We start from the raw sequence: 144179 nt of genomic DNA on the forward strand, positions 1-144179 counted from the left end.
AAATAATTGGACCTGCTCTGCAGTGTTTGTGCACTGTCCATGAGCCTGATACAATTGGACCTGCGCTGCAGTGTTTGTGCACTGTCCATGAGCCTGATATAATTGGATCAGCTCTGCAGTATACGTGCACTGTTCTTGAGCCTGATATAATTGGATCGGCTCTGCAGTATACGTGCACTGTCCCTGAGCTTAATATAATTGGATCGGCTCTGCAGTATACGTGTACTGTCCGTGAGCCTGATATAATTGGATCGGCTCTGCAGTATATGTGCACTGACCATGAGCCTGATATAATTGGCTTGGCTCTGCAGTATGTGTGCACTGTCCATGATTGTCTATGAGCCTGATATAATTGGACCTGCTCTGCAGTACACGTGCCCTGTCCATGAGCCTCATATATTTGAATCGGCTCTGCAGTATGTGTGCACGTCCATGATTGTCCATGAGCCTGATATGATTAGACCTGCTCTGCAGGATACGTGCACTGTCCATGAGCCTGATGTAATTGGACCTGCTCTGCAGTGTATGTGCACTGTCCATGAGCCTGATATAATTGGATTGGCTCTTCAGTATACGTGCACTGTCCGTGAGCCTGACATAATCGAATCAGCTCTGCAGTATACGTGCAGTGTCCGTGAGCCTGACATAATTGAATTGACTCTGCAGTATATGCGCAGTGTCCGTGAGCCTGACATAATTGAATTGGTTCTGCAGTATATGTGCACTGTCCGTGAGCCTGATATAATTGGATCTGCTTTCCAGCATATTAGCGGCACAAAAGGGGGTGGTGATGGACGGAGCATCAGAACCAATCAAACACTCACACCCAGTCAACAGATCTGGGTTTGATCCATCACCGTTCTTTAGCCCACTCTGCCACCCCAGTTCAGACATGGCCATATGCAAATCAGTCTGACCCTGTGCCTCATGGGAACAGTCCAGCCTGAACTGCCAAGCCACGCCTTCCCTGGACCGGAAACAAGCTTGTGTCCAGACTGATTTGCATATGGCCATGTCTGAACTGGGGTGGCAGAGTGGGCTAAAGAACGGTGATCTGTTGACTGGGTGTGAGTGTTTGATTGGTTCTGATGCTCTGTCCATCACCACCTCCTTTTGTACCGCTTTGTTCGCCATAAGTTGGCAGGGTATGCTCAGACGTGAATCCCTTGCTCACTTTGCCACTGGATTCAAGCAAGCCTGGCTGAAGACGGCTGAAATGCCAGAAACCGGTCCTAGGAAGCTTGTTTCCGGTCCAGAGAAGGCATGGCTTGGCAGTTCGGGCTCTACTGTTCCCATGAGGCACAGGGTCAGACTGATTTGCATATGGCCATGTCTGAACTGGGGTGGCAGAGTGGGCCAAAGAACGGTGATGGATCAAACCCAGATCTGTTGACTGGGTGTAAGTGTTTGATTGGTTCTGATGCTCCGTCCTTCACCACCCCCTTTTGTACCGCTTTGTTCGCCATAAGTTGGCAGGGTATGCTCAGACGTGAGTCCCTTGCTCACTTTGCCACTGGATTCATGCAAGCCTGGCTCAAGACGGCTGAAATGCCAGAAACCGGTCCTAGGAAGCTTGTTTCCGGTCCAGGGAAGGCGTGGCTTGGCAGTTCGGGCTGGACTGTTCCCATGAGGCACAGGGTCAGACTGATTTGCATATGACCATGTCTGAACTGGGGTGGCAGAGTGGGCTAAAGAACGGTGATGGGTCAAACCCAGATCTGTTGACTGGGTGTGAGTGTTTGATTGGTTCTGATGCTCCGTCCATCACCATCCCCTTTTGTACCGCTTTGTTCGCCATAAGTTGGCAGGGTATGCTCAGCCATGAGTCCCTTGCTCACTTTGCCACTGGATTCAAGCAAGCCTGGCTGAAGATGGCTGAAATGCCAGAAACCGGTCCTAGGAAGCTTGTTTCCGGTCCAGAGAAGGCATGGCTTGGCAGTTCGGGCTCTACTGTTCCCATGAGGCACAGGGTCAGACTGATTTGCATATGGCCATGTCTGAACTGGGGTGGCAGAGTGGGCCAAAGAACGGTGATGGATCAAACCCAGATCTGTTGACTGGGTGTAAGTGTTTGATTGGTTCTGATGCTCCGTCCTTCACCACCCCCTTTTGTACCGCTTTGTTCGCCATAAGTTGGCAGGGTATGCTCAGACGTGAGTCCCTTGCTCACTTTGCCACTGGATTCATGCAAGCCTGGCTCAAGACGGCTGAAATGCCAGAAACCGGTCCTAGGAAGCTTGTTTCCGGTCCAGGGAAGGCGTGGCTTGGCAGTTCGGGCTGGACTGTTCCCATGAGGCACAGGGTCAGACTGATTTGCATATGACCATGTCTGAACTGGGGTGGCAGAGTGGGCTAAAGAACGGTGATGGGTCAAACCCAGATCTGTTGACTGGGTGTGAGTGTTTGATTGGTTCTGATGCTCCGTCCATCACCATCCCCTTTTGTACCGCTTTGTTCGCCATAAGTTGGCAGGGTATGCTCAGCCATGAGTCCCTTGCTCACTTTGCCACTGGATTCAAGCAAGCCTGGCTGAAGATGGCTGAAATGCCAGAAACCGGTCCTAGGAAGCTTGTTTCCGGTCCAGGGAAGGCGTGGCTTGGCAGTTCGGGCTGGACTGTTCCCATGAGGCACAGGGTCAGACTGATTTGCATATGGCCATGTCTGAACTGGGGTGGCAGAGTGGGCTAAAGAACGGTGATGGATCAAACCCAGATCTGTTGACTGGGTGTGAGTGTTTGATTGGTTCTGATGCTCCGTCCATCACCACCCCCTTTTGTACCGCTTTGTTCGCCATAAGTTGGCAGGGTATGCTCAGACGTGAGTCCCTTGCTCACTTTGCCACTGGATTCATGCAAGCCTGGCTCAAGACGGCTGAAATGCCAGAAACCGGTCCTAGGAAGCTTGTTTCCGGTCCAGGGAAGGCGTGGCTTGGCAGTTCGGGCTGGACTGTTCCCATGAGGCACAGGGTCAGACTGATTTGCATATGACCATGTCTGAACTGGGGTGGCAGAGTGGGCTAAAGAACGGTGATGGGTCAAACCCAGATCTGTTGACTGGGTGTGAGTGTTTGATTGGTTCTGATGCTCCGTCCATCACCATCCCCTTTTGTACCGCTTTGTTCGCCATAAGTTGGCAGGGTATGCTCAGCCATGAGTCCCTTGCTCACTTTGCCACTGGATTCAAGCAAGCCTGGCTGAAGATGGCTGAAATGCCAGAAACCGGTCCTAGGAAGCTTGTTTCCGGTCCAGGGAAGGCGTGTCTTGGCAGTTCGGGCTGGACTGTTCCCATGAGGCACAGGGTCAGACTGATTTGCATATGGCCATGTCTGAACTGGGGTGGCAGAGTGGGCTAAAGAACGGTGATGGATCAAACCCAGATCTGTTGACTGGGTGTAAGTGTTTGATTGGTTCTGATGCTCCGTCCTTCACCACCCCCTTTTGTACCGCTTTGTTCGCCATAAGTTGGCAGGGTATGCTCAGACGTGAGTCCCTTGCTCACTTTGCCACTGGATTCATGCAAGCCTGGCTCAAGACGGCTGAAATGCCAGAAACCGGTCCTAGGAAGCTTGTTTCCGGTCCAGGGAAGGCGTGGCTTGGCAGTTCGGGCTAGACTGTTCCCATGAGGCACAGGGTCAGACTGATTTGCATATGACCATGTCTGAACTGGGGTGGCAGAGTGGGCTAAAGAACGGTGATGGGTCAAACCCAGATCTGTTGACTGGGTGTGAGTGTTTGATTGGTTCTGATGCTCCGTCCATCACCATCCCCTTTTGTACCGCTTTGTTCGCCATAAGTTGGCAGGGTATGCTCAGCCATGAGTCCCTTGCTCACTTTGCCACTGGATTCAAGCAAGCCTGGCTGAAGATGGCTGAAATGCCAGAAACCGGTCCTAGGAAGCTTGTTTCCGGTCCAGAGAAGGCATGGCTTGGCAGTTCGGGCTCTACTGTTCCCATGAGGCACAGGGTCAGACTGATTTGCATATGGCCATGTCTGAACTGGGGTGGCAGAGTGGGCCAAAGAACGGTGATGGATCAAACCCAGATCTGTTGACTGGGTGTAAGTGTTTGATTGGTTCTGATGCTCCGTCCTTCACCACCCCCTTTTGTACCGCTTTGTTCGCCATAAGTTGGCAGGGTATGCTCAGACGTGAGTCCCTTGCTCACTTTGCCACTGGATTCATGCAAGCCTGGCTCAAGACGGCTGAAATGCCAGAAACCGGTCCTAGGAAGCTTGTTTCCGGTCCAGGGAAGGCGTGGCTTGGCAGTTCGGGCTGGACTGTTCCCATGAGGCACAGGGTCAGACTGATTTGCATATGACCATGTCTGAACTGGGGTGGCAGAGTGGGCTAAAGAACGGTGATGGGTCAAACCCAGATCTGTTGACTGGGTGTGACTGTTTGATTGGTTCTGATGCTCCGTCCATCACCATCCCCTTTTGTACCGCTTTGTTCGCCATAAGTTGGCAGGGTATGCTCAGCCATGAGTCCCTTGCTCACTTTGCCACTGGATTCAAGCAAGCCTGGCTGAAGATGGCTGAAATGCCAGAAACCGGTCCTAGGAAGCTTGTTTCCGGTCCAGGGAAGGCGTGGCTTGGCAGTTCGGGCTGGACTGTTCCCATGAGGCACAGGGTCAGACTGATTTGCATATGGCCATGTCTGAACTGGGGTGGCAGAGTGGGCTAAAGAACGGTGATGGATCAAACCCAGATCTGTTGACTGGGTGTGAGTGTTTGATTGGTTCTGATGCTCCGTCCATCACCATCCCCTTTTGTACCGCTTTGTTCGCCATAAGTTGGCAGGGTATGCTCAGCCATGAGTCCCTTGCTCACTTTGCCACTGGATTCAAGCAAGCCTGGCTGAAGATGGCTGAAATGCCAGAAACCGGTCCTAGGAAGCTTGTTTCCGGTCCAGGGAAGGCGTGGCTTGGCAGTTCGGGCTGGACTGTTCCCATGAGGCACAGGGTCAGACTGATTTGCATATGGCCATGTCTGAACTGGGGTGGCAGAGTGGGCTAAAGAACGGTGATGGATCAAACCCAGATCTGTTGACTGGGTGTAAGTGTTTGATTGGTTCTGATGCTCCGTCCTTCACCACCCCCTTTTGTACCGCTTTGTTCGCCATAAGTTGGCAGGGTATGCTCAGACGTGAGTCCCTTGCTCACTTTGCCACTGGATTCATGCAAGCCTGGCTCAAGACGGCTGAAATGCCAGAAACCGGTCCTAGGAAGCTTGTTTCCGGTCCAGGGAAGGCGTGGCTTGGCAGTTCGGGCTAGACTGTTCCCATGAGGCACAGGGTCAGACTGATTTGCATATGACCATGTCTGAACTGGGGTGGCAGAGTGGGCTAAAGAACGGTGATGGGTCAAACCCAGATCTGTTGACTGGGTGTGAGTGTTTGATTGGTTCTGATGCTCCGTCCATCACCATCCCCTTTTGTACCGCTTTGTTCGCCATAAGTTGGCAGGGTATGCTCAGCCATGAGTCCCTTGCTCACTTTGCCACTGGATTCAAGCAAGCCTGGCTGAAGATGGCTGAAATGCCAGAAACCGGTCCTAGGAAGCTTGTTTCCGGTCCAGAGAAGGCATGGCTTGGCAGTTCGGGCTCTACTGTTCCCATGAGGCACAGGGTCAGACTGATTTGCATATGGCCATGTCTGAACTGGGGTGGCAGAGTGGGCCAAAGAACGGTGATGGATCAAACCCAGATCTGTTGACTGGGTGTAAGTGTTTGATTGGTTCTGATGCTCCGTCCTTCACCACCCCCTTTTGTACCGCTTTGTTCGCCATAAGTTGGCAGGGTATGCTCAGACGTGAGTCCCTTGCTCACTTTGCCACTGGATTCATGCAAGCCTGGCTCAAGACGGCTGAAATGCCAGAAACCGGTCCTAGGAAGCTTGTTTCCGGTCCAGGGAAGGCGTGGCTTGGCAGTTCGGGCTGGACTGTTCCCATGAGGCACAGGGTCAGACTGATTTGCATATGACCGTGTCTGAACTGGGGTGGCAGAGTGGGCTAAAGAACGGTGATGGGTCAAACCCAGATCTGTTGACTGGGTGTGACTGTTTGATTGGTTCTGATGCTCCGTCCATCACCATCCCCTTTTGTACCGCTTTGTTCGCCATAAGTTGGCAGGGTATGCTCAGCCATGAGTCCCTTGCTCACTTTGCCACTGGATTCAAGCAAGCCTGGCTGAAGATGGCTGAAATGCCAGAAACCGGTCCTAGGAAGCTTGTTTCCGGTCCAGGGAAGGCGTGGCTTGGCAGTTCGGGCTGGACTGTTCCCATGAGGCACAGGGTCAGACTGATTTGCATATGGCCATGTCTGAACTGGGGTGGCAGAGTGGGCTAAAGAACGGTGATGGATCAAACCCAGATCTGTTGACTGGGTGTGAGTGTTTGATTGGTTCTGATGCTCCGTCCATCACCATCCCCTTTTGTACCGCTTTGTTCGCCATAAGTTGGCAGGGTATGCTCAGACATGAGTCCCTTGCTCACTTTGCCACTGGATTCAAGCAAGCCTGGCTGAAGATGGCTGAAATGCCAGAAACCGGTCCTAGGAAGCTTGTTTCCGGTCCAGGGAAGGCGTGGCTTGGCAGTTCGGGCTGGACTGTTCCCATGAGGCACAGGGTCAGACTGATTTGCATATGGCCATGTCTGAACTGGGGTGGCAGAGTGGGCTAAAGAACGGTGATGGATCAAACCCAGATCTGTTGACTCGGTGTGAGTGTTTGATTGGTTCTGATGCTCCGCCCATCCCCACTCCCTTTTGTACTGTTCCAGCATATTAGTGCATGTTATGCCCCTGGTGGCATGCACCCAGGTTGGTGGTACATGTGTACTGTCCCCCACAGTAGTGCTGGGCTTCCTTTGCTGTTGGTGGTGTTCTTTCTATCATTTGGATGGTACTTGCCTGGCTGTCTGGGATGCACATATCTACTGCCCACTGCCCTGAAGTTATCAGGCCACTCCCAGGGATGCGGTCGCTGGTCATCGCCCTGATGCGGCGCGCCTTGCTCTGCGCTACGTATGCACTGTCTACCGGCCCTTCCCTCTGGCAAGTGTGTGCTCCACATACCCTATTCATCTGTGGTTGCTTTCAGCTGCATGCCCTGTGTATCGCCCATATGCCATGTGCTTTCTGTCTGCGGTACATGTGTATTATTTATGTCCCTGTTTTTGTCTGTCCGTCCTTCATGCGTTGCTGTCTCTCAGTATAATGTTGACCATCGTCCTGTCCTGTTTATCGTCCAGATGCCCTGTGCTGTTTACTCTGCCTGGAGGTACCTGGGTACTTTAAACCCCAGTGGCACTGAAGGCCTTTCCTGGTCTGTTAACTGTGCTTCTATCATGGAGCTCTTTGCTGGGGTTTGCCTGGTCTCAGGGTTATGCTACCGTCGTCTGCTGTCATTTGCCCTGCTCTGCCCTACGAGTCCTGTGAGTATGCGGCTGCAGTTTGTTCTGCCATCATGGCTATGTTTACCAGGCTTTGTTTACCGCCTTCTTCGAGGTATTCGTCCTGTTCTGAAGGACCAGGCCTTGCCCAGCCCCAGAGCAAGCAGAGGGACTATCCATCTTGCCCTGCCTCGTGGTGTCACGTGATTCCATCGACAGTGACACAGAGGGGATTTCCAATGTTTTATTACTTTGAGCTTTATTGCACTTTGTACTTTCGCTTTAGCAGAGTAGTGTTGTTACATCATTTCTTCATTACTGCTTGTCATCCTGAGCCAACAGGAAGTGATCGGGCACTCTTGAATATTGCTTAATGAGCCCCTTTTTAGTTACAACATCTCGCCCAAGAGTGCAGTAGTTGTTAAATGTCATTTCCCGGATTTATTTGTTCCACAGTCAAAAATATCCAGTGTGTTGATGGTTGAGTGTTTGAGCGTGGGAGAGGACGGCTAGCAACCCACAGACATACATGTTTTGTCTCAAACGGCTGTATTCGTAAAAATGTGCTTATTTTTAAATGCAGATGGTAGCACATGATAGATATATGAATAATTATAATTTTGCGATTAAAGTTTTGCATCGGTAACACATCTTGCAACGTTACTCTGAAACTTCACAAAGTTGCTAAACTTTGTCGACTTTGGAAAACGTTTCCCCGAGAACATTTTCAAGAGGAAAAAAAAATTGTGTAAGAATTTTTCCTGCAAAATCCTTTTTCAAGGGCAAAATTAGCTAGTTTTTTTTAATGTAATTTTCTCTACAAATTAAAAAAATATTCTTTGCATCCTGAAGTTTGGAGATCATCATAAACCTTGCGTAGGAAAGCCTTGGCAACTTCTTCCCCCTCCTGCAACTTAGAATGGCTGTCAGTTTTACCTATACGGGATGTATGACGTTACAACGCGTGTCAGTACAACGCGTGCTGTTACATCGCGGTCGTTACAACGACTGCGATGTTACCGCGCTATGCCATTACAACCAAGTCTTTACATCGACTTGCGCTAGATGGCGAGCTAACATTAGAAAAGTGTAATTTACTATTCCAACTCCAGTCCACTTAACAGTAGGGAAGGTGTTGGGATAGTAAACTACACTATTTGTAATGTTAGCACGCCATCTAGCGCAAGTCGATGTAAAGACTTGCGTTGTAAAAGCATGCGTTGTAAATCCACTTGCGTTGTAAAATTTCCGTTGTAATGGTAGTGCGTTGTAAAAGTTGCGTTGTAAAGGTTATTTACCCCTATACGTGACCCTAACCCACTGGGGTAAAGCACATGACCCATTGTAGCACGGCGGAAATTTAACCTGCTCCATCCTCAAAAGGCGAGCAACTGAACAGCACTAACACTTAATAGACCACAAAATGGCACCCGAAGACACTAAATAAACCACAAAATGGCACCCGAAGATCTAGCTAATTCTCTGTGCAGGCCAATCCCCGCATTTTGGAGGTGACCTTAGAGAAAGGAGGAAAGGAAAGGCTGGAGCATGTAATAAGGGTGCTTTGTAGCATAGGGCTCTTCCCCATTAGATCAAGTTATAATGTTTACCTGTCCCAGGGCTGTTTTGTAACAAATTGTTGTCCTAGTGCCCTGCCTGTGAGCAGATTCGGGACAGATCCTGCCTTGGTATGGGCAAAGATGTTAGCATTATTTCCTGAAGGTTTGGTGTGGTGTACTTAGGGTCGATGGGTGTGCACATAGCATAGCTCCATGTTGTAATGGACTAAGCGCGTGTGTGTTTCGAGGAGATTTACAGAGAAAGGGCACTATTCGTCAAGTATTGTGACAACTCTTTGCCTGCAGGATTGGTTCTTACACTTCCTCGTCTCTGGGAACTTATCATGTCCGACTGTCATGTCTAGCAGCAGTTGTGGGCTGAAATATGCGTTGGTGGTTATAGAAATGTGTGGTGGAAGAGTCTACAGAGTATAAGCACGTTGCTGCAGGGCATGAGGGTTGAACGGGTGTAGCGACATGATAGAAAGGCTGGCGTGCATGGGTCTCAAGGAGATGTGTGAGATAGGACTTGTTTGGCCAGGTATCTCTGGGACCTTGTCTTCTAAGGTTTTGTCTTAGCCGGGATACAGGCCGGAGCCTGTATTGATGGTCATAGACACTTGTGATGGAAGTGATTCTTGAGTTGGAGGGTATTGGTGTGGTGCCTGAAGCTCAAACTGCTGCTCGGATTATGTTGCTACATGCTGGAATAGAATAAGCATGCATGTGTGTCAAGGAGATGTGCGGAGAGATAGCGTGTTGGGCAAAGTATTATAACAAGTCCATTTCTGCAGGCTAGTTTTGTAACAATTTCTTGTTTGGAGTTTGCTTTGAAATGTCTTGTTTAAGTGCCTTGCCCAGGAGCTGTTGTGAGCATCACTCTTCGGATTGGGAAAAGAGTAGCAATGAAGACCGTGGCCCTTCAGCACTGCATGGCCTGGTAAGAGCTCCATAGGTCTGAACGGGTGCAAGGGAGAGCTGGGGTGCTCTCTTGTCCCATCTCCCTTCACCCACATTGCATCTTGATCATCCCATTGGAGGACTAGGAGGGTGATAGGGACATTTGTAGTTTGTAAGTATGGCTGTTGACAGGGAGGTGTAGTGGAGCGGGTGCGTTGAGAGTTATGCAGGACCTTGCCCCGGTAGACAACCCAGGATTGAGATGGCAGTATCATGGAGAGAAATTTAGTCTCAGAAACCTGAGAACAGAGAATGTTGAGAGTTACTGTGATCCCAATCTATGAGCCAGCCCATGAAGTCTGCTAAGGCTATTGCCTTCAAGACTTGTAGGCCAAGAGCATCATTACCATCTCCCTATCATGCTGCGCATAAAACATCACGTGGTATCAACAGGGATGTCATTTATAGGTCATCTAAACTGTCTGCTATAATACTTTGTTTCTCCCTTTGTTTAGCCCGGCTTGTCCCTACTTAACCTCATCTCAGGGGCCATAACGGCGGAAGCAGAAAGTGTACAGCATTTAGCGCCATTTTTCCTCATTCACTACATATTCCAGGATTCACCCTTCCCCGATCACTGGGGCAATACACAGGAGAAGCTTGAGGACCTAAGGATGGGCCTTAGAAATGTGATGCCAGAACCAGCCAATCTCGTTGGAACCCTGTTACCTGTGTGAATTTGTTAGTTTAGGTACCTGTTCGCTCACGCAGACCTTTTTTTACTTATATCCAGTGGGGGTGGACCTGGCCACACAGAAAGATGATGTTTTTACATTACCTGGGCATTTTGTGTACGAGAAGTTGTATATAGAGCAGTGTGGTGTAAGGGGTCGTCAAAACCACACAAAACATGTAATAAGATCGGACACATTCCGGGACATCACTCTGTATCATGTAACGATGGTTTCAAAATATTTATTATGAACAAATCCACAGCTTATAGACCTAGAAGTCATAATCAAACAGCTACAAGGTGAACAGATAGAATTTTACAACTTTCTACCAAAAGGCAATCACACACTTAGGGTCTGATTTAGATCTTGGCGGGACTGGTCCTGCTGTCGCTTTTTTGGCAGTCTTCCCACTGGCTGGCTTGGTGGCCCGCATGCCCAATTTAGATATTGGCTGCGCACTGGAGTGAAGAACTCCCCGGTCCCGCCGACTCCGCCGAGACACCTGCTCCCTTGTGTCGACTACGGTGGAGCCAGAAGCAGTTTTGGGAGGGAGTCCAAGATTTCTGCAATCCAGATACCTCCAAGCTCAGGTTGGCGGAAATTAAGAAAAAGGGGGAAAACTCCGCTTTTTTCGGTGTCCCAATTTGGAATCCATCTGGTACGCCATTGTCCAGGTGCCTCCTTTGCTGCTATGATTCCAGGACAATGCCAAACGACTCTGTTCCCACCGAGATTGCACGAAAGCTACTTGTACAATTTTGCGATTTATCCTGTGTTGGCGATCGCTGTAGGTTCATGCTGTGTGTGAGGCATGCACTATGTAAAACGAAGGTACTTAACACATTGTCTACATATCATTGCAAGCAAACATATGAGTATTTATGTAGAAATAAGTAGTACTTACCTGTCTCCACTCTCCCACGTACCTCACTCCATCAGGACTCCACCACCAGCACAACGAGAACATCTAAATCGTGTGGGCACAATCCCGCCAGCCTGACGGCGGTGAAGTACTGTGAGCTAAAAAAGAAGTCCGCCACCGAGGCGGTGTTCTATCTGTAGCCAAAACATCTAAATACGATGGGTGGACTGCCGTCAGCTCGTCGGAGTATTTGGGACCATGACGTGGAGGGATGGCGGTAAGACTGCCAAGATTTAAATCAGGCTCCTAATCTATTATTAAAGGAGAGGGAGAGCTGCCAGAAAAGGCAAACTCCCCATGGTATTGGTTCAGCTTAGTATGTCTGGGCCAAGATGGGAGCCAGAGGTTTATGCCATCTTTAAATCGGGGGGAGGATTGTGAAGCAGGGACTAGCACAGGGTCATGGGGATGAGGGGTGAGAGGGGGAGGGCACTCCTATTGTTTCTGTTTCAGGTGAGTACACGTGGCCATAGCAGACATCTTATTCACTCTCAATCTCTGTCATATGTAAATGTGCACTTGGACCCACTGCTTCCCTACACACCTGCTCAGCACACATGCAACTTGTCACTGTGCACTGTGCACCTGCCCCAAACCCCTATAAATGGTAACTGCGCACATGGGCACTGATGGCCTTGCACCAATATAAATTGCAACCCTCCATATGGGTCCACCGCTGTCCTTCACCTGTGGAATTTGTAACCGCGCATATAACCTACGCTGCACCTGATTAATTTCACGCCCCACCTTATCTGCACCAATGCAAATTGGGAATATGTCATATGTGCGCACACCTGCCCTGGATGCATGAAACATGCAATTGTGAAAATTATAGTCTCTTCGAATTGTATTTATTTTTTATGAACAGATAGCACCCACGTAATCGATCTTAAAAGGATAAAAGCGTGCGTAACCTGCCGGGATTTGAACCTGTGGCCAAAGCCCCCAGCAATGAGTACATCAGTCTACTGAGTCACCGCCGGGGCTGCTTAGGCCCACCTGTGCTTTACACCTGCGTAGAATATACATATGTACTTAGGCATGCACATTCCATGCACACTTGTGCCATGTGTGCACATATACTCACACCTTCTCTGAGTGGCTGTAATATCCAGTTGTGTACATAGAACCACGCGCTCCCTGTAAATACATACCATGTGAGCATTTACCTAGAGAGAGAGGCACACACCTGCTTGCCCTCAGGTTGTGTACCTAGGTGCGCTCATTACGTACACACACGTAACATGGAAATATGAAATTCAGGCTACACAAGTGTAGCATCTTTATAATTAAGGCTCCCTGTTTTCCGTTTTTACTGATTTCAACAGATAAATACAGACAGAAAACATTTTTTTCTTGTCTGTATATATTTTTAAATGTGGATAAAAACAGAATAGTTTGCTTTTTCAGTAATTCTAAATATTGTCTGCCAGGCCAATAGTTGTATGAATTGATAGGTAAGAGGGTTAAAAAAGAAAGGAATTTTAGTAATGAGGCTTTACCAGCAGGAAATATGCACAAGGTTGATACTGAAATTTGCATATTTTCAAATATGTGCATTCATTTTTCTTTGACAGGTATTCACAGCATTGAAACTTGGCAGGCATTCAAGCAGGAGCGCATATTTATTGGTTAAATAAATGTGGAAATATACTAATTTCAGCTTCATTTTTCCGCAAAACCCCAAATAAATATGGATAAATACAGATAAAATTAGCAAAAAATAAATATGGATAAATACAGACGGAAATGTCCCAAAAATAAATACCATAAAACCGGGAACCCTATTTATAATTCATAACTGCACATACGCATGTACGTTTGCAATATGTAATCGATCAGCGAGACTCACAGCTGCCTTGATTATATTTAACTGTAACTGGGCACATGTGCAACATGTATTATTATTGTATGCAACCCCCCCCCACAGTCCCCCCCTCCTTTGACCCACCCCACCTGCCTTACTGCTGCAATAAGTGTCAGGAACAAAGGTTACTGTGGATTAAGTAAAAGCAGTCTTGGCTGATCTTGGCGAAATGAGTTTTGGCAGCATTTACGCCCATATCCGTGAAGTATTCTGATGAGGCAACGCAAAAAACAAACATTTGTGTCACAAGCTCATGAGACGCGCTCCTGGCAGCACTGGTGCAATCTTCCCTCACACGCACCAGCCCTGTGCAAGCAGCAGTACAGAAACCTTCCCTCGAGCAGCACACTTGCAACATTGACTGAATAGGATCAACTCACCCAGAAATATTCAGCAGCAGTGCAAGCTTCCTTCACACGCAGATCAGGCCCTGTGCAAGCAGCGGTACAGAAACCTTCCCTCAAGCAGCACACTTACAGCATGGACGGAAAAAAGCAATTCACCTACAGAACTGTCCAGCGGCAGTGCAAGCTTCCTTCACATGCAGACCAGCCATGTGCAAGCAGCAGTACAGAAACCTTCCCTCGAGCAGCACACTTACATCATGGACGGAAAAAAGCAATTCACCTACAGAACTGTCCAGCGGCAGTGCAAGCTTCCCTCACACGCACCAGCCCTGTGCAAGCAGCAGTACAGAAACCTTCCCTCGAGCAGCACACTTGCAACATTGACTGAATAGGATCAACTCACCCAGAAATATTCAGCAGCAGTGCAAGCTTCCTTCACACGCAGATCAGGCCCTGTGCAAGCAGCGGTACAGAAACCTTCCCTCAAGCAGCACACTTACAGCATGGACGGAAAAAAGCAATTCACCTACAGAACTGTCCAGCGGCAGTGCAAGCTTCCTTCACACGCAGACCAGCCTTGTGCAAGCAGCAGCATACTAACCTTCCTTCAAGAAGCACCCTTAAAGCATGGATCGAATAACTGCAAATAACAGAGAAATCTACAGCATACACAGCCGCGGTGTACACTTCATTCATAAAGGCCACAAACAGGATTAGTGGAAGCTTTCTTCACACACAGGACATTTCCTGACCCAGCAGCAGCAGAACAACCTCCCACTCAAACAGCCCACTGAAAGCATGGTCTGAATAAGTGCAATTAACACACAGAAATATAACACATACAGTAGCAGTGCAAGTTTATTTCATAAACAGCACAAACAGCGTCAGTGCAAGCTTCCTTCACAGACAGGTCAGACCGTCTACAAGCAGCAGTCCAGTAATCTTTCCTCAAACAGCACACTTACAGCATGGACTGAATAACTGGAAGTGACACAAAGAAATCTACAGCATATACAGCAGTATTATATACTTCCGTCATAAAAGAGCGCAAGCAGCATCAGTGCAAGCTTCCTTCACAAACAGAACACGCAGCAGCAGAACAGCCCACCCTCAAACAGCACATTGACAGCCTGGATAGAATCAAAGCAACTCACATTCAGACAAAGACATCATAGATAAAAGTTTCTATCACACACAGGACAGGAAGCATTGGTACGCGTATCTTTCACTCAGAGAACATGCACAGTACGTGCAGCAGGGCAAGCTTCGCTCACAGACATGAGAAGCAGCACCAGTGCAAGCTTCCCTCACACATAGAAGAGGTCCTGCACAGGAAGCAGCCCAACAATATCCTTGCAAGCAGCAGGCTAACCGCATGGCAGAATCACTACAAATCACAGAGAGAAATGTACAGCATAGAGAACAGCAGAACAAGCTTCCCTCTCACACAGAATGTGTACTGCAGATGCAGCAGTGTAAACTTCCCCCACAAACAGCACAGGAATAAGCTTTCCACACCCAGAGAACAAGGGAAGCATAGGTAGCAGCCAGGGGCGACTCCTCCGCTAAGGGAATGTTATCATTTTATTTTTCATTATTGCCTATGTAGAGGTGCGGGCGGGGCAGGGCTGCACTTCCCGCAGAGCAGGAGGAGGAGTGGCGGCACTCTCCTAAGTGCGCATGAAGGTTTGGCCGGCCCTCTTGGCTCGGCCAAACCTTCATGACACTTCGCATATTCTCCACCAGGCTGTGTTGTACAGCCTGGTGGAGAACATGCCCAGCCCCCCAGTCCCTCTCTGAGTGCCGAACCAAAGCGTTAAGACCAATCACAACACTGCTGTAAGACAGTGTTGCGATTGGTCAGGGGAGCTGAGAGCCGGGGTGCGTCCTGCTTTGTCGACGAAAATGACGAGGACGGTGGAAAAGGGGCCGCTGCGAAGATAAGTGATTTTTTTCTCTTTTCCCCTTTTCATTTTTTCATTTTTTTTCACCCCCTTCCCACTTCACCACTACTGCCCGGTAGCAGCCGCTACTGGTAGCACTACAGAGAACAAAGAGCATAGGAGAACGGGAAAACAAATTTTCCAAGCTTTATTAATTTGATCGAAATAGTTCTTATATCTTTTATTAAAAAACAACTTTTCTTGATAGGTTGAGTTGCTGCAGGTTGAAAGGGGAGAAGGGTCTCCTTTACCTTGTAGTGAGAGAAGGGAAATGTAGCTAAAGAAGAAACACGCCCTATGTCTAGGGTGCATGAAAGAAATGTAAATGTGTGCAATTGGTTCATTGGCAAATTTGGAGACTGCTTTGGAGTCAGTATAGTTTTTAAATGATTAATAAAATCTTGAATTTGACCTTTTAAATCAAACCTATAAAAAAGGTTTGCACAAGCTACAATCAGTGCATTACCAAAAACAAAACTTTGAAATCACTCTAAACATTTAAACAAAATCGTTTTGCGCCTTTTTGCGGCAGCCTGTGTGCAACCTATCTTATACTGTGTGTAACACATGCTTTAAACTAATGACTTAGTTCACTGTGCTTTCGGTCACAGGCTTGGAACTCTTAGCACTATAAATTCACATCCCTATTTCCTCGGGGCACCAGCCAGGATTCACATCAGTGACCGCAGAGGTACACCCACAGACATCTGAAGTGATCGCTCTAACCAACTGAGCTGATCCACCAGAAAAATGCATCTCCCACAGATTAAATTAAGTTGCATTTATTTTTCATTTGAGGAGTGTACTTTATATGTTATACGTGGTTACCTGTAGGTCAAAGGATAGCAAAATATTTACAGAATATATTTTTCTTTTAGCCGCGTCTCAGACCCCACCCCACAGTCAATAGCCCACCCCATCACACTCAGGATCACAGTTCCCATACTTTACTTTATGCACTTTTATAGTACAGGATTTCTTCACAAACAGCACCTGCATATACAACAGCAGTGGAGCTTTCTTTCATGCAGCAAGACTGACAGAATCACTGAAACACACAAAAAAGAAAGTGCAGCATGGGCACCAATAGTGCAAGCATCCTCAGTCACAGAACAGGGACAATGAGGATAGAGGCAAGTTAAGCTTCACACACACACAGCACAACACAATTAACTGCTGTGCAACCCATTTGCAATTGTGGAATAAGGAACAGCAGTGCAAGCTTCTTTCACACATGGATACAACAATGCAGGTGCAATACAAGCTTCTATCACAAGAAATCAAACGTAGAGCAAACCATAGAGTGCAGCCTTCCCTCAAACACGGAAGTGTTGCAACAAGAATAGCAACAGTGCAAGCTTCCCTTGCACAGACCAGATGTGGGCCAATCAGTGGCAACGCAAGCTTCACACTCAAATATGCAGAGTGGTTGCGACAGGCCAGGATTGTGCACACTCACCTGTTCACAAAAGAGGACCCCCTGCCCTATTAAGAGGACACCCAGCCCTATTAAAAGGACACCCTGCCCTATTAAATTGCCCACCCTAAGGTGACCATCACTGACTTTTTTCTGCGCGTGTGAGGCACAGTGGTGCTGGGAAGGAAAGGTGATAATGTCCCTGAAACACAAGGACAACACTGCACATCAGGGACCTTTGTATTTTGCTTTTCAGCCACCTGCTCCACCTTGGGTCTGTTGTTAAAAGGCAGGAGGGGATCTCAAAATGCGATGGGTGGTTCTAGACCAGGACATGGAGGCCAGATCCTCTAGTGACGCAGCAGGCTGGCAGGCTATCCCCTTAAGGATAAATAACCACCTAAGACTTTTAATGGTTTGCTAAAGGGGAGCAAAGGTTGACAGCCCACTGGTGGCACTAGGTCAAGCGGACATGTCACTGCTGGAAGGCAAACCATATTGTAGAGTTAGGCTCAGCGGGATCTCACACTGGTAAGTTTTTCCTGGAAGGAGATGACACCTTCCTGGCTGTCAGCTGGTCTCATGACAAGAGGGAGAATTGCAAACAAACCTAGTTTTACAGCCAAAGTCTGTAGGCACCTTTGCTCCCTTGAACAAGGATGGTAAACAAAGCAAGTAAGCAGGATTTCAAGAACAGCTAAAGTCCACAAACCCACCCCCAAAGGATAATATTGTGCTCGAAGGCATTGTTAGTTTTTTTAAGTATATATTCCAATTCTTTATTGAGTTTTTCCATGGATGTAACAAGAGTGGAACAATGAAAATAAATGCACAGTCAAGTCACCTGACAGGGCGAGGAACCCAATAAGGTAGAATGCAAACCCATAACCAATCTGCATGACAGGCTTCCCTGAAGGATCAGCAAAAATGAATGGAAATACCAAGAACAGCAGAGTATAGATCTCTGAGAACATACACAGGAGAAGGGCAAATCGGTAGCAACTAACTAATTCAGCAACCCTAAATGGTGGAGAAAGGGAAAAATGACACCATCAGGAGTGGATAGGAGAAACAATGCCCCATGGTGGGGAGATACAGGGAGGGAGGGGAAACCCCACTTCCTAGCCCATTCGGTTCTAGCGCCCCACATGAGTAATTAAAATAAGATGGCTGGCTGCCCTCGGGGTCATCAAGGTCAAGTCACAGTGACCCATCCCAGTCAGGTAAAAGCCGGGGACCTAAGTCTGGGCAAACTCTGGAAGGAAGAGCCGAGAATGAAACATAGGGGATTAAAAGAAACATTGAGCAAGACGATATACTCAAGAGGCCCCCTGGGTCAGGAGGTGGCCTCCTTATTTGAACTGAGCCACCTTTAAGTGTTTGTGCAATTGGGAGGTCGTACCGCATTCCCACAAATTCCTATGCTCTTCGGTTTTTGTGTTGTTATTTATTTCAAATTCCCCATGTTTCACGATGGTAAATATGTAACTATTATGTTTAAGCAAGTTTATCGAGTATTTTTCTATATCTGAGTTCCAAACCTACCACTGCTCAATGAAGGTGTGCTTGGAGGCTCGAGTGCTAGCTTTGTTATCCAATTGGAGTGCAATAGACCCAAGGCCCTGTGGAAGCAGTGACAAATAGCAGTACTCAGTTTGTATACTGCCAATTAATGCCTGACTGCCCCTGGAAATAGCTCACAAAAACACACACAGCAAGCACACAAAGTAGTAGAGCTGATACAGCATAGGCAGAGGTCCCACATGACACACTCAGACCAAGCATGTACACTGCAGGCAACAGCAAAGCAATCTACCACCACACACAGAAACATGTGTTTCCTTTGCTGCTGCATAGGCAGCAGCAAAGGAAACCTCCCTCACACATACAACCGTTGCATCACAGGCTGCACAGCAATCTTCCTTCACACACAGAAATGATACTGCACATACAGCAACAGAGAAAGATTCCCCACCCACACCAGGTCCAGCACAGACAGCAGCAATGCACCTTCAATCATTCACACAAGGGACACAGCACAGTCAGCTGCAGAGCAAATTTCTCTCACACATACAACAGGTCAAGCTCGGACAAAAACATTGCAAGTTCATATTTAAACACAGAAACAATATGGCACAGACATCATCAGAGCAAGCTCCCCCCACATACACATCAGATGCAGCACAGGCAGCAAAGGATTCTTCCATCACACACACAAACAACATGGCACAAGCAGCACCAGAGGAAGCTTCCCCCACACATACATCAGATGCAGCACGGGCAGCAAAGCAATCTTCCATCACACACAAACAATATGGCACAAGCAGCACCAGAGGAGGCTTCCCCCACACACACATCAGATGCAGCACAGGCAGCACAGCAATCTTCCATCACACACACAAACAACATGACACAAGCAGCACCAGAGGAAGCTTCCCTCCCTCGTGTACCAGTTCCAGCCCAGACAGTATCACTACAAGCTTTCATCAAACACAAAAACATAATGTCACAGCCTGCAACGGTGAGAGATTCTCTCACACACAGAACAGGCAAATCACAGTCAGCAACACTGTAAGTTTCCATCACACACATAATACAGCACAGACAGCAGCAAAGCAAGCCCCCGTTTTACACAGATCTCTGGCACAATGCAATAAAACATACACAAACCTAACAATATTTATGCAAGAAATTAAAAGATGTTTTAAAAGAATACACATAGGAAAAACATGTTGCCATCTATATATGTCAAGAATATGCTTGTAATAACAAAACTAAGTAAAGCAGTGGGTGCCTGTCTTGCAGTGGTATGGCAAATAGCTGTAAAAAATAGAGAACTAGTTGAGGGGGGCGAGTAACCACCTCAAGTAATAACCACAACCTTTGTCATGGTAAATCACTAAAGTCACTAAATAAACCTGAGCTCGAGTCGCTGATAGCTATGGCACAGAGCAGACAGGCTTCACATAGAAGCAATGTGTAAAGTATTTATACACTACCAAAACAAGAATAAAGTCAAAATGCTCAACAATAAAATCTCAAACTGAATTAGAAAAACTGAGTGAAATTTAATAAACAGAATGACACCAAAATGACAATAAATCTAATAAGGGGAACAAAAAATAAATAAATTAAGTTGCATTTATTTTTCATTTGAGGAGTGTACATTATATTTTATACGTGGTTACATGTAGGTCAAAGGATAACAAAATATTTACAGAATATTTTTTTCTTTTAGCCTCGTCTCAGACCCCACCCCACAGTCAATAGCCCACCCCATCACACTCAGGATCACAGTTCCCATACTTTATTTTATGCACTTTTACAGTACAGGATTTCTTCACAAACAGCACCTGCATACACAGCAGCAGAGGAGCTTTCTTTCATGCAGCAAGACTGACAGAATCACTGAAACACACAAAAAAGAAAGTGCAGCATGGGCACCAACAGTGCAAGCATCCTCAGTCACAGAACAGGGACAATGAGGATAGAGGCAGGTTAAGCTTCACACACACACAGCACAACACAATTAACTGCTGTGCAACCCATTTGCAATTGTGGAATACGGAACAGCAGTGCAAGCTTCTTTCACACACAGATACAACAATGCCAGGAGCAATACAAGCTTCTATCACACAAAATCAAACGTAGAGCAAACCACACAGTGCAGCCTTCCCTCAAACACGGAAGTGTTGCAACAAGAATAGCAACAGTGCAAGCTTCCCTTGCACAGACCAGATGTGGGCCAATCAGTGGCAACGCAAGCTTCACACTCACATATGCAGAGTGGTTGCAACAGGCTAGGATCCTGCACACCCACCTGTTCACAAAAGAGGACCCCCTGCCCTATTAAGAGGACACCCAGCCCTATTAAAAGGACACCCTGCCCTATTAAATTGCCCTCCCTAAGGTGACCATCACTGACTTTTTTCCGCGCATGTGAGGCACAGTGGTGCTGGGAAGGAAAGGTGATGATGTCCTTGAAACACAAGGACAACACTGCACATCAGGGACATTTGTCCTTTGCTTTTCAGCCACCAGCTCCACCTTGGGTCTGTTGTTAAAAGGCTGGAGGGGATCTCTAAATTTGGTGGGTAGTTTTAGACCAGGACATGAAGGCCAGATCCTCCAGTGACCCAGCAGGCTGGCAGGCTGCCCCTTAAGGATAAATAACCACCTAAGACTTTTAATGGTTTGCTAAAGGGGAGCAAAGAATGACAGCCCACTGGCGGCACTAGGTCAAGCGGACATGTCACTGCTGGAAGGCAAACCATATGTAGAGTTAGGCTCAGCGGGATCTCACACTGGTAAGTTTTTCCTGGAGGGAGATGACACCTTCCTGGCTGTCAGCTGGTCTCATGACAAGAGGGAGAATTGCAAACAAACCTAGTTTTCCAGCACCTTTGCTCCCTTGAACAGGGTTGGTAAACAAAGCAAGTAAGCAGGATTTCAAGAACAGCTAAAGTCCACAAACCCACCCCCAAAGGATAATATTGTGCTCGAAGGCATTGTTAGTTTTTAAAAATATATATTTCAATTCTTTATTGAGTTTTTCCATGGATGTAACAAGAGTGGAACAATGAAAATAAATGCACAGTCAAGTCACCTCACAGGGCAAGGAACCCAATAAGGTAGAATGCAAACCCATAATCAATCTGCATGACAGGTATCCCTGAAGGATCAGCAAAAATGAATGGAAATACCAAGAACAGCAGAGTATAGATCTCGCAGAACATACACAGGAGAAGGGCAAATAGGTAGCAACTAACTAATTCAGCAACCCTAAATGGTGGAGAAAGGGAAACATGCCACCATCAGGGGTGAAGAGGAGAAACAATCCCACATGGCGGGGAGATACAGGGAGGGAGGGGAAACCACACTTCCTAGCCCATTCGGTTCTAGCGCCCCACATGAGTAATTAAAATAAGATGGCTGACTATCCTCGGGGTCATCAAGGTCAAGTCACAGTGACCCATCCCGACCAGGTAAAAGCCGGGGATCTAAGTCCGGGCAAGCTCTGGAAGGAAGAACCGAGAATGAAACATAGGGGATTAAAAGAAACATTGAGCAAGACGATATACTCTAGAGGCCCCCTGGGTCAGGAGGTGGCCTCCTTATTTGAATTGAGCCACCTTTACGTGTTTGTGCAATTGGGAGGTCGTACCGCATTCCCACAAATTCCTATGCTCTTCGGTTTTTGTGTTGTTATTTATTTCAAATTCCCCATGTTTCACGATGGTAAATATGTAACTATTATGTTTAAGCAAGTTTATCGAGTATTTTTCTATATCTGAGTTCCAAACCTACCACTGCTCAATGAAGGTGTGCTTGGAGGCTCGAGTGCTAGCTTTGTTATCCAATTGGAGTGCAATAGACCCAAGGCCCTGTGGAAGCAGTGACAAATAGCAGTACTCAGTTTGTATACTGCCAATTAATGCCTGACTGCCCCTGGAAATAGCTCACAAAAACACACACAGCAAGCACACAAAGTAGTAGAGCTGATACAGCATAGGCAGAGGTCCCACATGACACACTCAGACCAAGCATGTACACTGCAGGCAACAGCAAAGCAATCTACCACCACACACAGAAACATGTGTTTCCTTTGCTGCTGCATTGGCAGCAGCAAATGAAACCTCCCTCACACATACAACAGTTGCATCCCAGGCTGCACAGCAAACTCCCCTCACACACAGAAATGATACTGCACATACAGCAACAGAGAAAGATTCCCCACCCACACCAGGTCCAGCACAGACAGCAGCAATGCAGCTTCAATCATTCACACAAGGGACACAGCACAGTCAGCTGCAGAGCAAATTTCTCTCACACATACAACAGGTCAAGCTCGGACAAAAACATTGCAAGTTCATATTTAACCTCTTCGGTGCCCGTGACGAGCTGGACTCGCCATGGGCCGCGGTGGCGCTGTGCCCATGACGAGTCCAGCTCGTCACAAACCCCGCCCGCTAATGTAACGGCCGGCACAGGGCGGGGAAAGGGGCGGGCACCGAAGGGGTTAAACACAGAAACAATATGGCACAGGCATCATCAGAGCAAGCTTCCCCCACACACACATCAGATGCAGCACAGGCAGCAAAGCAATCTTCCGTCACACACACAAACAACATGGCACAAGCAGCACCAGAGGAAGCTTCCCCCACACATACATCAGATGCAGCACAGGCAGCAAAGCAATCTTCCATCACACACAAACAATATGGCACAAGCAGCACCAGAGGAGGCTTCCCCCACACACACATCAGATGCAGCACAGGCAGCAAAGCAATCTTCCATCACACACACAAACAACATGGCGCAAGCAGCACCAGAGGAAGCTTCCCCCACACATACATCAGATGCAGCACAGGCAGCAAAGCAATCTTCCATCACACACACAAATAACATGGCACAAGCAGCACCAGAGGAAGCTTCCCCCACACATACATCAGATGCAGCACAGGCAGCAAAGCAATCTTCCATCACACACACAAATGACATGGCACAAGCAGCACCAGAGGAAGCTTCCCTCCCTCGTGTATCAGTTCCAGCCCAGACAGCAGCACAGCTCTAATTAAACACAAAAACAACATTTCACAGACTGCAACGACGAGATTCTCTCACGCACAGAACAGGCAAATCACAGGCAGCAACACTGTAAGTTTCCATCACACACCTAATACAGCACAGACAGCAGCAAAGCAAGCCCCCGTTTTACAAAGATTTCTGGCACAATGCAATAAAACATACACAAACCTAACAATATTTATGCAAGAAATTAAAAGATGTTTTAAAAGAATACACATAGGAAAAACATGTTGCCATCTATATATGTCAGGAACAGTGGCGTAAAGAAACTTGAGGGGGCCCCCCCTGCAAAGAATATGGAGGCCCCCCCCCCGCTCCGGATTCAGTCAGGAGGTCTCAGGTCAGGGGCCTGCTGGGCATGCACCAGTGGCGGCTGGTGGATCCTAAAAGTGGTGGAATGAAAAGCTGAGATCCAAGTTGAAGGAGCAAGTGAGTACAGCAAGCACACCAAAGTGAAAGAGGAGTGTTCGGGGTTGGCCTTCCGAAGTGGACCCTTAACCACTCAAATTTCAGCTTTAAAAAAATTCAGTAATTTGTCTCCAAAACATCAGCTTGTCAGTTTATGAAAGCAGACACGTTTTGCTATTAAATACTAGCTTTGCATTCTTGAAAAATAATTTAAATTCCCTAAATCAAGAAGTTATCTTTCTTTGTGAAAAAGTTCAATTATTGTCATGAACCACAGCAACACATAGATAGAGTCTGCCTTGAATATCTATGTGTCATAGTTGCATGTCATATGTGCCAATCGTACGCCAAGAATTACCACCATTATGCCGAAGCTAGCATGAGGGCTGTGCACCACCATGCAATCAGACAGGAATTACCACTATTATGCCAGGGCCCGCATTTTACCCTGTTTGGGCACCATTATACCATGGGTGAGCACATTGGGCCGATATGTACTACCATTATGGCAGGGCCAACATTATGTCATGTTATTTTATTTACTAAGTACACAATCATGGAACATTGCTGGTGTTGAAATGGGGTAGCTCTGTAGAATCTTACTAGTGGCCGTGACAAGCTCCCCTCTTTACCTAGTGATAGTTTTTTCTACACTAAGGCATGTCACAGGCACTATGGAAAAGAGAGAACAAGATATGAACGTCTTCCTTGTTTGTCTCTAACAGTCCACCCACTCTCGTCACAGCCCTTCCCACAGTACACAAGGACACCCATATGTCCCCTATACCCTTTAACAGGTCAAATGCATATCAACCATCCTGGAATGGTTACTTATTTAGGAAAGTATGGGAAGAAATTTTAGAGAATAAAAATAGCTTGACCTTTATGCGTAATGGGGGTCTGTAATTGGCTATGGGGCACTGGCGTACAGTTCTCTGCAGGACAGCTGAGGGTCACGACTTCAGAGCCCACTGTGTTTACTCCCTGCCCTGTGTTAATTCATGGTCTATGTCGTGCAACCTTATTTACGCCCTGTAGTATTTCATTGTCTCTTATTCACTACTGTCCACCTAGAGTATTTACACCATTTAGTATTTCATTGTCTCTCATTCACCACTGCCCACCTACTGTATTTACACCCTGTAATTCATTGTCTCTCAGACACCGCTGTCCACCCACTGTATTTACACCCTGTATTTCATTGTCTCTCATACACCGCTGTCCACCCACTGTATTTACACCCTGTATTTCATTGTCTCTCATTCACCACTGTCCACCTACAGTATTTACACCCTTTCGTATTTCATTGACTCTCATACACCACTGTCCACCTACTGTATTTACACACTTTAGTATTTCATTGTCTCTTACTCACCACTGTCCACCTACAGTATTTACACCCTGTATTTCATTGTCGTTCATACATCGCTATGCACCCACTGTATTTACACCCTGTAGTATTTCATTGTCTCTCATACACCGCTGTCCACCCACTGTATTTACACCCTGTAGTATTTCATTGTCTCTTATACACAACTGTCCACCCGCTGTATTTACACCCTGTAGTATTTCATTGTCTCTCATACACCACTGTCCACCCACTGTATTTACACCCTGTATTTCATTGTCTCTCATACTCTGCTGTCCACCCACAGTATTTACACCCTGTAGTATTTCATTGTCTCTCATACACCTCTGTCTAACCACTGTATTTACACCCTGTATTTCATTATCTCTCATATACCGCTGTCCACCCACTGTATTTACACCCTGTATTTCATTGTCCCTCATACACCGCTATCCACCCACTGTATTTACACCCTGTAGTAATTCATTGTCTCTCATACACCACTGTCCACCCACTGTATTTACACCCTGTATTTCATTCTCTTATTTACCACTGTCCACCCACTGTATTTACACCCTTTCGTATTTCATTGTCTCTCATACACCATTGTCCACCTACTGTAGTTACACCCTGTAGTATTTCATTGTCTCTCATACACCACTGTCCACATACAGTATTTATACCCTGTATTTCATTGTCTCTTATTCACCACAGTCCACCCACTGTATTTACACCCTTGAGTATTTCATTGTCTCTCATACACCACTGTCCAGCTACTGTATTTACACCCTTTAGTATTTCATTGTCTCTTATTCACCGCTGTCCACCCACTGTATTTACACCCTGTAGTATTTAATTGTCTCTCATACACCACTGTCCACCTACTGTATTTACACCCTGTAGTATTTCATTGTCTCTCATACACCACTGTCCACCTACTGTATTTACGCCCTGTAGTATTTCATTGTCTCTTACTCACCACTGTCCACCTACAGTATTTACACCTTGTATTTCATTGTCCCTCATACACCGCTGTCCACCTACTATATTTACACCCTGTAGTATTTCATTGTCTCTTATTCACCGCTGTCCACCTACAGAATTTACACCCTGTATTTCATTATCTCTCATACACCGCTGTCCACCCACTGTATTTACACTCTGTAGTATTTCATTGTCTCTCATACACCGATGTCCACCCACTGTATTTACACCCTGTAGTATTTCGTTGTCTCTCATACACAACTGTCCACCCGCTGTATTTACACCCTGTAGTGTTTCAATGTCTCTCATATACCACTGTCCACCCACTGTATTTACACCCTTTCGTATTTCATTCTTTCTAACACCACTGTCCACCCACTGTATTTACACCCTGTAGTAATTCATTGTCTCTCATACACCACTGTCCACCCACTGTATTTACACCCTGTATTTCATTCTCTTATTTACCACTGTCCACCCACTGTATTTACACCCTTTCGTATTTCATTGTCTCTCATACACCATTGTCCACCTACTGTAGTTACACCCTGTAGTATTTCATTGTCTCTCATACACCACTGTCCACATACAGTATTTATACCCTGTATTTCATTGTCTCTTATTCACCACAGTCCACCCACTGTATTTACACCCTTGAGTATTTCATTGTCTCTCATACACCACTGTCCAGCTACTGTATTTACACCCTTTAGTATTTCATTGTCTCTTATTCACCGCTGCCCACCCACTGTATTTACACCCTGTAGTATTTAATTGTCTCTCATACACCACTGTCCACCTACTGTATTTACACCCTGTAGTATTTCATTGTCTCTCATACACCACTGTCCACCTACTGTATTTACGCCCTGTAGTATTTCATTGTCTCTTACTCACCACTGTCCACCTACAGTATTTACACCTTGTATTTCATTGTCCCTCATACACCGCTGTCCACCTACTATATTTACACCCTGTAGTATTTCATTGTCTCTTATTCACCGCTGTCCACCTACAGAATTTACACCCTGTATTTCATTATCTCTCATACACCGCTGTCCACCCACTGTATTTACACTCTGTAGTATTTCATTGTCTCTCATACACCGATGTCCACCCACTGTATTTACACCCTGTAGTATTTCGTTGTCTCTCATACACAACTGTCCACCCGCTGTATTTACACCCTGTAGTGTTTCAATGTCTCTCATATACCACTATCCACCCACTGTATTTACACCCTTTCGTATTTCATTCTTTCTAACACCACTGTCCACCTACTAAATTTACACCCTTTCGTATTTCATTGTCTCTCATACACCATTGTCCACCTACTGTAGTTACACCCTGTATTATTTCATTGTCTCTCATACACCACTGTCCACATACAGTATTTATACCCTGTATTTCATTGTCTCTTATTCACCACAGTCCACCCACTGTATTTACACCCTTGAGTATTTCATTGTCTCTCATACACCACTGTCCAGCTACTGTATTTACACCATTTAGTATTTCATTGTCTCTTATTCACCGCTGTCCACCCACTGTATTTACACCCTGTAGTATTTCATTGTCTCTCATACACCACTGTCCACCTACTATATTTACACCCTGTAGTATTTCATTGTCTCTTATTCACCGCTGTCCACCTACAGAATTTACACCCTGTATTTCATTATCTCTCATACACCGCTGTCCACCCACTGTATTTACACTCTGTAGTATTTCATTGTCTCTCATACACCGATGTCCACCCACTGTATTTACACCCTGTAGTATTTCGTTGTCTCTCATACGCAACTGTCCACCCGCTGTATTTACACCCTGTAGTGTTTCAATGTCTCTCATATACCACTGTCCACCCACTGTATTTACACCCTTTCGTATTTCATTCTTTCTAACACCACTGTCCACCTACTGTATTTACACCCTTTCGTATTTCATTGTCTCTCATACACCATTGTCCACCTACTGTAGTTACACCCTGTATTATTTCATTGTCTCTCATACACCACTGTCCACATACAGTATTTATACCCTGTATTTCATTGTCTCTTATTCACCACAGTCCACCCACTGTATTTACACCCTTGAGTATTTCATTGTCTCTCATACACCACTGTCCAGCTACTGTATTTACACCATTTAGTATTTCATTGTCTCTTATTCACCGCTGTCCACCCACTGTATTTACACCCTGTAGTATTTCATTGTCTCTCATACACCACTGTCCACCTACTGTATTTACGCCCTGTAGTATTTTATTGTCTCTTATTCACCACTGTCCACCTACAGTATTTACACCTTGTATTTCATTATCTCTCATACAACGCTGTCCACCCACTGTATTTACACTCTGTAGTATTTCATTGTCTCTCATACACCGCTGTCCACCCACTGTATTTACACCCTGTAGTATTTCGTTGTCTCTCATACACAACTGTCCACCCGCTGTATTTACACCCTGTAGTGTTTCGATGTCTCTCATTTACCACTGTCCACCCACTGTATTTACACCCTTTCGTATTTCAATGATTTCTTCATGTCTTTTCTCAGTCTCCATTAGCCATCTTGGAACAATAAAGTCATAATAAACTACAGCAAAAGAAACATACTTTGGCACAGACAATAATTCTGCAACCAACGTCAGACCTATTGGCTTGCCAACGCTTATTTGATATGACATCTTACATGGATTCTCCCCTTCCAACCCACAATGTCCTTCCCTTCTTATGTGTGTCCTACTCTCTCCCATATGACTCTGGTGATAGTTTGCTACACTCCAGTCCCATTTATTTCCCTGAATCTATCTCTATTATTTTTGGCATTTCGTTGCTGTTCTGGGGGCTCATTCAATGCTTCATTAGACTTTAAGTACCAATTTATAATATGCTCTTTATTGGATTCTTCAATAAAAAATATTACCAATGTGAATAACAAGAAATAGAATTCATAGGAAAACAAACATAAAATAAAAAGTGCACAGCATGGGCGGAAACTGAATCCCTAAAATGTATTTAAAAAAAAAGAAAATTAAGGTTCTGTGCTGTGGAACCTGGGAATGACTTTCCCCAACTCTATAGTACTCCGGAGGCCCCTAAAATGTGAGTTTTTCAGTTAAGCTGGAGTCAGTGGTGTAGCACGAACCTCACGCGCCCTCATTTAAGGAGGTGAAAATAGCCCCCCGGCTCCTGGTTGGGTAGTGAAAGACAGCTATAGTCAGTGTGCTCCTCCCATTCCTAGGCCCCGATGCCACTGCACATGCTGCACCATTTGTACGTACGCCCATGGCCAAAGTCTGAAAGTAAATAAAGGGCTGATGATAAAGCGAGTCAATAATACTAGGCAGGTGCCTAGGGTGCCAGCACCAGACAGTGCCAAATTGACACCAAAAGCATCAAATATTACCAATTTATTCCAAGGAGGGAGCAAAAAAATAAATAATAGAATTTTGCTGAAGGCTCCAGATAGTTTTGCACTTGGTCTCAAATGTCACTCAAAAATGTGCAACAACCACAGACATGTTCTCCCTCCCTTTGCAACTGGGAAGACCACTGATACAAATGAAATGTGGCATAACAGCCAGAGATGCTGGCCTTGGAACTGGGGGATCATGCTCGAGTTGGTTCAACATCCTGTGATTCTGGGCAAATCACTTAAAATCCCCGTGCTTAAAAAATAAGTGTGGCCTTGTGTAATGTAACTGGTGCTCATGTAAAGCACTTCAATACCTTGGGGGTGAGCTTGCGCTATATTGAACTATAAAAAAACAGTACTCTCTGTCATATTTTACACCTACATCCATTTTCAAACATTCTTGAGCCATTTTATTTAATCTCTTCTGTGGAGACCTGGGAACGTTTCCATGTTCACTATCAGCATCAGGGATACTGCAGGCCACTGAGGAAACACCCTGTGCCATCCAGGGAGACGCTCCAACTCAAACAAATGCGAGGTCAATTGCATTTCCAATGCTTGCTTACCTTCCAATGCGTCCCAACAGAGTCCTGTTCCTGGCGCTCCAAACCTTCTCCTGGGCCTGTCAGCTCTGTGTTGTCTCCTCTCTTCTCAGAGGCTGTGCCTTGTGGGGAATGCTCTCTCTGGGGCCCCCACCCCATCCTTTCTCTGGCCGCTCTGACTGAAGAGAAACAATGTAACTTGTTACTTTGTTTCTCTTCAGTCCTGGGTCAGCCAGAGGAGCTCTGAGCAGGCTGCAGACTGCACCTGCTTTCTAGAGCAGCCTTTCTCTCACAGCTCTTTACCGAAACAGCCTGTTTCCATCTAAGACAACGCAAAGGCTACATGAACAGAACTTCTGGATAAATACAACCATAAAATTACACTACCTGTGACTGTTGACCGTATTGTGTTGCAAAATATCACCACAACCAGTAATGTAACAATATTAGTATATTAAAAAACATTCTCTTTTTGCTCAAATTGATTTATTGGATCATTTGCCTGTGAATTGCTAAATAGATATCCATATAGATTGTTAACACTATTTAATGGTAGTGTGCTTTAAACTTGAAGTGGATACACCAGCCAGGTTTATCCTGGTCAAAGATTTTACCTTATGCTTTAGCCCTTCAAGTCTTAATTCAGCACAGGAGTACACTTCTAAAGTGCCCCAAGACATCTGTGGAGGAACTTAGAGGCTCACCGTGTGTCTGGGAGAGGCCAATAGCCGGGTCGAGTCCAGGTCCAGTTGCCACTAGTTAGCTGGGTAGTTGCAGGAAAAGGATTCTTGTAGCTTATTGTAGCCCCATAGGTTTAATAGGAGGTCGCCCTTATGACCCTTTGGTGTCCACTTCTTTGATCTGGGCACAAGAGGGAGCAGGTTTAGCCCTTCAGTTCTTCTCTCAACAGCAGGTCCGGGGGCGTGGCCAACTGCTGGCAAAGATGGCTGCATTGTAGCGCAACTCTGACCCTAAGCCCCGCTGATCCCCCGTAAATCCGTGCATCGATCCTTCACAGCATATGTTTCACCCATGGCACGGGTGGTGTGAGGTGCGCTGCTTGAAATCTGGCGTGAAAGGGATGCCAGAGGGCCGCCGGTGACCAACTGCATCTTGAGGCCTGCTCAGAGAACTGCAGCCCGATCTTGCGTGAGCCCGCCGCGGGGGGAAAATATTGCAATTGCCCCGATCGCGGACAGTCCCCTTGACATCGGAGTGCAAGGATCTCTGTGGCAGGGAGACTTGAGAGGGCCCCCAGGATAGAGGCATAAGCTCTGCGTGGATGACAGCAGAAAGATGGTGCAGTGGTGCTCGGATCGGCGCCATTACAGTTTACAAGGTGAGAGCAGTGGCTGCTTGTAATGTCCGGAGCATGCTCTCCGCCGTCCACTCATGAGCTTGAGGGGTCCATCTGAGCAACGCGATAGAAGGGGGCTGGGGGAGGACAGAAAACGCCCTGGTGGACGTGCAATACTACCTCCCAGAGCTACCCCAGCACCAGGGAAGAGACTTAAGCTGATTGAGCATGAACAGATTATCTACAGCAATTTTGAACATAAAGACCTGTGAAAACTCCCAATACGTGCCACTATTGTCTGCATCGGCCATCACCTGGTGCCTAAGGCCTTTGCCTTGGTGGGACATAGCTGGACTGGCCCTACTGGACTTATACTCCTGCAGAGCCATCTTAGAAGGTGGGGCTGGGACACATTTTGCTGGAAGGGGACATCTGCTCCTGGCATAGTTTAGGAGGGGGTGATCCGGTGGAGTACACCAACAGGCCGACAGGGTGACTACTTAGGGCAGGCGGTGGTGAAACACCGAGACACAGCTACACCCCATCCGTCTCTCCCCGCGCTGAGCCAGGAGTCATGGTCATGTCCAGCGGCAAGGGTAGTCGCAGCTCCCATCAGCCCAAACAGGACAAAATCGTATGGCTGAAGAACCAGGAGAAACCAGAGCTGCAGGCAGACATACCACCTGGGACCAAGGACTTGCTTTTGGAACAAAGGGATCCTACCCTACAGGACATTCTCTGAGCTGTCACTGTGGTACGTACCTCCTTGGAATCACGTATGGATTCTATCTCCATTGAGGTTGGTCTTATCAGGGCAGATTTTGGTAAAGTGAGCGATTGAGTGACGGAGGTGGAAGGAGTTACACAGAATCTAGTTACTACGGCCAAAGATTTAGAGAAACAGGTTCAGGAACTACAGAAGGCCAGCGGGACTCTTGCCGACCAACTGGATGACTATGAAGGAAGAACCTGAAGGAACAACGTCCGAATTATTGGAGTTCCTGAGAAGGCAGAGGGACAGGCGATGAATCTCTTTGTTGAAAAATTCGTTACGCAGCAACTCCAACCAAAGACTTTTTCCCAATACTTTTCGATCGAACAGTGCCCATCGGGGCCCGGGCGGCAAACCTAAGCCCAGACAACCCCCCAGGCCTATCGTGACCAGAATGTTTAACTTCCGCGACCAGGATATTATCCTGCAAACGGCGTGATGCGCTCCACCGATCAAGATCGACAATAGCACCATCATGTTTTTTCCGGACTATACCCTAAGGGTCAAAAAACAATGTAGAAATTTCCTTGAAGTCAAAAAGGCCCTAAGGGATAGAGAGTTACGCTACGCAATGTTGTTTCCTGCATAACTAAGGGTGGAGGCCGAATGTAGAGCGTGGTTCTTCACAGACCCGGAGGCAGTTTGGGAATGGCTGGATGCCTGGCGACAAGTCGGAGGACCGAATAACTCTAATAGACGTCAGAGACCACAGTAAAGGACTGCAGAGTGACCACATCGGAGCGCGAAGACAGTGAGGCCACGGACGCAGAATGGATAGAGGCTGGCGACACAAGCCTGGCATAAAGGAGTGGGAGCATAGACTTCATGTATGTGCTCAGAATGCAGTACAGCAGCCGCCTGTGCACCGGTTGCGGCTCTAGCCAGAATGCTAAAGGTCTGGTCCGGTGAGACTTTGATTTACGGACACTGCTGAATATATATGGTGCTGACGTTCATGACTGAAGATGGCTGAGTACAAACATTGTTCCAATATAAGCACAAATGGTTTGCGATATGCACATTTGCTTTGTGGGGGGGGGTGGTCTGACCTTGTTGGTATACATCTCCTCTGATATTGGGAAGGGTGGGCGAAGGGTGCTCTGCATTGTTGGGTTGGCGGGTAGTTCAAAGTCCGTCGTGCAGGGAGGTAGAGAGGGGGACGGTTAGGGAAAGTTATTGATGATTCAAGTTTGTTCCTATGCATCGCAGCATTCACTGTAGTGTCAATATATTCAATTGCTGCTGAACACCATTTGCTTTGTCCAAAATTCACCCATGGTAGCTCACACACATTTGGCCTATTCAAGTCACATGCCAGCCAACCTCGGCCGCATAGTGCGGTGGGGCCTGGCAAACCAAGAAACACTCCTTACAATTATAATGACAGTCAGGAATACCCCAGGTAGTACGAGACCCGAGGCAGCACTGACTCTGCTCTCATGGAATGTTAAGGAAATGGGTAACAAGATTAAGAGGGGGGTGGTACTGCAATATTTTAAAAGACAAGCGGCAGACGTAATACTATTGCACAAGACCCATCTCATTGGAAATACTTGTAAGGCCCTTGACTGATGGGGATATAAACTCATAGGTCACTCAGGATTCATGACTGGATCCGGAGGGGTCGGGATACTCATGAAGAAGACTCTTCCATTAATATATAACGTATATTGACAGTTATGGACGCTTTGCTGGGGTATCAGGGTCATGGGAGGGTAGGACGGTGAGTGTCCTCTCGGTATACATACCGCCTGCTCTAAATAACATAGCCAATGCCGGAATTGAGTGGTATGATTCTTGCTTTTGATATTTTAGACAGAGCAGAGGTCATACCGACAGTATTTGGGGACCACAACCCAACTTCGGTTATGTTTAGGGTCACTCCTAGAGCCAATCCGACTGTAGAACCAGGAGCAAGTAATTTAACACCCTCGACCGATAATCTAAGACTCATTTGGAAAGGTACCGACAATAGTATTGTGTTTCAGAACATGGTAACAACTTATCGGTCACTTGTCGATACCTGTCTGTCGCCTATGGACGTTAACCCCGAGGTAGTAACAGCTTTTGCCCACCTATGCACAGGCGTTAAACAAATTATCTCAAAACCCATGATGTCCAATAATTACAACATCAAGTGGTTTAACAGTGATTGCTCAAGGGCCAATAGAGAGCTTCGCACTGCCTTGTTATCAACACCAAGGGATGCAAGCCTTGTTAGCTCACTGAGGAAACAATATAATAAAGTGGTTAAACAGAGGAAAGATGAGATATTAAAAGATCATTGGGATAAGTTGGCCGGTGCCGCTAATTTAAATAATACAAATGGGTTTTGGCAATCTGTTAAAAACATGAGATCTATGGGTCACAATTTAACACCTCTGAGCTGTAACATAAGTGAAGCCTGGGTAGTACACTTTTATAAAATATACACAGCTCCTGCTCAGAATGAGTTTCACATAGATCTCCAAGCTGCCACACGAGTCCAGATATATATAACAGAAGTCGAGGAGGCCATCGATCAAAGCACAGGAAAGAAGGCCCCTGGCCCGGATGGGCTGTACATTGACCTTATTAAGCACAAACCAGAATTCTGGGCACCGCTTCTGCTTAATGTTTTTAACAATCTAACATATTCTCATATCCCCAGCACATGGTCAACGAGCACTATAGTCCCAATTTTTAAAAAGGGAGATAGGTCTAACCCTAGTTGCTACAGACCGATCTCTTTGATCGACAACACACTGAAGATACTTGGGCGGGTTTTATTTAATAATATCAGGAGTTGGGCTGAGGATGAATGCATTTTAGATAAATGGCAGTTGGGTTTCAGAAGTAGATTGGGTACTGTAGACCAATGCCTTAATTTAAATCTGGTAATCGGTAAATATACTATAGCTCGTCAGTCCCCAATCTACCTAGCCTTTATGGATCTTACCTCAGCATTCGATTTTGTAAATAGATCGTGTCTTTGGCAATGTCTCTTAAATTATGGGCTGGACGAGGCTTTAGTACATTTTTTGGCCTATTTACATAAGGATTTGGGAACGAGGGTGAGGATTAGCAGGGACGGAGCAGTATCGGGGAATATCGTGATCGGCAGAGGGGTCAGGCAGGAATGTGTGCTGGCCCCTCTGCTTTTCATCTTATACATTAACGAGCTGAATAACGATCTGTCCAAATTGACCAAGGATGTCCCTATGATTAATGGTAAAATGCTTCCCGCCTTACTGTACGCAGACGATGCGGTCCTAATGGGCCGCACTACCAATGCACTGCGCACTTTAGTTGGGGGTTTTGTGGATTTTATGAACAAGCTGGACCTTTGCACAAGTTTAAAAAAATCATTTTTAATGAGTTGCGGCCCCAAAAAATATTCTGTAAATGTAATGAATTCTGGCTCCGAAAAACTATTATGCACACACACTTTCCATACTTGGGCGCGGTACACACAGATAATGGTTCCTGCCATTTGGCACACAGCAGGAGCAAATTTATAAAAGCTGTCAACTTGATTCTGTCTCTCCCTCAACCAAGAAGAACTGAGGTAGTGCTACCCCTTCTGAAAATATATAAAACTCAGTGCCTACCGACCGCAACATATGGAGCGGAAATTTGGGGCTATGCAAATTGTAATAACATCCAGGTAGAAGAAAACAGATTTTGTCAGAGAGTTTTGGGGGCACCGATCAGTTCTTCCTCTTTCGTTTGCCATCATGAGTTAAAATTACCATTTATTGAGGATTACATTAAGACCCGCCCAGTGATCTTCTGGATGAAAGTGTGGCAAAAAATCCAGCAGCCACATTGACTAGAGACATTATAGTTGACTGTCTTAAGTGTAATAAGGGCGGAGATATACCTTGGTTGGCAGCCGTTAAGGCTAGCCTGAGCATTGTAAATCTGCCACACATTTTTACAGACCCAGGAAATATGGCAGATTATCCAGGGGGATTATCCAGGGGGCCCTGTATGCTTACTACGCCAACCTGAGATATGAGCAAGACATTTTGAAACCCTCAGTTGCCCGGTATATAACTATGGTAAATACAGTTGCCCCCCCAAAAAAATTCCCAGCTAGTTATCTCTTAAAGGCGACTAATCGCTGGGAACGAAGCCTGCTCTTTCGTCTTAGCGCTGGTACTTTAAAATATTTACTTTGTTTTCCCCTAGGTTTTAATATCAATCTCGAGCAAATGCATTACCCTTGTGGAAATCGTGGCAGCCAATCTATGTTACACTTTTTATTCTTCTGTGATTTTTATAAAATATATAGTAAGCAGCTGTTGATCCCCTTTTTTAAGGCTCATGATATTACTGATTTTAGGGAAGCATATAGGGAGATTGTTATGCTCAATGGGGAAAATTTAATTTTTCGTGTTAGTACGTTTTTGAAACTGGCTGTTCGTTCTCGTGCTGCTATGAACACAGTATAGACAGTTTTTGCTGTACGCCAGGCATTTGACTCAATTAATATGTGGGCCGCATATCTTATTAATTTTATTGTTTTTATGTGTCAAAGTGTCCGCATTTTAATATTTTATGTTGTTACATTTTAAATATTATATTGTATATTACCTCAGAACTAACAATTAATTGCAGGTTTATGTCAGTTTTGCTGAATTTATTCTTGTACTATGTATATAATTCCGTGTACATATAATAAAGTGTCTACTGCACTTATTGATTTTTAATCATTAATTATGTATTGTGCTGGTTTTATCTTGTAATTTTATGGATATTTTTGTATCCGAATAAAGAATTAACTGAATGATTGATTGATTGATTGATTCTTGCTTTACCGGACGGAGACATAATAGTGGGTGGCGACTTTAATATGACGCTCTGCGACCAAGCAGATAGATATCCCCCGAGAAGTACTACACAAACACATAGGTGCCGATCACGATCCGGTAAAAACCGGGTACGAACCGTCGGACGGAGCATATTCTCCGTCCGACGCGTACCCGGTCGTCAATTTCTACAAACAAGGAATTACGATTCGCACGGGTACACCATGACCGTATGATTCGTAAAAAAGTCCGACCGAACAAAAAAACACCTACCAATGCGATCCGGGAAAGTGCCGACCTGACGTCGGGACGCTCGCAGCCAGCCATTCACGACCCAGGAATCACGATTCGCACCGACGTCACCCCGCACGGTGAATATTTTGCGGCAGCCAAAAACTGCCGGGAAATCAGGACGACGCGAACAAGGACCACCAGTACGCGACGGACAGACGACGACGCGAACAAGGAGGACCAGTACGTGACGGACACACAGGACGACGCCACCAAGGAGGACCCGTACGCGACAGGACGACGCGATTGGAGTACCAGTACGCGACGGACAGACATGGACCCGAACCTACGAGTCATCCCTGCCCTCATAGCAGTCCACCTGCTCTACAGGCACCGACGCAGACGCCGCAGAAGGTCAGAATAACTAAGGGAGGGGGGAAAGTGGGGTGGGGTGGGGGTGGCACGACCAGGGCAGGCCACAAAACAACCACATAAGTCACACATGGCCTGGACATACCTGACTCCCATGCCCTGGTCACCACGAGGGGGTGGGGGTGTGTCCTGATAAGCCAGCGACCGCCACAACGGAAGTCCGTCACCACGCGAACCGGCAACACAACCAGACAGGTACGTCCCGTACCCACGCCTGAAGAGCGTGGGTACGAGTCGTACCACGCCCACACACACGTCACCCCAACAATGGCGGGACGGATCGTACCCACGTGGCAAAGGCCTGGGTACGGCCCGCACAAGCATCACATAGCGTGGGGACGGATATGTACGGACCCTACCCCCACCCGCGTATGCATGGAGCGTACCCCCGCCCCAACAGTGTAAGTACGACTCGAACCCTCACCCGCGGACGTACGGACCGTACCCCCCATGCCAACAGTGTAAGTACGACCCGTACCCCCACCCGCGTATGCATGGAGCGTACCCCCCATGCCAACAGTGTAAGTACGACCCGTACCCCCACCCGCGTATGCATGGAGCGTACCCCCCATGCCAACAGTGTAAGTACGACCCGTACCCCCACCCGCGTATGCATGGAGCGTGCCCCCCACCCCAACAGTGTAAGTACGACTCGAACCCTCACCCGCGGACGTACGGACCATACCCCCACCCCCACCAGTGTAAGTACGAGCCGTACCCCCACCCGCGTATGCAAGGAGTGTACCCCCCACCCCAACAGTGTAAGTACGACTCGAACCCTCACCCGCGGACGTACAGACCATACCCCCACCCCCACCAGTGTAAGTATGAGCCGTACCCCCACCCGCGTATGCAAGGAGCGTACCCCCCACCCCAACAGTGTAAGTACGACTCGAACCCTCACCCGCGGACGTACGGACCATACCCCCACCCCCACCAGTGTAAGTACGAGCCGTACCCCCACCCGCGTATGCAAGGAGCGTACCCCCCACCCCAACAGTGTAAGTACGACTCGAACCCTCACCCGCGGACGTACGGACCGTACCCCCACCCCCACCAGTGTAAGTACGAGCCGTACCCCCACCCGCGTATGCAAGGAGCGTACCCCCCACCCCAACAGTGTAAGTACGACTCGAACCCTCACCCGCGGACGTACGGACCATACCCCCACCCCCACCAGTGTAAGTACGAGCCGTACCCCCACCCGCGTATGCAAGGAGCGTACCCCCCACCCCAACAGTGTAAGTACGACCCGTACCCCCACCCGCGTATGCATGGAGCGTACCCCCCACCCCAACAGTGTAAGTACGACTCGAACCCTCACCCGCGGACGTACGGACCGTACCCCCACCCCCACCAGTGTAAGTACGACCCGTACCCCCACCCGCGTATGCATGGAGCGTACCCCCCACCCCAACAGTGTAAGTACGACTCGAACCCTCACCCGCGGACGTACGGACCGTACCCCCACCCCCACCAGTGTAAGTACGACCCGTACCCCCACCCGCGTATGCATGGAGCGTACCCCCCACCCCAACAGTGTAAGTACGACTCGAACCCTCACCCGCGGACGTACGGACCGTACCCCCACCCCCACCAGTGTAAGTACGACCCGTACCCCCACCCGCGTATGCATGGAGCGTACCCCCCATGCCAACAGTGTAAGTACGACCCGTACCCTCACCCGCGTATGCATGGAGCGTACCCCCCATGCCAACAGTGTAAGTATGACACGAACCCTCACCCGCGTATGCATGGAGCGTACCCCCCACCCCAACAGTGTAAGTACGACCCGTACCCTCACCTCGAATGCATGGAGCGCACCCACACCGTGTATGTCCCAAGCGTACATATCCAGAAATTGGAGGTGTGTGTGCAGAGTCCTCCCAGCAGTGCCCAGAGACAGGAGGGTGTGTGCAGAGTCCTCCCAGCAGTGCCCTGAGACAGGAGGGGTGGGTGCAGAGTCCTCCCAGCAGTGCCCAGAGACAGGAGGGGTGGGTGCAGAGTCCTCCCAGCAGTGTCCAGACCCAGGAGGGGTGTGTGCAGAGTCCCCCCAGCAGTGTCCAGACCCAGGAGGGGTGTGTGCAGAGTCCTCCCAGCAGTGCCCAGAGACAGGAGGGGTGGGTGTGGAGTCCTCCCAGCAGTGCCCTGAGACAGGAGGGGTGGGTGCAGAGTCCTCCCAGCAGTGCCCTGAGACAGGAGGGGTGGGTGTGGAGTCCTCCCAGCAGTGCCCTGAGACAGGAGGGGTGTAACACATGTGTGTGAGGCCAGAATCATCCACATGCATACTGGCTACAAGGGAACATGTCCCCATGAACTCATGTCAACAGACTCCACACACAAGTACAGTGATCACCAAGGATGCCACGATTGTCGCAGGTGGAGACATGGCCCTGCATGCATGGCCAAAGTAGAAGGGCTCCGTCACACACACAGCTCATGTAGACACAGCTCTGCGCTAAACATTGGGAACACCCTGCAGGGAAGAAAGCTGGGTACACAGAGGAAGGAATACACCCTGGGACAAGTGCACCATGCAGTAACTGCTTACATGAACAAAGAAAGTTAGCCAACACCTTGTGATGGCACACAGATCACAGGGTCCCACCAATGAGCAGTACACTACTACACATCCCACACACCCAAACCCTTACACACCACCAAAAACCATGTAGCAGCCCCACCAACACCAATACCAGCATAGCAGTAGTGTGATAATGAAAAAAAAATTAAGCTTTATTCAGCATGAGCACAATGTCCGTGGATCGCAGGCAGTTCAATCTACACAAAGCCCATAGGGCAGTCAATGATTCTCAGCTGGATGGGGGACACAGTGGGATGCGTGTCCCCTACATTGCCTGCACAGTCAAATGGCATCGTCTTCCACACTGGTGAGGGCATCAGGGGGGGGGGAAGCAACAGGCACCGCAGGGACATCAGGGCAAAGGGGAGGCGTTGTGGGTGCAGGGATGGAGGACTCCACCACAGGAGGTGGGTCAGTGCCAAAGGCGGAGGCCAGGATGGCACTACACACCTTTGCAAGGTCCTCCAGGGAGTCCCCTGCACCCGAAGGGACCTCAGGCCCCAAGGAGGGGGGGGGATCAGAGGGATGGGTCGCAGCGCCACCGGGGGAGGGTGGAGACAGGGGGGGAGACTCAACCACCCTGACCGGGGACCTCCTTGACCGCTTGCGTGGTGGTGTAACTGTGGGGCTCAGGGACAGAGCGGCCATGAAGGTGTCCTTGGGGGAGATGTGGCCAGGAGAGCTGAGGGAGTGGATTTGGAGGGAGTGGACTGGGTGGAATGCGGACTCCCACTATGGCTGCGTGTCACACGTTTGCCCCCCGACCCAGTGGGTGTGCCTACCTCACCCTGTGTGTGCGTGTCAGGAGGAGTGCGGTGGACCTTCCCTGCTGGTGTGGTGCCCGTGTCTGTTGATGTGGGTGCATGCCGACGTCTGGGTGTACGTGTGACAGGCATGGGAGTGGGAAGTGTGGATGGGGCAGGGGTAGGTGGGGGGAGGTCGCGCTGCAGGAGACCCACTGTTGCAGTCAGTGTGGAGTCGATGGACCTCAGCAAGTTGCGTTGGTCAGCCTGCGATGAATGAATGCCCTCCAAGAAAGCCTCGATGTTGGTGAGGGTTTTGCCGTGGCCATGGAGGACATTAAGGATCGCAGCCTGACCAACCTGCAGTTGCCGCTGGATGTCCACAGACTCTGCATTGGCGGCAGCAGTGGAGACAGGGGCAGGGGGTGCGGTGCCTGGCAGGAAGGAGACATGCTGTGACCGGGCACGCTGGGAAGGGACACGAGCAAGTGGGAGGCGGCTGGTGGAAACTGAGGGGGCGGTGCGAGGTGTTGTTCCGCTGTCAGCTGCTGGTGCAGCCTCCGCCCACTCGGAGACATCGTCCCCGGACCTGTCAGCTTCGTAGTCTGATGTGCCAGTCGACAGGTCCTCGGCCACACTCTCCTCCGCCTCTGTACCACTCGATGTGCCAGACCCGATGTCACGGCTGGCACTGGTGCTCGGTCCCTCCGCCTGGTCTGTGTCCATGTCTCCCTCTGTGTCCCCCGACGATGCTGTGGGCAGGGTGGAGAGACAGAAATAATCAGACATCTGTACACATCTGTCACATGAGTCCAATCCACATAGGTAACATTGCATGGCCTGAAAAAGAAGATCCCTAACATCTACTGAACAGGGTACCGATGTAGGGCATGAAACACACAGTTGGTTGAGCCACCATGCCACTGAAATACCATGGAGAGCATGAGACAATAGCTAAACACAGGAAAAGGAGTCTGACATAGCACCCAGGCCCTGGGGACAATCCAGCACTGCATCTGCACCACACAGCGTTGGCGAAAATACCGATGACCAGGGACCATATCCATGAACTTGAGACACAGGCTGCATAGGTAATGCTGAAAACATGCACAACATGACTCTGTCACTGCACATTGCGTGTGTGTCCAGACACATCACACACTGCCCAGACCCAGCAAGTGGTAATCAGGATTTTACACATAGGCATTGCCCGCCCCAACAAGACCCTACACGAGGCAAATTGTTGAGACACAGGTGGCACCAACATCTCATAGTCTGGGTGATACACACAGGGGCAGGCAAAAAGCGAGATTGAACGCCAAACAGCCAAGGTGCGCCTGTACAAATAATGTGGTACCAGTGCCCATCCTCAGATGAGTATAGCAAGACACACAGGCACTGGCAACTGTGAGTATGAAGAAGGACAATCAGGTCAGGCTGCACAGTGGACACCTGTACAAAATAGCACGTCTATATACATGGTGACAGGGGACAATGGCAGAGAGCACAACTTACGCTGTAGACACTGACAGTGGCCACGTGTATGATGACACATACACCACTCAGGAAAAGGTGCCCCAGGGGACAGTAGTGGGCACGCAACTACATGCTACTGAATGGTAATGACTGCAACACACGTCACCATCCCTGCACTATGTGTATCGCACACTCATGCACATCATGTCACAGGCCACTACATGGGACATGCGCGCTGTAAGGCATGACACATGAGAGACCAACTCCCATGTCTGGAGTCAGCATCAGTGCCAACTGATATGGAACCCACATGCAGTGAACTTGACAGTGCACAGGCAATGTCCCACAACCTGTTACACACCACCCCCACACATGATGCTACAGACATTGTTCCCGTGGACAAAGCGCCAGCCTACATTACCCTGTGGAGGAGTGACTACACACAGACCAGGGAACACATTGCAAGGAGGGGAAGGGTGGCAGGGGCACAGCGCTATACTGGGGCAAACAGGATCTGCACAGCACCTTCAAACCCTGCCAGTGAATTCATGCTACTGTGCCCTTACAAATGCCGGTGACACACAACAAACACACATGTACCTACCCCCTTCCGGCTGCTGCTTCGCCTGTAAGCGCCTCTCCAGGTCTGGAAAGACCACCGGCAGCACACGCCTGTGGAGGGGGCTCAGACGGCGGCGGTTGCGGTTCTTGTGGCTCTCAGGTAAGTCCCCCAGCAGGAGCCGTGCAATCCTCCGCGTCCAGCACCGGATATCCTGCCAGCGTTTCCTCACCTGGGCCAGGCGCCGCCTCCGACCATCCACACGCCTCACGGCACTGACGGCGGTCAGCCAGATCTGCTCCTTGGCAGTGGCACCCACCTGTGAGGTAGAACAAGTGACACCACATCAATACACCAGCCACATGTCACAGAGAGACATATGGGTACAAATTAGCTGGTTACAACAAGGCATGTCATGCAGCCAACGCATTGCACCTTTGTCATTGGCACATCATCCCCTGGTGAGGGAAAAAGCTGTACATGCCATAGTGGGTACACAGGTGGAATGATGGCAATGTCACAATCAGTGATCAAGGCTCACACTGTGCATCACACCCACCCCTCCTGTCTCAGGGCACTGCTGGGAGTGATAGGCACCCACCCCTCCTGTCTCAGGGCACTGCTGGGAGTGATAGGCACACACCCCTCCTGTCTCAGGGCACTGCTGGGAGGACTCCACACCCACCCCTCCTGTCTCAGGGCACTGCTGGGAGTGATAGGCACACACCCCTCCTGTCTCAGGGAACTGCTGGGAGTGATAGGCACCCACCCCTCCTGTCTCAGGGCACTGCTGGGAGTGATAGGCACACACCCCTCCTGTCTCAGGGCACTGCTGGGAGGACTCCACACCCACCCCTCCTGTCTCAGGGCACTGCTGGGAGTGATAGGCACACACCCCTCCTGTCTCAGGGCACTGCTGGGAGTGATAGGCACCCACCCCTCCTGTCTCAGGGCACTGCTGGGAGTGATAGGCACACACCCCTCCTGTCTCAGGGCACTGCTGGGAGGACTCCACACCCACCCCTCCTGTCTCAGGGCACTGCTGGGAGTGATAGGCACACACCCCTCCTGTCTCAGGGAACTGCTGGGAGTGATAGGCACACACCCCTCCTGTCTCAGGGCACTGCTGGGAGCACACTGTACCCACCCCTCCTGTCTCAGGGCACTGCTGGGAGTGATAGGCACACACCCCTCCTGTCTCAGGGAACTGCTGGGAGTGATAGGCACACACCCCTCCTGTCTCAGGGCACTGCTGGGAGCACACTGTACCCACCCCTCCTGTCTCAGGGCACTGCTGGGAGTGATAGGCACACACCCCTCCTGTCTCAGGGCACTGCTGGGAGTGATAGGCCCCCACCCCTCCTGTCTCAGGGCACTGCTGGGAGACATCAGGCACCCCCCCCCTGGGACCCCCCCAACAGTACATGGCATGTGTGTTACACCTGGACGCAATGGCCGAAGTCACAGTCACAACATAGGGACAGTCTGTGGCAGTGGCCTATGCACTCACCTGATACCCTGGTCGCCCATACAGCATGGGGTACTGTGGGAGGATCACATCCAGCAGAGCCATGTTCTCCTCCAGGGTGAATGGCTGTGTCCTCTCCACAGCCCTTGACATGGTTCCAGGGAATCAGTAGCAGCAGCTGGGTCGACGAATGCAAAGATGTGCAGGCAAGTGCTCCCTCATGGGACCAGGCTGCCTTATATGTGCCCTTCTGCCCAGTCTCATGCACAGGAGTACAGAGAGATTGGTCACTCACATTTGCATCCTATGTTTCCACCAATCCCTACAAACCTAGCAGTCTGTGTGTTCTCTATCGGTTTCATTCTCCTGCATGATGTCAGCCCCACAAACACATTGCAACAAAGTAGACAAATTCCAACTGACTTCTGCTGTGCACCTTCCAGAACAATTTCGAATTTTGAACTTGGTCTCCATGACAACCAGCATGCATGTAGGCCTTAATACTTGTCCCCTATGTAATTTGGAGCATCACACACAGGTACGGTGCGTGTGGGGGCCCCAGGGCACCCCAAATGCATGGCAACGGCCCGTACATGCATGCCTACCCTCTCCATCACTATGGGTCTGCACGCGTATGCGTACCCGTAGTGGTACGGACCGTACACTCGCATCTACGCTCTCTATCACTATGGGTCTGCACGCGTATGCGTACCCGTAGTGGTACGGACCGTACACTCGCATCTACGCTCTCCATCAATATGGGTCTGCACGCGTATGCGTACTCGTAGTGACAGTGAACGTAGATGCGAGTGTACGGTCCGTACCACTACGGGTACGCATACGCGTGCAGACCCATAGTGATAGAGAGCGTAGATGCGAGTGTACGGTCCGTACCACTACGGGTACGCATACGCGTGCAGACCCATAGTGATAGAGAGCGTAGATGCGAGTGTACGGTCCGTACCACTACGGGTACGCATACGCGTGCAGACCCATAGTGATAGAGAGCGTAGATGCGAGTGTACGGTCCGTACCACTACGGGTACGCATACGCGTGCAGACCCATAGTGATAGTGAGCGTAGATGCGAGTGTACGGTCCGTACCACTACGGGTACGCATACGCGTGCAGACCCATAGTGATAGGGCCGTACACTCGCATCTACGCTCTCTATCACTATGGGTCTGCACGCGTATGCGTACCCGTAGTGGTACGGACCGTACACTCACATTTACGCTCTCCATCACTATGGGTCTGCACGCGTATGCGTACCCGTAGTGGTACGGACCGTACACTCGCATCTACGCTCGCCATCACGATGGGTACACATACGGCAGCACTCCCACAGTGATTTGGGAACATGCACAGGCCCTCTCAGCAGCAGTACGGCGGATTTTACACATCACTGTGGTGATAGGCGACACACATGTAGGAATAGGGCGGACATACTTGTCCATGGATGGACATACTTGTCCAGGAATGGACATCAAGGCATCGTCTGTGCATTACCACATGTGTGGGGCACAGGTGTCACAGGCTGTGATGTGGAACATGCCTCCTGAGTGGAGAAGGCACCAGATGTATGATGAGATGTGTACATGTGTACTGTGTGAGGGTGCAATGTGTGCCAGGCATGCCCTTGACTCCTTTGACATGTGTGCATGTGGGACTGCGCACTTGGGGTGAGCGTCACTGGCATGGCACCGACACCAACACACGGAAGTGTCCCATGATGCCAGGTACAGGGGTCATGACACATGACTTATCACTACCCACAGTGCACAATGTGACTATGCCATATATGTGTCCGGGATTCACATCAGGTTGATGTTGTAGCACCCTCAAAAGCTGCAGCCGTTGCAGCAACCAACATGTGGCTGTGTGTAGATTGTCATTGCACACTGTTCCCAACACCATGCCACATGTGTTCTCGGATGTGAGGTGCACATGTATGCAAGGGACACGGAGTAGCGTGACAAGGCCATGTCAGCAAACTCACAAGGAATGTGTGGTGAGTCATGACATGTGCACCTTCATGGCAAGGTGTGTGGGCTGGACTAGTGTAATGTCATGTGACCTGTGGCTCAAGTGTTCCGCTGCCAGTCTCTGCAATCGGCATCACACTTCTGCTGATGTGTGGGTGTATGTCACTCCTGTCTTGCGTCGGGCAGTGCACTTGCACTGGGACCCAGCTATTTCCATGGCGTGGCATGGGGAGGTTCTCAATCACCGTGTGTAGCTGGGTCTTGGAAGGAGTGTCACCTTGCATCCATACGTGTCCTGGGCATGTAGCACATGCCTGACTCCCTATGTGGCATGTGTGTATTGCCAGATTTACATGTGCTCAGTAGACATGAGTTGTTATCGTAGTGCACTCACTCTTCCTTGTCACTTCCAAATTACTGCAGAGCGCCTCCTGTTGCCCGAAGAATTCCAGACTTGGCCACCATGCAGGAGAATGACAGTATCCGGCTCTACCGCTTCACCCAACCATTGATTCTGGAGCTGACGGCGAGACTGGCACCACACCTGCAACCGCTGCACAGGTATCCCACGGCACTGACACCCCAGCTGAAGGTAATGTCTGCCCTACATTTCCTTGCCACGGGTACCTTTCAATATACCATAGCTCATGTTGGTGGCATGTCCCAGAGCATGTTCAGCGGTGTGCTGCATGATTTCTTAGAGGCCATGTTGATTCACCTGGATGACTTCATCAAGTTCCCAACCCCTGAACAGATGACTGAGGTCAAGCGTGGTTTCTATGCCCTGGGAGGGATGCCCCATGTCATTGGGTCCATAGATGGGACACATGTAGGTTTGGTACCACCACACGCACGGGAGGTGGCGTACCGCAATCGGAAGCACTACCACTCCATCAATGCCCTTGTGGTGTGTCTGTCCAACATGGTGATTTCACATGTCTGTGCTCGTTTCCCAGGATCAGCACACGATGCCTACATCATGAGGCGTAGCGGGATGCCTGATATGATGATGCAGCTGCGCAACGAACGAGCATGTGTTGTTGGTGGGTACAGTCTGTCTGTCCTGTATTCTGTTTGGCCGAGCAGCACTACCGCTTCGGCAGTTCTAACGATATCCATGTGCTTTCCATTTAGGGGACGCTGGCTATCCCAACATGCCTTGGCTGCTGACACCTCTCCGCAACCCCATCACGCCGGCCCAGCTCCGCTACAACACCGCCCATGGCCGGACAAGGCGAGTGATAGAGAGGACGTTTGGCATGCTGAAGAGCCGATTCCGGTGCCTCCACAAGACCGGCGGCGCACTCCCATATGCCCCGGCAAAGGTTTGCAAGATCTTCATGGTCTGCTGCATGCTGCACAACATGGCAGTTGAAAGAGCTGTGCCACTCATCCTGAATCAACATGACGAGGACCATCCACCCGTGGAGGACGAAGGGCTTGGCAATGGGGCTAGTGATGTGGAGGATGTGGAGCCGCAAGAGGACATCCGGACTCGGCTCATACGCGACTTCTTTGCTTAGTGGTGAGTACCAGTGTCTGAGTGTGCACGCCTTGGTCCCCGTGTGGCATGTGTTGTGATGTGTGTGTCCACCTGCATGTATGGCACGTGAGTCAGAGGTGTGTGTGGGTGTGTCACTGGAGTGATGGTGGCAGTGATGGTAGTATTTCCCCAGTCATAATTGTGACCTAGCATGTTGTCATCCATACATGTGTCGAGTCAATGCACATGCAAGTGGCTGTGCTTTTTGTGGCTGACTTCTTGTGTGTCTCTCTTCACCAGGTACCTGCCCATGCCATCTGCTGGTTGCATTGTTGTGGCACTGCTATTCCTCATGAACATGGCATCGTGGGCTGACTCAGCGTTACAGGCACGGACACGTTTGGAAGTCTCCATGGGGTAAGGGATGCATCTGGGGTGTATTGGGTGTGGCAGTTGTTCACGATGTGTGCACACTGCCCAGGTCGGGGTTTGGTTCCTCTGCAGTCATGTGGCATCCCCATGGGACACGACATGCAGCTGGGTACACCAGAATAGATGGGCTGCCTGGTTGTCAGTCATCAGTGATGGGATGGTGGATTGTGATGATGGCATCAATGTGTGTGACACTGCCCTCGGACACATACGGTTGACATTGGCTTGACATGGCGTGGGACTTCCACATCAGCGGATCTATGGTGTATGGCAGGCTCTCCGTGTGCAGCTGTGGGTATTTAGCTGTTAGCTGACGCTTGTGTGCCAGTACCATGGCTATCACGCATTTGTGCTGCAGAAGGGGGGTGCCAGTGTTTGAGCCACATGTTACTCCACATGATGTGTTCATGTGTACTTCAAGTTGCCTCTGCAATCCCAAAAACATGACTATTAAAGGTGTCCCTATGCCTCCAAGGTGCCTCTGCTCAGTCAATGCTGGTGTGTTGGCACGGTGCATCCTGCATGTCTGGCATGGTATTCCCAGATTGTGGCTATGTGTCAATGTGTCGAGTGGCAAGATGCAAGCTGTGTGTGTGTGCTGAGACTGTGTATTGGGCATGATGTCCATGACTGTGTGGGTAGTGTGACATGTGCCATCCCCATGCATCCACCGTTGTCCAGGCCCCCATTCTCTGCATCCACCGGACTCAAGCTTGCAGGACATGGTTCTGCCACCTGTCTACACGTACCTGGGTGCCCCCCAGGACACGGGCCAGGTTCCCTGACCTCTGCGCATGACTGTTGCTGTACTCAATGTGTCTGTCAGCACGGTTGTTCGGCCACCCCCTCAGCTGGTTCTGCACATCACGGGTGTGTATGGTGCTCCATGTCTGTCTTGCCTAATAAACTGTGACCCATGTGTCCTGTGCCAGACTCAGGCCCCAGGGTGTGGATGGTTGAAGTGAACAGATGACTCAGGCATGTTTAGACTGTACAAGACACATGTTAGGTAATAATGCTACCAGCAGGCATCTACTCTTAATAGTGTGATTTATTAGGAGGGGGGGGGGGGGGGGACAAAGTGGGGGGCTTTCCGGGATTAGGGAATCCAAAGTTCAGTAGGGGAGTTGGTGTCCTTGCCATTGGAAATCCTCAGAGTCCATGCCACAGTCTTTGTCAACATTGGTCAGCCAGTGACCAGCAGGGCCATGTGGCAGAGAATGTCTCTTGATGCTGTGATGCTGTTGCTCCAGTGGGCCAGGTGCCAGGCCAGGTGTCCTGGGCGATGGTGATGTAGCAGCCACCCTCACGGTCCTTTCCGTGGACGACCCGGCTTCCTGCGGGGAACCTCAGCAGCAGGCCGTGACGACGTCTGGGATGCTCCGTCGGATGTTTCCTCCTCCTCCTCATGATCCCTCCCTGTGGGTGGTGATGTTCTCCGCCTTCTGGCACAGGGAGGGTCGGCCATGGTGTCGGCCATCCGACGGAGTTCAGCGTGAATCCCCTGGGACGCCGTCACTTGCTCAGCCTGTCTGTCCTCCATCCTCCGTTGGTGTAGCTGTAGACAGGCTATTAGCTCCGCATGTTGCTGGGCCTGCTGGACCTTGATCCCCTTGAGGACGGACACAACCTGGGCCATGCCCGTGGTGTCCTGCCGGTATGAGTCCAGGATGTTACGGACATGTGAAAATACCGGATCCCCAGCCAACTGGTCAGGCTCGCGCCTCCGCCGTCCTCCACTCCCACCACCCCTGCCCACTTGCGTCTGGCCTGCACTTGTGGGCACATCGGGTCTCCGGGACCCCTGAGGGGTGGCATTGGCATTGTCGCCTGCCTCCTCCTGGGTGCCCGGGACACCGTGTCCCTCCTGGCGAGCCTGGCTGCATTGTGGTGTTGGGGCAGGGATCCTGGGTGTCTCCTGGGAAGTGGCAGGAGTGGGGGTGGTGGTTGGCACGGTTGTACCTGACGCAGGTGCTGCAGGTGGTTGGACACCAGAGGGGCCAGGTCGGTCGGGGTCGTCCGCAGAGTGGTGAGAGTGGTCGCTGCCGGTGGGATCGGTCTCCTGCAGATCCGGGTCCTGTGAGTGTTCCCCCCCAGTGTTGGGGGGTGCAGCACGACGTTGACCTGTGTGTGAGAGAGAAAATGTTAATTTGGATCCATGCAACATCCATGTTTCATCCGTTACAAAGTTGGCACCTTTCCTCTTGGAATTAGGATCTGTCTTGCATTCCACTCACAGTGCACTTGTGCATGTGTGTGTCCCTTGGGCACCAATTTTGCCCCTTTAACTATGTGTGGCACAGTCTTACTTGCTGCGTCAAGTGTGACTGCAGTCAGCAGTGGAGTGTGCATGTGTGCCGAGCTATGCATTTGCGCCTTCCTTGTAGCACTGTACATGTGCACATGGAGTGGATCCACACACTCATATGATGCAGGTGGCTGTCCTTGTGCTCGTGTACAGGTTGTGACATGGCCCTGCGTCTTGCCATGATGAAGAGGGGGGGTTCTGGCACTGGCCACCCTTGTCTACATGCACGCAGTCCACCTGCTGACGAGCAGACATTCCCACACACCACAGGACTGATTTGCTCTCCCTGTGTCTCCCTCCTTCTCTGTCCCCCTCTCCCTCCCTCTGTGTCCCCCTCTCCCTCCCTCTGTGTCCCCCTCTCCCTCCCTCTGTGTGTCAGCCTCCTCCCTCTGTCCATCTTCCTGTGTCTCCCTCCCTCTGTGTCCCCCTCTCCCTCCCTCCGTGTGTCACCCTCTGTCACCTTGGCCCAGCTTCCTGGGCACACACTGTTAGCAGATCTTTGAGTGGCCCTTGGCCTGTTGATGTGAGTTTGTTTCTGATCTCCAGGCACCCATTTTGTATGCTGTGTGTCTGTGCGCTGCTGCTGTGGTGGTGTGTGCTGCCACTCTTTCACACTGTTGGCTGTTCATTAGCTGCTGGCATGTGCAAAACAGTGCCTTCACCCCCATGTGTTGATGCAAGGCATCCGCCATTTGCTGGCAAGTCATTCCTGTGTTGGGACACAGTGTTTGTCTGGCTGTGACCTAGGCCATATGGGCAGAGGGCATTGTTGTCTGCTTTGGAGTCGCACTATGTGATTTTTGGTGCCCAGCCTCCCGCCATCCGGGTTACCGTGTCATGTGTTGTTGTCTTCTGTGGCCTGTGACTTGACATTGTCCAGCTGGGTGCATGGGGCATGGTGGCAGCAGTGGCATGTGCCTGCTCATGGAGTGTGGTTGAGTAATGCGATGGCTTGTGGTGGTTGCGTGCCTGTTATTAATTTTGGTTGTGGTTGCAGTTCCCCCCATGTGAGGTGCGTTGTTTGTGTACTCACCCGGGTCTCGGAGTCCTTCTACTCCTTCAACTGCCTCCACCGGCAGTATGGCCATCACCCTCTCCTCCCAGGGATGGTACTGTACGGGTCTGCGGGAGGGCCCTCCTCCGGTGGCGTTGGCCTGGTCGTGTTCCTCCTGTCTCTTGGCTCTGACCCTCCTCCGCAGATCGTACCACCTGTTCTGGCAATCCTGCTTGGTCCTCCTGGTGTCCGCAACAGCATTCACAGCATCGACGATGGTCTGCCACATGGCTGTTTTGGCTGCCTGGCTGGTGCTTCTGACCAATGTTCCAAAGATCTGTGGCTCGACTCTGAGGATTTGATCAACAAGGACCTCCAACTCTCGGTGACTGAACTTTGGATTCTTGGTAGTGGGCATGGTGAGGGGTGTGGGTGGGGATGGTGTGGGTGTGGGGGGTGTGTGGATGTTGGGGGGGGTGTGGATGGTTGTGTGTGTGTGTGAATGTGATGAGAGGGTGTTTGTGAGGGTGGTCGTGTGAAGGTGTGCAAGTGTAAGATGTGGTGTCGCTTGTAGTCTGGTTCTGTGGTGTCTGGCAGCAGTGGGTCTGTTGCAAAGGCTCATGGTTTGTGTGTGTGGGCCCTTTTTATTGGTCCATGGGTGGGTGTGGCAGTGTTTGAATTTTGGGTGGGTGTGTTATAAGGAGTGGTGGTGTATTGGGCCTCTGTTTGTTTTTGACAGTTGCAGGTCAGTGATTGTGTTATTTTAGTGGTTGTTGGCCATGTTTAGTGGCTGTGTGCCTTTCGAATGGTGTATTGTTGAGTTGTTTTGTTTTGTCCTTGTTGTGTACGTGCGTTTTGTGCGTGTGTACGGTGTGTACATGGGCCATTTGGTTGTACGATTTGGTCCTTGTGTGTGGCTTTGTACGACTCGTACATGCGGTTGTGATGTTGGGGCATGGGGTGCGCTCCGTACTTAGGAGGTTGTGTTGGGGGTGCGCCAGGAACGTACTGGGGTGGGGGTACGACTGGAACGTACTGGGGTGTACATAGACGGTGGTACGACACGTACAGGGGTGGGGGGGTGTACATTGACGGTGGTACGACACGTACTGGGGTGGGGGTGCGACTGGAACGTACTGGGGTGTACATAGACGGGTGGGGGTATACATTTACGGGGGTACGTGTCGGACGTACGGGGGCTGGGGGGAGTGTTGGGCGCGTATGCGGGCACATGTCTCCATGGTTGCTATTGGTGTTCGGTGCGGACGGTGTTTTTTCCATACGGTTGTAGGCTCGGACGCACGGGATGGATCGTGATTCCTCGGTCGGACTTGGATTTTTACGTTTGTAAAGTAAATCGTCCGAGGACGTGTCGGACACATTTTCCGACCCGAGGACGTGTGGGGAATGATTCCCGTTGCGGTTCGTATGGACTTTTTACCATGCGAATCGTGATTGCCAGTTCGTACGGCACTTGTACGATTCGTACGGTAAAAAGACCCGATACGAGTCGCACGGGGGAATTTTTTACCGGATCGTGATCGGCACCATAATACACTGGCTGAATTTGCAGCCGCGCTAGGCCTGGAAGATACATGGCGGGCAGTGCACCCACAGTTACGGCAATACACGTACTATTCGGCCTCTCATAAAAGTAATTCTCGTATTGACCATATATTAACTCTAGCCGACACAACACACCCCTTTGGTGAGATAAAACACTTAGCGAGAGGCATCTCTGCTCATGCTCCCATAAAGGCTAAATATACCACAAAATTTACCACTTCCCATAGGACACTCACCATCAATCCATGGTGCCTTTTAGTTCCACATATTAAAGACGCTTTGGTTAAGGATACGGAATATTACTTTGCAGAGAATGTAGAGACAGTGCAATCAGCACTGATTCTATGGGAGGCCTATAAGGCAGTAATCAAGGGTAGGGTGCTCTCGCTCATAGTTGGTCGCAGGAAAGAGAAAGACAGTCGCATTTTCGAACTAGAGCAAGATATACAGACTCAGGAACACACATTAAGAGACGGCCAAGACGAGACTGAGACTCATAACCTAGAAATTAAGCGTAAAGAATACAGAGACCTTACCAATGAATTGGCCCGGAGTAAACACCAGGCCACGTTATTCAAGATTTACGAGCAGGGGAACAGAATGAGCAAACTTCTCGCATGGCTGGACAGGAAGGAAAGGGCAGACCGCTAGGTCAAAACAATATGTGACCGGTCTGGAACCTGTTTGCACGACCTGCAACACATAGCAGATGGGTTTGCTGAATACTATGCACAACTCTATTCACCAGCTGCAGCAGACACTATCGAGGAAGTGCGGGAAAAAATAAACGACATGCAGATTCACGCATTAACTCTAGATGACCAGCAATCGCTAGGTGGTGACATTATTGATGATGAGATAACCACCGCTATACTCAGTATACAGTCCGGCAAAGCAGGGGGTCCCAATGGGCTACCGATTGAGCTTCTCAAAGTAACCACAACTAAGGTCGCACCATTTCTCCTTGAAATGTACCTTGATAGTAGGTCTACCGGCGCGCTCCCCAAAGACCAGAGGTTAGCATCCATTGTAGTGTTACATAAGGCAGGGAAACTGCCGGAGGACCTAACATCTTATCACCCATTATCCCTGCTAAATGTAGAAGTTAAAATCCTCGCATAAGTGTTAGCCAATAGATTGCTCCTGGTTATCACAAAATTGGTTCACCCTCACCAATCTGGGTTTATGCCGGGCCGCAACACGGTCTTGAACCTGCACTGTTTAAACGGTATACTAGCTAGGGAAGACACCATCAGGGAGGATGAGGCCATATTTTCGCTGGATGCCCGTATGGTGTTCTATACAGTGGAATGGCCTTATATGTTTGCGGTCCTCAAGTGCATAGGCCTGGGAAAAGAATATCTCGAGTGGGTTAAACTCCTATGAACCACTCGCTCAAGTTGTGGTAAATGGTCATGTGGCCTCTGCATTTACCCTGTGTCGCGGGATGAGACAGGGCCGCCCATTGTCTCCTCTTATATTCGCTTCTGTATTAGAACCCCTAGCATGTTGGATACGTCGTGATCCCTTGATACGGGGACTGCAGTGGGTAAATGAATGGGAAGATAGGATCTCGCTTTACGCTGATGATATCCTGTTGTATGTTACCTCCCCTAGTGCCTCGATCAAGAGAGTTCTACATATTTGCACTAATCACGGTAAATACTCTGGTTACAATATAAATTGGTCTAAGTCTGTGATATACGTATTACATGGGTTTGCACCTGCCCTCCCATCCACCTGTGAGGTTGTGATAGTCAAAAACAGCTGATCAGTTGTTGTTCTTTGAAAGGAACTTTCAAGACCCTCTCGCTCGGCTACAGACTGACGTGCAATATGGGCGTACACTGCTGGTCTTGCTACTGGGGCGTGCAGCCCTCTACAAAATGATGGCCCTTCCCCAGCTCCTACAAAACACCCCATATCAACTCCCAGAGACATATTTCAAGTCTATCGAAGGGGAACTCCGAAATTCGCTCTGGGACGGGAGGCCTCGGCGTATCTCAGGGCCCAAATTGGTCCGGGTTGGCATGATGGAGGAATTGCCCTCCCAGACATGTGATGTTAATATTGGGGGGGACCATCTGTCCAAAAAAAGGATCAATGCAAGAACCAGCATGTCAAATGGACAGATGGCAGATGGGCCAGGGTGGATATAGAGAAGCACTGTATAAAAAAGCAGGTAGGCATAGGTTCACCGGACCTACTGCTCTCACAATCTCCATATGGCACTCTACCACTACAAAACTGGGCTGGAAGAATAAATTAACGCAAATGACACCCTTGTGGCATGCAGCACTATTGAGAAATCTAAGTAGTGCAAGAGATTTGATAAATGGGACATTATTGGCATCTCACAAGTCAGTGACTTACTAAAGAAAGGCAAAATACTGTCCTTCACTGAATTGCAGACTGAATATAAGTTATCCCCGAACGAAATCACAAATACACCATGCTTTATTAAAAGCTGTTAAAGAATTAGATAAAGTCCTGGAAGCCCCCCACTGGAAGACAGATTACTTGCAGATCCTCTGTTGAGGAAAACAATCTCGCTCACGTACCGCAAAATAATCAATAACTCATTGATCCTGATGATCAACCTTTATACACGGTGGTAGATTGATGTTGGAGAATTGGAAGATGAGTACTGGCGTGATGCACTGTCCTCCCCGTGGGAGTTGGCTATGCCTTCACAGTTGCGATTGGTCCAGTTAAAGGTTTTACACTGCACATATATTTCATGTACGACACTAGTCAAAATGGGCCCTAGTAGCTTGCTAGACTGCAAGAGGACATGTGGGGAGGCGGGAACATTCCATCAAATACTCTGGGAATGTCCCTTGATACAGAGGTACTGGAAGGCAGTTAACCAGGTTGTGAGTGAGGTGAGTGGAATTGTTCTAGCATTATCCCCCAAGATATGTATCCTTAATATTTGGGGGGCCTCGGATTTCAATCATATGGATCAATTGTGGGCGGCAAACAGGATTATAATTGCCAAACGTAAAATAGCCCGCAAATAGGGGGTTCAAGACCTACCTACATTAACAGAGTGGAAACGAGACATTGATTGGTGTATGCTGGCTGAATGGGCGGTTTACACAAATAGAGGTTGCCCCAAGAAATGGGATACGGTGTAGGGAAAATGGAATGCATACTGAGGCAACATTTGCTCCTCCCCATCGGAACTGAGACGTGGATCAGAAATTTTAAAAGCGTGACTTTGGATCGGGAAGGAGGGTGGGGGTGGGACTGCAGTGGGATGTTCAGTGTCACATTCTAATTTTCTTTCGTCATTTGTTCTAGTGTGATGCAAATTGTAATATACTAATATTTGTAACGTTTTACAATTAAAAGATTTTTTTATTAAAAAAAGAACAGCAGGTCCAGTCTATTTCTGTTCTTTCTCAGGTCCAGTAATATTCTGAAGTGGGTGTCACATATTTTGCCTGGCACGAGGTAGTGGGTAGGAATGACTCCTGGGCACACTCTAACCAATGGGGTAAAAGTTCCCAAGGCAAAACATACCCACTTTGGGCATTTTTCGATGTGGCAAAGTCTTTGACCAAACTCAACTTGGCGTCTGAGGGCAGGGTGTGTGTCTGTACAGCGTAATGTGGCAATCCTAATGTCCTTCCACATCTAACATTAATATCCAATTAGAGGCAGGCCCAACAACAAACAACCAAGAGACAGACAGACAGACAGACAGAGACAGAAGTCTGGTAGACAAAAGCAGTGTCCTTCAGCAACCAGACAGTGGAAACAGAAGAATTGTCTCAGCATCCTGTCAACTTCCCTTTCAAGTGTGACCCCGGTGTTACATGTGGCTTAGCAGACCTGCCAAGCAGCATTTAGCACTGTGCTCTCAAAATGAAGCCCGGAGCCCCCACCCTGCATATCGTGTGGTGTTCAGAGAAGTCATCTCTGACTATTTAGGTCAGCAATTTGTTTTCTCCAGGAAGGGATGTCACACCTATCCAGGACATTCAGGATTTAATGTAACCTTCAAAAAATTACTTAACCTTAGTAATTATTGCAAATTCCACTTCATCATTGAATTGAATTTTTAATAACTATTAGTAACAGTTGTTTCATTATTTTTCTAGCTGGTCCCATTCGCAAGATACAGTATTAGTACTTTAATCTGTAGTCTGATTTTCTACATAGGACAGCTAGGCCTGCCACAGTGAAAATAGCTTTCAGGGTCTTGTCACTGTAGGCACATGGTAATATTAGTTTATTAGTTGACTACATCTTCCACTTTTAAATACAATGCACCCTAGCTTGTGGGTTACCAGACTTATGTAGAGGTGACTTATTAGTATTTAAATGGCTGGTTTTTGCTCTTTAAAAAAAGTTATTTTAACAGGCCACACCACAGTAGTTAGGCTACTGCCTGAAGCCATGTTTTCTTTGCTACTGTAGTGGATGGCACAATAGATGCTGTAATCCACTAGTGGCATTTAACTTCCAGGCCCCGGGTTCTCTTTCTACATCATAAACTAGGGACTTATAGACAAAATTAATGTGCCAATTAGGAATATGTCAATTCAACTATGTTTAAAGGGGAAGCACAGGTACTGTACTCCTAGTTAGTAGTGGTTAATTGCACGGAGTCTAAAACCAACAATAAAATAGTATCCAGCAAAAAGGGAAACTTCAGGGCTGACCATGCAGAAAAGACAGATTTCCTATACCGTGTAGCAAAAATATCTGCCAACAGCTTTAGCAAAATATAATAGCAACCAAGCCTTAAATTGCATTTACCTTTACCCCAAGTAAGTAACGCCTGTTTACTTTGTCATTAGTTTTTATTAGGTCCCTCCTCAGGAATCTGACATAGCTTTTCCCACTGAACCAATAGGGCCTCCAGCCTTTACAAATAACTTGACACTACATGCAGCACAGGCCTACTGAAGTGTGCATAAGCTGGCAATCATCAGGCATACATTTATAAAATTAAAAATATGCACAAAATTGTAGTTGGCAAAACATATAAAACTACTCTCAATAGTGGCTAACAAGAATCCTTACCGTGAAATTCCACTCCCACGGTTTGTTAGAGTGGGCGACCAACACCGAAACCCTTTTCTACTTTGGTAATTTATGAAGTTACATGTAGCCAAATACCATTCTATGGCCAGTAATATAATGTGATAACAATCCACTGTCCAAGGCCTATTGGCTTTACCATATGCTTTTCACAATAAATATACCAGGCCTACTGCATTTGTAAACATTTTTCATAATAATCAGACCAGACCTATGGAATCTGGCAAAAAATGTTCCTACACGAAGACCAAACCTACAAATGTTATCATTGGCTTGTCAGTAGGATCTGCTCAAGCCTAGTGTCCTGAGCCTACCCCTTGCCACAAAGCAACCATCAGGCATACAGTCATAAAACTGTAAATGTATACAAAATTACAGTTGGCAAAGAAAAATACTATCTCTCCACCAGGGCTGATCAAGGATTCTCACAGTTCTATCCCCCTAGTTTGTTGTCCTAATGGGGTGAATTGGAACTAGGAAATACCTGGCGCTCATATATTCCCGTATTAGTTAAGTCGTAGATTGCTATAATCAGTTGCGGTGCTCACGGGGACGGGAATCACCCTAAACCCTCCAAACTTTGACCCTAAGGTCACTATTTCTATCCAACAATCATCCTTGGCTCACGCATGCATCAAGAGTAACACAGTATTTCTAAAGGTTATAGAGAAAAGAGAACAATGTGTCATTTTTGTCTTTAATTCTTTTCGCCCAGCCAACACGTGTTTTGTCGATAGGGGAATACCCCGCGACTTCTTCAGGGCTGTACAGATAGCCGATCTTCCAGCTCCTCTCACCTCTCTGCCGGTTCTGCTTCCAACCCGGCTGGTCAATATTGTGTTGTCAAATTAAAAGTGAGCACGTAGCTCCAGAGTAGTTAACCTCTTCTGTGCCCATGACGAGATAGTCTCATCATGGAGCACAGTCGCGCTGTGCCCATGACGAGACTATCTCGTCATGAAACCCACCCGCTAAGGAAGCGCCAGGCACAGGAGGGGGAAAAGGCCTGGCACCCAAGGGGTTAAGCCCCGGTATCCAGGAGGTAATAGGACCGAGTTCGGTCCTTGTTTAATGGGGAAATGAAATAGCAAAGAGCCTCGTCCGTTCCAGGAGCGAGTGCATACCGCGTATAAGTGTATCTGTGGTCATATCTGCGAGTATGCCCTGGTAAGGACCCCCCTAGTTTGTCAGAGGGGGTAACCAACATGAAAACCTTTGCCAACTAAGGTAATCTATGAGATTCAATGTAACAGCCTTTCTGTATTCTTTAATCTGGAGTAATAAGAATCCACTCTTTAGTGCCTACAAACTTTAACATATGCTTTTCACAATAAACATGCCAGGTCTACACCCTTTATTGTAGCTTTTTATAATAAATATTCAGGCCTATAGCATTTATCATTTGCTTGTCACTGTAACCTACTCAAGGCTACTCTACTGAGCATAAGCTTTCCACAAGGCAACCATCAGGCCTACAGTCAGCAAAAAACAAATATATACAAAATTACAATTGAGAAAGCAAAATACTGTCCCTCCTAAAAGAGGCTAACAAGGATTGTTGCTGTGCAAATCTTGTATCCCCACGGTTTGTTTGAGTGTATCACCAACACCAAAACCCTTGCCTTCCATGATAATCTGTGAGATTCCGTCTAACAAAATACCTGCCTACAGACTTTAGCACACTGCAATAACAATCCCTATTTAAAAGCCTATTGTCTTTATCACATTCTTTCACAATAAGTAGGTCAGGCCTCCTGGCTTTGTAATGACTTTTATAATCAACAGATTAACCTGGGAAATCTGGCATAACTTTTCCTAATGAACTGATGAAGCCTTTACCCTTTAACATCGGCTTTTTACTCTTTACCCAACATCAGACTAAACTGACAACCATCATGCATATGGTTATAAAATTGTAAATATGTAGAACAATACAGCTTGAAAAACAATATACAATCCCTCACAAGAATCATCACAGTGAAAACCCTGTGGCTTTTTCAGAGTTGGAGGCCAATGTCAAACCCCTTGCCTACCACAGTAATCGTGAGATTACATATATCACAATACCTGGCTATGGTTGTACCACAGTGTGATAACAGCCAAAGTGTAAGGGCTTATTGACTTTAACAAATGCCTTTGACAATAAATGAGCTGAATCAACTGCCTTTTCAAAACATTTCATGATAAGCAGATTAGATCTGTGTCATCGGACATAATCTTTTCCCAGTCCACCAATCAGGCCTAGAGCTTGTCACAGTGCCCAATACAGGCTTAGTACTGCGCATAAACGTTTCTACAACCCAACCATTAGGCACACTGTCCTAAAATTAGAAAGGTATACAAAATTAGAGTTGGCGGAGCAAAATACTATCGCTCCTGAAAGGGTCTAACTAGGATTCTCATGGAGTATACCTTCTATGTCCATGGTTTGTCACACAGGGTAACCAGCACCGATACCCCTGCCTACAACGGTAACCTGTGAGAGTATATGTAACAAAATACACGTTTTAGGGCTTTACTATAGGGCAATACCAATCCACACTTAAATGCCTATTGACTTTAATATATGCTTTTCTCAATAAATGCATCAGGCCTAGAGCCTTTGTAATAGCAAGTCATAATAAATAGATCAGACCTATAGATATGACCATTGGCTTGCCACCATAATGGACTCAGTCCTGCTGTATCGAACATAAGCTTTGCCACAAGCCAAAAAGGGCAGTACAGCAGATTTTTTGTGGAAGCACATTTGACCCCAAAAAATCATGCACTTAAGGAAACAGACATTTAGGTTGTGTCTAAGCTCCTCTCAGTAGTACTATGAAATCTCTTTTATGTTGATCACAAATGTCAGACGACAGCTGCACTGTCAAACCAGACCTAAAACTCCATGTAGATTAGTTTAGCCTTGGGCATCCCACACTGCTCACAAACACACAACTGCACTCTGAAGTCTAAAGTTAATTTAATGATGGAAAGGGAGGGTGCTGGGACGGCAATATACCCCAGCTGTGCTTCTGCCAGAGAAAAACATACATCATAAATGATCTAGTCATCTAACACACTTCGGCAGCATCACATTGCCATGTGTGTGTGTCCTAAATTTCAAGCTCAGGAAGCCACACCACTGTTGACTCAGGCAGCTGGATAAATGAATAAAATAATAACATCTGGGTGGAGGGGAAGAACTTGTTTTACCTCTGTCCAATCAAAACATGTACTCCTGGCTGGCAACATGTGGGCGGGACCAAAGCCCCTTTCTGGAGTACTCCTGACCAGTGATTGAAATGGAATGATAGCAGTCTAGGTAGTGTCTGTCCCAGAGCACCTGTGAGCTATGGACAAGGACTGGTACTCCCCAATTAAGAGTATTGAACTCCTGCTTATAAGCGCAAGCATTCTCCCATTCAAATGAAAGTAGTGCAGGCGCTTCGTACCTGTGAGTACCTTTCCATTTAAAGCAGTACTCCTAACATCTCTTTTTAGGATACATCAGACGCTGCAAAAGCGCTATCTTTCCTCATATAAAGAGGATAGGTGCAACACGGAGAAGGCTAATGTAAGGGGAAATGACTAATTTAATAGCCAATGCTGCCATCTAGCGGTTAAACTTGGACGTAAACACTCGAAACGATGCGTTTGTAATAATCATTTAAGACAGGGAGGCGAAGCATTGTGGTGTTTAATTGGCGATAATTGAGTGGAACTAATCGCAAGTGACTCTTAAAAACACTTCGAAACTATGGGGCAGATTTATGAGCCCCTTGCGCCACTTTTGCGTCACTTTTAACATGGGAAAAGTGACGCAAAAGTGGCGCAAGGGGCTCATAAATCTGCTCCTATGTAATTAAACACATCGAAACTCAGGCCAGATATCACCAGGAAAACCGGAAATTGAAAAAAAAACCTGCCCCATTGAGTTGTGCGAGTAGCTGCTCTCTACCAGTGTTATGAAATAAGACTCAACACGATTCCACATGCCCAACGCAGTGTTCCTCCCATTTAGGCATAAGTGACAGTGGTAGCACAAAGGGAACAAGCTTGCTTTCACATTATGTAGCGCATATAAAGTGTGACTCAATCTGCTGAAAGGGTATGCCCTAATTTTTTTTTTAAAAAACAAACCTCGCAGAAATGCACTCCGTAGATACATATGCATCTACGTTTCCTTAATTATTTATTTATTTGAAGAGTTTTTTATAGCACGGGCTAGACCCGGAGGTATCAGAGCGCTTTACATGAGTTTAGCGTTAGAAAAATACAGTGTTACTTCATTACATCAGTTACTAGAGCATAGCATAACAAAGAAAACAAGCAGTTACAATGCAATGGTCTCGGCAATATTATAGGTAGAGCTATTGGTATTGCTCATTATTTTTTAATCAGATGGGTATAATGGCATCCAGTACCCCACAACTTCAAGCGTTTTGTGGAGGGGCGCCCTCGCAGCGCACACGAGAGGTGAACAAATGAACGACATCCCCATGGGGTAGACACCGGGGCAGCTTGTGAGGTAAAGGCAAGCGTTGTAAAGGAATGCATTGTTAAGATGTATTTGTTGTTCGGGCAGCATTGTAGAGGCACACATGGTTTAGACATGCATGTCTTTGTCATACAGCCTTCTTGTGATCAGTATTGGAAAACTATGTGAAAGGAGGAGGGACGAAATGTAAGTCATTTAAAGGCAGTGTGTTTGAGAGTCAGAGCTCTTGTCCTACTTGGGGTACAGAGGGCTCCAATTCACAACTCCCTTCTAACAAGGCATGACCCGACCTGCCACATCCAGTAGTTCTCCGCTTCACTGCCTGGGCGCTACACATCTATAGTCTGACGATTATAGCCTCATCATAACAAAAGTCTCTACGTTCCCTCTACTCTTGGATATCACGTCACAGTCTTCTAGAACAGATGATTTGATTGCAGAAATGATTAACAAGTCCTGTCCAGAGCAATGAAAGCCTACTAAAATAGTGTTTTTTAACTGCATTGGACGATCTTAAAAGGAGTTAATAATTGCAATAGATTATTAAACAAAAGGCTTTTTAAGTACATTGAGGCTTACGCACACTTGCGATCACAGATGTTCCTCTAGCAGATAGAGTCAGAGCTGAGAATGTCCTCCACTGGTCTATGCAACAATCCAGAAGATAATTCAACTGTTACAGTGTCCATGGGTGGCTATGGCGTGTGCATTGTGTATCAGGCACCAACGCGGTGCTCCCCAGAGATACCGCAGGACATCTCCAATACTGCGATTTGCTGGTAATACCAACGCTCTCCTCACCTTTCTAGAGCCCACGCCCTCCTCCCTCCTCAGATCAAGCAGACCCTTCCTGTAGAGATGAGGTGGTCTAGTAGCTGCGTGGGCGGAGCAGAGTGGGTGGAGTGAGGGGAGGACTGCCCTGACAGGAAGGGGCGGAGAAGGGGAAACGGATAGGCAGTTAAGGGTAGAGCCATGCTGGTGTGAGGACGATAAATAAAGTGTCCTAGAGAGAACCCTCCGTGTCTGTCGTTATTAGCGCCGTGAAGACACGACACTTCCTGCAGATGTAAGCAGAGTATCGGGAACTCTTTCATAGTCTAGATTTAGTTAGAAGGTTCCTTCAGCTGCACCAAGAGGGTGGACTGCACAGTAATGACTCAATACTTTATACAACAGGGAAATACCTAATAGCTTCACATTGAGGACATTCATAAATCAATCAGTAAGGAGCAGGGATGTATCGGTTTAATTAGGACAGGAGGGACTCAGAGGCGGTAGAGGAGGTGGGGAGGGCCGCAGAAATGCGGCGGGGACTGGGGTTGTTACAGGAAGGAGGCTGGGCTTTGAAAAGCACTGTCTTCACAACATGGCGGAAGGAAAAGTGGTCAAGGCGGTGGGGGTTGCAGGAAGACACTGAAATACGTGGTTGTACCCAGTGAGTTTTTTTCCATGTCTAATCTACATCCAGAACCATATACCGAAGCACTTTGCAACAGAAAACATCAAACGGCGCAGAACAGCTGAGGAAGCACGCACAGTGCATACAGATTAACCCTTCCACTCTCTCTCCCTCCCATGGCAGCCAGGAAATGCCATTGGGTTAGTTACGAACGGTTGTGGCAGCGGCAAAATAAATAGTAACATGCAGTGAAAAGCGCTGCAGCAATGCTGTTTAATTAAAATAACCGACATGGCTATTAAACATATGATATTCCAATTCAGGAGCCCGCATTAAACTCACTTACAGTGCCTGTTGCGGTTGACCTACATGAGAGATGCAGAGTCCATGCATCTAAATACCATAAAACACCATTAGTTTCTCCTTCAGACTTAGAAAGGAGGGGCGCCCTCGCAGCGCACACGAGAGGTGAACAAATGAACGACATCCCCATTGGGTAGACACCGGGGCAGCTACTGGAAGTCTGCAGGCCGGGGAAAGGGTAACTGGGGGAAACGAAGGGGACAGAAAGAGAAAAAAAAGGCACAGAATCACGGGGGCAGCGAAGGCGACAGAAGGAGAAGGTGTGTGAAGGTATTGGAGCGCTTTACATGCGCGCCGGTTACGTTGCACATTCAGGCATGAGGGGATTAAGGGGCATATTAACAAGCCAGACGATAACATTATCGCCGCTTTAGCGGCAGAAAACTGCCGCTAAAACGGCGATAATGGGCTTGATAATATGCTCTATGGAATTCCAATTGAAGCTCAGGTTAGATTTCCTTCACATCTAACATGGACTTCAATTGGAATTCCATAGAGCGTATTATCAAGCCCATTATCGCCGTTTTAGCGGCAGTTTTCTGCCGCTAAAGCGGCGATAATTTTATCGCCTGGCTTGTTAATATGCCCCCAAGTGATTTAACCAGGATGACAAGACGTGGACACGACCCCGAGGGTTGAACTCTGGTTTCCAGACAATATTACAGAAAAGAAACACAACTTGCAGAGTCACGAGTAAGACCAAAACACCCACACCGCCGCCTTTCTCCGAGGCGAAGCAGAAATGCCTTGGAGAAACGCAGCGGCGGTTTCAGATTCGGGGGCGTGTTTGTTTTTCTCTCCTCTTGCCATTGGCTGGAGGAGAGAAAAACACGCCTAAAAAGGGCGTGGCTAAAAAGTGGAAAGAAGAGCACGGAACACGCCTCCGAATCTGAAAAAGACGGAGCCTATTTGGAGGGACGGCTCTCTCCTCCAATGGCTGGCCTCCGTTTAGGAAGCCAGCCAATGGAGGAGAGCCAAAAAGAGAGGCGGGCTAAATAGCCACTCTAAGAAACATTAAATCTCCGGACTTCCGGTTCTGCCTTCGGCAGACCGGATGGTCCCTCGACCTAAAAAACAGTGTTACATAATTACATCAGTTACTAGAGCATAGCATAACAAAGAAAAAAAAACAGTGTTACATAATGACATCAGTTAATAGAGCATAGCATAACATAGAAACAACCCCTATGGAGCATAGAAGGTAGTGGGGGAATAGTAAAGGGGTTGGAATGCAGATCGGGTCAGGCAGACTCACCAGGTAGATAGTACTTAAGGGGAACATCAAAAAGTGCGGGACTCACTCACTGCGTGGTATCATCTTGGATATGGAACGGGTCTGAAGGAGGGGGCGAAAAGGGTGCCTCACAGTGACCATATAAGATGAGAGGGGGTAGATGCCCCAAGAGGGGGTCGTCCTAGGGCAATGGTCAGTATTGCGCGGTCCAGGGGCATGCATCGATCAGAGAATATATCGTAGCCGCTGAGATGGAGGACCCAGGTCATGGACCCCAATAACAAAGTTAACAGAATGGCGGGATTACAAATATACAAAAATCCCATCTAGGGGCCACAAGAAAACCGACCCATGAAGCAGGGCTGGATGGGGGAGGCGGCCACGGGATTAGGCGGGAGTAAGGCTGGAGATCGCCGATCTCTCTTGGGTCGACACAATCAAACACTCGGGGCTACATGGGCAGCAGTGGCTCAATTAAACATGCTGAAATTGTCAGGGGAAGTCAGCTCGGTGCGCCCAGGTGACAGCCCCGGAAGAGGGAGGCAGCTGCGGGGTCAGGAGGGCACGCTCACTCAGAAACGAAAGGAAAAACAAGCATTGGCATAGCCAATAGGTCTTGGCTTTGGGACCTTATAAGTGTTTAGCAATGCAACAGTTAATGTTGTTGCACCAAGGATATTGTGCTGGATAAGTAAACACTTATAAGGTCCCAAAGGCGATGTCATGAGTGACACTGAGCAAGTCCTTGTATACCAAATCCAAACAACAAAACTAAGCATGCCGGGACTAGCAGGCTCATACGTACAAAGGTAAGATTTAAAGTACCAGCATGCTCAGTGGTGTGAGTAAAAAGTCTGGACAGCCAGAAAATCACCCTCATGACAGGGGATGTGAGAGCTATGCATTCAGTGCCCAGACCTCCTATGATAAAGAAACTGGTTTCTCTATATTACGTGGCCTGGTCTCCTTATGAGAAGGGCCTGGTCGCCATAACATTTATGCTGGCCTGGTAGCTCTATGCACCGGGTCATCGGGTGTAGTCCACTTATAGTCATGGTCTGGTAACCCTAAATGCAAGGTCAGAAAGACCGCCTTAGACAGAAACTCATGCACCACACACAGGCCTGGTCCCTGCTACCCTTCACTTGGCTCTCTCACTTCTAAAGCTAATACCAACTTATAACAATGTACTGGACAGCGAAGGGCAGAAAGACGAGCCTGGCAAGAGATGGACCGGCTGGGCCAGCGGGTAGAAGGTGGTGAATGGGAAGAGGCACTCTTCCATCCCTCCTAACTGAAGAGGAAGACACGGAAACGTGTTTCTCACACAGCCTGCGGCTATCTATATACTGCTCTGTCATTGCCCCTTTTCCAGGGCAGACCTTGAAAACAACGAGCTGGAGACCAGGCAGGGTCTCAAGAGTTACTGCAGCCAGGAGGGGCAGACCAGGCGTGACTGGGTCCTTTATGCCACTCTCCATGCCTGTGCCGCATGCTTGCTTTCTTTCTCTCACCTCCCTCCTCTCAGGGTCTCTCTCTTGCTCTCTCTCTCCTGCCAGGCTCACTCGCTGCCCGCTTCGGTCAGGGCGTCCGCCCTCGTGGCCAGCACTTTAACAGTGGCACAGGAGAGGCGACCCTGCGCTTACACGGGTGAGACTACGTCACGACACCCCATCTTCTCCTGTTTCGCGCTTCTCCCACCCCTTCTCTTTTGTGTTCTCCCCAATGCCTTCCTTGCCTTCTCCCCCACGCGAAGCTCCCACATTATCCCTGGCATCTCTTTACCGTTCGATCTTCACATTTACCCTGTTCTCTGCAATTTGTTTTCCAATGTTCTCTCCCGAATGCACTGCCCCCATCTCTCTTACACATACCACATCCCCTGTCCACACGTTCCCTCTTTCACATGCCCATCTCCCCAGTAAGCGCTCCTGGTGTGCCCCTTTATCGCCCTGCCCTTTCTCCTGGATAAAGCACATGGCAGCACCAGATGTTGAACTCTCCTTCACAGGGCTGCAGCACTGAGAGCCGCCCCAAGTCTCTCCCACACCCACTCGCCATTGTCCCCCCACTTCCTCAACGGTAGACCGCGGATCGATAAAGGAAATGTTCAACAACCTTCAAAGTCGGAGATGATGCCCTCCAAGTGCGCGTTGACGGCCGGATCGGACATCTTTCTCACCCTCTCTTGGTCCCAAGACAGAAAAAAATGTTTTAAAAACAGTCTCAGAGAAGCAAGAACACCCACACTTTGATTACGTCCGCGAACGTTTTCTCCTTTTTTCCCCTTCTTTTTCTCGTTGCCTCTTCGCAAAAAGTAATATAATAACTCAAAAGAAAAAAAGAAAGCAAAACATTGGGGTAAAAAAACAGGAAAATCCCAGATCAGAAAGTGACACGGGAGGCGCGCCCGATGACTTTTGGGCGCAACGGCTGTGATTGTTTTTTAATTTCTATTTTGGGTCGCCGCGCACCCCCCGTCACAGGCGCGAGCCTAGGCGGAAGCCCCCTGGAGCCAGGGGTGGGCTGAATGAATGGAAGAGAGAGAGGAGAGGGGCTCTCCTCTCATTACGCATGGACACACTCAGTCCCACAAAGGCAGATCATATTCGGCAAGGGGGCTGCCCACCATGGGCCTCCCTCCCGCCCTCAGGCGCCCCCACCGGTGTCTGCACATTGGCTGACACACACGCCCGTCACGCCGAACTCACTCCTGGATATAGCAGGGAGCCGCACAGAGGAGGCAGCCCGGGCTGATTTCAGCACTTTTGGGGAGAGGCGAAAGAAGCTCAACCAAGCGCTCGCCATGACGTTTTTGTTTCGCTTTTTCTGCCATCCCACTTGGACGGCCTCGCCTGCCAAAAGGTTTTATTATCTTTATGGGGCCATGTGTTTGGCCACATAAAGATAACAAACCTTTTGCGACGCAAGGAAAGCAAACAAGCCCGTCCAAATGGGACGGCTCAGAAAGCCGAGCAAATACGTCACAAACACCTCTTTTCCAATGGCTGGCCACCGTTTAGCATAAATGGTGACGCCGGCCAATGGAAAAGAGGGGCGGGGCTTAATGCCCCTTACAGAAAATAACCAAAGTCATTAAATCTAGCCAGCGAGACTGCGCATGTGCGCAGCCTATGCCAGGCGAGACCTAACAAGCATTAAAAATGCAATAGGTCTCCCCTTTTATTAAGTTAAAGCCATTTGCTTTGCTATACAATACCATTAGCAAAGCAAATGGATTTAAGTTAATCAAAGGCGAGACCTATTGCATTTTTAGTGCTTGTTTTTATGTTTCTTCAGTGTTACAGGCTTCTGGTACCGGTCCTCCAACCCCTTGAACCAGAAAATCCTCTTTAAAAAGGTGCAGAGATGGCAAGGACTACTGTTCTTTATGCCCATAAAATAAGAAAATTGAAGCAAGTAGACGGGATATAATGGCCTATATATGCTCGAGAAAGAACTCAGAGGTGACACGGGAACAATACAATTAGAAAAAGCTGTGTGTGAGCAAGAGAACACACAGCTGAAACGAGAGTCAAGCATCACATGTAAGATTTTGATCTAAATTCTGTTCTACCTTGTAAACGTTTAACTTTAATTTCCAACATGCCCTTGTCAAAAGCATGTCACCAAGCAGCGGGATGAAAGAGTAGGCTGTGGCGATATCTGAATCTCAAGCCTATGGCTTACACAAGTCTGTACACGGTGTGCATGAAGACGCTGAGCTATCTTGCCCTTCTGCAGCCAATCTAAAAAATAGACAAGTCTCCACTGGACAACTGTTTGCACCGGTGTCTGTTGGGCTGTTCCAAAGAACTATTATTAGGAAATATTGAAACGAAGAGGGTCAGGGTGTTAAATGCTGAACTGATGGGTAGCAGTTCCTAGTTTTCACCACCTCCCAGCACACAGCTGAACGGCTCCATCCCGTGCATCCAGCTGCCCATCTACTCAATATTGCCCCTTGACCCCAAAAGCATTTAAATGCAATTGTATAGACAGACAAATATGTTTAGAAACGGGCAGGACTATTTAAGCTATCCATTAGCCACAACTTACAACATAAAGTGCAAGATATTGAAAGGGTCGAAAATTACTTTAAAGGGGTCAAGTGCTTCAGTGGTTGTTTACTTCGGCTGACCTTGAAATGTCTGCGTTTACTGAATGAAAGCAGACATTTGTTAATACTGTAGAAAAGAGGAGGGACCACTCGGAACCAGACGTGTTTTGCTTTATCGTCGTGTAGGAGGCAGCGCCTGGGGGAGGGCAGCCATTTTGTTATCACTGTTGTTGGAGAATCTCACTTTGTTTTTGTTGATGGTGAAGTTGACAAATTAAAATAAGTATCAGCCAAGGCACAACAAAACTGTTTTTGTAGAGCCCCCTCGCTGGGTTTAATAATGAAGTTCACTTAAAGCTAATTGCGTTGTAATGACCAGTCAACAAGAGAGCCATTCTGCTCCTATTGTGCAAACAGCAGTTTGCGGCGACACAGCTCAAACACGCCCAAATCTATGGAATGTGTATGCGAAAATGACTGTTTGCACATTTGCTTTAGCTCTCGTGTGAGCAAAGCCAGGGCAGCAATTCACCTAAGATTCAACAGGATACCTCTGCAGGGAGATCTGGCCAAGCATGCGCGGCTCTGCAATAAAGTGGAGGTTCGCGGTTAAAGCTGGTGATCCTCTAAAAAGGCCTTGAGGCCTTCAGAAATACCACTTTTACAGAGTCAACTGGGCTCTTCATGTTCCGGCTGACCCTACTCCTGCCAAGCTCCTCTCAATGCCCACTCCCGGGGCCCCAATCACCGGTCACCCTGACGATCACGTTCCGGAGCACCTCGCTGGACTACCAGGCCTTGCAGCTGTACACTCCTGAGTCGTCGTAGGACATGTTGATGATCTTCAGCAGTTTCTGGCCGGTGTGGGTCCGGTTGGTGGGCATGACAGAGATTCCGTCTTTAAACCACAGCCGGACACCGTGGAGACCGGGCTGGTGCAGGCCAGCTTGATGGTGTCCCCCATGCTGAACAGGAGCTCTTCCATCAGGGCGCCGTCGCCGGGGAGGTAGTGTGCGGGGAGAAGGGAGGGCACGTTAACAGGGCAGCAGCGACACAGAGCACATACAGCACAACTATCAGGACATTACTTAACCTGGGTGCACCGGACACCCTTACTACTGACGGTTCGTAATTCTTAAACGACCTGTGAGGGACAAAGGCCCGAGTTTGCCCTGCTGTGCCTCAACCATGAACTGCAGAAGCTCACAAGTTACAAGACAGACAGCAGGCAGCCCAAACGGACACAATAAGTTAATTCCAAATTCTTTGACGTTTTCAACGAGCCTTGAACCTGGAAAGGGAGTGCACTCTCACCGAGTGCTGCAAGTGTTATTAAAACCATTTGTCATCTTCCATGGGCCGCTCCAAGGCAGACAGCAGAGCAGCGCCCCGCCGGGCCTTGGAGCAAGCCGCAAAGAAGGCGCTAGTGTTCACAGACGCGCGTTATTTACTGCTGGCCTTGCAGGGGCTCCTCAGCCCATCCACACGTTAGTCCAAATAAACACGAGGCTGCCCTCTGGATCTGCACAAATACGCTGACAGCAGCAGCCTTTTATGAACTATGAACGACTCTCAGCTGGGGAAGGGGGTGCAGTCAATCTGTCCAACCAAACTATTCCCAGGCACCTCTGAAGCAACGCTCCCCGCCTGGTAGAAAACAGCCGCAAAGACAGAGTTTGTTAATAAAAAATGCCTTATCGGAAAGCGGGGCGGGGTGAGGGGAATAAAACTAACAATCTAAAAACATACTTCGTAGCCGCCAAACTCTGCTAGGAACTACTGCTCAACAGACTGCTTCCAACATTTCAAGGCTGTTGGAACAGCTGCACTCCCAGTAACCGGCCTTCAATAAGCTCTTCTATTTATGAGACAGTCGAAAACGCAGTGCGCAGGCTGAGGAACACAACTTAGTTAAAGTTTGGTGAGAGCACGGAGCTCACAAGCCCCTGGCCACACTGAAGTGCAGAGCACCCCGTAAGCACCAGGAACTTTTGGAGAAAGCGCCGCTCTATCCTGTGTAGTGCCCTGTTCTCGTAAAGGGGCCCTGTGTGCATTTAGTAAGTGAACAAGCCACGCACTGGCGAGCACCCCCCTCCCGACCCCTGCACGCGTTCAAACACCACTGAAAGGATCCACATAGCATGTGGTCACACAGTCACCTCAGATGCAAGCTTTGTGGGGTATTTTTAGCCGTGGTTCGTAGCCTATTCACAGAGAGGTGGTCGCAGCGCTAGAGTGTACATTTCAGTGTGAAAACAGGCATCTTAGGCACCGCGTCACAAAGACTGCCAGGGTGTCTACTATTGTGTACACAGGCTGCGCACAAGGCATGGCGCGGCCAGTGGTCGCAGCGCTAGAGTGTACATTTCAGTGTGAAAACAGGCATCTTAGGCACCGCGTCACAAAGACTGCCAGGGTGTCTACTATTGTGTACACAGGCTGCGCACAAGGCATGGCGCGGCCAGTGGTCGCAGCGCTAGAGTGTACATTTCAGTGTGAAAACAGGCATCTTAGGCATCGCGTCACAAAGATTGCCAGGGTGCCTACTATTGTGTACACAGGCTGCGCACAAGGCATGGCGCAGCCAGAAGCTGGTGCTGCCACAAGTGAAAGAGGACCGCGCTGCAGCCGATCTCTTGTCTTTATGGGGCCATGTGTTTCAAACACATGGCCCCATAAAGATAAGAAAACGTTTGCGACGGGAGGAAAGCAGGCGAAGGAGTCCAAGTAGGCCGTCCCAAAAAGCCAAAGGGAGGCAACATAGAAAGCTCTTTTCCAATGGCTGGCCACCGTTTAGCATAAACGGTGACGCCGGCCAATGGGAAAGAGGGGCAGGGCTTAAAGCCCTTTTCTAAAAGTAGTCAATATCATTCAATCTCACCGAGCGTGGCGCGCATGTGCGCAACAATGCTAGGCGAGACCTAACAAGCTTGTTGGCACAGGGCAGCAGCGTTGCGGCATTCTCGTTGCTGCTTTGTCTAATCAAAGCATTTTTACATGCATAACAGTACATAATCTACATTTCCGCTTGTGCAAATAGCTTGCACTTGTGTAAAAGCACAAGAGGACTTTTTATATTTTCTCCATGGTGCTATGCTTTAAATGGACAGATATTTCGAACGAGAGATGACCCCCAATTAGAGAAAATCTGTTTTCCTTGATCCCCATAAATTTTGTGGTGTCCGCTCCCCATTCTCATCTTGGATAAGGATTTTACTTGTGCCCCTTTAAAATAGTACATTTTTGACTTTGTCCGAAATGGAAATGGTCTGAGAAAAAGTTTGAGAATACCCACAGATATGTAAGTGTGCAAGTTTTTACAAATTTTCGACGAGGCAAATTTAAAAGTCTTATCCCTGAAGTCGAGTGTCCCTCCCAAGAATCACAAGACACGATGGAGGGATTGGCTCCCAATTGTTTGATCCTACCATTCAGGCTGAACGTAGTCCTGAGTGACAGCAAGGAAAAGGCCAGCTTGAGTGGCAGCAGAGCGATATCTTGGCATCAGAAAGAGCCAGGCTATTTTTCTCGTTTAGGTGCTTTATAGATAGGGCTCCCGGTGTTATCTTATTTATCTTTTTTAACATTTCCGTCTGTATTTATCTATATTTATTTTTTGGAAATTTTATCTCTATCCATATCTATTTTGTGTTTTGTGCAGGGCACGAGTCGGGGGTACACGCGTGTACGGTGTCCACCCACTTTTTTCACAGGGTGAATGCCTTCCACCCTGTCAAGAATTTGGGCCCCACTGAATAATGTGCTGAACTCGTCCTGGTACACCAGGACACTTTCAGCAGACCTGCACGGTGTCTGCTTTCCATCGGTAACAAGCAACAATGTGCAGGCGGGGACTGGGCTTTCTTATTTAGGACTCCTGCTGGGTCCATAACAAAGGCCGAATTTGAGGGGTCATCAGGCCTCCTTTTGTTCGAGTCTCTTGGCTGGGAGCAGTCAGGATCCTCACAACTGATGCAAATGAAGGGGAGGGGAAACAAAGGCTCACACCTTGTTAGCACTTCACACATACTTAAGAGAGGCAGCTTTTCACTTTTTTTAGTCCCTGTTTACAAGATATGCATGCAATGTATGAATGTCAGATGTGTTGGTCTTTCCCTGTATTTACACAAAATATATTTAATTTATATAGAGCTTACTTCCCCTGAGGACGCGTTGAAATAATTTAAGTACCACTATTTTTTTTCTTCTTTGGCCCGGTGGACAGTCAAAATATCGATTTTTAAATATCGAAGCACAGTTATATCGAGTTTTAAATATCGTAGGGACAAAATATCGAAATCAAGAATGTCGACAACCAGAATATCGAAGTTAAGGCAAGAAATATCGATGTTAGTAATATTGATAGTTAAATTATCGATGTTAATAATATCGATATTTATATGAGTGTTATGCATTTCAGTATGTATTTTATATGTATGTGTTGTATATTTTTTTAAGTATTGTACAGTTTTTTTAAATATAAGTATAAATTTTTTAGAAATTAGTAATTTTAAAAAAAGTACATTTTGTGTTTTAGTACCGTAGTGGGTTGTGGGTTTATAGGGTAATAGGGTGGGAAGTAATTTAATTAAAAGTAAGTTATTTTTTATATTTATTTATTGTTATTAATAATTAATTTAGTGTTAATTCATTATTAATTGAGAATAAATTATTAATAATTGATACTTATTTTATTTATATTAATTTATTATTGGAGCGCGTTGTGGTTTTATAGGGGAATAGGGTGGGAAGTAATTTAATTTCAATTAAGTAATTAATAATTTTATATTATTGTTATTAATAATTCATTTATTGTTAATTAATTATTAATTGTTAATTAATTATTATTAAGTGCTAATTATTTTGTTTGTATGAATTTATTATTGGAGTGGGATGTGGTTTTACAGGGGAATAGGGTGGGAAGTAAAGTATTTGTAATTAAGTAATTAATTGTGAAAAATTGAGTAAAGATAATTTTTTTTAAATTAGTTATTAATTGGCCATTAATTTATATTAAATATTATTTATTGGTATTGATTTTTATTTTTGTTGGTAATTAATTTGTTATTAATTGTATTAAATATTATTGATTGGTATTGATAATTAATTTTTGTTAATTAATTATTAAATAGTGATTCATGTTTATGACATTATTTATTGTTATTGGTATTTTTGTATTTAATTTAATTATTAATTGCAAATTAATTTTTAATAATTAATTAAGTGAAAATTAATTCAATTGTGTGAAATTTTATGTGGAGTGTGTTGTGTGTTTATTGGGTAATAGGGTGGGAAGTATTTAATACTATTAACGTAATTATTATTTTTGATATATTTGTAGTTTACTTTTACATTTATTAATAAATCAATATTTAATGACAATATTTATTTCATTTATAAGTATGTTATTTTTAACATCTACGTTGTCCAACGCTTTCCCTACTGTTGCACTCACTGGAGTAGGAATTGTAATCTTTACCCCTACGCTATCCTGCGCTTTCCCTACTGTTGCACTCTGTGGGGTGGGAATAGTAATTTTTACCCCTATGCGATCCAACGCTTTCCCCACTGTTGCACTCACTGGAGTGGGAATAGTAATTTTTACCCCTACGCTATCCAGTGCTTTCTCTCTGTTGCACTCTCTGGAGTGGGAATAGTAATTTTTACCCCTACACTATCCAGCGCTCTCCCTACTGTTGCACTCTCGGGAGTGGGAATAGTAATTTTTACCCCTACGCTATCCAACGCTTTCCCTAATGTTGCACTATGTGGAGTAAGTATATATATTAATTTATATGTATATGTTTAATTTATTTTAATATTCTATGTATTAGTTATCAGTTATAAATATGTTTTAATATTTTTAACTATATTTCTTTTAATTATATGTATTATTTACTTAATTTTACATTATTATTAAAACATTTTAAAAAACGATATTTTTAACATCGATATTTTTGACAACTATATTTTCATTTCGATATTTTTGTACTTACCTTTATGTAGATTGGACTTCGATATTTTTGACTTCGATACTTCTGTGTCGATATTTTTGTAGGTTGATTTTCTGTCCCACATTCTTTGGCCCTACTCATTCCAATGCAGGGTGTCAGAGTGCTCTACATCAACACGTGTATATTACATGCACAATAAATGATATGTTTGTAAATTAATGTACAGGATGTGTTACATAAAACTGGGGGTTTGCAAGGTGACATATAATCTTCCATAGCTCACTGTGCTATTATCCTCGCAATGCGTTGAAACGTAAAAATGAAAGACATGCTAAACATATATGTGAGGGCTTTAGATCTGGTGTCACTTCTTGTGATGCCACTTCCTGTAAAGTCGTGGCTTGTGATGCCACTTTCTATGATGTCAATTAATAAGATGCCATGTGTGAAGTCATGCGCTGTGATGTCGTGCGCTGTGATGTCGTGAGCCGTGATGTTGCGCACCATGATGTTGCGCGCCATGATGCCGCGTGCCATGATGTCACTTGCATTGTGCCTAACTAAGTTATTCCCCCTACTTCTTTTTTTCGGACTTGTGCCCTGGTTTTGCGTATAAATGAAGCTGGAAAACTACATTTCCATATTTATTTAACTGATAGACGTGTACTCATACTTTGATTTCAGTCGTGTTTTAGCTATTTAAGCAGCCAAATATTACATAACAATACATCCACTGGTAAATACTAGCATTATACCCCAAATAAATATTGACACATGCCACTATTTAAAGAAATTTCATCCTGTTTTTGAATTTCCCATGTTGTCTATCTGCTCAGCTGTTCGGCTATAATTCATGAAAGACTGCCTTAAAAGCAGCCCAATGTTCTGTATTTATCCACTTTTAAAAGTAAATAGAGACAGAAAACACATGTATTTATCTGTAAAAACCCGTAAAAACAGAAAACAGGGAGCCTTATTTATAGAGGCTATGGCCGTGATTGGTGTTGGAACATTGCTGCACCATGAATACAGCTGCCAGTCGTTCGCATACCGTAAAGAACGGAGTATGTACTAGTTGTGCTAAGGGCGTAGCTCACTATACCAGCTTCAGCTGGGGGGGAGGGGGGGCAGTGGACAGATTAAATAGTTCTTATTGACCCCTCTTAACGTTGATCTATGACTCACAGCCCACAAGACCGACACACAAGCTAATAAATAATACTGCATGTGTGGCTGGGGGGCCAAAGGGTGGCAATGGAACCAAACATGATTAAAGGAGGAGAAGGGGTAAAAAGTGCAAATAAAAAATAAATAAGTGTGAGGCAAATGGAACGATAGCCTGAAAGAAGACTTTAGAGAAGGAAAGAGAAGTAAAGGAAGAATTAGGACAACAATTCGGGTGGACCATCCATAAAGGAATCAGGATTGCTTGTTTCGCACACCTATGTAGTGCGATAGGGCTCAAAGTGGAGGGCACTTTATTTTTCTGACTACTTCCATGAGTTGCACACATGTGGTTTGGTGCTTGCAGCCCTGAGCAGCAGTGCAAATGTTTTTCTTGATATTGCATAGGACTTTATTATATCTCCTTATTTTAAACTTCACAAAGCTGAAGTATTTTTATGCAAAATTGTGAAGTGATGAGCTTCTAACAACCCTAATTTTCAGGCTTGAGTTCTCAAAATGAGGGATCAGAACATCAGGGGCGGCTTATCCGTTATGGTGGAGGACCGTCAAGCATAAAGCAGTTATTAGAACTGCTTTATTATAATTTTATTTTACTCCAGAGTCACTTCTGCGTCTTGAGGGTGGGGCCATCAGGAGCAGGAGGAGTGGTGGGCTCAGGACACTGCGGGGCTTATTTATAAGACCCTTGCGCCACAGGTGCGTCACTTTTTCCCTTATTAAAAGTGATGCACCAGAGACACAAGGGGCTTGTAAATAAGCCCCTGCAAGTCTTAGGACGCCCAACCCGACATGAGCACTTGGATATGGCCAGACTATTGCTTAAAGATATCGGCAGGCTTAGGAGCACAGGCTCCCTAGTACCTGCTGGAGCGTAGAACCAGCCCACTCTGCACAATGCCTATGCTTCTCTCATGCTGGGTAATACCAGCATGAGAGTAGCGTCTGGATTGGCACAGGGGACTCTGGGAGCCCGTGTGAACATTTTCTGAAGAGGAAGGGAGGCAACGGATGTCAGGCTGCAGGTACGTTTTTTTTTTTTTAATCTCGCCCATGCCGCCCCACCGATTTCCCCAGCTAGTGGTCGCTACTTGATCAGATTCAGATGGAACTCATTAGTGAATTGCGGCTCATGCAAGAAAGGTACATTTTGAGAGAAATAGTGCATCATCAGTTTGGCATAAAACATTTATTCTCTTTTTCTGGCTGGCAAACCATGGGCCAGATTTACTAACATTTTGGGGCCGATTCCGATCCGGGTTGGAAGGGCACCTAAAGCGATCCGGCCGGAAAAACTACGAGCCGTATGCGTGTTTTTCACCCGACTCGTACAGCTGTTCGAGCGAGCAAGTACGATGCGAGCTACGTGAAATTCACCAACCGAGTCGTTTCCGGGTCCGAACCGCTCTGTACGTCTCGGCCGTAATCTAACCATGGTGTGCAATAGATGAGATTTACAACCGAGCCAGTATGATGCACGCGTCGGACAGCCGGTGCGAGCCGGAGTGTCCGGCTTGCAAAACGTCCTTGAAGTTACCTTTGGGGGTCCGCGTCGGACTCAGACACAGGGGGAGACCCAAGAGTCCCCCCAACACAGGCATGTACGGTGCGGATGGCACTGACGCATACCCACTGTAGGGGGCGCCCTTGTGCGAGACGTACCCATTCAGTCAATGGGAACCCATGTACGCGTCGTACGGCCGGCTCCCATTGACTTCTATGGGAGTCCGACCGAACCGAGTCCAGCAGCATACGGCCGCATCGTACTCCCTCGGCCAGACTGCAGGACTCCGGCTCGGTCGGAAAACACTCCAGATCCGGCTCGGTCGGAGAGCTTTCCGACCCGGATCGGAATCGGCCCCATAGTGTCACAATGCAAAATGCCAGTAGATATATATAAAGCCATGCAAGGGGTGATTGGCTTTGTAAAGAAATGTAACAAAACTAAGGGTCCAGTTCCGATAGGAAAGCCCTCCGTACTTCTCGGATCTGGAGGACTTTCCAAGCGAAACGTGCTCCGAGGGTCCGAACGAGCGAGTACGATGCAGCCGAATGCTTACGAACTCGGTTGGGTCGGATTCCCAGTGAACTCTATGGGAGCCTGTGTACAGATGCGTACACAGGCATCCATAGCAAAAAGGGGTGGGTGGGGAAAAGCATACACCCTGTGGCAAACACCCCATGGTGCCTGCCACACCGTACATTCCTGCATCGGGGGACCCATGGGCACCCCCACGACATATTCAGAGGGCCCAGTGAAAGGGGGCCTGCTATGGCCCCTGAAGTACTCTTTCGACAGCCGTTTTGTCTCGCTGGGACCAAGGCAAATCGGCTGTCCAAATCGTTCATCGAGGTTTTGAAGAGCAGCGTCAGCAGAATGGTCTGGAGGGGTTGTAACAGCCCCCCAAGACTTTGACCATCAGCCCGACACGGTGGAAGTCAGTGGTAATACAGCAGAGGGAGATGGCAGGCCCTAGTTGGGTAGGGGAGGATGATGCTGAGGGTGACATTAAGGCGAGGTGCTGGATGATGACGCTCCTGGGGAGGCAGAGTAGTTTTGGTGGAACAAAGGAGACAAAAGGATGGGGATGTTAATTCTTCTCTGTATGGTGTGTTACCAGCAGCAGGTGGTGTACAGCAGTGTGGGGTGCAGGAGAAACAAAGTCAAATAGCTAGACAAAGAGCTTCTGAACGAGCACCGATCTGGACACCAGGTAAGAAAGGCAGGGCGGCAACACCAGGCCTGGTGATGGTATCCATGGGTTTAGACGCAGGAGGGGAGGTGAGGGTGCATGGCTGATCAAGGGCAGCTATGTGACAGACATTTCAGTGGGCACAGAGGAACTAAAAAATGGGGAAAAGGAGGCACAGGGCATGCCCAAGGCTAGAAAGCAAGGTATTGTAAATTAAGACGTTTCTCTATATGGGGGTGACAAAGCTCTTGGGGGCACAGTGGATGCTGGCCAAAAAGGATATATGGAAGGGGGAGTATGTGCAAATGTGCAAGTTATTTGACTGGGAGCTGCGCTCCAAGGAGGGCTCTAACAAAGAGGAGTATGAGCTCTCTAAGAGGGCACGGGTGCCTTTAAATACATAGGGCACAATTAAGATGCCATCTGGAAAGCAGTCGATCCGAATCAGTTCCAGAATCGTTTCCGAATGAATCAGGTTCTGCGAGTCCAACTGAACGATTACGATGCTTCCGGACATCGTTCGGTCGGACTCCCATAGACTTCAATGGGAGCCTGTGTTCCGAACGAGAACACAGGCACTTAAGGACAAAAGGGGAGGTTGGGGAAAAGCTTGCACCCTGTGGCAAGCACCCCATGGTGCCTGCCACACTGTGCATGCATGGGAAGGGGGTACCCATGGGTACCCCCACGGGTCCAATTCAGAGGGCCCCGGTGAAGGGGGGCTTGCTACGGGCCACCAAAATCAGATTCCAACAGCCAATTCGTGTCGGCACAACCGAATTTAAAAGGCTGGTTGAATCTGAATCCTAATCACTCGGCTGGAAACAAAGTCCGTACACCGCTATGATTTGGCTCCGAATGACTCGGTTACTCCCAATGCCTTTCAGAACCGAGTTCGACAGTTCGAACGCTTTCCAGCCATCGTAATCGGTCGTTCTGAAACGTGTGCGAGTCGTTTGGAAAGGCGGGTTCCGAATCGGATTCGATCGAATCAGATGCCGTTCGGAGCCTTTCTGGATGGTAACCGGGCCCATAGATGTAATTCATAAAGCGTAGATCACATATGGGGGGCATGCCTGGGCAAAATATGACGATGGGTTTAGGGTCCGTATGGACTTGGACTCCGAGGTGAAGTGGGGGAGATTAACTCTGACTTGTGGCAACACATCATGGGCCCATTCATATTTGGTAAAACTATTTTCACAGCCAGTGGACTTCCCATTGCTTATCAGGACTTTCAAGGACTTTCCACCCAGGGAGAGGTGGAGACAGCTAGAAAGGGACAGGGTAGACAATCAGGAGCGTGTTGGGACTACAACAAAGGGTTGTGCACACAGCAATATTGCACATTTTGGTACAAGTGCTCAAAATGTTCTGGAAAAAACACGCTCATAGACTGTTTCATGAGCACATGAGGACACCAAAGGCAGACCTCAGGGCAGTGAAAGCAATATTATAGGTGCCCTGTACCACACCAGCCACAGCAATCGTTTGGCTACAGGCAGGGCCAGGGTGCACAGGGATCTGTGGCAAAAGGCTCATTCATTGCTTAAGTTGGAAAGATTAGAGTTTTGGCTGTGATTCTACAACCAGGAAAGGGATGAAGGAATACTTAAGGAAGAGTTTCAACCATGGGCTTCAATTGGGGTACAAGGTTAGAAAGAAAGGAGGTGGGTGGATAATCTGAGGTCAGCCACGGAACACAAGCAGGTGGTGAGGGACAAGCTGTGGAAAGAAATACAGGAGAGCAGGATCGCTCACCCCTTCGATAACTGACCAATGGGCAATTTGATAGTGTCATGAATCAGGGTTGTGCCCAAGAAGGAGAAAGGCTAATTCTGGCAAATTCAACATCTATCATGGCCCGAAGTGGGGGGCCAGGAAACAATCTCATTCCAGATGAATTGGCACCTTTTGTCATGCTCGTCAGTGGATGTGGCAATATCCCTGGTGGAAAGGGTAGACAGAGAGGCAGAAATGGCAAAATGTGACGCTAAGTCTGCATTCCAGCTGTTGCTAGTTCATCCAGATGATGTCCCATTGCTAGGCATGCAATTCGACGGCGGTGATACATTGCCCAGGGGCTGATGCTGGCTGTTCCATATCTTGCCAACTATTTGAATGTTTCAGCTCATTTCTGCAGTGGCCTTTTACTTCGCACACTGGACATACATTTGTGACATTCTATTTGGATTACTTTTTCTTTGTCAGTCAACCTGGCTCGGCGTACTGCCAGCGGCTGCTGGTAAGTTTACAAGAGCTCATGGGCAAAATGAGGGACCCTCTGGCACCAGAAAAGAATGTGGGTTGAGTACGGTGCTATAATTTCTAGGAAATGAGATTAACTCAATGACAATGTGGGCATGGCTGCCAATTGAATAACATGAAAAATGCAGGGTCTATTGAGCGACATACTTGGTAAAGAAAAAGTGAGGTTAAAGGATGTGCAGGTGTTACTGGGGCACTTGAATTTTGTATGCAGTGTGGTGAGAGCAGGACAGACTTTTTGCAGAAGGTTGGGCCTTGCACTGTCAGGTTTGTCTTTGCCCTTTCACCACATTAGCTTCTCAGCAGAAGTTAAGGAAAATTTGTGCATGTGGCTTCTTTTGTTTCTTCCACGGGATTCCACTGTGCAACCTGTTTGAAACAGAGTGGGATGTACAGATCTTATTAGATGCAGCAGGATGCATGGGTTTTGGACTGTATTGGCAAGGGCGTTGGTGCACTGAGGAATGGCCAGCGGAGTGAAAGTCAGGGAGCAGGCACCTTGCGTTCTTGGACCTTTTGCCTCGGAAGGTAACCATTACATTGTGGTGTTCGGAATTGGCACATCGAAGGGTGTTGTTCTGGCAGTGTTCCAGATTGTAAACAGACAGTCGGCCAGTGATGTGCATGTGTTTATGCTGCTGAGTGCTATTTGTGCTTGGTTGCCTGCGCATGACATTTTGTTCAAAGCAAGATACGTGCCGGGGGGTGGACAATGGCATTGCGGATGCTTTGTCTTATTCACAGTGGGAGAGAGTCCATGACCTGCCATGGAGGCAGACAGACACAAGACGTTCATGCCTAAGGAACTGTGGACAGTAGGAAAGAAAGAATGTTTCAACTGATGGTAGGGTCAATGGGCGAGTCTACTAGAAGAGCATAGACACAATCATGGGTAGAGTTTTTGGAAACATGGGCACAGCACAGACCAGCGGGGTGGAGCAGGACAGAAGACGTGGTGTAATTTATTTTGATGGAGACAGAGAGGGGATTGTCATGGGTGACTATAGCTGTGAAAATAGTGTGCATTTCACTCATGGGAATATTGGCATGGGGTTATGACCATCAGCAGGGTAACTGGGGAAGAGAATGGTTGAAGGTTGGGCACGGGAGCAGGGTTGTGCGGTGCAGAAGAAGTAACTTTTGTCATGGAAATTATTTTGCAAAGTTATCCACGAGCTGCCATTAGTATGTTGTAGGGTTGAGGAAGCATGTTCGTTTTCCACACTTATGATCTGGATGTTTTTTGGTGCATTTCTGGTGTCTGATCTGTTGAGGGGGAGAGGACATAGGGGGTTGCTCTGGGAAGATGTAGCTAGACAGGATGATTGGCTGGAAGTATGGATACATAATTCTAAGACTATTCAGCGGACAAAGGGAAGAAGCGTGGTTCTGTGGCCTTCCAGGTACTTGCTCACTGCCCAGTAACCTGGGGTGACAATTGACGAGATATTGAAGAACACAGATGATGACATTTTTAGGCACGAGGGGTTGCCCTGGCTACAGCGTTCCAACAGCTGTCGGTTTTGTGTAAGGCTTCTGAGAGTTTGATAATTTCTGCTGCAGGATATGAGACACCTTCCTTTCTCATTGGGGCAGCAACTTATGCTGGCAGAAGTGGATGGGCACAGGAGGACCTTATACATTTGGGCAGATTCACTTCGGACTGCTTTAGGAGGTATGTGCAGTTGAGGGGGTTGGCTAATTAAGAACAGGGACTACTGTTTTAAAACATTGATCACATTATTTGTTACAGATTCCATTCCAAGCCCAGCAGCTTAGGGCATATCAATTTGGATGGTGGGCTACTTGTTTATTAAATGGTTAAAGATGCATGCGGTGCAGAGAACACATGGAGTTAATCTGGGTTTTGATCGTCACCTGTTCCCGGTTACTTGGCGGGGTAAAGAGGACATGCACTGTAAAGAGTTGTCGAAGGATTTGAATGGCATGTTGTCAGGTAGGAGATGTCCAGACATCTTGGTGATCTACAGCGGGTAAATTGACTTAGTGGTAGAAAAAGGATTGGGACCGTTATGTGCAATGAAGCGAGATTTAAAAGAGATTAAGAGACGGCGGGCAGGATGCTTTGTGATCTGGACGGAGCTTATTCCTAGACAGAGCTGGAGAAGGGCCAACAGGCCATCAGGAAGTAATAAGGCTTGCAGGAAAATTAACAGGGAAATGAGAGTTCTTTGCAGAGATTAGGGTTTCCGTAGGATCGAGCATGCTGACATAAAGTATGAGAATGTGAAATTCCTCTGGGGAGATGAGGTACATCTCTCAAGGTTCGGTATGGATTTGTACTTGTTGGAACTAAGAGAGGTGTTAGCTAGGACAATGAATATTCATCAGTGAGTTGAGGCCAGTTTAGATAGGTTGGGTGCGGGGTGCAGAAAAAAGTCTGTAAAGCAAGCCTTTTTCTGGGTGGGGGTGGTGGGCTGGAAAGTTCTGCATGGGTTAACATAAGTTTTTTTGTTGTTGCCAGTGGTGAGCCACACTGAAAGGGAGGGATTCACCAACCTCTCACCTGGACAAGGCAGAAAGTAAAAGGTTACATATAGGAAGTTAAGGGGCATATCAACAAGGGCTTTATCTCTGCTTTTTTGGCTTTAAAAGCCAAAAAAGGAGAGATAAAACTAGCGCCCTATCAACAACAGGGTGCTAACATGCAAATTTGCATGTTAGCACCCTTTTACTCTACACTTCCCCTTGCATCTCTAATGAGATGCAAAGGGGGCGTTCCAGAGTAAAATAATAGGAGAAATGTCGCTAAGCGACATTTCTCCTATTATCAAGAATGTCGCTAACCCTGTTAGAGACAAAAAAAGCAGCGCTAACCTCGGTTAACGCTGCTTTTTTACATCTGGTATTTTTCTAACTTAGGCATGATATCCTATGGAAGGAGGATATCATGGCTAAGTTTGCCTGTCCCTATCAACAAGGTAACGTGAGATTATCGCTGGGTTTCCAGCGATAATCTCACGTTAGCCTGTTAGCGTGAGGATTTTTATCGCTATTGAGATAAGCGTTGCTAATATTACGCTATCTCAGCGATAAAAATTCACGCTAGCCGGCGATAATTATCCTAGCGCTAAGTGCGCTTAGAGATAATTATTGCCGGTTGTTGTTGATATGCCCCTAAATTGGTTAGATGTTAGTAGATGCAGTCATAGGCGGTAGGAGAATGTTACAAATTGTAGAACTGAGGTAGAGTAGGAAGAAGATAGTTGTGTGGTTAGGTATGTAGGGGACATGAGGGGTGGGGTAGGAAAATAGATATGATATGTTTTGTATAGTGAGGCTTCAGTTTTGTAAGGCAGAATTCCCAGGGAAAGTATTGTGATGTGCATCAGTTTCAAATAAGCACTCTTTTTCACATAAAATTAGGTTGCCAGTGCTCTGCACCCCTCTCTCCCAAAAGGGCTTGGGGCACCGCCGACTAAAGGGCGGTATGTCCCCTGGGATTATTAGGATGGTGGCATAGTCCAGGCGACTGCCATTTCGATTTTGGGCATCATTCCACTCCGGAAGAAAGCCCAGGGGATATATATTGGGGTGTTTAAGGGTCCCTACCATCATTTTGGTTACAGGTGACCTGATGGCAGGGGATCTTTGGCCCCTCCCATCCATTCCTCTTTTCAGTAGTTTAGGTTTTCTCTTCATTTAGCAAAAGTAGTTTTGATTTAAGGTACTTACCTTGGGACAGGTGCATAAGGAGGTTGTTTTGTTAAAGAGTTGTTGTCACTTAAGACAGGTGCTTAGCGTTAGGCTGGAAAGTTTTGCATGGGTTCACATGCGTTTATGGTTGTTACCATTGGTGACCCATGCTGAAAGGGAACAGATGAACAACCTCTCACCTGGATGAGTCAGGAAGTGAAAGATTATGTCTAGGAGGTTAAGTTGGTTAGATGTTAATAGATGAAGTCATAGGCTGTAGGAAAAAGATAAGTTTACAATTTGTAGAACTGCAGTACAGTAGGAAGTGATAGATGGGGGTTAGGTATGTAGGGGTGACACGTGGGGTCGGCGTAGGGGTAGGAAAATTGACAGGTCATATTTTGTATAGTGAGGATTTAGATAAGTAACAGCGGAAAGCCCAGGGAACATATTGTGATGGGCACCTGTTTCAATAAAGTGGCATTTTACACCCAAAACTAAGTTGTCAGTGGTCTGTGCTGCGCCCCTCTCTCTCTCTCAATACATTTACAATGCTATAAAGAATAATTGCAGTTAATTAACTATTTCTGAATCAGTAGGTGCTTTAAAGGGTCTGAGTTCCATATTCTGGAAGCACTTCAAGAGAAGACTCAGCAGCTGGTTGTTTCTTGACAATGGTTGTTTCTAGATTTAAAGATTCAGTTCAATGAAGAGAACTGTGTCCCGGGGCAGGGTGAATTTTTTAAGCCAATGATTTTGGGGTGCCACAGTGCAAGGCTTTGTGTGTAATACAGGCAACTTGGAATATGCTTCTCACTTCAATTGAAAGTCAGATGAGAGTTATGGGACCGAAGCATGTCACTCTTGAGATTAGCCTTGCTGCAACATTTAAGGATGTATTCTTTGGGGGTAGGCATGTTTTAAAGATTCTAGTGAGTAAAAGATTGCCATAGTTGAGCCTAGAGACTATTAGAAATATTGCCCTCATTTTAAAAATTTGATTCTGGGATGAACGGTTTAATATTTATGAGCTGGGGTTGAGCACTTTTTTGCTGTGGCATTGATATCTGGTTGAAGTTTCAAACTTATTAAGAGATATGGCGCATTCAATTATTTTGGGTTTGCAGTTTGGCTCATTAAGCGAGTCCAGCTAATTTTTGACTGGGGTTGAATCTTTGGAGCAGGTGGGTAGAGGCGGAGGGAAGATGAGAAGGAATTCCGTCTCCAGCAGGTTAAGCTTCAGTTGGTTGAACAACAGCCACGCTTGTATGTTCTTTAGAATTTGATCTAGACATGGAATACATTTTTTTAAATTAAACTTTTAGATGCAGCTGTGTACTACCGGCTTAAAGATAGGAGGAGAGGTTTGAGTATTTTAAAGTTGCGGACAGAGGTTCTGTGTATAGGCTAAAAAGAGGTGGAGATAGTATTAATCCTTGTGCCACCCCTTGGACAATGGAGCCAGATTTGAAAGAGTCCTGTTCAGCTGAGTTTGTTGAGGCTGGTTGTTCAAGTATTTGGAAAACCAACATAGAACTGTTTCATTGAATCTAATCCTTTACTTGAAAGTGTACAGCAGAATGTTATTATTGACAGTGTTGAATGCCGCAGCTAGATTGAGGAGTATGTTGCGGGGTAAGTAAAATTAAGAAGAAGACAAGACTCCTCTTGGTAAGACAAACAGCTTTTTACTGTCGCAGCAGGAAGACTAGCTATCTCCACACAGGTGAACAGCCCGTCTCAATTTGCTGCTTCATAGGCAGCCACTTATACAGCAACATGAACAATGCTTATTACAAAAGGTAAAATAATAAGTTACTTAGCAGTTTCATATTGGTTACAGAAACATCTCGTAGCTTGTGTCCCTAACCTCTTAACCGATTTTCTACACATTCTTTATTGCAATTCCAACAATGCTTAACAAACCATTTATTTACTTCTTATGAATGCATGTGTAGTTGCTTATGTGTTTTACTCGTTCTGTCCCTAAGACTTCTCAATAGATTTTGTGTACTTTTGGCTAATTCAATCTCCTGCTCCTATTCTTTAATCATGTTTTCAATTTACTGGGCCATGAAATGTGTGTTTGTGCAGAGACGATAAATTCTGTCAAGCTTACAAGCACGGATTTTCCTTTAACTAAGACCTTGGAGGTCATGCGCTCTATTTTTTAAGTGAACTCTTTACCTCTCTTGCATCAGCATGAGATTTGCACCTGCACTGTTCTTTCACCACAAATATTTTTGTATTGCTTTCTACTGGTATCTGCTGTAGTGTCATTTCTTCATGTTTCATTCCCTCTCCAACATTCTCCTTCTAGTTGATATTTCAACTACTGGTTCTAAACCTGCGTCTAAACTTGGCACGAGGTATTGCCATGAACATCTACTACTCGTGTTGGTATCCTAACTGTAAACATCCCTCCCACCTTTGTACTGATCCTCCTACAAAATGCTAGAATTAATTGAATACCAAAATAGATCAATAGTAGGGCCACAAGAGTTGGCAACAAGATTCCAAACATTCTGGACATCCAGGATGGTATTAAAAAAAACCACCCACTAAGCCATTTACCTGGGGCACCTCTTGATCTACCATTTTTTCTTCTGCAGAATATGAAAAGTTTATATAGCCTCTGACAAAGTGCCATTGTCTGCATCATTTGCTGAGACATAAGTACAGCAAGCAGTCCCAATCTTTACACATACCCGTCCTTCCACGGCCGTCATAAGATCAAGTACATAACGGTGCTGCATTATCATTATTGTCATGGAATGCAACTCTTCTTTTTATGGCATTAAACCCATCTTTTGCAGTATTGATAGTCCTGAAGAGTTCCCATTGAGTTATCTGTAGCCACTGAGTAGTTGCCTTTGCCTGAGCAAGTGGCAGAATACATACACAGAACAACTGTGCATTATTAAACAAATGGTACTCTTGGGGAACATCATTCCAAGTAGTATTGCCATATTATTTTACAGTACTTCTCCTTCGGTGATGCAGTAACAAATTCGTTGGACGGCTCATGGGGTGTTCATGAAGTGATAGATAAACTCCCGGAATCACCAAAATCAGGGCGTGCAAAGTGACCAATGTGCAGAGGCCTCCCCAGTTAGGTGGCAACTGAGCATACAGTAATTCTCCACACTGCCAATAATAGTCCATGAAGCTGGAGGTGCTTCCCTGCATGTTGGCATTATCTCTTGTGGCACTGCAGTTGATATCCTTGCCTACATTAATGGTGCAGTTTCGTCTGAAACATATAAAGAAACGCACTTTAAACTCATGACTGTCTGAGGACTTACTGTACTATCTAGCCAAGTCAAAGTCGCACATTATCATCCCATGTACAGCCAGATATTACATAACAATGCATCCACTGGTAAATGCTAGCATTATACCCCAAATAAATATTGACACATGCCACTATTTAAAGAAATTTCATCCTGTTTTTGAATTTTCCATGTTGTCCATCTGCTCAGCTGTTCGGCTATAATTCATGAAAGACTGCCTTAAAAGCAGCCCAATGTTCTGTATTTATCCACTTTTAAAAGTAAATAGAGACAGAAAACACATGGTTTTCTGTCTGTATTTATCTGTAAAAACCCGTAAAAACAGAAAACAGGGAGCCTTATTTATAGAGGCTATGGCCGTGATTGGTGTTGGAACATTGCTGCACCATGAATACAGCTGCCAGTCGTTCGCATACCGTAAAGAACGAAGTATGTACTAGTTGTGCTAAGGGCGTAGCTCACTATACCAGCTTCAGCTGGGGGGGAGGGGGGGGCAGTGGACAGATTAAATAGTTCTTATTGACCCCTCTTAACGTTGATCTATGACTCACAGCCCACAAGACCGACACACAAGCTAAGAAATGATACTGCATGTGTGGCTGGGGGGCCAAAGGGTGGCAAAGGAACCAAACATGATTAAAGGAGGAGAAGGGGTAAAAAGTGCAAATGAAAAATAAATAAGTGTGAGGCAAATGGAACGATAGCCTGAAAGAAGACTTTAGAGAAGGAAAGAGAAGTAAAGGAAGAATTAGGACAACAATTCGGGTGGACCATCCATAAAGGAATCAGGATTGCTTGTTTCGCACACCTATGTAGTGCGATAGGGCTCAAAGTGGAGGGCACTTTATTTTTCTGGCTACTCCCATGAGTTGCACACATGTGGTTTGGTGCTTGCAGCCCTGAGCAGCAGTGCAAATGTTTTTCTTGATATTGCATAGGACTTTATTATATCTCCTTATTTTGAACTTCACAAAGCTGAAGTATTTTTATGCAAAATTGTGAAGTGATGAGCTTCTAACAACCCTACTTTTCAGGCTTGAGTTCTCAAAATGAGGGATCAGAACATCAGGGGCGGCTTATCCGTTATGGTGGAGGACCGTCAAGCATAAAGCAGTTATTAAAACTGCTTTATTATAATTTTATTTTACTCCAGAGTCACTTCTGCGTCTTGAGGGTGAGGCCATCAGGAGCAGGAGGAGTGGTGGGCTCAGGACACTGCGGGGCTTATTTATAAGACCCTTGCGCCACAGGTGCGTCACTTTTTCCCTTATTAAAAGTGATGCACCAGAGACACAAGGGGCTTGTAAATAAGCCCCTGACAGTCTTAGGATGCCCAACCCGACATGAGCACTGGGATATGGCCAGACTATTGCTTAAAGATATCGGCAGGCTTAGGAGCACAGGCTCCCCAGTACCTGCTGGAGCGTAGAACCAGCCCACTCTGCACAATGCCTATACTTCTCTCATGCTGGGTAATACCAGCATGAGAGTAGCATCTGGATTGGCGCAGGGGACTCTGGGAGCCCGTGTGAACATTTTCTGAAGAGGAAGGGAGGCAACGGATGTGGGGCTTCAGGTACGTTTTGTTTTTTTTTATCTCGCCCGTGCCGCCCCACCGATTTCCCCTGCTAGTGGTCGCTACTTGATCAGATTCAGATGGAACCCATTAGTGAATTGCGGCTTATGCAAGAAAGGTACATTTTGAGAGAAATAGTGCATCATCAGTTTGGCATAAAACATTTATTCTCCTTTTCTGGCTGGCAAACCATGGGCCAGATTTACTAACATTTTGGGGCCGATTCCGATCCGGGTTGGAAGGGCACCGAACGCGATCCGGTCGGAAAAACTACGAGCCATATGCGTGTTTTCCGCCCGACTCGTACAGCTGTTCGAGCGAGCAAGTACGATGCGAGCTACGTGAAATTCACCAACCGAGTCGTTTCCGGGTCCGAACCGCTCTGTACGTCTCGGCCGTAAGCTAACCATGGTGTGCAATTAATGAGATTTACGACCGAGCCAGTATGATGCACGCGTCGGACAGCAGGTGCGAGCCGGAGTGTCCGGCTCGCAAAACGTCCTTGAAGTTACCTTTGGGGGTCCGCGTCGGACTCAGACACAGGGGGAGACCCAAGGGTCCCCACAACACAGGCATGTACGGTGCGGATGGCACTGACGCATATCCACTGTAGGGGGCGCCCTTGTGCGCGATGTACCCATTCAGTCAATGGGTGCCCATGTACGCGTCGTACGACCGGCTCCCATTGACTTCTATGGGAGTCCGACCGAACCGAGTCCGGCAGCATACGGCCGCATCGTACTCCCTCGGTCAGACTGCAGGACTCCAGCTCGGTCGGAAAACACTCCGGATCCGGATCGGTCGGAGAGCTTTCCGACCCAGATCGGAATCGGCCCCATAGTGTCACAATGCAAAATGATAGTAGATATATACAAAGCCATGCAAGGGGTGATTGGCTTTGTAAAGAAATGTAACAAAACTAAGGGTCCAATTCCGATAGGAAAGCCCTCCGTACTTCTCGGATCTGGAGGACTTTCTGAGCGAAACGTGCTCCGAGGGTCCGAACGAGCGAGTACGATGCAGCCGTATGCTTACGAACTCGGTTGGCTCGGATTCCCAGTGAACTCTATGAGAGCCTGTGTACAGACGCGTACACAGGCATCCATAGCAAAAAGGGGTGGGTGGGGAAAAGCGTACACCCTGTGGCAGACACCCCATGGAGCCTGCCACACTGTGCATGCCTGGATCGGGGGACCCATGGGCACCCCCACGACATATTCAGAGGGCCCGGTGAAAGGGGGCCTGCTATGGCCCCCTGAAGTACTCTTTCGACAGCCGTTTTGTCTCGCTGGGACCAAGGCAAATCGGCTGTCCAAATCGTTCATCGTACTCGCTCGTTCAGAATTCAGCACTACCATTGGGAAGGTTTCCAGCCGCCTCTGGCTCCTTCGGAGAAAGGTTTTGAAGAGCAGCATCAGCAGAATGGTCTGGAGGGGTTGTAACAGCCCCCCAAGACTTTGACCATCAGCCCGACACGGTGGAAGTCAGTGGTAATACAGCAGAGGGAGATGGCAGGCCCTAGTTGGGTAGGGGAGGATGATGCTGAGGGTGACATTAAGGCGAGGTGCTGGATGATGACGCTCCTGGGGAGGCAGAGTAGTTTTGGTGGAACAAAGGAGACAAAAGGATGGGGATGTTAATTCTTCTCTGTATGGTGTGTTACCGGCAGCAGGTGGTGTACAGCAGTGTGGGGTGCAGGAGAAACAAAGTCAAATAGCTAGACAAAGAGCTTCTGAACGAGGTCAGGTAAGAAAGGCAGGGCGGCAACACCAGGCCTAGTGATGGTATCCATGGGTTTAGACGCAGGAGGGGAGGTGAGGGCGCATGGCTGATCAAGGGCAGCTATGTGACAGACATTGCAGTGGGCACAGAGGAACTCAAAAATGGGGACAAGGAGGCACAGGGCATGCCCAAGGCTAGAAAGCAAGGTATTGTAAATTAAGAAGTTTCTCTATATGGGGGTGACAAAGCTCTTGGGGGCACCGTGGATGCTGGCCAAAAAGGATATATGGAAGGGGGAGTATGTGCAAATGTGCAAGTTACTTGACTGGGAGCTGTACTCCAAGGAGGGCTCTAACAAAGAGGAGTATGAGCTCTCTAAGAGGTCACGGGTGCCTTTAAATACATAGGGCACAATTAAGATGCCATCTGGAAAGCAGTCGAACCGAATCAGTTCCGGAATCGTTTCCGAATGAATCAGGTTCTGCGAGTCCAACTGAATGATTACGATGCTTCCGGACATCGTTCGGTCGGACTCCCATAGACTTCAATTGGAGCCTGTGTTCCGAACGAGAACACAGGCTCTTAAGGACAAAAGGGGAGGTTGGGGAAAAGCTTGCACCCTGTGGCAAGCACCCCATGGTGCCTGCCACACTGTGCATGCATGGGAAGGGGGTACCCATGGGTACCCCCACGGGTCTAATTCAGAGGGCCCCAGTGAAGGGGGGCTTGCTACGGGCCCCAAAAATCAGATTCCAACAGCCAATTCGTGTCGGCACAACCGAATTTAAAAGGCTGGTTGAATCTGAATCCTAATCACTCGGCTGGAAACAAAGTCCGTAGACTGCTATGATTTGCCTCTGAATGACTCGGTTACTCCCAATGCCTTTCAGAACCGAGTTGGACAGTTCGAACGCTTTCCAGCCATCGTAATCGGTCGTTGGGAAACGTGTCCGAGTCGTTTGGAAAGGCGGGTTCCGAATCGGATTCGATCGAATCAGATGCAGTTCGGAGCCTTTCTGGATGGCATCGTAACCGGGCCCATAGATGTAATTCATAAAGCGTAGATCACATATGGGGGGCATGCCTGGGCAAAATATGATGATGGGTTTAGGGTCCGTATGGACTTGGACTCCGAGGTGAAGTGGGGGAGATTGACTCTGACTTGTGGCAACACATCATGGGCCCATTCATATTTGGTAAAACTATTTTCACAGCCAGTGGACATCCCATTGTTTATCAGGACTTTCAAGGACTTTCCACCCAGGGAGAGGTGGAGACAGCTAGAAAGGGACAGGGTAGACAATCAGGAGCGTGTTGGGACTACAACAAAGGGTTGTGCACACAGCAATATTGCACATTTTGGTCCAGGTGCTCAAAATTTTCTGGAAAAACACGCTCATAGTCTGTTTCAGGAGCACATGAGGAGACCAAAGGCAGACCTCAGGGCAGCGAAAGCAATATCATGGGTGCCCTGTACCACACCAGCCACAGCAATCATTTGGCTACAGGCAGGACCAGGGTGCACAGGGATCTGTGGCAAAAGGCTCATTCATTGCTTAAGTTGGAAAGATTAGAGTTTTGGCACTGATTCTACAACCAGGAAAGGGATGCAGGAATACTTAAGGAAGGGTTTCAACCGTGGGCTTCAATTGGGGTACAAGGTTAGAGAGAAAGGAGGTGGGTGGATAATCTGAGGTCAGCCACGGAACACAAGCAGGTGGTGAGGGACAAGCTGTGGAAAGAAATACAGGAGAGCAGGATCGCTCACCCCTTCGATAACTGACCAATGGGCAATTTGATAGTGTCATGAATCAGGGTTGTGCCCAAGAAGGAGAAAGGCTAATTCTGGCAAATTCAGCATCTATCATGGCCCGAAGTGGGGGGCCAGGAAACAATCTCATTCCAGATGAATTGGCACCTTTTGTCATGCTCGTCAGTGGATGTGGCAATATCCCTGGTGGAAAGGGTAGACAGAGGGGCAGAAATGGCAAAATGTGACGCTAAGTCTGCATTCCAGCTGTTGCTAGTTCATCCAGATGATGTCCCATTGCTAGGCATGCAATTCGACGGCGGTGATACATTGCCCAGGGGCTGCTGCTGGCTGTTCCATATCTTGCCAACTATTTGAATGTTTCAGCTCATTTCTGCAGTGGCCTTTTACTTCGCACACTGGACATACATTTGTGACATTCTATTTGGATTACTTTTTCTTTGTCAGTCAACCTGGCTCGGCGTACTGCCAGCGGCTGCTGGTAAGTTTTCAAGAGCTCATGGGCAAAATGAGGGACCCTCTGGCACCAGAAAAGAATGTGGGTCGAGTACGGTGCTATAATTTCTAGGAAATGAGATTAACTCAATGACAATGTTGGCATGGCTGCCAATTGAATAACATGAAAAATGCAGGGTCTATTGAGCGACATGGTTGGTAAAGAAAAAGTGAGGTTAAAGGATGTGCAGATGTTACTGGGGCACTTGAATTTTGTATGTAGTGTGGTGAGAGCAGGACAGACTTTTTGCAGAAGGTTGGGCCTTGCACTGTCAGGTTTGTCTTTGCCCTTTCACCACATTAGCTTCTCAGCAGAAGTTAAGGAAAATTTGTGCATGTGGCTTCTTTTGTTTCTTCCACGGGATTCCACTGTGCAACCTGTTTGAAACAGAGTGGGATGTACAGATCTTATTAGATGCAGCAGGATGCATGGGTTTTGGACTGTATTGGCAAGGGCGTTGGTGCACTGAGGAATGGCCAGCGGAGTGAAAGTCAGGGAGCAGGCACCTTGCGTTCTTGGACCTTTTGCCTCGGAAGGTAACCATTACATTGTGGTGTTCGGAATTGGCACATCGAAGGGTGTTGTTCTGGCAGTGTTCCAGATTGTAAACAGACAGTCGGCCAGGGATGTGCATGTGTTGAAGCTGCTGAGTGCTATTTGTGCTTGGTTGCCTGCGCATGACATTTTGTTCAAAGCAAGATACGTGCCGGGGGGTGGACAATGGCATTGCGGATGCTTTGTCTCATTCACAGTGGGAGAGAGTCCATGACCTGCCATGGAGGCAGACAGACACAAGACGTTCATGCCTAAGGAACTGTGGACAGTAGGAAAGAAAGAATGTTTCAACTGATGGTAGGGTCAATGGGCGAGTCCACTAGAAGAGCATAGACACAATCATGGGTAGAGTTTTTGGAAACATGGGCACAGCACAGACCAGCGGGGTGGAGCAGGACAGAAGACGTGGTGTAATTTATTTTGATGGAGACAGAGAGGGGATTGTCATGGGTGACTATAGCTGTGAAAATAGTGTGCATTTCACTCATGGGAATATTGGCATGGGGTTATGACCATCAGCAGGGTAACTGGGGAAGAGAATGGTTGAAGGTTGGGCACGGGAGCAGGGTCGTGCGGTGCAGAAGAAGTAACCTTTGTCATGGAAATTATTTTGCAAAGTTATCCACGAGCTGCCATTAGTATGTTGCAGGGTTGAGGAAGCATGTTCGTTTTCCACACTTATGATCTGGATGTTTTTTGGTGCATTTCTGGTGTCTGATCTGTTGAGGGGGAGAGGACATAGGGGGTTGCTCTGGGAAGATGTAGCTAGACAGGATGATTGGCTGGAAGTATGGATACATAATTCTAAGACTAATCAGCGGACAAAGGGAAGAAGCGTGGTTCTGTGGCCTTACCCGGTACTTGCTCACTGCCCAGTAACCTGGGGTGACAATTGACGAGATATTGAAGAGCACAGATGATGACATTTTTAGGCACGAGGGGTTGCCCTGGCTACAGCGTTCCAACAGCTGTCGGTTTTGTGTAAGGCTTCTGAGAGTTTGATAATTTCTGCTGCAGGATATTAGACACCTTCCTTTCTCATTGGGGCAGCAACTTATGCTGGCAGAAGTGGATGGGCACAGGAGGACCTTATACATTTGGGCAGATTCACTTCGGACTGCTTTAGGAGGTATGTGCAGTTGAGGGGGTTGGCTAATTAAGAACAGTGACTACTGTTTTAAAACATTGATCACATTATTTGTTACAGATTCCATTCCAAGCCCCGCAGCTTAGGGCATATCAATTTGGATGGTGGGCTACTTGTTTATTAAATGGTTAAAGATGCATGCGGTGCAGAGAACACATGGAGTGAATCTGGGTTTTGATCGTCACCTGTTCCCGGTTACTTGGCGGGGTAAAGAGGACATGCACTGTAAAGAGTTGTCGAAGGATTTGAATGGCATGTTGTCAGGTAGGAGATGTCCAGACATCTTGGTGATCCACAGCGGGTAAATTGACTTAGTGGTAGAAAAAGGATTGGGACCGTTATGTGCAATGAAGCGAGATTTAAAAGAGATTAAGAGACGGCTGGCAGGATGCTTTGTGATCTGGATGGAGCTTATTCCTAGACAGAGCTGGAGAAGGGCCAACAGGCCATCAGGAAGTAATAAGGCTTGCAGGAAAATTAACAGGGAAATGAGAGTTCTTTGCAGAGATTAGGGTTTCCGTAGGATCGAGCATGCTGACATAAAGTATGAGAATGTGGAATTCCTCTGGGGAGATGAGGTACATCTCTCAAGGTTCGGTATGGATTTGTACTTGTTGGAACTAAGAGAGGTGTTAGCTAGGACAATGAATATTCATCAGTGAGTTGAGGCCAGTTTAGATAGGTTGGGTGCGGGGTGCAGAAAAAAGTCTGTAAAGCAAGCCTTTTTCTGGGTGGGGGTGGTGGGCTGGAAAGTTCTGCATGGGTTAACATAAGTTTTTTTGTTGTTGCCAGTGGTGAGCCACACTGAAAGGGAGGGATTCACCAACCTCTCACCTGGACAAGGCATAAAGTAAAAGGTTACATATAGGAAGTTAAGGGGCATATCAACAAGGGCTTTATCTCTGCTTTTTTGGCTTTAAAAGCCAAAAAAGGAGAGATAAAACTAGCGCCCTATCAACAACAGGGTGCTAACATGCAAATTTGCATGTTAGCACCCTTTTACTCTACGCTTCCCCTTGCATCTCTAATGAGATGCAAAGGGGGCGTTCCAGAGTAAAATAATAGGAGAAATGTCGCTAAGCGACATTTCTCCTATTATCAAGAATGTCGCTAACCCTGTTAGAGACAAAAAAAGCAGCGCTAACCGCGGTTAACGCTGCTTTTTTACATCTGGTATTTTTCTAACTTAGCCATGATATCCTATGGAAGGAGGATATCATGGCTAAGTTTGCCTGTCCCTATCAACAAGGTAACGTGAGATTATCGCTGGGTTTCCAGCGATAATCTCACGTTAGCCTGTTAGCGTGAGGATTTTTATCGCTATTGAGATAAGCGTTGCTAATATTACGCTATCTCAGCGATAAAAATTCACGCTAGCCGGCGATAATTATCCTAGCGCTAAGTGCGCTTAGAGATAATTATCGCCGGTTGTTGTTGATATGCCCCTAAATTGGTTAGATGTTAGTAGATGCAGTCATAGGCGGTAGGAGAATGTTACAAATTGTAGAACTGAGGTAGAGTAGGAAGAAGATAGTTGTGTGGTTAGGTATGTAGGGGACATGAGGGGTGGGGGTAGGAAAATAGATATGATATGTTTTGTATAGTGAGGCTTCAGTTTTGTAAGGCAGAATTCCCAGGGAAAGTATTGTGATGTGCATCAGTTTCAAATAAGCACTCTTTTTCACATAAAATTAGGTTGCCAGTGCTCTGCACCCCTCTCTCCCAAAAGGGCTTGGGGCACCGCCGACTAAAGGGCGGTATGTCCCCTGGGATTATTAGGATGGTGGCATAGTCCTGGCGACTGCCATTTCGATTTTGGGCATCATTCCACTCCGGAAGAAAGCCCAGGGGATATATATTGGGGTGTTTAAGGGTCCCTACCATCAGTTTGGTTACAGGTGACCTGATGACAGGGGATCTTTGGCCCCTCCCATCCATTCCTCTTTTCAGTAGTTTAGGTTTTCTTTTCATTTAGCAAAAGTAGTTTTGATTTAAGGTACTTACCTTGAGACAGGTGCATAAGGAGGTTGTTTTGTTAAAGAGTTGTTGTCACTTAAGACAGGTGCTTAGCGTTAGGCTGGAAAGTTTTGCATGGGTTGACATGCGTTTATGGTTGTTACCATTGGTGACCCATGCTGAAAGGGAACAGATGAACAACCTCTCACCTGGATGAGTCAGGAAGTGAAAGATTATGTCTAGGAGGTTAAGTTGGTTAGATGTTAATAGATGAAGTCATAGGCTGTAGGAAAAATATAAGTTTACAATTTGTCGAACTGCAGTACAGTAGGAAGTGATAGATGGGGGTTAGGTATGTAGGGGTGACACGTGGGGTCGGCGTAGGGGTAGGAAAATTGACAGGTCATATTTTGTATAGTGAGGATTTAGATAAGTAACAGCGGAAAGCCCAGGGAACATATTGCGATGGGCACCTGTTTCAATAAAGTGGCATTTTTCACCCAAAACTAAGTTGTCAGTGGTCTGTGCTGCGCCCCTCTCTCTCTCAATATATTTACAATGCTATAAAGAATAATTGCAGTTAATTAAGTATTTCTGAATCAGTAGGTGCTTTAAAGGGTCTGAGTTCTATATTCTGGAAGCACTTCAAGAGAAGACTCAGCAGCTGGTTGTTTCTTGACAATGGTTGTTTCTAGATTTAAAGATTCAGTTCAATGAAGAGAACTGTGTCCCGAGGCAGGGTGAGTTTTTTAAGCCAATGATTTTGGGGTGCCACAGTGCAAGGCTTTGTGTGTAATGCAGGCAACTTGGAATATGCTTCTCGCTTCAATTGAAAGTCAGATGAGAGTTATGGGACCGAAGCATGTCACTCCTGAGATTAGCCTTGCTGCAGCATTTAAGGATGTCTTCTTTGGGGGTAGGCATGTTTTAAAGATTCTAGTGAGTAAAAGATTGCCATAGTTGAGCCTAGAGACTATTAGAAATGCTGCCCACATTTTAAAAATGTTATTCTGGGATGAAAGGTTTAATATTTATGAGAAGTATGAGCTGGGGTTGAGCACTTTTTTGCTGTGGCATTGATATCTGGTTGAAGTTTCAAACCTATTAGGAGATATGGCGCATTCAATTATTTTGGGTTTGCAGTTTGGCACATTAAGCGAGTCCAGCTAATTTTGGACTGGGGTTGAATCTTTGGAGCAGGTGGGTAGAGGCGGAGGGAAGATGAGAAGGAATTCCGTCTCCAGCAGGTTAAGCTTCAGTTGGTTGAACAACAGCCCCGCTTGTATGTTCTTTAGAATTTGATCTGGACATGGAATACCTTTTTTTTAAATGAAACTTTTAGATGCAGCTGTATACTACCGGCTTAAAGATAGGAGGAGAGGTTTGAGTATTTTAAAGTTGCGGACAGAGGTTCTGTGTATAGGCTAAAAAGAGGTGGAGATAGTATTGATCCTTGTGCCACCCCTTGGACAACGGAGCCAGATTTGAAAGAGTCCTGTTCAGCTGAGTTTGTTGAGGCTGGTTGTTCAAGTATTTGGAAAACCAACATAGAACTGTTTCATTGAATCTAATCCTTTACTTGAAAGTGTACAGCAGAATGTTATTATTGACAGTGTTGAATGCCGCAGCTAGATTGAGGAGTATGTTGCGGGGTAAGTAAAATTAAGAAGAAGACAAGACTCCTCTTGGTAAGACAAACAGCTTTTTACTGTCGCAGCAGGAAGACTAGCTATCTCCACACAGGTGAACAGCCCGTCTCAATTTGCTGCATCATAGGCAGCCACTTATACAGCAACATGAACAATGCTTATTACAAAAGGTAAAATAATAAGTTACTTAGCAGTTTCATATTGGTTACAGAAACATCTCGTCACTTGTGTCCCTAACCTCTTAACCGATTTTCTACACATTCTTTATTGCAATTCCAACAATGCTTAACAAACCATTTATTTACTTCTTATGAATGCATGTGTAGTTGCTTATGTGTTTTACTCGTTCTGTCCCTAAGACTTCTCAATAGATTTTGTGTACTTTTGGCTAATTCAATATCCTGCTCCTATTCTTCAATCATGTTTTCAATTTACTGGGCCATGGAATGTGTGTTTGTGCAGAGACCATAAATTCTGTCAAGCTTACAAGCACGGATTTTCCTTTAACTAAGACCTTGGAGGTCATGCGCTCTATTTTTCAAGTGAACTCTTTACCTCTCTTGCATCAGCATGAGATTTGGGCCTGCACTGTTCTTTCACCACAAATATTTTTGTATTGCTTTTTACTGGTATCTGCTGTAGTGTCATTTCTTCATGTTTCATTCCCTCTCCAACATTCTCCTTCTATTTGATATTTCAACTACTGTTTCTAAACCTGGATCTAAACTTGGCACGAGGTGACATGTATTGCCATGAACATCTACTACTCGTGTTGGTATCCTAACTGTAAACATCCCTCCCACCTTTGTACTGATCCTCCTACAAAATGCTAGAATTAATTGAATACCAAAATAGATCAATAGTAGGGCCACAAAAGTTGGCAACAAGATTCCAAACATTCTGGACATCCAGGATGGTATTAAAGAAAACCACCCACTAAGCCATTTACCTGGGGCACCTCTTAATCTACCATTTTTTCTTCTGCAGAATATGAAAAGTTTGTATAGCCTCTGACAAAGTTCCATTGTCTGCATCATTTGCTGAGACATAAGTACAGCAAGCAGTCCCAATCTTTACACATACCCGTCCTTCCACGGCCGTCATAAGATCAAGTACATAACGGTGCTGCATTATCATTATTGTCATGGCATGCAGCTCTTCTTTTTATGGCATTAAACCCATCTTTTGCAGTATTGATAGTCCTGAAGAGTTCCCATTGAGTTATCTGTAGCCACTGTGTAGTTGCCTTTGCCTGAGCAAGTGGCAGAATACATACACAGAACAACTGTGCATTATTAAACAAATGGTACTCTTGGGGAACATCATTCCAAGTAGTATTGCCATATTATTTTACAGTACTTCTCCTTCGGTGATGCAGTAACAAATTCGTTGGACGGCTCATGGGGTGTTCATGAAGTGATAGATAAACTCCCGGAATCACCAAAACCAGGGCGTGCAAAGTGACCAATGTGCAGAGGCCTCCCCAGTTAGGTGGCAACTGAGCATACAGTAATTCTCCACACTGCCAATAAAAGTCCATGAAGCTGGAGGTGCTTCCCTGCATGTTGGCATTATCTATTGTGGCACTGCAGTTGATATCCTTGCCTACATTAATGGTGCAGTTTCGTCTGAAACATAGAAAGAAACGCACTTTAAACTCATGACTGTCTGAGGACTTACTGTACTATCTAGCCAAGTCAAAGTCGCACATTATCATCCCATATACATGGACACTTTTGTTTTTACTGAATCCTGACTAATATCAGTATCATTCCATAAAGACATGGCCATTCAGGAAAATCCAATATCAGAATGTCATTGATCATGGGCATAAACTGATCCAGTAAAGCTAAATCCTGGCCTGTGAACACAATCTGGGGTTAAAGGATTTATTAATAATTATTACACTCAGTGGGGAGGTGTGTTACTCCTAAAAACCCTAAACCTAAGACCATTTGTATCCATTCTGCAGTGGTAGGATGACCTGTTTTCTTCATTCATGCTATTTCATCGTTAATGTCCTGTATATCTGGAGGAATATGTAAAACTTCTGCTAAAGAATCATATTTTGTGGCAGTAACTAAAAACTGTACTACCCTAACATATGTTGGCTGCATTCGGGCCTTAATCCTGCACAGACAGAGTTGTAAAATACATAGAGCTGTGCTTGGGGGTAGTTCTTTAGTAGACTATAGCCTATCTGATCCTGTGGCATGAGGAACTAAAGAGCAAATGAAACATCACTCATTGGTACTTTCTGAATCTATGTCTGACATGTGCTGATGGCACATATCTAATAATCTGGTATGGATATTATGGGCCAAATTAGCATTAGTAGATATTTCTCTTCGCAGGTGTGTGATGTTAGAGCTAACATATACCATCATTCCAACAAGCTTTATTCGACGTCAAGTCATAAAAGCACAGTACATACATACACAATAAAACTCCATGATAAAATATATATACATATTTAATACCAAAGATTGGTACTTTGTGACGTCGACAATTCCATATAAGAATAAACATTTTTAAAATTACTATAAGGTACTAGGGCATAAGATCAATAAGAGTTCATTTCAAACATTAGGGCCTGGGATATATAGAAGAATTACAGTAATTAAAATACATTTCATACAATTGGATGTTATTTAGACCTTATAAAATTGACTTAACAAACCCTTCAAGGTGCCTATAGTGCCTTCAATCTGATGACCCAAGACCATCCAAGAGATTTTGCCATAGCAATAACGATGGGAGCTGACGTGTTCGTACGCAGTATTCTTAGTGCCTCTCCACTATACATTATTAGAAAAGAGCAATAGTATAAGTGATAGTATTCAGAGACAAAATAGGAAAAAGAAAACAAGAATACATAACTTTTGGTTCACTGGTTCAAAGCATTGTCCATAGGCAAAAGTGGAGGGGGTATTTTACGATCACAATCTTCTTCCCCCTCTTGTTCAGTTTACATTGCTGGTGATTTTTTATGTGATGCTGAGTTTAGTCGAATATCCAATAGATGAATCCAAGGCTTTCAGCCATCTACCTTGAGGGCAGTGGGGGTGGCCGTCGTCACAGTGAAAGGCCTGTTGAACCTTGGTTCTCTCCATTTCCAGATACAATTTCTGTCAAATACTGTATTGCCTATGTGCACAACTGGGAGGTCGACCTCAGCAGTGGTGCACTTCTCCTTTGCCTTGGCTGCCTGTTTAGAAATTAACTTTACAACTTTGGTTAATTTAGAGAGATAAACATGCATTTCACCATTCGATTTCAGCTGTTCTTTCTCCCTGTACTTTACCACTAGTGGCAGGTATTTGCATATGGTCTCCCTGTCACTATCTGATGGGGTCTCAGGTGATGATCAGAACTAGATGTGTTCCTAATGGATATAAGTGCCAATGGTAAGCAATAGAATCACTTTTTTATGCAACGTGGTGCACAGCTTGCTGATCTTATTCTTCAGCAGGTCATATAGGCGTTCAACGATGCCATTGTTTGGGGGATGATAAACAGAAGATATTTGATGTGGTATTCCTAACATTGTCAGAGGTTGTGTGAAAATTGCATTAACAAAGTGTGTGCCATTGTCGGATCTGATCCCTTCTGGAATTCCCCAGTGTGGAATCACCTCACAAACCAGAAAAGTAGCAGCAGATTTAGAATCACAGTGCACGCACGGTCCTGCTTCAATCCATCGAGAAAAAGGACAAACTGCAACTATAAGATACCAATAGTTGTTGCACCTATCTAACATGTCCACAAAGTCAATATGGAGATCTTTAACAGGACCTTGTGGTTGTGGAATGGTAGAATGTATTACCTTCAATGTGGGATTGGGAGAGAATTGTTGACAAAAAGTACAATTATGAAGGTACATGGTAAGCAATCAGGTAAGTTGGGAATGAACCAATCTTATTGTATTTGCATAGACAGATAATCCCTCGAAATGTGGGTTGGTAAATGTAATTGATCAAGGGCTATCATAAGTAAACCCTGAGGCATCACTGATTTACCTATAGATATTTGTCTATAAACTAAGTCATTCCCTGACTGGTAGCATCCTCTAGCCTCCCATAACTGTTTCTCATTTGGTGGAGCAGCTTCCTGCAACTCTCTAAGATGTAAACCCACTGTGGGGCAACATTATCTGTGGTAGTGTCAGATTCATACTCAGACCGCGATTCAGTCTGAGCCACAAAAACAGGGACATGTTATGAACCTGATGGCACGGGTGGGGGTGTGCACCTAGCTGCATCTTTAGCTGCTCAGTCTGCTGGTGCTTTTCCCAGTGGAGCAAAATCCTTTCCATTTCCATGTGCTGCACATTTCACTACTGTCACTGCCTGCAGTAACGCAAGTGCCTCTATTAAAGCCTCAAAAAGACTCCTATGTATAACAGGACTTCCGTCTGACTTAAGGAAGCCTCTCCTGCTCCATCTGATAATGCTGGAATGTACAGTGGTAGTCACATGAGGTGAATCCGAATATATTGTGATTACTTTTCCTATTCCCTGCTTAAGAGCCACTATCCAGGCTATCAACTCACTCTGCTGCTTGTGCAGAATAATTTGCTGGTAGTGTTAACTTTTCTACTATGAGTAGTGTGTCTGAAGAATCATGCTGTTGTGCCCTGCCCACTGCTGCACCTGTAAGTCTTACTCCTGTGCAGTGTAGTAGAGGAAGCATCAACAAAATAGACTATACTACCTAGAATAGGATCCTCTGTTGTTTGACTAGATTTATTAGTTACATACTGAACACATGAAACTACTCTGTGGGCACCTTCATTGCGTATATCATCCCACATAATGTGTTCGGAAGGTATTTCCTCCTCTTACAATCACACTCCCCTGTCCAACTTTGGGGTGGAGTCTCCATTGGGAGAGCTTGGCAACTTTGCTGTGGTGGCATTTGTTAGACCTGAAGCATTGCTGGTTGCTACGCATTTTGTGGTGGCATCTGAAGTACATATCTTATTTGCGAGTTTGACTGTGGCTATTGAATTTCCTGGCTGCTTGTAAACTCCAGTCCTTCCATTTTGTTTATCCCATCTCTTAGTCATGCAGTCTTTGAAGAATTGTCCATATCTATGACAAAATAACAGCATTTTGTATGCATCTTCTGGGGACCTATCCTGCCTCTCTCTATTCCTCCTTGTCCTCTACTGCTACTTCCTTGTGTCATTACACTATCCTGCTGTTGTGGGTACTATTGGGTGGTCCCTAGGACAGATCCCACAGACAATGTAATCTCCTGCTACTATTCTTCAACCATGTTTTCAATTTACTGGCACAACAGAATACGTGCTTGTGCTGAGACTATAAATTCCTTCGAGCTTTCAAACATGGATTTTCCTTTAACTAAGACCTTGCAGGCCATGTGCTCTATTTTTCAAATGAACTCTTCACCTCTCTTGCAGCAACCTGAGATGCAGGCCTGCACTGTTCTGTCACCACATATAATTTTATGTCCCTTCTACTGGTGTCAGCTGCAGCATGATTTCTTCATGTTTGTTTAATTTCATCTCCAGTAAGTATGAGTATGCAGGAATCTTACTTTTTCTAGGAGTGGTGAAATGTGCTCTACTATCTGCAGAAAGGCTGTCTCTGTGCAACAGATGACTGTAAAAATTAGCCTAAAATGTATCTACTAAGTTGTGATTGCCGATGTATTGTTTGAATTGCATAAAGACGCATCTTTCCAGAACCTTCAGTAGGAACAGGAGATTAATAATTGGTTGGAAATTGTTTGGATCTTCTAATTCATCTCCTGGTTTTTCAAGAGTGGGGTAACCAGTCCCTTTTTCCAATGGTCAGAACTTAGTGTAAGGCCAGTGAATAGTTATTCAACTGCATTCAGTACAAGTAGATGTGACTGCTGATTTGTTTAATTAAAGTGGTGGGGGTTAGATCTGTAAGTGTGTGGCTAGTCTGTTATCAGCTATGGTCTTGAAAAGTTCACTCTCATCCACTTCTCTAAACCAACTTCAGGATACACTGGTCTTTGGGGAAGGACATGGGGTTGGCTGTCTGCTGAACTGTTTGGTAGCACTACATCAATCTTTTCAATTTTGTGTAGAAGCATTGACGACAAATCTAGTTGCAGGACCGTTTTTTTGCTTCAAGATGTCAAATAGTTTTGTAGGGTGGATTCTCACTTAGTCTTAGTGGTATATGAAAAAAGCGGTTTTGCACTCAGGAACTCGACTTTTATACCTTCTCATTTTCAATGCGAATTCTAAACAGATTTGCGATTGATGAGTTTTTGTCTCGACTTATGTTCAAATGCTTCAAGTTGTCTTCTCTATTAGTTTAGGTCCTTAATGTAATATTAGTTTACGTACTTGATGTAATATTGGGAAGAGGTTTTGTTTTTTTCGTCTCTTAATGTTCATAGGAGCCATTTCATCCATTATGTTGGCAATCATTTAGTGTATTAATTGGTCAAGTTAGTTGCTGTTTGCACTTTGTTCAGTGGTTGAAATTGTAACCTGATTTTTGCAGAGTGCTTAATGTTGCCAATCAATATGGTCCCTTCTTTTCCAATCAGGAGGTTCAGAGTTATTACCCATTGGAGAAGGGTCTAGACTAATTTGCATATGGCTGGATCCAAATTGATGTGGCATGGTGTATAAAATAATGATGGACTCGGATGCGGCCTGAGTGATTACCAATGGCTGAGATTAATTCAAGTATTCCAGCCATCACTTATTTTGAATACTTGAGTGTTTCATCCTAAGTAGGAAGGGTATGCCCATATGTGGGTCTGTTCATGCTATGTCACTGGAACCAAGCTATACTTGGCTGATGAGCCCTAACTAGGGTGCAACTGGTCTTGGGTTGTTTGTGTTTTTGGTTAAGGGAGGGCCTCCCCTGGCAGTTCGGGCTGGACTGTTCCTATTGGAGAAATGTCAATACCAATTTGCATATAGCTGGGTTTTGGCTTCACAAGCCTTAATTTAATACCTTTTTCTTTTCAAAGCAAAATTTAAACAGATTTAGGTTGAAGAATTTTTGTCTCCACTTACGTTCAACTGCTTTAAGTTGTATTCTCCATTAGTTTAGGTCCTTATTGTAATATTGGCGGGAGGTTTTGTTTTTTTGTTTCTAACATTTATTAGCAGCCATTTCAAACATTATATTGGCCATTGTTTTGTGTAGTGATTGTCAGGAGCAGCCGGTACAGGTTAGAGTGGTGGGGCATGGGGTATGGGGCATGGGGAGGGGGGAAGTTGACATACGATGGGATAGGGAAAAAAATAAAATAAAACCACTTACCTTGCGCTCGCCACATCGCTGACTCGGCAATGCGGCGAGTGCAAGGTAAGTGGTCTTATTTATTGATTTATTTTATTTTCCCTATTCTGTTGTAGGTCAACTTCCCCACACCCCACCACCCCACCACTTTTACCTATACCGGCCTTGCCTGGTGATTGGTCAGCTTAGTTGCTGTTTGCACCTCGTTCAGTGCTTGAAGTTATGACCTGATTTTTGCAAGAAGTCTAATGGTATCAATCAAATGGACTCATTCTTTTGCAATCACAAAGTTGAGAGTTATAACCCATTGGAGCAGGGTGAAGTATGATTCACATATGGCTGGGTCTAAACTGAGGTGGTATGGTATGCAAAATAATGATGGTCTGGTATGTAGCACAAGTGATTACCAGTGGCAAAGATTAATTCATTTATCCCATCCATAATTTATTTGTACACTTTATTGTGTGACCCTTAGTAGGATGGGTATGCCCAGAAGTGGGTCCCATGCACACTGTGCCACTGGAGCCAAGCAATCCCTGGCTGATAAGTCCTAATTAGGGCAAAACTGGTCCTAAGAAGCTTGTGTTTCTGTTGAGGGAGGACCAGGTCTGGCAGTTCTGGCTGGACTGGTCCCATTTAAACATGTTCAAGACTGATTTGAATATGGCTGGGTCCAAATAAAGGTTGCACGGTGTGCAAAATAACAACGGGCTGGGTTGCGGCCTGAAAGGTAACCAGTGGCTGAGATTAATTCAAGCATTCCATCCAACACTTTTTTTGAATACTTTAATGTTTTGGAGAAGGTGGCTGGGTGTCTGAATTCCTTCCACACTGACTGTCAACTTTAGGTCTTTAGGTGTGTCTGACTGTCAACCATTCCCACAACATGCATATTAACAAGAAGGGGAGCTGGTATTTAGGCATCAAACACATATGAGTCCTGCTGGTGGCTCCTTCTTTGCATGGTGATTATCAACAGCTGGCGTAGGAGTCTTCCAGTCATTTTATGGGTGAATGTGCCTTTGTGAATTGAAGCACAGAGGAGCCTCCAACTCTATCAATAACTCTTACCCATATCTAATCAATCTCTAAGTTACAACCTTACCTCACCGATGATTTTTCTATCTCCCAGCCCACTGACTTCCAGCATAAATTGCTTATGCCAAGGGGTGGGAGCATCCACATGGAGCCCTGGAGGTAAATGCTAGATCCAGAGTGGCAACAACTTCCAGGCACAAGGTCTAATGGGAATCAGGGAAAGAAGATGATGTTTACAGGTTATGCGAAGATCTGTTGCCCATTTCCCCCACAAGCCAGAACAAGCATAGAGACAATGACCCCAGAGGTTGGTGCTGAAGATACTGAGGACACAGAGCTGTAGGAATGATCAAGGGGAGTCAGAGACAGGAATGAAAGAACTGGGGGATGGAGCCAAGGTTCAGAAGATGCGTAATGCATCATAGGAAACACAGTGGCAGTGAGACACACACCAACTGGGGACGTTAGGAAAAGGCAGACACTCTTTTAATCACAAGAGTGAGGAGACAGTAGGCTAAGCTAACCAGAACATATCTTTAGTAGAATGCCCAACCCCATCCCATGCTCAGGTAACCATGTGACAAGACTTCAAGAACCACAACACACAACGAAACCTTAAGGAAACAAAATAACGCAAATCATTTATTATGCATTAGGCGCTAATTACATCTCACATATGGCAGCTGAAATGGATTAGGCAGAGAATTGCATACATTTACCCCTCCCCGTCCACCACCCACATGGCAAATCACTCATTATGCACAACCAACCAATGACTAATAACCAACTCACACAAGTGAGTTTGAAAAATATGCAATATCCAAAAATACAAAGCTTCTTCCCTACATGTAGGGTTCACTACCTCAGGGACAGCCCTCATCCTACAATCCTATAGCTCTCTCTCTCTCTCTTGTGAGCAAGGCTGCGGGTAGCAACCGAAACACATAGATGTGTTATTTCCTGTGAAATGTGAAATACTTCTTTGAAATCCACAGTGAAGTGCTGTTCTCATTCCTAAAGAGGAACAGAGGCATTTGGACATATATATGTGGAAAATGCATGGCGGATTTGCATTTTGGGACCCGCTTTTGCACAGGATCGGCGTTACAGATCACCCCAATAGTTTCAAGGAAGGAGCTGAGGTGGATGAACATTTGTTTGGGAATATTTTGTGCAAATTTGTCAAATGGGGTCGAAGTTATTAGCAAACGAAAAACCGATTCATCCATGGAAAAGCAGACTAACTATAACTACCTACTGGCAAACGCCAGCAGGTAGTGTGTGTATATATATATATATTACCTACTGGCGGTGTTTGACCTGGCACCTTGGCGTGAGTCTCCCTTCCTCTTTTTATCGCTGTGCCTCATGTGTTTTTATGGTGTTGGCCGCTCAGAGCACTGTGCCACTGCCAACCAGTGCCACAGTGCAAGTGCTCCCTATATTTAAAATGTATATGTTGGTTGGATTCCATGATTGGCTTATTTGGTTTACTGTCAGACCCCAGTAAAGTGCACCAGGAGTGCCCAGGGCTTGTAAATACAAATGCTGCTGGTGGGCTTGCAGCACTGGTTGTGCCACCCACAGAAGCGGCCTAGTAAAATGTGCCTAAGGTCTGCCATTGCAGAACCTGCGTGCAGTCTGGTACTGTCATGCTGTCTGGGCAAATACACCCACTTGCCAGTCCCTAAACCTTCCCTTAACTTCATATCAGTCACCCCTATGGTAGGCCCAAGGGCAGGGTGCATTGTAGGCATATGGTAGGACAAGCCCTGATGTGTGTGGCATGTCCTAATAGTGAATTACAGCCATTTTCGTTTTTCACTATTGTAAGGCTACCTGTCCCCATAGGTCAGAATGGGCTGTTAAGATTGTTACATCCTATGATCCTAACATGCCCAGGGAACATGGTAGAAAATCGAGTTTAGTATGCCTGAACTCAGATACAATACATCTTTTAGCAAAGTTTGTTTTAATATTCTGTGTTTGCAAATACCACTTTTAGAAAGTAGGTATTTGCTTGTCTAACCATTCCAGCCCGCCTCTGTGTGATGTGTATCTGCTGTCTGGTTTGTGTGAGTGACAGGGCTGGGGAAACCCAGATGGGCAGGGCTATGTAGCCTGGTGGTGAATAGGAAGATTGATCTGCTTTGCACTTGTGGACTTGCCTGAGACTCTACCGTTCCACGCCAACAACAATCTTCCCCTTGCTGCGTTTCCATCTCTCGCCGCCGCTAACACCATCTGCGGCCGCGGAGCGGGGACGGGACTACACTCTCCAGCATACTTTGCGGCAGGGGAGCCGCCGACGGCGTTTTCGCGCCAGGAGGCGCACAAAAGATCGCCGTGACCCCGGCAGAGTGGGTTCTGCTTTGCACTTGTGGACTTGCCTGAGACTACCGTTTCACGCCAACAACAATCTTCCCCTTGCTGCGTTTCCGTCCCCCGCCGCCGCTAACACCATCTGCGGCTGCGGAGCGGGGACGGGACTACACTCTCCAGCATCCTTTGCGGCAGGGGAGCCGCCGACGCCGTTTTCACGCCAGGAGGCGCACAAAAGATCGCCGTGACCCCGGCAGAGCGGGTTCTGCTTTGCACTTGTGGACTTGCCTGAGACTCTACCGTTCCACGCCATCAACAATCTTCCCCTTGCTGCGTTTCCGTCCCCCGCCGCCACTAACACCATCTACGGCCGCGGAGCGGGGACGGGACTACACTCTCCAGCATCCTTTGCGGCAGGGGAGCCGCCGACACCGTTTTCGCGCCAGGAGGCGCACAAAAGATCGCCATGACCCCGCGTCGCGGGACCGCGCGCGGGCTAAGCTCGGGCAAAGGGCGGGCCGTCTGTGGCTGTCCGGGGCAGGAGGAGGCAGGGCAGGGCCCACTCCCTGACATCTGCGCAGCTCTACGAAAGGTACAGTTCGTAACTACGTGTATGCTGATTGACATCATTTCACTCACCCTTGTTCACGATACTGTACCGTGCAAAAACCGGCCACTGTCATTTACAATTCTCACAACTGCGTATAGCTGCCGTATCAAATCACCAGTATGACAACACGCACTCCCAAAAGTAGACCATCATTGTTGGGAGGCACAGTGCGAGGCACGTTGGATAATTTCATCACAAGGGCCGCTTCAGTCCTTGAGAATGAGATCGCCTTGGTGGAGCGACGCCTTTCGGCCGAACACTTGCACGGCAAACGCTCCTCGCTTGGACCTATTCAGACGGCCGTTTCACCGGTTCTTCTACCGCCCCTTCCCTGTTTAATAAACAATCCTCGGACTGTTCCTGGATCTTCTTCGCCCATACGAGACTCTGATATTGTGAAACAATCCTGCATACACTCAACACTGCCCGCTCCTAGCCTTTACGTTAATTCTCCCTCTGACAGTATACTATCAGGCCTACAGCCTTCAAAGGCCACTATCATTGCCACCATTGATAGTCCACAAAAGAAGGGAAGGCGAATCATTAGCGGAGGTCCCCCCCTTTGAAAAAAAGAAAGAAGGGAGTAAAGAAACATAGTAAAATGGACCCACTTAGTAATAACAAGTGCAACCAAGTGGAAAATACCGCGATTCTTCTCCCCACTGTTGTCACTCAACCACACGACTTTGAAACCCAGTCGGAATGCCACAATTGCGAATCATTAATTAATGAAATTGTGGGTCGACTGGAGTTACTCGTTAAATCACTCCTTCTCCCACTCCTAGAAAGAACAAAGGGTATGACGAAACACCTTGGGTCAATGGAGAAGCCGATTGTACAAAATACTGATCAGATAAAAGACCTACTCCCTAATACAGTGGTACCCCTAAATACCATCACTCATTCTAATCCACTTCTAGTGACAGATGATAAACAACCAGGCCCAGAGCCAACTAAAACTAAAATTTTACCATCGTTATCAAATCCAACTAATCTGTCACTAAATCGAAAGAACAATATTGAGTTAGACCATGGCCAGAAAATTGTTAATTCCCAAACTAATGGCCCTGATCCTAAATCATATAATGTTCCTGCTGTCACCGCCCCGAGTAAAACTTATGGTGCTAATTGTCAGCACATAGATCTCCCCCCGGAGGCGGTCCCCTATGTCGTACTTCTGACAGGAGTTCCAGTACTGGAACCAAGGAAGAAAGAGGGTTACTACGATTTAAAAAACAATGCATTGGTTGAGACAGAATAGGCCTCTACCTCCTAATATCAATGGCGAAATTTTGAATGTTCGTAGACTTGGTTGGGTTGGCTCACGGCCAAAGAACATTGAAGGCGATGTAATTATTGTTAATTTTAGAGATTACAGGACTACCAGGCATATAATTAACTGGTTTCAAGCCCAATGCCAGAGTGTCATTAGAACCCATGACTTGACTTATTTTTACCCACAGTCGCAAATTAGGAACCCAATACTGCCCAGAACGCATATATGGCCCCAAGCAGGGTCTCTTAATTTTAATCTCCCTATTTCCAACCGTTTTTCCCCTCTTAGAGGATTAGAGGACATTGACTGACTTTCCTTGGGAGGTCACACTCGGAGCCCTTTTAGTGGCACAATGAAGGCACAATTAAACAGTGACCCCTGTTTTCTTCCATCAACTCATACTGTACCGAACATTAAGATCTCGCTACCGTTGCCATTAAGAACTGACCCCCAACTAATAGATGGATCGACGATACCCACGACTCCTCTATTACACCCTAAAATTACACATGATCTTAAGGCAACCAAATTCAAATTAGCGGTCGTATTTTGGAACGTAGCTGGTCTACGCTCCAAATTAGGAATTGACGTTTGGACCAATTTTATTGCAAATTTTAACATCTTGTGTTTACAGGAGACATGGCTGACAACAGCGATTCATTTGAATGGTTATAGAACATACTTTTCACCCGCCCAACCTTCTAACTCTGGCAGGGCTAAGGGTGGATTAACCACCTACATATCAAATCTGATCAAGTTGGATGAAATAAGGACCATAAAACTTGACCCTAACTTTCAGCTTCTTAGCCTTACATTAAACACAAGAGATTTTTTCCTCTTGGTCAATTATTATAATAATCTCTCTGATCGAGTAGCAATGGAAATAATTAATTCCATCTCCTCTTTAACCCCTTCAGTGCCCATGACGAGCTGGACTCGTCATGGAGCACAGTCGCGCTGTGCCCATGACGAGTCCAGCTCGTCATGGGACCCACCCTTGGGGGAAGCGCTGGCGCTCCCCCCGTGATTCGGCGATTTATTTATTTTTTACTGGGGAGGCTGGGGAAGACCTTCCCATTCCTCCACCCGCCCCCCCCGCCCGCGTCATCAATGACGTCAGCGCGCGAGCCGCGCTGACGTCACCGGAGGCTTCCCCTTTGCTCTCCGAGGCGCAGGAAGCCATTTGCTTCCTGCGCGTCGGAGAGTAAAGGTCAGTTTTGGGGCTGGGGAGGGGGTATTGTTGCTTCGGTGGGTTAGGTAGGGTGGGGGCACAATGCTGGGGGGGGTAGAAATGTATTTTTGTTGGCTCTGCTTTGTCAATTACGCTTAGATCGTCCAAGTGCAGGCGCCTGTTGATGTTATTTATGCGAAAAAAAACCGCTCGTTTTCGTTTTTCTCTCGTTTTCTGCGTCATGGGTGCTGCTAGCGTGGGATGGGGGGTGAAATAAAGTCAGTCCTAGGGGTTCCAAAGTGGCCAGATTGATTTTATTTGCTTACAAAAACACCAGCATCAGAGTTTGCCAGTGCAGTGTGACTTTCGTTTTCTCGTGTAACTTTGAACTGCATTGTTGTACCAAGGGGGGGCGAAAGAAAGTAAGACAGAGGGGTTGCAAAGTGGCCAGATTGATTTTATTTGCTTCCAAGTACACCAGCATCAGAGTTTGCCAGTGATGTGCTTCTTTCGTTTTTTTGTCTTCCTTTGAACAGTGTTGTTGTTCCCAGGGGGGGCGAAATAAAGTAAGCCATAGGGGTTGCAAAGTGGCCAGATTGATTTTATGTGCATCCAAGTACACCAGCATCACATAGTTTTCCAGTGAAGTGCTACTTTCGTTTTCTGGTCTTCCTTTGAACAGCATTGTTGTTCCCCGGGGGCAAAATAAAGTTAGACAGAGGGATTGCAAAGTGGCCAGATTGATTTCATTTGCATCCAAGCACACCAGCATCAGAGTTTGCCAGTGCAGTGCGACTTTCGTTTTCTCGCCTAACTTTGAACAGTATTGTTGTTCCCAGGGGGGGCGAAATAAAGTAAGACAGAGGGGTTGCCAAGTGGCCAGATTGTTTTTATTTGCATCCAAGTACACCAGCATCAGAGTTTGACAGTGTATTGCTACTTTCGTTTTCTCATCTAACTTTGAACAGCATTGTTGTTCCCAGGGGGGGCGAAATAAAGTAAGACAGAGGGGTTGCAAAGTGGCCAGATTGATTTTATTTGCATCCAAATACACCAGCATCAGAGTTTGCCAGTGCAGTGTGACTTTCGTTTTCTCGTGTAACTTTGAACAGCATTGTTGTACCAAGGGGGGGCTAAAGAAAGTAAGACAGAGGGGTTGCAAAGTGGCCAGATTGATTTTATTTGCTTCCAAGTACACCAGCATCAGAGTTTGCCAGTGATGAGCTTCTTTCGTTTTTTTGTCTTCCTTTGAACAGTGTTGTTGTTCCCAGGGGGGGCGAAGTAAAGTAAGCCATAGGGGTTGCAAAGTGGCCAGATTGATTTTATGTGCATCCAAGTACACCAGCATCACATAGTTTTCCAGTGAAGTGCTACTTTCGTTTTCTGGTCTTCCTTTGAACAGCATTGTTGTTCCCCGGGGGCAAAATAAAGTTAGACAGAGGGAATGCAAAGTGGCCAGATTGATTTTATTTGCATCCAAGCACACCAGCATCAGAGTTTGCCAGTGCAGTGCGACTTTCGTTTTCTCGCCTAACTTTGAACAGTATTGTTGTTCCCAGGGGGGGGCGAAATAAAGTAAGACAGAGGGGTTGCCAAGTGGCCAGATTGTTTTTATTTGCATCCAAGTACACCAGCATCAGAGTTTGCCAGTGTATTGCTACTTTCGTTTTCTCATCTAACTTTGAACAGCATTGTTGTTCCCAGGGGGTCGAAATAAAGTAAGACAGAGGGGTTGCAAAGTGGCCAGATTGATTTCATTTGCATCCAAGTACACCAGCATCAGAGTTTGCCAGTGTATTGCTACTTTCGTTTTCTCGTCTTCCTTTGAACAGCATTGTTGTTTCTAGGGTGGGAGAGTGTACCATTTCTGTAGGTACTGCAATACCTGGTTGATGGGTGAATTGGAAAACACAATGTGCACCATGGTTCTGTGTTTATGGATGTGGTCTACCATACTGCTTATGTTTTGTAAGGATGTAAGCAATGGACAGTGAAACGTTTCCCTTCAGGGCCCTCTAGTCATGTCCATAACTTTTCCGGTGAAACCACTCGCTGATTTCTGAATAGTTAGTGAGAGATCGTTTAGGTAACCATGTTGTTTCTGCTTGCATTTCACATGCTTGGCATTCCCTAGGAGTTTTTTTTTTTTTTTAGTCAGCGTATTACTCTTATCAAGTGCATAATTTGAATTGAGCCACATCCAAGTGTTTATAGCGGGCACAATTAGGTTATAGCTGAAGGCAGTGCGAGTTTCTCTCAGTGGGCAAGTATGGCGTTCAGTGGGGATGTGGCACTATGGCCGGAGCTGTTGAATTTGGAAATGGGGAACCGGGTTCAGCATTCATGACCAGTCCACCACACCACTGTACTGAGGGAGCACATTCCCATGCTACACCGTAGAAGGCCCCACTGGACCTTAGAAGGCTTGATGTCTTAGCACAAGCAGGTGTACTGTAGTGGTGTCAACTTACAAAAGAGTACAAAGTACAAGTAGAGGTATAATACTGCACTAAATGGCAGACACGCAAAACACAGGAACACACTGGGTAGGCACTTCTACGGGCATGGAGAACAGAATTTCCTATAATGTAAAGACTTCCTTCACACAATGGAGAGGGTGTGAATTAAGTTTGGAAGTGTCTTTGCAGGAGGAGAAATTTGAGGTTAGTTTTGAAGGACTGGGAAGAGGGAGGGGGTGGTCCGGAGCTGAGGCTCAGTTCCAGATTCTCGCCGCGTTGCTTGTAAAGGATTGGGCCATCAATCTTTCCTTTTTGAAAGTGGGAGGGTCAAACAATACATTTTGCGCAGTACGTGATGGTCTAGAGCATTATATGCATATGTTACAATAAAGTTTTTTTTCTTCTTTTTATTCTAGTCTAAAGCTTTTCGACGGTGGCTGTTCTGCAGTTTTGTGTAGTTGCATTGTGTTGGTAAGAAATTTTTTGTTGTATTTACATCAAATGAGTGATAATATAATGTCTGAATGAATTTTTTTGTAAGTGATGTCATAATGGCGGCATATTTAGTTAGTGGTTTGAGCATGAAATTCTTTGCGATGTGTTTTGCATAGTCTTATGTGTAATTGCTTTTCTCTTTCTTTTTTAGTGGGATATTGTTGATCCATACTGTGTCTGTACAGAGTTGGTGGTGGTGAGTAGTTTTGCTGCCTCTGGCAAGTGAGTGGTATTGTTTTGGAGTATATTTGAGTTTTTGATAAAGGTGCTTTTTGCTTATTACTTATTTTACAAAGAGTTTGTTGTTGTTGACAAGTTACATTTATTGGTAAGCAATATGGCTAGCCGTAGAATGACTGCTCAACAGGTGGTCGGTATGCTTCTTGAATCTTCCTCTGATCATGATTATGAGACTGACAGTGCGTCTGAGGGAGAGGAGGGAGGGGAAGATTCTGGCAGTGAGTTTTCACTCAACATGGAATCATCGGATGATGAAGGTACTCTCAGTGCAGATGAAGGTACTCTTGGTGTGGATGAAGCAACTCTCAGTGCGGATGAAGTGCCTGTCTTAGAGGAGGAAACTGCTGTGCCGATGGTGCAAGAGGCATCTGGATTGCAGTCTGAGGCTGCTAGGCTTCCTACTGGAAGTGCTGGACTTTGGGTTGATCCAAACATGGTGCAGCCGGTGTTGCCTGCCTTTAGCGGTGTTGCAGGGTGTACAGTGAATTGTGAAAACTTTTTGCCTATACAGTTTTTTCAGTTGTTTATGGATGATGTATTTTTGGGTGAGATTGTTGAGCAGACGAATTTGTATGCTGAACAGTTTTTGAGGAACAACAGCGACAAACTTAGGCCCCAGTCTAGAGCTACCCGGTGGACTCCCACATATCTGGAAGAGATTAAGAAGTTTTTGGGTTTGACTTTATTGATGGGTGTGGTAAGGAAGCCAACCTTGGCTTCATATTGGTCTACTAGCCCCTTGTTGGCAACTGCCATATTTCCTGCAGTTATGACTCGTAATCGGTATTTACTTTTGCTACGTATGCTGCACTTTGTTGATAATTCAATGGCGTTGCCACGAGATCACCCTGACTGCGACCGTCTTTTTAAGATTCGGCCCGTTCTTGATCACTTTGGTGATCGATTTTCTGAGATCTATACTCCAGGGAAAGAAATATCTATTGATGAGTCTTTGGTCTTGTTCAAGGGCCGTTTGGTTTTTAGGCAGTACATCCCTAGCAAGAGGGCATGCTATGGAATTAAGCTGTATATGTTGTCTGAGAGTAGGACAGGATATGTATTTAATTTTCGTGTGTACACTGGTAGAGATTCTGCTATTGACCCCCCAGGATGTCCGTCCACTTTTGGAGTTGCAGAGAAAATTGTGTGGGATCTTGCTAGGAGACTGTTTAACAGAGGCCACCATTTGTACCTTGATAACTTCTATACTGCTGTGCAATTATTTAAGGAATTGTATAAAGTGGACACTTTTGCATGTGGCACAATCCGCTCTAACCGTAAAGCTTATCCGAAAGAGCTTGTTTGCAAAAAACTTCAGAGGGGGCAGTGCAGTTCCTTGCGTAGTGATGAACTACTAGCTGTGAAATTTGTGGACAGGAGGGATGTGTACATGCTGACTACCATCCATGATGAGAGTACTTCACCTGTGGCTGTTTGGGGTCAGGTTGCTGAAGTGCGCAAACCTGTGTGCATTCTAGACTACAATAAGCACATGGGTGGTGTTGACAGAGTAGATCAGAGGTTGGAACCTTACTCTGCTATTCGGAAGGCTTATGTTTGGTATAAGAAGTTGGCCATCCATTTCTTCGAATTAGCAATATTCAATGCTTTTATTGTGTTCAAGGAGTGTTCTCCTGCGTCAAAGTTGACATTTCTTCAGTTTCAGCACTCTGTGATAGCTAGCCTTGTTGTTGTGGAACAGGCAAGTGTTGCTAGATTTGGAGTGGTGGAGGATGTGGTTCGATTGAAAGATCGCCACTTTCCTGATTTCATCCCTCCCACACCGGCAAAAGATTTTCCCACTAGGAGATGTAGAGTCTGTTGGCGAAGAGATAAGCGGAAGGAGACTCGTATGTACTGCTCCGACTGTCCATCTAAACCTGGGCTGTGTGTCCCTGCTTGTTTTAGACCGTACCATACCCAAAAGAATTTTTGGGAGCAATCATGAGTGGTAAAGTTAACTGATTGGTTTGTTTTCTTTGAAAAATGTGATTCTGTTTCAAGGTTGGCTTTAGTGCAATGTGTTTAGTTTCTGATTTTGTGTTTGTAGATTTTTATCTATTTGTGATTTGTTTGTGTTTTTATTTTTGTCTAAAAAAATCCTAAATGTGTTGGCAGTGTGTGTGGACTGGCACTTCTTTGGCGGTGTACGTGGAATGGTGCTTGGCTGGCGGTGTGCATGGACTGGTGCTTGGCTGTTAGCGTGCGTGGCCTGGTGCTTGGCTGGCGGTGTGTGTGGACTGGTGCTTGGCTGGCGGTGTGCGTGGACTGGTGCTTGGCTGGCAGTGTGCGTGGACTGGTGCTTGGCTGGCGGTGTGCGTGGACTGGTGCTTGGCTGGCGGTGTGTGTGGACTGGTGCTTGGCTGGCGGTGTCAAGGACTGGTGCTTGGCTGGCGGTGTGCGTGGACTGGTGCTTGGCTGGCGGTGTGCGTGGACTGGTGCTTGGCTGGCGGTGTGTGTGGACTGGTGCTTGGCTAGCGGTGTGCGTGGACTGGTGTTTAGCTAGCAGTGTGCGTGAACTGGTGCTCGGCTAGCGGTGTGCGTGGACTGGCGCTCGGCTGGCTGTGTGAGTAGTGACTTGCTGCTGGTCACTACACACACTGCTAGCTGAGTGCCACTCCACGCAATCCATCTGCTTGTGTAGTTGCTGTGTCAGGAATGTGGGCGTGTGAAAGTGATGGGCCCTTGAATGGCGCTGTGTGCTGGTGTGAGTTTTGTTATGTGATGGGCCCGCGGCTGGCGGTATGAATGGTTTTGTATGTCTCACGCGTATGAAAGGTGTATGAATGGCCTGTAAAGAGGTTGGTGCCTTGTCGTGGCTTTACAGCTCACGAGCTGTGAGTCAATGGTTCAGTTTCTCGCCCTTTCAATTATTAACAGTGCATTTCATTTTTGTGAAATCACTTGCTAATACAATTGTATATTCTGAACCATCACTCACTCTCGTGCCAAATCCAACCAGTATGTGTGTGTGCTTGAGGATTAGATGGCTGTGCAGTAATATTTGCCTTTCTGAAGCAGGGTGTACCTTGTCCCTTTTGTGAATTTTGTAATGTGTTGTTTTTGTGCCTGGTGGTGCAAATGGTCTTGTGTGTATCACGTATGAAAGGTGTGTGAATGGCCTGTAAAGCGGTTGGTGCCTTGCCGTGGCTTTACAGCTCACGAGCTGTGAGTCATTGGTTCAGTTTTTTCTCCATTGAATTATTGACAGTGCATTTCATTTTTGTGAAATCTCTTGTTAATAAAATTTAATATACTGAACCATCACTCGCCCTCGTGCCAAATCCAACCAGTATGTGTGTGCGTTTGAGGAATAGGTGGCTGTGCAGGATTCTTTGTCTTTTTAGTTTCTCTGCCAAGGTGTATGTTCCATGTAAAAATAACCCACCGACTGTAGATATTGTCGTAAACCCATGGGAGTTCATGGTGCTGTCTCTCTTGTGAATTTCAAAAAGGTTTTTTATCCTCAATGTCCTGCAAACCTCAAAATATCGATCACATTGTCCATGCAATATTGTTCCAAAATTCTCACGTTGTAGAAACAATGTCGAAACGTTCTGGTTTTGCAAGGGGGTCAACTGTCTTTTTGGCCCGTGCTCGGCGGCCATCTAGGGAAACCTACCAAACCCACGCATTTCTGAAAACTAGACACCCGGCGGCTTCTAGGGAGGTATGGCTTCCGTGGATCCCCCAACGTTTCCTTACCCAGAATCCTCTGCAAACCTCAATTTTTGCTGAAACAATCACTTTTTTCACACATTTTGGGGTGGGAAAGTAGTGGCATCACCGGGCTCACACAAATTTACCACCACTCAGCTTTCCCCCAGGTCTCCCGGTAAAAATGGTGCCTCACTTGTGTGGGTGGCCCAAGTACCCGCGGCAGGCAAGGGCCCAAAACGCAGTGAGGCGACATCAAAATGGCCTGTCGCAAAACCACCTGGTTTTGCAAGGGGGGTCACTTAGGTTTTTGGCCCGGTGCTCGGCGGCCATCTAGGGAAACCTACCAAACCCATGCATTTCTGAAAACTACACACCCGGCGGCTTCCAGGGAGGTATGGCTTGCGTGGATCCCCCAACGTTTCCTTACCCATAATCCCCTGCAAACCTCAATTTTTGCTGAAAAAATCACTTTTTTCACACATTTTGGGGTGGGAAAGTAGTGGCATCACCGGGCTCACACAAATTTACCACCACCCAGCATTGCCCCAGGTCTCCCGGTAAAAATGGTGCCTCACTTGTGTGGGAGGCCCAAGTACCCGCGGCAGGCAAGGGCCCAAAACGCAGTGAGGCGACATCAAAATGACCTGTCGCAAAACCACCTGGTTTTGCAAGGGGGATCACTTAGGTTTTTGGCCCGGTGCTCGGCGGCCATCTAGGGAAACCTACCAAACCCATGCATTTCTGAAAACTAGACACCCGGCGGCTTCCAGGGAGGTATGGCTTGCGTGGATCCCCCAACGTTTCCTTACCCAGAATCCCCTGCAAACCTTAATTTTTGCTGAAAAAATAACTTTTTTCACACATTTTGGGGTGGGAAAGTAGTGGCATCACCGGGCTCACACAAATTTACCACCACCCAGCATTCCTCCGGGTCTCCCGGTAAAAATGGTGCCTCACTTGTGTGGGAGGCCCAAGTACCCACGGCAGGCAAGGGCCCAAAACGCAGTGAGGCGACATCAAAATGGCCTGTCGCAAAACCACCTGGTTTTGCAAGGGGGGTCACTTAGGTTTTTGGCCCGGTGCTCGGCGGCCGTCTAGGGAAATGTTGGACTTGGCCCTTCTGGCAGGTTCACCCCTGAACTTTTTTTTGCTTTTTACTGATGACTTGGTGTGGTAATTGTTTGGTCTCTGCGCACTTTCCCTGTGTCCCAGGGTAAAGTGCGTGCGTGCTCTGAGTGCATGTGGTGAGATAGGCCTGCCCTCCCATAGGAATGCATGGGGAATGTATGTGTCCCTAGTAGTTCCTGATGCGTGGGGTGTGCAGGCCCGAGTTTGGTATGTGCGGACTCGTGGGAGTGAATGCTGCGCGATGATGTGTGCGGCGTGCATGTACCTAGTGTGGAAGTGCCACTTCTAGAAGTGGGCACTTCTGTGTGCAGTGTGTCTGTCGCGTGATTGGCTGGTCGTGTCATGTGACGGGCTAGGGATTCCCCAGAGTCAGGATGAGTCACCCAGTGGTGAATGGGGAGATCAGCAGCTGGATGGGTGGGAGGAGTACACCTGGGTCCTGAATAGGACAGGGTTTTCCACACACAATGCTGGCCCCGCCCCCTGTGGTGCGACTGACGACCCTAGCCCTGCCAGTGAATAGAGTGAGGGGCTGAGCACATCAAGGGTGCTCCCCAACCAGCTGCGACTGGTTTTCCCCCTCACCCTGAACCCAGAACAAAGGGTTTGCCTGTATAAAAATGGGGCTGTGTCCCCACAGAAACTGTTCTCTGCCAGGATCTTACCTGAGGGGGGCTGCTGCTGCTGCTGGACCAGAGGACCGCCACCTGGACTACCTCCCTGCCTGGAGGCCCAGTGAGCTGGCTCTGGGTCCAGCCTTGCCCCCCACCCCTGCCCTGCTGCATGCAGGGAAGAACTTTGCTGGACTTTGTGGTTCTTTTGTCCCGGAAGCGCTGGGAGCGTTTTATTTGTGTGCCCAAAGCGCCTGGAAGCGCTTTTCTTTGCCCTTAGCGCTCAGGAGCGCTTTATTACTGCCAGCCAGTGCCCACCCGGCATTTGCCCCGTCTCTACCGACCGAGCGGGAGCCCCCCCGCTCCTTTAATTATTTAATTGGCGGGTGCCCACCCCGCATTGTGGTGTGCTTGCGGGTGCCCACCCCGCTCATTTGATTATCCTTACAGCGGGTGCCCACCCCGCCGTATATCTCATCTACCGAGGGAGCCTACCCCTCTGGTTGCCGAGTTTCGAGATCACCGCCGCGGCCGGGCTTGCAGGAAGTCAGGCAGGCCGGGGGCGGGACTCCGGGACAACCGGAGTCGGAACTAGGAGGGCGGGAGCCTACCCCGCCTCCTTCCAGAGAATCGTGGCTGGTCTTTGCCCCGGAGCAGGCAGGAGCCTACCCTGCGCCCCGGGGCCCTCGTCCAGAATACACGAAGCGGACAAGAAAGGAAGCGGACGGTAGCGAGGGAGAAGTGGGGCTCCCGTGGCCGGTGAGAGCCCCGCTGCATCTGCCTCGTGAGTGACGTCCCGGTCCCAGAGGAGGGACCGGGTGGAGACGAGAGCCCCGCGTATCGTCTGCGCCGACGGAGTCCCGGTGAGTGGGGGCAGCCTCGTGTTGTGTGCGGAGCGAGTGCGCTCCACCGGGGGCATCACTGTTCATGAGCCCAGTGAGGCTCCCACGTACTCGGGGGCATTTTGTTTCAGAGCCGTGAAGGCTCCAACGACCGGGGGCATATTGTTTGTTTCAGAGCCGTGAAGGCTCCAACGGTTTGGGGCAGTATTCCCGAGTCCAGAGGGACTCCAACGATGGCGCATTGGTTGCCTAGAGCCCACGAGGCTCCCACCACGTTTTAGGGGCACATTTGTTTATTGAGCCTGTGAGGCTCTAACGGGGGCATTTCTTTATCGTTCTGAGGGCCCGGAGGTGCCCAGGCCTCAGTCCATACAGCTGCCCAGCACTTAGTGGGCAGCTGCCACGTTTAGGTTGTGCCCCGGTACACTTTGGCTGGCGCAGCTTGCGCAGCCTTGCCCTAACATTTAGACACAGGGCGTCCTTGCCCCTTCAAGGCCAGTTGGCCCAGGGACTGCCACAGTAGTGGCTAATGTGCGTTTTGGCGCCATTGTACCTTTTCTGCACCTCTGAATGTGTTTATGCGTCATGTGCTTTGCTTTACACCTCTGAATGTTATGCATCATGTGTTTATGTGCTTAGACCCCTACAGGTATTGTGATACTTAGGTGGTTGTTTTCTCCCTAACACAGGTGGTGCTAGTGAGGTCCTGATTCCCTGCGCAATATTTTCCTAAGGTGGTTAGGGTTGCGTAGGTGGTACTTTCTGGTTACCAGTAGTTACTGGTTGTGTGCTACATATGTTATTTTGTACTACAGTATTATTCCTATGTTCTAAGTGCTAATTCCTGACAGTGGTCCATGTGGCCCTGTCCCCTGTATATATAATCCCTTGTAAATTCTGCCCGTGCCTGGTGGCACATTGTAGAGTGTGTGTTTTTATCTAATGTGTTGTGTATAATACAAAGGCTATTTTTATAGAATACCTTGTGTGGAGTTTCCTTTGTGGTGGGCCTTGGGTGTTGTTGCTGGGTGCGCGCGCAAACGCTTTACACATCGCCTCAGGGATAAGCCTGTCTGCTCGTGCCAAGCTACCAAGGGGGTGAGCAGGGGTTATCTTTGGCGTGTAACTCCCCAGCCCTGACTAGAGTGGTGGTTTCTGTCTGGCTTTGGCGCAAGCCCTAGCCAACCAGAAATCCCATTTCTAACAGGAAACCTACCAAACCCATGCATTTCTGAAAACTAGACACCCGGCGGCTTCGAGGGAGGTATGGCTTGCGTGGATCCCCCAACGTTTCCTTACCCAGAATCCCCTGCAAACCTCAATTTTTGCTGAAAAAATAGCTTTTTTCACACATTTTGGGGTGGGAAAGTAGTGGCATCACCGGGCTCACACAAATTTACCACCACCCAGCGTTCCCCCAGGTCTCCCGGTAAAAATGGTGCCTCACTTGTGTGGGAGGCCCAAGTACCCGCGGCAGGCAAGGGCCCAAAACGCAGTGAGGCGACATCAAAATGGCCTGTCGCAAAACCACCTGGTTTTGCAAGGGGGGTCACTTAGGTTTTTGGCCCGGTGCTCGGCGGCCATCTAGGGAAACCTACCAAACCCACGCATTTCTGAAAACTAGACACCCGGCGGCTTCCAGGGAGGTATGGCTTGCGTGGATCCCCCAACGTTTCCTTACCCAGAATCCCCTGCAAACCTCAATTTTTGCTGAAAAAATCACTTTTTTCACACATTTTGGGGTGGGAAAGTAGTGGCATCACCGGGCTCACACAAATTTACCACCACCCAGCGTTCCCCCAGGTCTCCCGGTAAAAATGGTGCCTCACTTGTGTCGGAGGCCCAAGTACCCGCGGCAGGCATGGGCCCAAAACGCAGTGAGGCGACATCAAAATGGCCTGTCGCAAAACCACCTGGTTTTGCAAGGGGGGTCACTTAGGTTTTTGGCCCGGTGCTCGGCGGCCATCAAGGGAAACCTACCAAACCCACGCATTTCTGAAAACTAGACACCCGGCGGCTTCCAGGGAAGTATGGCTTGCGTGGATCCCCCAACGTTTCCTTACCCAAAATCCCCTGCAAACCTTAATTTTTGCTGAAAAAATCACTTTTTTCACACATTTTGGGGTGGGAAAGTAGTGACATCACCGGGCTCACACAAATTTACCACCACCCAGCATTCCCCCGGGTCTCCCGGTAAAAATGGTGCCTCACTTGTGTGGGAGGCCCAAGTACCCGCGGCAGGCAAGAGCCCAAAACGCAGTGAGGCGACATCAAAATGGCCTGTCGCAAAACCATCTGGTTTTGCAAGGGGGGTCACTTAGGTTTTTGGCCCGGTGCTCGGCGGCCATCTAGGGAAACCTACCAAACCCATGCATTTCTGAAAACTAGACACCCGGGGGCTTCCAGGGAGGTATGGCTTGCGTGGATCCACCAACGTTTCCTTACCCAGAATCCCCTGCAAACCTTAATTTTTGCTGAAAAAATCACTTTTTTCACACATTTTGGGGTGGGAAAGTAGTGGCATCACCGGGCTCACACAAATTTACCACCACCCAGCGTTCCCCCAGGTCTCCCGGTAAAAATGGTGCCTCACTTGTGTGGGAGGCCCAAGTACCCGCGGCAGGCAAGGGCCCAAAACGCAGTGAGGCGACATCAAAATGGCCTGTAGCAAAACCACCTGGTTTTGCAAGGGGGGTCACTTAGGTTTTTGGCCCGGTGCTCGGCGGCCATCTAGGGAAACCTACCAAACCCACGCATTTCTGAAAACTAGACACCCGGCGGCTTCCAGGGAGGTATGGCTTGCGTGGATCCCCCAAAGTTTCCTTACCCAGAATCCCCTGCAAACCTCAATTTTTGCAGAAACAATCACTATTTTCACACATTTTGGGGTGGGAAAGTAGTGGCATCACCGGGCTCACACAAATTTACCACCACCCAGCGTTCCCCCAGGTCTCCCGGTAAAAATGGTGCCTCACTTGTGTGGGAGGCCCAAGTACCCGCGGCAGGCAAGGGCCCAAAACGCAGTGAGGCGACATCAAAATGGCCTGTCGCAAAACCACCTGGTTTTGCAAGGGGGTCACTTAGGTTTTTGGCCCGGTGCTCGGCGGCCATCTAGGGAAACCTACCAAACCCATGCATTTCTGAAAACTAGACACCCGGCGGCTTCCAGGGAGGTATGGCTTGCGTGGATCCCCCAACGTTTCCTTACCCAGAATCCCCTGCAAACCTCAATTTTTGCTGAAAAAATCACTTTTTTCACACATTTTGGGGTGGGAAAGTAGTGGCATCACCGGGCTCACACAAATTTCACACCTCCCAGCGTTCCCCTGGGCCTCCCGGTAAAAATGGTGCCTCACTTGTGTGGGAGGCCCAAGCTCCCGCGGCAGGCAAGGGCCCAAAACGTAGTGATGCGACATCAACATTGCCTATCCCAAATGTCGCATCACTACGTTTTGTGCCCTTGCCTGTCGCGGGTACTTGGGCCTCCCACACAAGTGAGGCACCATTTTTACCGGGAGACCTGGGGCAACGCTGGGTGGTGGTAAATTTGTGTGAGCCCGGAGATGCCACTACTTTCCCACCCCAAAATGTGTGAAAAAAGTGATTTTTTCAGCAAAAATTGAGGTTTGCAGGGGATTCTGGGTAAGGAAACGTTGGGGAATCCACGCAAGCCATACCTCCCTGGAAGCCGCCGGGTGTCTAGTCTTCAGAAATGCATGGGTTTGGTAGGTTTCCCTAGATGGCCGCCGAGCACCGGGCCAAAAACCTAAGTGACCCCCCTTGCAAAACCAGGTAGTTTTGCGACAGGCCATTTTGATGTCGCCTCACTGCGTTTTGGGCCCTTGCCTGCCGCGGGTACTTGGGCCTCCCACACAAGTGAGGCACCATTTTTACCGGGAGACCCGGGGGAATGCTGGGTGGTGGTAAATTTGTGTGAGCCCGGTGATGCCACTACTTTCCCACCCCAAAATGTGTGAAAAAAGTGATTTTTTCAGCAAAAATTGAGGTTTGCAGGGGATTCTGGGTAAGGAAACGTTGGGGGATCCACGCAAGCCATACCTCCCTGGAAGCCGCCGGGTGTCTAGTTTTCAGAAATGCATGGGTTTGGTAGGTTTCCCTAGATGGCCGCCGAGCACCGGGCCAAAAACCTAAGTGACCCCCCTTGCAAACCCAGGTGGTTTTGCGACAGGCCATTTTGATGTCGCCTCACTGCGTTTTGGGCCCTTGCCTGCCGTGGGTACTTGGGCCACCCACACAAGTGAGGCACCATTTTTACCGGGAGACCCGGGAGAATGCTGGGTGGTGGTAAATTTGTGTGAGCCCGGTGATGCCACTACTTTCCCACCCCAAAATGTGTGAAAAAAGTGATTTTTTCAGCAAAAATTGAGGTTTGCAGGGGATTCTGGGTAAGGAAACGTTGGGGGATCCACGCAAGCCATACCTCCCTGGAAGCCGCCCCGTGTCTAGTTTTCCGAAATGCATGGGTTTGGTAGGTTTCCCTAGATGACCGCCGAGCACCGGGCCAAAAACCTAAGTGACCCCCCTTGAAAAACCAGGTGGTTTTGCGACAGGCCATTTTGATGTCGCCTCACTGTGTTTTGGGCCCTTGCCTGCCGCGGGTACTTGGGCCTCCCACATAAGTGAGGCACCATTTTTACCGGGAGACCCGGGGGAATGCTGGGTGGTGGTAAATTTGTGTGAGCCCGGTGATGCCACTACTTTCCCACCCCAAAATGTGTGAAAAAAGTGATTTTTTCAGCAAAAATTGAGGTTTGCAGGGGATTCTGGGTAAGGAAACGTTGGGGGATCCACGCAAGCCATACCTCCCTGGAAGCAGCCCCGTGTCTAGTTTTCAGAAATGCATGGGTTTGGTAGGTTTCCCTAGATGACCGCCGAGCACCGGGCCAAAAACCTAAGTGACCCCCCTTGAAAAACCAGGTGGTTTTGCGACAGGCCATTTTGATGTCGCCTCACTGTGTTTTGGGCCCTTGCCTGCCGCGGGTACTTGGGCCTCCCACACAAGTGAGGCACCATTTTTACCGGGAGACCCGGGGGAATGCTGGGTGGTGGTAAATTTGTGTGAGCCCGGTGATGCCACTACTTTCCCACCCCAAAATGTGTGAAAAAAGTGATTTTTTCAGCTAAAATTGAGGTTTGCAGGGGATTCTGGGTAAGGAAACGTTGGGGGACCCACGCAAGCCATACCTCCCTGGAAGCCCCCGGGTGTCTAGTTTTCAGAAATGTATGGGTTTGGTAGGTTTCCCTAGATGGCCGCCGTGCCCCGGGCCAAAAAGCCAAGAGACCCCCCTTGCAAAACCAGGTGGTTTTGAGATAGGCAATGTTGATGTCGCCTCACTACGTTTTGGGCCCTTGCCTGTCGCGGGTACTTGGGCCTCCCACACAAGTGAGGCACCATTTTTACCGGGAGACCCAGGGGAACGCTGGGAGGTGTGAAATTTGAGTGAGCCCGGTGATGCCACAACTTTCCCACACAAAAAAGTGTGAAAAAAGTGATTTTTTCAGCTAAAATTGAGGTTTGCAGGGGATTCTGGGTAAGGAAACGTTGGGGGATCCGCACAAGCCATACCTCCCTGGAAGCCCCCAGGTGTCTAGTTTTCAGAAATGTATGGGTTTGGTAGGTTTCCCTAGATGGCCGCCGTGCCCCGGGCCAAAAAGCCAAGAGACCCCCCTTGCAAAACCAGGTGGTTTTGAGATAGGCAATGTTGATGTCGCCTCACTACGTTTTGGGCCCTTGCCTGTCGCGGGTACTTGGGCCTCCCACACAAGTGAGGCACCATTTTTACCGGGAGACCCAGGGGAACGCTGGGAGGTGTGAAATTTGAGTGAGCCCGTTGATGCCACAACTTTCCCACACAAAAAAGTGTGAAAAAAGTAATTTTTTCAGCTAAAATTGAGGTTTGCAGGGCATTCTGGGTAAGGAAACTTTGGGGGATCCACGCAAGCCATACCTCCCTGGAAGCCCCCGGGTGTCTAGTTTTCAGAAATGTATGGGTTTGGTAGGTTTCCCTAGATGGCCGCCGTGCCCCGGGCCAAAAAGCCAAGAGACCCCCCTTGCAAAACCAGGTGGTTTTGAGATAGGCAATTTTGATGTCACCTCACTATGTTTTGCGCCGTTTCCTGTCGCGGGCACTAGGCCGATCCACACAAGTGAGGTACCGCTTTTCTCGTAAGATTTTGGGGAACGCGGGGTGGGTGGAAATTTGTGGATCCACGCAGATTCCGGAACTTTCCACGACAGAAATGTGGAGAAAATGTGTTTTTTTTGCCAATTTTTTAGGTTTGCAAGGGATTCTGGGTAACAGACCCTGGTGGGAGGCAGTCAAGTCACCCCATCCTGGATTCCCCTGGGTGTCTAGTTTTCAAAAATGTATAGGTTTGCTAGGTTTCCCAAGGTGCCCGCAGAGCTAGGGTTCAAAAACTACAGCTAGTCATTTTTCCAAAAAAGGGTCATTTTTCACTGCGAAATTGAGGTGTGACCAGGTTGCGTTTTGCGCAGTTTCCTGTCGCGGGCACTAGGCCGATCCACACAAGTGAGGTACCGTTTTTCTCGTAAGACTTTGGGGAACGCGGGGTGGGTGGAAATTTGTGGATCCACGCAGATTCCGGAACTTTCCACGACAGAAATGTGGGGAAAATGTTTTTTTTTTGCCAATTTTTTAGGTTTGCAAGAGATTCTGGGTAAAAGACCCTGGTGGGAGGCAGTCAAGTCACCCCATCCTGGATTCCCCTGGGTGTCTAGTTTTCAAAAATGTATAGGTTTGCTAGGTTTCCCCAGGTGCCCGCAGAGCTAGGGTTCAAAAACTACAGCTAGTCATTTTTCCAAAAAAGGGTCATTTTTCACTGCGAAATTGAGGTGTGACCAGGTTGCGTTTTGCGCCGTTTCCTGTCGCGGGCACTAGGCCGATCCACACAAGTGAGGTACCGTTTTTCTCGTAAGACTTTGGGGAACGCGGGGTGGGTGGAAATTTGTGGATCCACGCATATTCCGGAACTTTCCACGACAGAAATGTGTGGCAAATGTGTTTTTTTTGACAATTATTTAGGTTTGCAAGGGATTCTGGGTAACAGACCCTGGTGGGAGGCAGTCAAGTCACCCCATCCTGGATTCCCCTGGGTGTCTAGTTTTCAAAAATGTATAGGTTTGCTAGGTTTCCCAAGGTGCCCGCAGAGCTAGGGTTCAAAAACTACAGCTAGTCATTTTTCCAAAAAAGGGTCATTTTTCACTGCGAAATTGAGGTGTGACCAGGTTGCGCTTTGCACCGTTTCCTGTCGCGTGCACTAAGCCGACCCACACAAGTGAGGTACCATTTTTCTCGAAAGACTTTGGGGGACGCGGGGTGGGTGGAAATTTGTGGATCCACGCAGATTCCGGAACTTTCCACGACAGAAATGTGGGGAAAATGTGTTTTTTTTTGCAAATTTTTTAGGTTTGCAAGGGATTCTGGGTAACAGACCCTGGTGGGAGGCAGTCAAGTCACCCCATCCTGGATTCCCCTGGGTGTCTAGTTTTCAAAAATGTATAGGTTTGCTAGGTTTCCCAAGGTGCCCGCAGAGCTAGGGTTCAAAAACTACAGCTAGTCATTTTTCCAAAAAAGGGTCATTTTTCACTGCGAAATTGAGGTGTGACCAGGTTGCGTTTTGCGCCGTTTCCTGTCGCGGGCACTAGGCCGATCCACACAAGATAGGTACCGTTTTTCTCGTAAGACTTTGGGGAACGCGGAGTGGGTGGAAATTTGTGGATCCACGCAGATTCCGGAACTTTCCTCGACAGAAATGTGTGGAAAATGTGGTTTTTTTGCCAATTTTTTAGGTTTGCAAGGGATTCTGGGTAACAGACCCTGGTGGGAGGCAGTCAAGTCACCCCATCCTGGATTCCCCTGGGTGTCTAGTTTTCATAAATGTATAGGTTTGCTAGGTTTCCCAAGGTGCCCGCAGAGCTAGGGTTCAAAAACTACAGCTAGTCATTTTTCCAAAAAAGGGTCATTTTTCACTGCGAAATTGAGGTGTGACCAGGTTGCGTTTTGCGCCGTTTCCTGTCGCGGGCACTAGGCCGACCCACACAAGTGAGGTACCGTTTTTCTCGTAAGACTTTGGGGAACGCGGGGTGGGTGGAAATTTGTGGATCCACGCAGATTCCGGAACTTTCCACGACAGAAATGTGGGGAAAATGTGGTTTTTTTGCCAATTTTTTAGGTTTGCAAGGGATTCTGGGTAACAGACCCTGGTGGGAGGCAGTCAAGTCACCCCATCCTGGATTCCCCTGGGTGTCTAGTTTCCAAAAATGTATAGGTTTGCTAGGTTTCCAAAGGTGCCCGCAGAGCTAGGGTTCAAAAACTACAGCTAGTAATTTTTCCAAAAAAGGGTCATTTTTCACTGCAAAATTGAGGTGTGACCAGGTTGCGTTTTGCGCCGTTTCCTGTCGGGGGCACTAGGCCGATCCACACAAGTGAGGTACCGTTTTTCTTGTAAGACTTTGGGGAACGCGGGGTGGGTGGACATTTGGGGATCCACGCAGATTCCGGAACTTTCCACGACAGAAATGTGTGGAAAATGTGGTTTTTTTGCCAATGTTTTAGGTTTGCAAGGGATTCTGGGTAACAGACCCTGATGGGAGGCAGTCAAGTCACCCCATCCTGGATTCCCCTGGGTGTCTAGTTTTCAAAAATGTATAGGTTTGCTAGGTTTCCCAAGGTGCCCGCAGAGCTAGGGTTCAAAAACTACAGCTAGTCATTTTTCCAAAAAAGGGTCATTTTTCACTGCGAAATTGAGGTGTGACCAGGTTGCGTTTTGCACCATTTCCTGTCGCGTGCACTAGGCCGACCCACACAAGTGAGGTACCATTTTTCTCGAAAGACTTTGGGGGACGCGGGGTGGGTGGAAATTTGTGGATCCACGCAGATTCCGGAACTTTCCACGACAGAAATGTGGGGAAAATGTGTTTTTTTTGCGAATTTTTTAGGTTTGCAAGGGATTCTGGGTAACAGACCCTGGTGGGAGGCAGTCAAGTCACCCCATCCTGGATTCCCCTGGGTGTCTGTTCTGCTTGGGTTTTCGGATCAGATAGAATTCGCTCATCAGAGCCTCACTAACCCAGCCAGAACGTTACCCCCTCCCTAGGGCCTATTCACAATAAGTAACCACATGTATATACCACCTAAGGACAGGGAATTCCTACTATATATATATATACCAAGACCTCTTATAATCGGCGGCCTCGCGATCCCATACGGATCCAGACCTCTCTGCCCATACGACAGTATCACAAGTGGCGGCCTCGCGATCCCATACGGATCCAGACCTCTCTGCCCATACGACAGTATCACAAGTGGCGGCCTCGCGATCCCATACGGATCCAGACCTCTCTACCCAGACGGCAGTCTCAGACACAAGTGGCGGCCTCGCGATCCCATACGGATCCAGGACTTCCTACCCAGACGGCAGCCTCAGACACAAGTGGCGGCCTCGCGATCCCATACGGATCCAGGACTTCCTACCCAGACGGCAGCCTCAGCACAAGTGGCGGCCTCGCGATCCCATACGGATCCAGACCTATCTACCCAGACGGCAGTATCAGCACAATCGGCGGCCTCACGATCCCATACGGATCCAGACCTCTCTACCCAGACGGCAGTATCAGCACAATCGGCGGCCTCGCGATCCCATACGGATCCAGACCTCTCTACCCAGACGGCAGTATCAGCACAAGTTCATCCTATGATCACCATAACATACAGGAAGGGAATCAGTCTCACTATTCATCAGATCACACAAGGATTGCTAGTTCGAGCACAGCCTGTTCTCTGGTTCGAGGGGCTCCTCTCTCCCTTATTCAGTTACCACTTACCTGATCAGGGTTAACATCTGTTCATGTCAAGTCACAGCTGACTAGAAGAATAGGCTACCCTCTTATACAAGAACACGCAGCACATGTTGGTTCACTACAAACTGGGTACTTTATTACTCATTACATACGCAATCACATAACATTACAATATAACACATAACCTGCAAAGAAAAGTGAAAGATTAAGTTGTACACTCTAATAAGAAAGGGGTCGACATCACCTTAGTAGTGTGTAGCCTGCACTCAATGGTCATCTAGGTTCCCTTCTCGTCTGTGCCTCGGCTCGCCTGGAAGTCACACCTCCGCAGTCACGGATCTGTTCCCTTCACCCTTCTCCGGGTCACTGGGACCTCTTCCTCATCGGCTACTCTCTCCTCTCTGGCTATTCTGCTAGAAGAGTATCTGTCTCTCGGTTTTTCTCCGCCTTCAAGATGGCGTCTGTCTTCCCTGGAATAAGTAGTAGCTTTACTGCTAACGGCTAGATGCCGCCTACGGACTGAAACAAGTGCCAAGTAACTGCCTCGGACTTTCACTAATATAGAGGTGCGTTTCCTCATGGAAAATTCCGGCCCGTAACCTGCCGCCCACCAAATTCTTGTACCTCCCCGTACCAAGGACACGTTCCCAGCCGGCCGGCCTGATGTAGTGTCTTCGGCATGAAGAAAAATACAATCCTTCGATAAGGGCCGGCCTGAACCGGTTCTCTCCAAGCGAATAACACCTCATAACTAAAACATTACATTTGACCTAGAAGCACCCCAAGCTGCCGGAGCAGAAAGAAAGATGGAGTCTCTCCCGTTTAAGGCCTACCAGGCCTGAATTCAGCACGGCTCCATGAAATACCCTCCCTACAGGACAGGTTATCCCTAATACTAACGAATCTATCCCCTAGGCTATGTGTGCAAGCCCTGATCTATGGGGAAGAGCACAGGATCATGTCGAAGTGCCTAGTAAATAGGCTCCATTCACTACTCTAACCCTTAGACTTGGATGGTAAGAGACTGAAGTCACATTAATCACCCTTCAACACAAGAAGGCCGGGAAAATCGAGCAGTACATTTCACCCTTGACTTCAGTCTATTATACATCCATTAAACAGAACTAACATCTGTGGAAGAATAATATGAAACAAAACTAACTGATCTATGTCTAGTACCAGGTGTGCAGAATTGAAGTAGTGAAGGAATACACTGAATAAAGCAACAGATAGAAATCAAAATGGCGATAGTAATCAGAATACCTCCGAATATTTGACGTAACATATACAAATCAGGTAACCAATTAAAGAGCCAGTCAAACCAGCCCTGGTCAATGTGTTTTCTAACTTCTTCTGTCAAGTCATGTAGCTTATCAATGTGAGCTCGAATGGATTGTGTATGATCAGACAAGTTAAAACAACAAAGACCCTCAAAATCAGAACAATCGTGTCCATGTTTAAGCAAAAGATAATCAATGGCCGCTCGATTTTGCAAGATAGCTCTGCGTTCACCCTGGGCGTCTAATAGCATGTCAGACAGGACTGTAGAAGTATGATTAATGGATTTCACCATCCAGCAGGCCATTTTCTCAATAGATTTGGCATTATAAACTGCCAAAGCAGGAACACCAATAATTGAAATAGCCAGGCTAAGGTATTCAGACTTAGAATATAAATGCAAAGATGAGTCACAATCCTCCTGTAACCTCACTGTATCTCGAATCACACGAGAGTTGGCATTCGGATGTGATGAGAACATCAATAAACTCAGTCTAGTAATGGCACAAGGGCCTCCAGAAATATTTGCGAAAAGCCATCCGGCAGGTAGTAACATCGTGCGATAATGACTGGGGGCAACTACCAAACTCTTGCAAGTCATGTTATTCTGAACAGAAGTACATGTTTTCGGTGTCCTTTGAAGGCACAAAGTTCGTTCATGAGCGGTGAATGAAGTGGCACCTTTCAATTTTAAACGCATACATTCAGAAATTGCACTAGGATTACACGTAAGGAAAAAACACAACTATTTGGGACTGGATGGGGGGTATCGGGTCTGACAGTTCAGTACACAAGGGGCAATACTCATGGGTAGCAAAATCGCCCAGAAGAACATTGGGGCGAGCATTCGATATATTGAAAATATGAGTCAAAGTCTCCAACGAAGCAGGGACAGCAACCAAACAAGTCGCCAGAATGTCATTCACTGATCTCATCGGTGTCAAGCAAAAATGAGGGGCTTTAGTCACCCGTTTCGCTAGTGAAGTCCAAAAGTTCGACGACGAATCCCACGCAGCGAAGGAACGCGACACTCGGGTTCTCAACTCATCCCGGGTTGATGGGATCCCTCCTCTCTCGTCGTACCAGCCCAAAAACAGTCCAACGCCGACACATCCTGCAGCAACAGTCCAAAGAATGATCTGAAAGAGAATCAAATACAGGCATTATTCATTCTCGTAAGTAACATTTGTCAGCCGGGACTGCTTCCCAGCTATCTTTCCCTTGTCTCATAACTAAAATGGTATTGTCTTGACCGGTTGCAATGACCTCTGCTTGTTCAGGGGGATTCTTAGGCGACTGCACCCAAACTCTGGCCCCAGGATTATCTGTGGAGCCAAAACCTTTCTGGCCTCGTACAGTTAGCAACGTTGGGGCAGTGCCTTTCGTTATCTCACCACTGAAAACAGGCATTATTAGCAATTGAGCCACTCGGTCAGTTTGATGTATCAGTAAGTCAACCTCACTGCTATTCAGCAGGAGCACCTTAATCTCTCCCTGATAATCACTGTCAATGATTCCTCCAAGCACCTGAATGCCTTTTACAGCCAGCCCCGATCTAGGGGCGATTAATCCGAAATTCCCAGTTGGTATATGAACACCAACACCAGTTTCAATGATGACCCGATCTTTACTTTTTATAACGGTGTCATCCATGGCATGCAAGTCTAAACCTGCCGACCCTGGGGTCGCTCTACATGGAGCCAAAGCTCCGGGAGTAATTTCCCAGTACATCACAGTCTCTCTGATTTCATTGGGCTTAGCATCAACATTCGGAGGAAACAAACGCATAAGTGGGGATTCAGCATTTAGAAAGGGGCGATTATTCAAAATCAATAGCGCTTGGGGCAAAAAGTCTCGCCAATTCTTATACTTGTCATCTGTTAATTTTCGTAATTGGTCCTTCAGCAGGCCATTCAACCTCTCCACAAGACCCGAGGCCTGTGGATAATATGGTATATGAAACACCCATTCAATATTGTTTTCCACACAGAATTCCTGTACCAATCTTCCACGAAAATGGGATGCATTATCAGATCGAATTTGAAATGGCACACCATAATACATCATAATCAATTCCAATGTTTTAATGGTATTCAATTGGATAGCTTGCTTACAAGGAAGGGCCACCAGCAGGCCACTGTATGTATCAACAATAGTGCAAACATATTGACAATTCCTACTCATAGGAAGTGGGCCGATGTAATCAATCTGCCAAATTTGAGCGGGCAATTTCCCGCGATGCAAATGACCTTTAACAATTTGGGGCACTTTACGCTGCCTGATATGCTGACAAATGGGACAATGTAGAATAACATTTTTGATTAAATCTAGGGGAATATAAATTCCTCGATCAGCAGCCCACCTGCTAGTGGCTTTCTCTCCAAAGTGTCCTGCTTTCTGGTGGGCCCATTTCGCCAATCCCGCAATATCAGAATCTTGCCTGTCCACCACTGCCTCAGCAATTTTAGATTTCTCATCTGCAATGTTATGAAAAAATTTGTCAAGAGAGTCTATCGGGGTATGAGCATCCACATGGAAGATTGTAACAGTACTCTGTGGGAGCATTTCCCAAATCTCCTGCCATAATTCTTTTCCCCACAGTTCTTTTGAATGCAATTTCCAACTATGGGAATGCCAAGTCGGTAACCAAACTGCCAGTCCATTGGCAGTAGACCAGGAATCGGTGAAAATAAAATATGACATGTACCAGGTAACTCTTGTTTCAGAACTTGATAAACAGCATAGAGTTCAGCAAATTGACTGCTCTTACCCTCACCAGTTGTGCTCAGCAATTTTTGTGTGATCGGATTATAGGACACCGCCTTCCAGTGCCGTTTCGTCCCTATGAACCTAGCTGAACCATCCGTAAACCAGACATGGTTTCTGTCCTCTGCGGACAAATCATCAAAAGGTCTACCCCACTTAACAGGAGACTCCTGTACTAAAGGTTCGGAACATTCACTCTCAGTCTCAGTCGATGGCGCTCGCGCCACCTGCTCATGCAAAGATGCAACTCCTTTTTGTCCCACACGTGCCCTGTCTTGTATATACCATTTCCATTTAATCACACTCGCCTCTTGAGCGTGTCCAATTCGGTGAGTTTTCGGCGAACTCATAACCCACTGCATGATAGGAATTTCAGGTCGCAAAACTATATCATGTCCCAAAGTCAATTGCTCGGTATCCACCAGAGCCCAATAACATGCAAGTAACTGTTTCTCCAAAGGTGTATAACGCTCACCAGCATCAGGTAACTTTTTGGTCCAGAAACCTAACGGTTCTCTACTCTTGCCTTGTTTCTGCCACAAACTCCAATTCGCATAAAGACCTTGTACAGACACATTCAAATCCACATCACCATCACGTACAGGCCATAAATCCAGAGCATGCTGAATTGCTTCTTTTGCCAGACTGAACGCATCTTGCTGTGGTTTATCCCATTCAAATGCATTCTTTTTACGAGTGACACGGTACAAAGGGGCCAATATTTGACTCAAATGAGGAATATGCTGACGCCAAAAACCAAACAAACCAATGAAGCTTTGGGCTTCTTTCCTATTCCTCGGAACTGCAAAATCAAGAATTTTCTGTTTAACCTGAGGGATCACTTCTCGGTGCCCTTCATGCCAATTAATACCCAAAAATTTCACAGCCTGGGACGGACCTTGTAATTTATCCGGATTGATTTCCCAACCTTTCTCACGCAGGCACTCAATGACTCTGTCCAATTGGGTCTGAACTTCCTCTTGTGTTTCGCCTTGGATCACAATATCATCAATATAGTGACATATCTGAATTTGCGGCTGAACTGGTACCTCAGCCAAATGCTCTGCCACCAGCCGGTGACATATCGTAGGACTATGCACATAGCCCTGAGGAAGACTTCTAAATGTCATCTGACGCCCGTTCCACGTAAAACTGAATTGATCCTGACACTCAGGGGCAATCGGAATCGAAAAGAAAGCATTAGCAATATCAATGGACGCATACCATGTACCTGGATGTTTTTGGATTCTTTCAATTAGGGTAATAACATCCGGTACTGCAACAGTCAAAGAGGGTGTGTGTTTATTCAATTCTCGATAATCAACAGTCATGCGCCAAGAATTATCACTCTTACGTACAGGCCAAACAGGATTATTCCAAGCAGAAGTAACTGGGGTTATAACTCCTGCATTCACCAACTCCTGAATAGTGGTACTAATCTCTTCATGACCACCTGGAATACGATACTGCTTCTGACAAACCACTTTTGTCGCCTGGGGAACTTTTATGGGGGGCATTCTTAAACGACCAACCCGTACAGGCCTGGACGATATATAATGTTTAGTTCCAAATTGGTAACATCCATCATCTAAGTGCAAAGTCATTCCTTTCAAAATATCAATTCCAATTATGAATTCTAAGAGTGGCACCACTAATACAGAGTATTCTTTTCTAGGAATTCTACCTATTCTCATTTCAAGTAAAGTTTGAACTGCGGGAGTTTCCTTTCCACCTAATCCGGTAATTGTAAAAGGCTGACCTTTAAACTTCTTTGATTTTCCATGAATAAGAGTGGCCTCCGCTCCTGTATCTACCAATGCTCGGGCCCTTTGGATATTACGATGTCTCCAATAAATATCAATATCTACATAGGGTCTATTATCTCTGTGAGCCCATCTGTGTACTGGAGCTTGACCTATTTCCTAGTCATTTTTACTGCATTCTGTGTACCAGGATAAATCAGGATAAAGACTCTCACGTTTCTTAGGTATCGATACCTCCTGTTCATATCCATCTCTATTACGAAATGGATTCCTGTCCTCTGCATTGTACTGCGGGTTTCGATCGGCCAATCTGTGTCGATCCTCTCTCCTTCTCAACTCAGGGGATTGATCCCTATCATCTCTACGTCTGCTGTTAACATAATCATCTCTCCCCCTTTCTCTTTCCCCCTCTCTCTCCCTGTCTCTCTCACGACGGGGGGACAAATCACGTACATAACGTCGATCATCACGACGATCAGAGCGCCCACGGCGGTCGTCATCACCGCTACCGTCAGAAAAACCACGATCACACTCAGTCGTCCGAACACGCCGGGCACCCTCCTTTCGATCCAAGCCACGTTTGCGAAACATTTCCCACAAACGAGCAGTAGTCTCACCGTCAATGTCCTCCTTCCGCACACCATCGGCCACAAGACCAAAAAATATATCACGTCTAGTAATTTTATTGTCACCAGGAGTACGAGTGTCAGGCCGGGACTGCCGTTCAGGTTTAAACCACTCACCCAACTCACCGAGTTGGCGTACCGATTCCAGCACCGTAGATAACACGTTACCAGTCTGATTAATCAATAAAGTCATCATCACCTGCTTATAGGCAACAGGGGAAGAACGAATGATACGATTCCGCACAGAAGATGTCAACAAACCATCAAGCAACCTGTCAGCAGTACCCAGAAAAATTGCCGTTTTCATCACCTCCTCTTTGAGACGTTGTGCAGCGTCGCGCAAAGTATACCACGGCTTGTCATTGACAGGCCAGTCAGACTCAGTAGGATATTTTTGATTACAACCCTCAGTCGCCAATTGAAGCAAAGAAATTTGACCACCACCATTAAAGTTACGAAAATGATCTTGTACAGTAGAATCCGAACTCAAGGAACAAAACTTCTAACAATCGCCATTATCCAACATAATGCCAGCAGCGCCCAGTTCATAAAGACGCACCATCCATGTGAGTAAGGTCTCACCAGCACGCTGCCAAAATCGCTGCAAAATATCACTAATTTCTTGTTGAGTAAAATCCTCCAAAGAGTCTAAAGAAACACCATTCGGAGCATTGGGAGACTGCTGCAACTTTCGTCGAAAAACCGGATGCACCGAGACCGCGGGACGAGCATCAGAAGGAGCTCGATCAGTACATGTAGAGGAACAATCAGTGCAAGAAGCATCGACCCCACTCGAAGGACGAGCGCAATCACGGGGAGCACCATCAGAGGCGCAAGAAGCAGACTTACAACCACGGCCGGAGCGAGAGGACTCGCGCTTGGGAGACTCCTCACCCGAGGAACAAGAATCACTCGAGTTCCAGATATTACCATCCCATTCATCAGGATTCCAATCTAGTCCGGCTTTCGCCACGACCAGACGCACCTTTCGCGTCGAAACCCGACCACGCCGATTCTTGTATTTATAACGAGCAATTCGCACAGCCGCCCTTTCGGCAATAGTTTGGTAAGTCTCAAGTTTGTCAGCAAGCAACTTATTTTGACACCGCAACAAAGTATGAGCATTCTGAATCTCAACAAAGTGCGCTTCCACATCCTTATGTGATGTCTGTAACTTCAACAACCTTTCATGCAGAATCCTGTACGCAGACAGAACAATCCAACCTCTGCGCCCCAAAACGGGAATCTCATCACCCTTCGATACGGGTGCCTTCTGTAAACAAGTAATCACATTAGCCGGCTCCGCCAGCTCCAAAAAAGAATTCCAATTCTCACTCAAACCAGTAGAATCAGCCCACTCACGGGCTAAGGCTTCATACGGCGTTGAATCCCATCCGGGAATATCAACGGGCAACTTAAAAGTAGATTTCGACCTTCTAGAAAACATCTTGGAAAAGAAAGAAGAAAAGAAAGAAAAAGAAAAGAAAGAAGAAGAAAAACTATACACACAATTATACCACAAATAATATACAAACAAAACCACGCACGCGCCGAAAGCAAACACGATACAACACAACGCACACAGGTTTCGTAAACGGTTCGTGACGCCAAATGTTCTGCTTGGGTTTTCGGATCAGATAGAATTCGCTCATCAGAGCCTCACTAACCCAGCCAGAACGTTACCCCCTCCCTAGGGCCTATTCACAATAAGTAACCACATGTATATACCACCTAAGGACAGGGAATTCCTACTATATATATATATACCAAGACCTCTTATAATCGGCGGCCTCGCGATCCCATACGGATCCAGACCTCTCTGCCCATACGACAGTATCACAAGTGGCGGCCTCGCGATCCCATACGGATCCAGACCTCTCTGCCCATACGACAGTATCACAAGTGGCGGCCTCGCGATCCCATACGGATCCAGACCTCTCTACCCAGACGGCAGTCTCAGACACAAGTGGCGGCCTCGCGATCCCATACGGATCCAGGACTTCCTACCCAGACGGCAGCCTCAGACACAAGTGGCGGCCTCGCGATCCCATACGGATCCAGGACTTCCTACCCAGACGGCAGCCTCAGCACAAGTGGCGGCCTCGCGATCTCATACGGATCCAGACCTATCTACCCAGACGGCAGTATCAGCACAATCGGCGGCCTCGCGATCCCATACGGATCCAGACCTCTCTACCCAGACGGCAGTATCAGCACAATCGGCGGCCTCGCGATCCCATACGGATCCAGACCTCTCTACCCAGACGGCAGTATCAGCACAAGTTCATCCTATGATCACCATAACATACAGGAAGGGAATCAGTCTCACTATTCATCAGATCACACAAGGATTGCTAGTTCGAGCACAGCCTGTTCTCTGGTTCGAGGGGCTCCTCTCTCCCTTATTCAGTTACCACTTACCTGATCAGGGTTAACATCTGTTCATGTCAAGTCACAGCTGACTAGAAGAATAGGCTACCCTCTTATACAAGAACACGCAGCACATGTTGGTTCACTACAAACTGGGTACTTTATTACTCATTACATACGCAATCACATAACATTACAATATAACACATAACCTGCAAAGAAAAGTGAAAGATTAAGTTGTACACTCTAATAAGAAAGGGGTCGACATCACCTTAGTAGTGTGTAGCCTGCACTCAATGGTCATCTAGGTTCCCTTCTCGTCTGTGCCTCGGCTCGCCTGGAAGTCACACCTCCGCAGTCACGGATCTGTTCCCTTCACCCTTCTCCGAGTCACTGGGACCTCTTCCTCATCGGCTACTCTCTCCTCTCTGGCTATTCTGCTAGAAGAGTATCTGTCTCTCGGTTTTTCTCCGCCTTCAAGATGGCGTCTGTCTTCCCTGGAATAAGTAGTAGCTTTACTGCTAACGGCTAGATGCCGCCTACGGACTGAAACAAGTGCCAAGTAACTGCCTCGGACTTTCACTAATATAGAGGTGCGTTTCCTCATGGAAAATTCCGGCCCGTAACCTGCCGCCCACCAAATTCTTGTACCTCCCCGTACCAAGGACACGTTCCCAGCCGGCCGGCCTGATGTAGTGTCTTCGGCATGAAGAAAAATACAATCCTTCGATAAGGGCCGGCCTGAACCGGTTCTCTCCAAGCGAATAACACCTCATAACTAAAACATTACATTTGACCTAGAAGCATCCCAAGCTGCCGGAGCAGAAAGAAAGATGGAGTCTCTCCCGTTTAAGGCCTACCAGGCCTGAATTCAGCACGGCTCCATGAAATACCCTCCCTACAGGACAGGTTATCCCTAATACTAACGAATCTATCCCCTAGGCTATGTGTGCAAGCCCTGATCTATGGGGAAGAGCACAGGATCATGTCGAAGTGCCTAGTAAATAGGCTCCATTCACTACTCTAACCCTTAGACTTGGATGGTAAGAGACTGAAGTCACATTAATCACCCTTCAACACAAGAAGGCCGGGAAAATCGAGCAGCACAGTGTCTAGTTTTCAAAAATGTTTAGGTTTGCTAGGTTTCCCAAGGTGCCCGCAGAGCTAGGGTTCAAAAACTACAGCTAGTCATTTTTCCAAAAAAGGGTCATTTTTCACTGCGAAATTGAGGTGTGACCAGGTTGCGTTTTGCGCCGTTTCCTGTCGCGGGCACTAGGCCGATCCACACAAGATAGGTACCGTTTTTCTCGTAAGACTTTGGGGAACGCGGGGTGGGTGGAAATTTGTGGATCCACGCAGATTCCGGAACTTTCCACGACAGAAATGTGTGGAAAATGTGTTTTTTTTGCCAATTTTTTAGGTTTGCAAGGGATTCTGGGTAACAGACCCTGGTGGGAGGCAGTCAAGTCACCCCATCCTGGATTCCCCTGGGTGTCTAGTTTTCAAAAATGTATAGGTTTGCTAGGTTTCCCAAGGTGCCCGCAGAGCTAGGGTTAAAAAACTACAGCTAGTCATTTTTCCAAAAAAGGGCCATTTTTCACTGCGAAATTGAGGTGTGACCAGGTTGCGTTTTGCGCCGTTTCCTGTCGCGGGCACTAGGCCGACCCACACAAGTGAGGTATAGTTTTTCTCGTAAGACTTTTTGGGAACGCGGGGTGGGTGGAAATTTGTGGATCCACGCAGATTCCGGAACTTTCCACGACAGAAATGTGGGGAAAATGTGTTTTTTTTGCCAATTTTTTAGGTTTGCAAGGGATTCTGGGTAACAGACCCTGGTGGGAGGCAGTCAAGTCACCCCATCCTGGATTCCCCTGGGTGTCTAGTTTTCAAAAATGTATAGGTTTGCTAGGTTTCCTGTTGGACTTGGCCCTTCTGGCAGGTTCACCCCTGAACTTTTTGCTTTTTATTGGTGACTTGGTGTGGTGATTTTTTTGGTTTCTGCGCACTTTCCCTGTGTCCCAGGGTAAAGTGCGTGCGTGCTCTGAGTGCATGTGGTGAGATAGGCCTGCCCTCCCATAGGAATGCATGGGGAATGTATGTGTCCCTAGTAGTTCCCGATGCGTGGGGTGTGCAGGCCCAAGTTTGGTATGTGCGGACTAGTGGGAGTGAATGCTGCGCGATGATGTGTGCAGCGTGCATGTACCTAGTGTGGAAGTGCCACTTCTAGAAGTGGGCACTTCTGTGTGCAGTGTGTCTGTCGCGTGATTGGCTGGTCATGTCATGTGACGGGCTAGGGATTCCCCAGAGTCAGGATGAGTCACCCAGTGGTGAATGGGGAGATCAGCAGCTAGATGGGTGGGAGGAGTACACCTGGGTCCTGAATAGGACAGGGTTTTCCACACACAATGCTGGCCCCGCCCC

General features: G+C 47.3%; 1 pseudogene; it reads left to right on the plus strand.

Moving 5' to 3' along the window:
• The first annotated feature begins 327 nt into the window (after positions 1–327).
• LOC146832977 (uncharacterized) lies at positions 328–97057 on the plus strand (annotated as a pseudogene).
• The last annotated feature ends 47122 nt before the right edge of the window (positions 97058–144179 follow it).

The sequence above is a fragment of the Triturus cristatus genome, chromosome 4_2, assembly GCF_964204655.1.
Source record: "Triturus cristatus chromosome 4_2, aTriCri1.1, whole genome shotgun sequence".
NCBI lineage: Eukaryota > Metazoa > Chordata > Amphibia > Caudata > Salamandridae > Triturus > Triturus cristatus.